The 144,179-nt window shown below is 38.8% G+C and overlaps 1 protein-coding gene across 2 annotated transcripts; it reads left to right on the top strand.

Annotated features, from left to right (window-relative positions):
* Window positions 1-37,355: 37,355 nt before the first annotated feature.
* Window positions 37,356-132,003, top strand: cdc42se2 (CDC42 small effector 2). Of its 2 annotated transcripts, none has more exons than XM_003216411.4 (5): window positions 37,356-37,957; window positions 99,686-100,007; window positions 120,534-120,635; window positions 127,806-127,922; window positions 129,339-132,003. In XM_003216411.4, the coding sequence occupies exons 2-4, from the start codon at window positions 99,954-99,956 to the stop codon at window positions 127,902-127,904; spliced, it is 255 nt and encodes an 84-aa protein (XP_003216459.1). In that variant the 5' UTR covers window positions 37,356-37,957; window positions 99,686-99,953; the 3' UTR covers window positions 127,905-127,922; window positions 129,339-132,003. The 2 variants fall into 2 exon arrangements, with proteins under 2 accessions (XP_003216459.1, XP_016846441.1); XM_016990952.2 differs by having other exon boundaries at window positions 37,356-37,994.
* The last annotated feature ends 12,176 nt before the right edge of the window (window positions 132,004-144,179 follow it).

Genomic DNA, 144,179 nt, shown 5'->3' with positions numbered 1-144,179 from the left:
CCACTGTCCATCACTATCTATCTATCCTTCATCAATCCTTCATTGAACACATGGAAGTCACTTGCTTTTATACCCTCCCCGATTGCATCAGCCACTTGACCAGTTATGGTGATACAGCAAGTTGCCATAGAGCTAGGCCTGAATGCTTCAGTAATTTACCATTTTATATATGCCAGTTATTACCAAACTCTGACAGTGATGTATATGGAGCCAGTATAATATGGTAGTTTTAGCTGTGGACAAAGATCTGGAGACCAGAGTTCAACCCCCTCTCACTGGGTGACCTTGAGCATGTCAACTCTCTTGGCCTCAGAAAAAGGAAATTTTGCTAAGAAAACCCAGCGTTAGGGTTGCCTTAGGGTCATAATAACTCAAAAATGATTTGAAGGCACACAGCAACTGTCAAAGACAGAACGCCACAAGATAAAAGATAACAAAGTTTATTGGAGTTACAGAACCAAAAATGCCCGTAAAAGACAAGGGCTAGGCAAACACTGGCCTTAAAAGTAAAAAGAGACAAGAAAAACGTTCAAAAGATAAACCGGATTAAACCGGAGTTTAATCCGGGTTAAATCAAAACAGCTTGCTTCAGCCTGGGAATAAACAAACAGAAGCTGGTGAACAAAAAGTTCAAAGGAATGCAACTAATTGGCAGCAGATGCTTCTCTGCTGCCAAGAGCTATGTTTGGGTAACTTAGAAGTTACTCCTACACACAGCAGGCAAATTCCCGATACAAACACAGCAGACGAGGGCAGAAGCAGTCAGCGAAGTCCCAATCCGTTCCGAAGGTCGTAAGGCCGATGCAGACGTTTGTAGTTCACCAGTTCCAACGATAGACACAGGTAGGAGAATCCGAGGCCGTAGTCAGTCAGTCCAGAGTAAGCAGATGGCGTCCGTCAAGAAGACGACGGAAGGTCAAAGCTATTAAGATTAAGCAGAGGTTGCACAACAAAACCCCACACAATTCCTCCCGCCGTCTGAGCCCAATGTCCAGGATAACTTACGTAGTCAGCAAACGAATCACACCCGTCTTCAGGAAAACTTCCCACACAGATCCCAAGCGTTCGTCCAGATTACCTTGCCCAACGCAATTTGCTATTGCTCCCAAACCCCATTTTATGCCAGTTACAAGTCCTCATCGCTATCAGCTGTTCTCCTTAGCCCGGGCGTTTCCTCATCACTTTCCTCATCAGAACTGGAACACCTTTGACTACGCCCCGCAGCATCCCCAGCTGTGGATCCCGTCCCATCCCTCCAGCTTGTCCACGGGTCTAATCCTGAAGGTCCCCAATTGCCTTCCATACTATCATTGCCAGTGGCACCCAAATCCTCCCTTACACGAGTCCATTCCATGTCATCCTCTTCCGAGCTAACCATCTCTTCCTCCATTCTCTCAGTAAACCCCTCAAAAGAATCCTCGTCAGATGGTTCTGCAAAGATATCTCGCAGCCGCTTCCTTTCTCGCTCCTCGAGAGTATCTGACTCTCGAGGAGTCTTACGCCCACGTCTCCCAGTAGTAGAGCCATGAGGCTCAACCATAACAGCAACTATTTGCTATTTTTGTTGCTTTTCTTGCTAATGGACACACATTAGTTGTTTTTAATTTTTATTATAGTTTTATTCTATTTAAAATTTTGTGAGATGTGTACTTTTAGCTTTATCTGTTTAAAATTTTGTAAGATTCCTTGAGTCCCAAGGTTGGAGGAAAAAACAGAAAATCGATAAAAAGGACCAGTTTGCAAGGCAAGGAATGAAGCCACAGATGGTGAGAAGGTTCAATCGTGCATCCCCATTCACTTTTGACATCTTCACCTGCAATTATGGCACACAATTATGACATCTTCACCTGCAGCTACACTGGGGTTTCTCTTCTATTGAATCAATCCACATGTTGTGTAGTCCCTTCTTTTCTAACTTGTATCCTACTTTACCAAGCATTATCATCTTTTCCAGTGAGTCACATTGTATCGTGATATGTCCAAAGTATGATCACCTCAGTAAGTTATGTTTGATTCTGAGTGTGCCGTCCGCCAGACAATAAAAAAAAAGAAAACTATAAAGATGAAACGTGCCGTCCTTTATCCGGGCGAACTGCAAATCCCTATAAGCTGTCCTAAAAATATTGAACGACTGAGTCTGGAAAACTTCAAAAAAAAAAAAAAGGGGGATGTTTATTCATACAAAGTTGTAAACTTGGCACAGATCTTAAAGTTACAGAAAATGAAACAAATTTCTATAGGTTTTAGTTACAGAATTATCCCTGGTTCCAGAAGGCAAAAGTGATTATAAAACCACTACACCTAATCACGCTGTCTATATTAGAAGGAGAAACTCTTTCCTTCCCTATCTTTACAGCAAAGATTAGTTCTAGAAGCGACGGAATAACCTTGCTCCTCTAACTAGATTTTCTATTCCAGATCAGCATAATTCAATACTTATCTAATTTGGATAGGCTTAGATTGGCCTGGTTTTGAGGATGATTTGTCCCAGTTAGCTTTGCACAGCTGCAGCACGTTGGAAGACTATAGCCAAAATGAGGCTCCAAAATGGAGACTAGACCCTGGTAAAAAAGGGCGGTCCTAAGATGTTGTACTCTTTGACCAATCATTGCAAAGAAGACTGCAGCCAGCTCTTGCAGACTCCAAGCCACTTTTCCTGGGCCTTTGCAGCCAGAGGCTGAAACAAAATGTAAAGGAGGGAAAACAAACAAACGACCAATAGGTAAGGCAAACCATCGTCCTGGGGGACGGAACACTGAGATTTCAGACTTGATTTGCAGTCTCACAGAACCACATTTTGAATGAGTTGGTTCTCCTTCCTGGCAGCTTTCTTCATCTTACAGTGTTCACAACCATACATAGAAAAGGAAAATACTGTGACCTGGGCAATTCTGATTCCACTTTTGATATTCTGTTATATGTCTTTAAACTTGAGCCTAAAATTAGACTAGTTCCTTCACGGATTTCCTATGGATTTTTTGCTTGGTTCCTGTGTTTCTTTCTGTGTCCTTGATGCCATGTTTCTCTTTCACAAGAAGCATTACTGATATAAGAAAGAGGAGGGGAGAGATATCTCACAGAGATGCTGGTCTGTAAAAAGAGCTACTCTAGTCCAATCCCAAAGACCTTCATAGACAAGCCGTAGCATGTTTAAAGCTTACCCAAATTGATGGGGAGGGATTTGCCTATGGGGACAGCAGACTGTTCTAATCTTTCTGTGCTTCACAGCAGGAACCCTTAATACATGCATTTCTTGCTAAAAGATGCTGCAATTAGATGTGCAGCTAAATCGTCAGACTCTAATGAATTACAGAAAGACACATACAATGCTATATTATACATTAGTCTTTTCATATACATTGAGTAGTTATTAGCATCATTTTTAAAACAGCTATCATATACAGTAGAGTCTCACTTATCCAACATAAACGGGCCGGCAGAACGTTGGATAAGCGAATATGTTGGATAATAAGGAGAGATTAAGAAAAAGCCTATTAAACATCAAAATAGGTTGGATAAGTGAGTGTTGGATAAGTGAGACTCTACTGTACCACTGAAATATAATGTGCAGCTATCCCAAATATTCTTAATTAAGTTGAGAAGCCAGGTCCTCAAACTGTAAGGCATTGTTCTTTGTAGTCTCATTATATTTAGCAGATTGACTTCCATGTAAAGATGACACTGGATTATACTGTGGAAATATGTGCTAGCTACTAGCAAAATAGCATCACAATTCAACCTGTCAGTTACAAACGAAGACTCGGGTCCCTCAAGGACTGCCTTCATCATACTGTCCTGAGCTGTGAAATTTATTAGAGAACATTCCCTAAATTGGCATGGGGAGGTGGACTATCAATATAATAAATGGGAGGTTGAATGGATGGAAACTTCAGAGCAAATATTACCTTCAAAATCCTTAATAAATTTTGGCCATACCACTAGAAGGACAAGTTGCATATGTATCTGTCTGAGACTGAAAAGGAGTGCCTGAGCCCCTGTTTTCTGGTCCATCAGTATTTGTTGCAGATTTGTTGGGTACCAGGAACAGGGAATTTTCTGTATTGATCTGTTTGTATGTGCTTTCAGGTTGCCTGTTTACTTATAACGGCTCTTTACATTTCATAGGGTTTTCCTAGGCAAGGAATGCTCAGAGGTAGTTTTGCCAGTCCCTTCTAAAATACTGCCTATTCGCACCTGGTATTTCTTGGTGGTTTCCCATCCAAATATTAATCATGGCTGAAACTGCTTTGCAGCCAAGATCAGATGGGATTTAGATGGCCTGGTAAGTCTGTACTATCCTCCGGAAGAAAAGATGTTTGCTTCTCTCCTTGTTTGTTTTTCAGTGGGTTTGAAAGAGCTCTCCATTTCAGTTCTCTGTTGGATGGTTTGTTATTACTTTGATATTATCTGCTGCTGTTATTTTAATGTTTTGTTTGTTTATGTTTTTAATTGCTGTTCTTCATTTTATCTGCTTACTTGGTCCAATCTATTGATGTATGTGCCAATGTTGTTTCAATGTTCTAATGCAGTTGATTCTGGGTGATCCTATTATGCTGTTTTAGCAATCTTGAAAGACAGTTTTTATAAGTCTACTAAGTACGTAAATGTTCAACCTGTCTGCTAAGACCTCCAATTGCCTTTTCCCTTCACATCAAATACGGCAGAATCCACCCCCATCTACATTAGGGGACAAGTATTTGCTGCTCTGTAACAAAACTCTTGGACTCTTAACAACCAGGCTCCAACAAAGTCTGTAAAAACATACACTTTAAATGTTACAGCTTTTCTCTTTACATTAAAGGCTCACCCACACATCCAATGGAGGACCTTTCATAAAGACAAAAAAGCTGTATTTAGAGCTATATAAAATGAGTCACAATCAACACTGTGAGGAAAGCTCCCTTGATAAAACCAAAGAAAGTATGTGGGCATAGATTTAATAAGTATATGTGTGTCCCTTTCTTTCTTTTTCCTCTAATAAGACAATGATCACTATATATAGATGCTGAAGACATTTTGCTTAGGGCATGGTTGTTATAGCCTACAGTTTTATTGCATAATTCACTGTTCATCATTGATAAACAGTTGTGTCAGAAGTTATAAGTAACTCTACCACTTGCACAGGTAGTTGCACAACTGTCTCATGCAAAATTTCAATTAAACGATAAAATTTACATTATGAATTCATATCTAAAATGCCTACTGAAAAGATCTGGACTATAGCAACAGATTAAGTTCCCTGAAGAATTTTGAAAAAGCAATGTCAGAATGAGGACCTAGATGCTTTTATCTTGATTATCTGGGATGAGGAAGATTTGATTCCACGTTTTGGTGAAGAATTTGCAGTACATGCCAAAAACAGCACAGTATGGCCCAGTAACTTGGCTAGTGGACACCCAAGTCAGGAATACATTGCTCTTCCTAGAGATCTAAATTTATCATTTTCAGGGGGCTTTTGAAATTATATCACGTCATCCCACAACTGATGCAGGACTTGAAAACATTTTTTTCTCCTATAGCTCCAAGTATTCCCTAGCGAGTATAGTTAGGAGGGGAGTGAGAAAGGCATAATTAGACTGGAAAGTAACTCTTTCATATACTATGCTAATAGAAAATCCATTCCATTGTAATATGACAGAACTAATGCAGCATATTGCTTGGTGTACATGTACCTTCAAATCATCTGCCAATTTATGGTGACTCCATGAACTTTATAGAATTTTCTTAGGCAAGGAATACCCAGAAGTGGTTTCCCCTTTTCCTTCCTCTGAAATACAGTGTCTAATATTCATTGTCAGTCTCCTGCCTGGTCCTGTTTAGCTTCCAAGATCAGAAGTGATCTGGTGCCTTTGGGATATTCTTCAACCCTATAACTGTTGTGTTCATGCCTTCAAATCTCCTGTAGCACTATTCTGATTCCATTAATTACAAGGGTTTTCTTAAGCAAGGGATACTCAGATGTGCCTTTTCAGTGGTTCTCAACCTGTGGTCCCCCAGGTGTTTTGGCTTACAACTCCCAGAAATCCCAGCCAGTTTACCAGCTGTTAGGATTTCTCGGAATTGAAGGCCAAAACATCTGGAGACCCACAGATTGAGAACCACTGCTTTAGATTATTTTACTACCAAGGCCTAATACTGTCATATTTAAAGAATCTAATGTAAAAACTTCATTTTTTTCACACACATGCTTTTCCAGATACAGAAAATATGCTGGGGTAGTGTAGAATTTGTTGCCATCATCCTCACTCAGATATCCCAAAAAAGTTTCTGTTGAGTCAGATGACTTTTTGGCAATTTCCAGGACGAACATTACATTTTTATTCGCACAGTTGAATAAATTCCTTTTAAATTCATACTAGAACTAAAAAAAAAAATCCTCCTTTTAATCTCCCTTCTCACTCACTCTCTTTCTCTTTGATTTATAATACATCAATGCCATGGGGAAATAGCACTTTTGCACTATAACACTATAACTCTTAAGCTTTCTTTTACAATATATATATATATATATATATACACACACACACACACACACACACACATATACAGGGGAGAAAATTTGCCCTTCACACCATAGAACCACCTCATCAAACCACTGTTTTTGTAAAAAAAAAAAAGAAAAATCCTTTGAAAGAATTCTCAAAAGAATGGATCAAATGGATACACAGGTGGCTATAGCTGGCAATCTTAAAGAGCTATGTTATGAGAAGTTATGCTCTTTATAGAACAGTGATGCTGGCTGATCTGTAAAATAAAACCAATGAACTGCAGTTCTCAAGATATCTTTGGATTCCAATTCCCAGAAGTCCCAGCTTGCATGACCACTGGTCAAGGGTAAACACCAGAAGGCTTGTGTGCATTTCCTGAAGTGTTACACAGGCCGGGCTTACACTGCAACCCACCATAAAGGACCAATTTTCATGTTGCGGCAACAAAAGGAGTTCCCCGGAGGATGGCCACAATTAATCTTTCCCTTTCATCATAATGATATAGTAGAATATATGCTTCAGTACTAAGATATAAATGTTGGAATGCTTCAGGCATATATGTGATTAGCTGATTAGGTTTGACTCTTCCAAGCCAACTTAGCTCAGTCAGCAACTGGCATGAATGATTAGCCACTATGTCTCCAGATATGGATTTATTTTCTCTAAGGCAGTCCTGAACACATTCATGCCATTAAATCTTATGACTGAAAAATTAAAATTAGCTTTGTTAGCCTTTTATTAAACTTTTTCAGATTATAAATGGTGCAGAGGGTATTTTTTTTTTACATAATCAAAGATTCTGGCAAGTCATGAGACAAAATGAGTATGAAAGAGGCCTATTTTCTTTTGAATTTCTAGCCCACCCTTTTACAATCTGGTGCCTTTCAGTTTTATGAATCACCATATGCATTATAGGAGAGTCTATATGGTGTAGTAGTTTGATTGCTGGACTGCAACTCTGGAGAACAAGGTTCAAATCCTTGTTCAGCCATGGAAACTCGCTGGGGATTTTGGGCAAGTCATACTTTCGAGCTCACCAGACGGGCATCCCTTCATACAATGTCAATCTACTTTTGGCGGGGTTCCATGCCTCAAGTGAAATGGAAGTGTTACAGGAAGCAGCATCAGTATCACAGGAGACTTCCCATGTTGCATAGGAAACAATGGGGGGAAAATAGGCAGCAACCCTTCCCCTGTGGGATGATGAGAGGAGAAAGTGGGCGATGCAGAGCGATGGGTTCCCCATGCACCCCACCAGACCTCTCTGGATTCGCCACAATGCTTGGCGAATCTCAGCTTTAATGTGATGAGATCTTTAATCAGCCTCAGAGTGTTATGTAATTTCAACTTCACAAGAACTGTACATTCAAGTTCCTGAACTCCAGTCCAAATAAGACATGGCAAGGTGAATGCAAGGACCTTCACTTCATTTTATTCACTTTGGCCAAAAGTGGATGTCGGAGAGACCACTCTTAAAACAGACATAAAGTAATGGATATATACAGAGACATTTATAGAGGTTTGACAGCTAATCAAACAATGGAATTTTGCTGCTATGGGTGCCAGTTATGATCTGAGCATTGAATGGCTGAGGCACACTATCTGCCAATGCATCTGATTGGTTTCCTGGTCTGGAGGGAACTTTAATAAACTGTCATTGCTCAGTTTGAAATTTGTGGCTGTTTTTTTGGCCTGTCTTCAGTGGGTATGCAGTGACAGGAATGTGGGTTGATGGGTGTTGATTGTCTTAATCCTGTCAGTCACAGCTTGACAATGGGTCCAGGCTGGAGAAACAATTAGTGAACCTGAATGAGTTCTCAGGAGAGACAAAGGAACAGCGTTGGGTGACTCTGTGTCCTTTCTGGCTGCCAGTCCATTATTGGCTGAAGGAATGGTCACTGGGTGATTATGCCATCTAGCTAAAGGAGTAATGAGATTAGCCCATGTGTCGTCCTTGTCCTTCTGTGTCTCCCTCCCCCCATTTATATGCCTGTGCAACTGGGAACAGGACCACAGATCACCTCAGAATGTTAGTCAGTTCATGCTTCTGAGCAAAAGGTTACCCTTAAACTTGGCTAGTGAGATCCTTCATGGCATCTTCCTTAGCCATGGATTTTGGGGTCCCTTTGGTGTCCTGGGGTTTTGACAACGAGGAAGACAAAGGCAAACCACCTCTGAACAAATCTTGCCAAGAAAACCCTGTGCTAAGTTTGCCCTGTGATCATCATAAGTTGGAAACAACTTGAAAACACGCAACAACTCTGATCACTGCCAGCCAGTACAACCATGGAGATAATGGCTGAGGATAAATGGGAGCTGTAGTTCAATACAGTGTCTGGAAGTTGAAGTTTCAACAATGTTTGACATGGGTGGTAGAGAATCAGTTCATTCTTCTCCCTTTTCAAATTTTCCATTCCCACGAAGCTGTCAAGTCTCATGAGACAACTGCTGAGACCGAGAATGTGACTCAGAAAGAAAGAAGTGGCTAGTCTTGGCTACAAAGGGAAGAGAAATGAGAGTGCACTTCATTTTTTTTCTCATTTACCTCAAAGCTAAAAGCAACCAAAACTCTACATCTCTGACTGGGCCAGTAAATAGTCATGGCAATGTCATCCCGAATGGTAGACATGACAGCCACTGATGGGGAGAAATGCAGAGCTGCACATATGAGATGTTATGTGACACTAGATTGTGGCCTGTCTTGAGAGTGGAACATGCCATCCCAGTTTTCTTCATATGTATGAGTGGGCACATATTTGGGATATATTCCATTTGCCAAGTATTTCATGAAAATATCCCCTCCTGCAGTTTTAAATTCTACTCCCTAAGGCTTTGAAAACAGAGAAAATAATAGAGATGCAGGGATCATGTACAAGGAACATATTTCCCCCACCCCACAGATCCTTCCCAGTAAATCTTCCCTACATACATCATTATCTACAAACACTGGGATGGGACCATACTTGCCTAAACAGCATTTAGTTTGCCCCTTAAATTTCTTGATTGCAGAGTGTTCTCCTTCCTAATTCTAAAGTAACAAAAGTAAAGTATCGTTTATGAAAATGGTCCTCCTAATTTTCTGGTTCTACTGCTGTTATTTCCATTTCAAAGGCCTTTGCCAGCGGGGCTGATGGTTTCCATGTTCAGTACATGATAAATTTGCTCTGGGTTGTGGGGTTGTTTTTCTGCAGAATGTAATGGAGTTATACCAAGTGATGAATCCCCTAAACTCTTATCATTTTTGGATAGTTTCTTTGAAATTCAGACTAAAGTCCAGAGTGGTTTCACTACGGACCTTTTCACACAAGGCAAAATAGCCCCTTTTGCCGCTTTTATTTGCAGCTTGGACAGGGCCCCTCGAGTGCCGCCATCAGACAACGCATGGCAGGCCCTGCCCACATTTCTCCCAAAGTGGAGGGGAAGCACTAGAAGGCGCTTCCTCCACCACCACGGGATGAAAGTGTGTTTTGGGTAGCTCCAGCGGAGCTACTCGCATGCAGGCACAATATTCATCTCATTTTTTCAGAAGCTTTTTAAATGTCCTTTTTCTTTCCCCTTCTCCCTCTTTTCTCTTTAGTCCTCAATTTATATCTGTCTCTGCAAACTGAGATCAAACTACAAAAGCAATGTGTACTTAATTAACTCCTTTCACCCAGTTTGACTCCACTTTAATTACCATGGCAATACTGGCAAACACCAGCAACTGCGAAGAAACTAGGTGGGGTGTGTATGTTTCTGTAACCTGGATACTGTATGGATACATACGCTGTGGGTCACCTGCACAGGTCATTTCACTAGGTTTTATTTCTGCTCTCTGTCCCCAGAAAATATTGTGTAGTGTAATAGCTGAGCACCTTCAAACACTTGTAAAGTAAGAAAATGCAGCTGAAGTTCTACAATTTAAAAAAATGATCTTGAATGTTTGCTGGCATTGTATTGATGGTACAAAGTGCAGCTCTTTCTACTAGCTCTAGTTCTTCAATATAAATAGATATGTGGAACTTCAAAAAATGTTCCACATAATCCTCTACCAAAAATTACCAGAAGCTCCCATCACCCTATGATGTATCATCATTTATTCCTTTTTGGCACATACATCTTTAATTCCCTAAAGCCCATCATTAGCTGCCCCAAGTCTCCTTGAGAGAGGAGGTACAAATACTACAAATCAATCAATCAGTACTATGTAAAACTGGGGGCTTGAACTAGGCAATCTCTCAAATTCCTTCTATAATTGTACAGAAAAACTCCTAAAATGATCAAAACTGGGTGAACAAGTACATTCTATTGCTGGATAAATGACAATGATAGCTTGCTATAGAAACTAATTGTTAGATCATCTTCATTTGAAAGACAAAAGCATTTCCAAAGAAATTGCTCCTGGATTACTGGGGGGATAGATGGGGAGAGGTTATGTATCCCACTCCTTTCACAGGTGATCAGAATAGAAAAATGGCAGACTTGGGAAGGTATTAGAGAGACTTGAACTGCTTCTAGACAGTACCTTGAAAATAAGTTTTGAGGACTACAAAAACCTAACTTTAGCAAACTGTGTTAAGAAGCATCATAAGATACAAGGTGATCTCTAAGAGCAATTTGTGCATTAATGTCAGACTCTTTGATGCTGGTCCACCACTAGCAATTCTCCAGGCCCTCCAGATGACCTCCTAAGCATGGCTATGCATCCAGGTACAGGTCTGACACTTTTCTGCCACTGCCCTCTTATTCTCCACTGGCCAATAAGTGCAAGTATTGAGAAGTTCAAAATATAGAAGGCAGGCTTTGGAGAAGGTTTTCATCATTGCATAAGGGAGGAAGACTGTAAAGTGACTGTGGGTCTGAGCACACACACACCAACACACACACATACAGTGCTATTGCCAGAAAAAGAAGGGCATATACTATAGTGTTGTATTCAGGATCCCACTGAGGGCCAGGTGCAGCATCGATGTGGTCAAAATTTCTTTCTCTCTTCTGCTTTCATTTATCAAGATAGTTCTATCCTACCATCTATCATGATTGTGTGTTCAGAGCAGCACACAACTGCAAACAATATAAACATAGAAAAACAATCACCAAGTTAAAACAGCAGAAAATGCTAAAATAGTTAAAATGATGTACAATACCTGTATATTAAAAAAATAAGATTAGCCTCTAAAGGCTGTGATAAAAAGTTATGTTTAACCTGGCACCTAAAATTGACCATTCAGGATTCCAAGGAAAAGCATTCTATACATGGAGTATCAAGTCTTATAGTTTTCCCCATTTCTCAGAAATTATTCCAGGCAGTTTCCCTGGAACGGGTTTTGGGAGCATACAAAGTAGAAGTGACAGTTGTGAGGAATTTCTTCAAATTCTGCTGAACACTGAATCTTGGATGTATACAAGCAGATAGGCACAGTGTAAGCGTCACTGTCAATACATGCTTAGATGTTCTGTCATTTATGCGGGTCAAAACATTCTGTAAATTCAGCGTCTGAGATCTTTCTTTGTTCACTGTGATTAAATTCATCTGGAGGAATATCATGCAAACAAACTTTCTAAAAGTCCTATTGTATTCATATGATTGTGCTACAATGAAAGAAAAAGAAATGTACCTAATTGGTTACACATGATAGCTAACGGCAACCTATGTTTATTTCTGAGGGGATGCTTAATTTCCTTACCAAACCGTCTCTTCCATGTCTATACCAAGGGAAGTGGGAAAGCCTCAGGGTCATTGGGCAAGAATGGTGAGTCACTGCTATTGCTGCTTTTAAAACATCCCAAGAAGAACATTCTTGGCCCTTGCAATCTAATAAATGTGTATACAAGCCTGCAAGCCAGGGGTGGGAACCAAATGTCCCTATACATGTTGTTAGGCTTCCCAGAGTTATTCACCACTGAATATGCAAAGACTCCAGCTTGACATCTGGAGACCCACATGATTCTTAGCATGCTACAAGGAAAAACAAAATGTTTAAAATGAACCACATATAGGTGGATACCACCTGGAAACCGATGTCCTCACTGCGGAAGAACATGCAGATCAAGAATAGGTCTCTTCAGCCATCTACGGACACCCCCCCCCCCCCAAGATGGAAGACAATCATTCTCGAACTATGAGGGATCGCCTAAGTGAGTAAGTAAGGATACCAGATATCTCTGGACAGGGCTGAGTATACTGTTGGGCAGAATGAAATGGGAAGCAAATGGTGAAGAGGAACAGAATCAGTCCCACCCAAATCTCTCTCCTCTTTTGGAGGACACAACTGTGTATGTCTTTTTCCATTCCACACCTAAATTACATACAATAGAATATGGATCTATAACTTCCAGTTCCCCTGTTTTTGAAGGGACACTCACAACTAATGCTCTTGTTGTTCTACTTTTTCACAGGCTTTTAAAACACTATAGTTTCTCTCCCGTAAAATCATAGAATAATAACATTGGAAGAGACCACATGAGCCATCTAGTCCAACCCCCTGCCATGCAGAAAAAGGACAATCAAAGTACCCCTGACAGATGGCCATCCAGCCTCTGAGTGATGCCTGGCTTGACAAGAGTACACGTGAAAAAGATCCTGGAGTCTTAATGGACAAGTTGAACATGAGCCAACGGTGTGATGCAGCAGCTATTCTGCGTTGGTCAGACCTCACCTGGAATACTGTGTCCAATTCTGGGCACATAGTTCAAAAGAGATATTGACAAGTTGGAAGGTGTCCAGAGGAGGGCAACAAAAATGATCAAAGGTCTTAACCTGGTGTGGGGAGGGGAAGGGCAGAATCTGTCCATTCTATGTAGTCTATGGACCCATCTACTTTACCATATAATGCAGTTTCAGAATACAGTGTAATTGCATTGAACTGGATTATATGAGTCTAAAATGCCATATAATCCAGTTCAATGCAGTTAAACTGAATTATAAAACTGCATTGTATGTCAGTGTAAATAGGGCCTCGGACAAAAGTAAACTTCTTCAGCCTTTCCCAGCTTGTGTGTTTTGCCTCATTAATAATGTTCTTATCATGGCCACATTCTGATGTTGCTTGGCCACACATATCCCAGTTTTCATCTATGACTTGTCAGATGATTATGGATCATCTTCACATCAACTGATTATTAAATTTCAGCCATCAATTGAGCAGGAGGAACAATGGAATAATTAATATGGGGTGGACAGAAAACCACTGATATGGGAGGCAGCATAAGCTAAAACAAAGAGGTTGCTGTACAGCTCCTAAAAGAAACAAAACCATAACTATGTCCCAAGTGGTATCAGGCCCTACTTATGCTGCTGGGCACACTCCAGACCTTGTCTTCTGTGGTGGAGGAATGATTGTCACCTTGGAGCACCTACTTCACATGATTATGGACAGACCAATAACTTGTCAAATTTAGACTCACTGGGACTCAGGAACTCATCATATTTACTAAAATAAGTGTCCTAGGATGCTTTGAGCCTTCTTCAAAAATGGAGCACCATGCCAGCCACCACATAATGTTGTGTGGCTTCCAGAGGAGGCCCCATCCCCTACCTGGGTAGAAGTGTCCTTGGACACTTCTCCCCAAACACAAAGGCTTTCCAGTGTTGTGATGGTTCCAATGGTGCCAGCACACTTCTGCCCTGTTTGGGCAACACCTTCCCATGTGATGGGAGAAGAGTCACCATACCAGAGCACTATGCTGGGCAACGGAGTCACCCCTTGCACCTGCCATTTTGCCATACTTGCTGGCTAAACGGCATAGAGGGCTCCCCCATGTGATAAGGTGGTATGAACCTCAACAGGAGAACTGATAGAAATTGTCCTATCTAGGGAATTTATTGATCCAGATGGATTTCTGATAGCTCTTCGGAAGTCTTGTTATTTTGGCAGGCAATTCTAAAATGAGGTCTACACAGTTACCCTTGAGTAAAGTATGTCCTTTGCTTCTCTAAGGAGTTGGTCACAATGAAATGAGTAAGACAGCAACCAGAGTGACACTGGCAGAAACGGTAGACAAAATCTGGCTGAACACAGATTGGACCATACTTGAGGTAATGCAGACAACAGACGAGTTTTCTTCTTCATCACCAATATACCTGCAAAAAAGCCATTCAGTAGATCTGTTTTAAATTATTAGGTGGCTTAGCCCACAAGAATAGAATGTAGACCTCTAAATAGCCTGCTGTGAGCAATTTGTGAACTTTGAAGATAAAATTGCTCAGATCTGCTCTGACTTTGATGCTACAATACAGATTCTATGGATGAAACTTTGTCCAAAGTTAATGGATATGTTTCAATTTGTGTAGTCTGAAGATGTGGATAAGATCTTTGGAGAAGTGACAGCCACCACATCATATATATTATCCTTGTCTTTCCTGGCTTATCAAAGAGGCCAGAGGAGGACTGACTAGATGGGTAATACGATACCTCTCTCCAGCAAAGCATAGTCCCAATCTACCTAAAGAAAGCAGTTTCAGCAGGTCCTGGTTTAAATGCAGACTTTCTGAATTTGATCATATGAGTTAAGTATTGTCTGATATCAAATACCCAATTTTTCTGCAAAACCCTAGAATAAAATTTTGGCAAGTGCAATGGCTTCCCAACTTCAACAGTTTGGTATGAGACGGATCATTTGGATGCATACCAATGGTTTCAAGTTTGGTCATGGGATGGAGACAGTTTTGGTTAGCTTTGCGGATGGGAAACTAGATGTCCCTGTTGGTTCTGCAGGACTCTTTAGTAGCATTCAGTATCATTGATCATGGTGTCCTTTTGGGCTGCCTTGTTGGGGTGGTACTTGGAAGCACTGTTTTGTAGTGGCTCCATTTCTTTCTGGAGGGGTGAACTCAGATGGTACCCCTGTTTGATACCTTGGCTGTCAGCCTGTGGCATCCCTGTTTCCCCCCTATACTAGTTAACATGTACACAAATCTGTTGGAAGAGTTTGTATGAAGTTATGGAGTCGGGTATTACCAGTTTGCATATATTACTCTATATTATACTTTTTTACCTAATTTTTAAGGAAACCCTTCCTGTGCTAAACTGGTGCTTGGAAACTGTAATGGACTGGATGAGAGCAAACATATTGAAGCTTAATACAAACAAAACAGAAGTGCTCCTGGTCAATCAAATGACAGACCAGGGAATAAGAATTCAGCCTGTGCTGAATAGGGTTTCAGCCCACGCCCACCCTCGAAGACACACGTCTGCAGCTCAGGTGTACTGTACCCCTTGATTCAGGCCTGATCCTCAGTGCTTATGTTTCTGTGGTAGCCAGGAGTGCATTTGCACAGTTCAAACAAGTGCACCTATTGCTTGGGACATCTCACTTGGCTGCAACGATACATTCCATCTAAATTGGATTACTATAATGCACTCTATGTGGAACTGCCTTTGAAAAGTTCAGACATTTCAGCTGGTCCAAAGAGCTTCAGTCAGATTATTTGTTACTTGGAGCGCACAACTCCCTTGTTGCAAAATCTTCACTGGCTGGCGGTCTATTTCAGGGCACGATTGAAAGTGTTCGTTTTGATCTATAAAGCCTTACATGGTTCAGGCTCAGACTTTTTATGGAACAAAACTTTCCATGTGAACCTAGCTGAGCTTTAAGATCTGCAGAGAAGGCAGGTTTCTCTATCCTACTGTTTCACAGGAATGGTTGATGGGAGCATGGGAAAAACCATAGCTTCCATAGATAAGCTAGGATGGCTCCTTCTTTGTCGTCCTTTTGGTAGCAGGTTAAAAGCTTTCTTTTTTAGCAAGCCTTTGGAAACTGACTTTAATAATAACAAAAAGGGGTTTTATGGTTCTGAACTGATTTTAGCATGCTTTAAAGTATTATTTTAATTGGTTAGAATTATGTTGTTATTTAATACTATTTTAATTATTTTGTTATTTCATACTGATTTAATTTAAATCTTACTTTTGTATATTTTCAGTTATGTATGTTTTTATTGTAATTTTCTGCTTTTTTTGTAAGTTATGTAGAGTCCCAGCATGGGAAAAGGGCAGGTTATAAATAAAGTGATGGATGAATGAACGGATGGCAGAGCTTGGAAAGTTCCTAAGGCACTCTTCTACCTATCACTGTTCAGGTATAGCTGTAGCATAGCAATATATTCATTTTTATTCACATGAAGTTCTGTTTTACTGTAAGGACAAGAGAGCTTGCTTTGTAGGAACTCATGGCAAACTGCTCAGTTGATCCTTTTTCCTTTTGCCTGGCATCTGGAAATTGGGGTGCAGGAATAAAAATGCTTGGAATACATTTGCAGGAATGAATCAGCCCTAGATGACCAAAGTGTCTGTTTGCTAATTTTACCCTGCAACGATCTCCTTATCTACTGAATAGTAGAGCATGAAATTCCCAATTTTGTGCTTTTGGTATAATAATTTGTTCTGTCATATGAGTTCACATGACTGTTTTAGGATGTAGGACTTACAGGCAGAGAGCATTAAGTTCATCCAGAATTGCCTGAGCTGATGTTGATGACATAACACATGCCTTTAGTGAAAGAAAAGTTTGAGTGTTAGCACCTAAAAATGTTTTTACATTAACAGTGTATCCATACTGTAAACTTAAGACAGTTTGACGGCACTTTAACTCATGGCACAACACTGTGAAATCATGGGAGTTGTAGTTGTAGAAAGTCTTTAGCTTTTTCTGTCAAATGATATAGTTTCTCAACAAATTACAACACTCATGATTCCATCACATTGAGCCACGACAATTGAAGTTGTCTCAAACCACATTAATTCTACAGTGTAGATGTTCCCTAAACTCCATTCGAAGTGGCCAACAATTTCCTTGCGGGGGGGGGGGGGGGGGCAAATGTTGCCAGATCTGCATTAAAATGTTCAGACTCTCAACCTAAGTGTAAAATCAAGTTTGCTTAAAATCAGTTCATAATTATGTTTTCTAAAGCATAATCATCATCATCTGATGCATTTTTAGGAAGTACTCAAAGTAGTTGTTAAATTGGTTCTGAAACCTTATACTTTTGACTGCGGTTTTATTAGAAAACATACTAGATTTAGTAAATGCTATGCTCAAGTGGGTTGGCTTGAATAGTATTGCAAATAGATATAAAACAGCAGCTAGGGAAACTGAAACAGTTACCTCTGTCTACTGTAAGAATAAGGTTACACAAGACAAAAAGAAGCACACTATGAAAGCTGTGTAGTTAGGATTTTTCCCCTTTTGGAATGTATGTCTAAAATGATCAGCAGTTTGCTGCCTTATAAAGACTCATGATTTCTCTATCACCCTTTTAGTTATTTCTCTCTTGGTAGCAACACTGGAAATAAATCAAGTATGCGAAAGGATTTTCCGCTTTCTTGCTGACATAATAAAGGGTGAAAACTGAGGAGAATTTTAAAAATTTAATTTGATGGCATGTTCATATACTCTGGAAGCTATGAGACCTATTTAAAATATTTTGTAGCTAATTTAAACTCTGCCTTTGATTATAGGCAGACTAAGCACAGTTGTATGAAAGGCAAAAAGTATAATCCACTTATGTGGGTATAAGTTATCATCAAATAAATATGTGTAAGGTTACAATCCTATCCATATTTACATGGATGTACGTCCTATTGTACTCAAAAGAATTATCAATAAATAAACACCCATGTTATATGATATAGCATCATATGATATGTATATATGCTTTGAATTAAATATTTTGCTTTTAATATAAACATCTTGTTAAAACAAAGGAAGAACCACTCTCACACTCAAAGTCATATTTGCAAGGCAGTGGCTATCTAGCATTTGTGGGTGAGAAGCAGTTGATGGAAAGATTGCATTTTCCCTTCACTGCTATTCAAACCAATCAACCTTGTTAGGTGAAAAGTAGTCAAGATGAAGGGCAGCAGGGGATAAAAAAGCAACCAGGGAGAAAATAATCACATACTCTTGTTTTCCAGCCAACAACAACTACTTCTCTCAGCAGTTTGCATACTGAAAGTGTCACTGTCCTGGTGGTGGTGGTTGTTAGTGCCTACCAATTTATTGGTAGCATTTATACTTTGCCCTTTAGCTAAAAAGCTCCCAAGGAAGTTTACAAACAGGGAATTTGACAATTGATTACGCCAGGCTGACCACTTTATCACATAACTTAAATTCCACTGAGTTTTACACTGAAAATCTGGTATTCCACTGGGTTTGCTATATTCATTTTGGTTAAAGTGCAGTTTTTGAGTCTTTTAAACGAGGGCAGCATTTTTTTCCCAACGTATCAGGAAGAGGTGAGGAAATGGATTTTTCTCAAAACTCCATATGTTTTGCCAAATTTCTAATGAAGTAGCACTCGTTGCTCTCAGGTTAAGATCACCTAATTTATGGGAGGAGAAATTGGGGGAGGAGTCCCTTTTGCTCTCCAATCAGGAAGTTTTGGTTGTAAGCTACCTCATAACTCTTCTACTTTGCAAAAAAAAAAAAAAATAGCCTTTTAGGATACCTTTATTCCTTCCTTCCATGATTTGTCTGTGTCCTGGGAGGGCCAGTCCTGTTGCCCTTCCAAATTGGTTTCCCTCCCATCCCTTTTTTCTCCCTCCCTCCCTCCCTGCTCTTGGGAAATATGGAAGTTGCAGTCCAAAACACCACCAGAGCTCCTGCTGTTGCCGTTCCAAATGGGTTTCCCTTACTTCCCTTTTCTCTCTCTCTCCCTCTCTGTTCTTAGGAATTGTGGGAGTTGAAGCACCAAAAAGCACTGAGAGGGATGGTGGCCAGGGCCAAATATCTACAGTGTGCAAACCTCTTCATTGAAAAATATGCAGGACAACTGAGTGCACTAAACAGTGTGATCCCAAAGTAGGAAAAAACTCGTTTTGATTACGGAATGAAATTAGACTGAACTCTCTTCTTCTGAACACTTCCCAGCATAGTCTGGCGAAGTCCTTACAATCTAAATAAAACATGACACACAAGGAAAGGGGCAGAAGAAGGAGGAGGAAAAAATCCTACATCCAACGTAACTATTTGGGTGCCTAATTCAGGATATCCTTTTATGTAACATTTGGCAACTTTCACCCACTTATAAAAGGTTCCCATGCCTGAAAACTTTGCCCAGTTCTATAAAATAATGAAATAGTTAGAACCATGTGTTAATTTCCCTGCACAAACCAATAGAGATACATGCAAAACCTTAGAATTTTGAAGTGAGGGGTCATGCCCAAATCTAATTGTATGCAAGGCTAGATTTGAGATAATTGCAAGAGAAAAACAGACTGTCTCTCACTCACTGCAAAACAAGTTACTCAGCTCATTACTGTCTTCTCATCATCATCATCACCCCCACAAAGGATTTCCTGCATAATAAAATCTAGCAGTGTTAGCAACCATAGCACAGTGGCCGTCACTCTCCTCTGTGATTCGTTGTTCAAGTCAATAGAAGAAAAACAACTGATGTACCAACTCCAATGCTAGAGTAGTCATGGAAAAATATGACAATATATTTTTCAATTTTTTAAATGTTATTTATTAGTTTGTTGCTACATTTATAATAAAAACACAGACAAAGAAAACTAATAATTAAGCCAAAAATATCAAAGCAATCATTTTCATATCCAGGTTTTGGGGGGGGGGGGGGGCGGTAGCAGGGGGGAAATACACTTCAATACTATTCATGAATACCTGAAACCATGGATAACAATGAATCCTATGTTTTTGCTATAATAGGGGTTTTTTTCTTTCATGTCAGGAGCGACTTGAGAAACTGCAAGTTGCTTCTGGTGTGAGAGAATTGGCAATCTGCAGGGACGTTGCCCAGGGGACGCCTGGATGTTTTACCATCCTGTGAGATGCTTCTTTCATGTCCCTGCATGGGAAGCCGGAGCTGACAGACAGAAGCTCACCCTGTTCCCAGATTCAAACAGCCAATCTTTCAGTCAGCAGTCCTGCCGGCACAAGGGTTTACCCATTGCGCCATCAGGGTCTTCAATGCTATAATAGTGAACCCTATATTTTTACTGTATAAACTTTAAGGGACTAAATGAAACACAGAAATCATTTTCTCAAGTGTGCTCTTTAGAATTTTGGGGCTCCTTGAATATTGACTGGTGTTTGCTAGACTAAAACCAAGATCAGTCTATAAGATAAGGACAGATCAGTCAAAAGCTCAATAGTGTAAACCAATTAACTAAGCAACAGCATATAAATAACAGAAGAGCCACTCAACAAATGGAAATCAATCACTAAGCAGAAAATAAATCACGGACAATTTTGTTAAATTACTATTGCCTAACCAAGGAGGAGTGCTTGGTGCATACATGTCGGATAGCCTTGTAGTTCAGAATAGAGATAGGCAAGCACTGCCTTGCTAGCCCCAGTCAAATCAGAAATGAACTGGTTGTACGCAAGGGCTGTGGTTGCCATATTATTTTTCAAGTTAACCTAAGGCTGGTAAAACCACCTTCTAAGAGTCCTCTGCATCTCCAAACACCCTTTACTAAACCGAAGAAGCCCAAGCTGGAAGAGGAATGAGGTCTGTCCCTTCCTGTCTTCCTGATTGTCCTACTGCAGAAGAATTTGGGTAGACTACAATACCAAAGGATCAGTCTATCTCTCCCTTAGGACAAACAGAAGAATAAGAAAAGAGGTAGATCAGCTATGAGATATGCTATCACTATAGTTAGGGAATGAAGCCATTCAGAAATATTTCTTTTCTCTAGGTGAGATTTTAATCTGAGTTTGAGAAGATTTCAGGGGATTGTTAGACTCACTTCTCCTTTGAGGCAGCTTTTGCAAGCCCTTGAAGTTCTGAATATGACTAAGAATTACTTTACCCTTTAGGTCACACAAAATAACAATGCTTTGGTTATGCTTGGCCTGTCCCCTCATTAAATAAACAGGTGCCCAGGTCATGACATTATCCAGAATATTTTGCGGCTGAATTTTGTTCAAGTGGCAGAACACATTCACTAGAATTGCACTACTTGAGGCTCATTCAAACTGGTAATGTGGAAAATACAATTTCCACTGTTCCTTGATATTTATTGCTTCTCTGCCCAAAGGCTGTTAGAATGTTCTGTGAAAACAAACCTCCCTCCACAGAGTTTATGTTACAAGCACACCTAGAATGACCTAAATCTTCAGCACCTAAAAAGAGTGTTCCTGCCATCTTTCAAATCATAAATAAGAAATAAAAGGTATTGGGGCTTCATCAACATAAAATGGTTGATTCCTATGTGCTACTAGATTGCTGAAATATCAAAATAGAAAACACTTAAAGACTGGCAGCCAAATGTGGGGATTTTCTATTGTTAAAATCATTTGCTCAAAAGTGAGCTGGGAAGAGAAGCCAATCTTTCTCCAAAAAACCTTTCCCAGAAGGAAGTGAGAATCCATGGAGAAAAGTGCCAAGAGGAGCTGGATAAGAAACAGAATTCATTGTTCTTGCTTGCCTTCCTCTGTGATCCACCCTTGGAGTCCAACACCATTAAATATAAAGTTCTAGGACACCTTAGCACTGAAGTTCTAAAGGCATTTAAAATAATTGTAGAAATTGTCAGAAGCCATTAGAGAGAAACAAAAGGAGACCTCATGACACAACATGTCACAAACACACACACCTCAAAGGACCAGAAATGTTTTTTGAGTCACTTTTGTTGTTGCTGCTGCTGCTGCTGCTGCTGCGTGCCTCCGAGTTGTTTCCAACCTATGACCATCTTAGGGCAACCCTATCACAGGGTTTTCTTGGCAGAAAGTGTTTTGTCTTTGTCTTCCCTTAATGTTCGGAAAATATGACATGCCCAGGGTCACTGCCAACGAGTTTCCATGGCCAGGTAGGAACAAAACAAACAAACAATCAAAACATGAAGGAACTTATACCTCAAATTATGTGATTAGCAAAATATCTTTGAGGGGAAAACTATGTCAAAACAGGTAAGTACTAAGTACAGTATTGAAAACCCATGATGTATCAACACATTTTGTCAGTCTCAGCTCAGTATAGCAGTATAGCAGAGGAAAGTGCTGTTCCTCTTGCAGGCAAAGGCAGATCCCATAACCTCCAACATTTCACAGATGAACACCAGAACACATGTAGCCAAGGAAAATCATAGGAGTGATCAAAATGGAAAATTTGTTAATGAGGAAGAACACACCTCATCACAAAAGCCCATGGATTCGCCACGCATTGTGGCAAATCCATGGGCTCCCGGCAGGAGGTGTGGAGAATCCATCACTCTACGCTCTACATCACACGACTTGCCTTTGCTCCCATCCCGTGGGGTGAAGCATTGCTGACTGGCTTCTCCCCACTACTGGCAAAGGCAACACTTGCTCTCCCCTTTCTGGACAGAGCCTAATGTTGTGTAATGGCTCCATCCTGAAAGGGGAGAACAAGTGGTATACGACTAGCCAAGTAGCCCATCTGATGAGGTAGAAGAAGTTGCAGCAGCTTGCTTTTGCCTGAAACTACTGGGAAGGTCAAGATTCCATCTCCTCCTTTCTTCTTCCTTCCTACTTGGGTGGAAACTGCTTTTTCACTTTGAACTGTTGGCAGCAATTGAATTAAGGAAAGACAGAGGAGGAAAGTGGGGAAATGAAAGAGGATCTGGAAAAAATGGATATGTTCAAACTGAAAAAGTGGGATAACAGAGAATTAATCAGGACTCTCTCTGCTAACTTAGGACAGTTCGGGAGTACGAGGCCCCTCTTTTTTCCCCCCAGGTATGACAAGCTACCCCTACATTGATCTGACAAGGCAAAAGAAGACATTCTAATTGAGCAGCAGTGAGAAGTGAATAACAGTTCAGCCATTAAGGATAGTGGTCCTTTTCTAGTTGGACAGCATAGATGTTTTTGAACTACAAGGTATTTATGTAAGTTATTGAGTTACACCCAAGAGTGAACTTTGTCCTATGTCAAATCAGATACTGCATGATGTGTTTATTGACTGAAGCAATTCACTACTCACTCCTAACACTGCACTTTTACAGTTAAACTGACATCTTGTTCACACTCTGAATACATCAGCATTATAATCTAAAAGGAGCTTTGCAGTGGATTCACATCTTTCATTGCTTGGATTTTTATAAAACAGCAAACAATGAATACATATCTTTCTATCATACCTGAAAAGTGGTGGTGGTAATAGAATCATGCATGTTAGCTCATTTAGAAGAAATTTTTAAAACTGTACCATTTCAGCCATATTAAGACATTATTTGTCTAGTTGGACAGAATAATAGAAATCATAGAAACATAGAGTTGGAAGAGATCCCAAGGGCCATCCAGTCAAATTCCCATCCATGCAAAAAGACAGAATCAAAGCAGTCCTGGCAGGTGTCCATCTAACCTCACTTAAAAACCAAAAAAAAAAAAAAAGAAAGAAAAGAAAAGAAAGGAGGGAGACTTTACCATATAGAAGTATATTTCCCGATTGAACAGCCTTTACTATCAAGAAATTCTTCCTAGTGTTTAGGTAGAATTGTTATTTTTTCTTGTAGTTTCAATCCATTGCTCCATGTCCTATTCTCTGGAGTAGCAAAAAACAAGTTTCCTCTATCTTCAATGCAACATCCTTTCAAATATTTCAACTTGGCTATCATATACCCTTTTAACTTTCTCTTCTGTAGACTAAACATACCCAGCTACCTAAGCAGCTTCTCATAGGGCATGGTTTCCAGACCTTTGGACACTTTCCAGCTTGTCAACATTCTTCCTGAACGGTAGTGTCCAGAAAAGGACACAGTATTCCAGATCAGGTCTGATCAAAGCAGAACAATATTATTATTCCCCTTGATCTAGACACTATGCTTAGCATATATAGAGCCAAGCGTCTTCCTTGTCACCTTCCTCAACCTTCTAATGAGTTAACGTTAAAGAGACGCCCAACTATTGCTCTCTCAATGTGTGATGAGAACGGGGGGAAAACAGGGTCTATTGGTCTCTTGAACAGCCTCTGTGCAAACAGGAACCTGTCCTCTTGAGACTTGCCATTTTTATTTGAGATAAGCAACAAAGTAAGTAATGCAAACAAGTAACATCTGAAGAGGACTCTTGCTCCTCACCCCAGTCAGTAAAATGTATTATGTTAGCCCAGGGTTTGACTTTTATGGAAACTAACCACAGAGAAAACTTGTGACATTTCTCAGTAGGGCCCCTTCTACACTGCCATATAATCCAGTTCAAAGCAGATAATCTGCATTTTTATGGCAGTGTAGATGGGGCCTAAGACAGTCACTGCACTGAAATTCCTGATGCCATTGATCTGATCTTGCACCAAATCAACCCTACTGCCATCTTTTCTACATCCAGAACATCTTGCTTGGCTCTACAGACAATGTTGAGTAGGATGTTTGGGTGGGTGGAAGCACAGAAGGGTAGTTGTATTAAACATTTGACATGAGTAACATTACCATCTTCCACATGGCACACAGACAGGTTCCATATATTGGGGGTGGGGCAGTCTGTTCAGAAGAACCCATTCAAACTGAATTGGTAGCTAGGAAAAAATATCAAAATTAGACTAGAAAGCTGGCTGCAAATCAAAAATGCCAACAATGTCTGAGTCACCATGTACTGTGAATTCAGCTGGCAGTCACATAATTAAGGAACAAAATAACAGAACGCCTGTACCAAGGCCAAAATGTATTTGCCAGCCAGCTTCCAATACCACACACCCATCAAACAAATTAAGTTTCTTTACAAGCTTATACAATATATATTCAGATAAATTAAGTAGAGTTTGGTATGATATAATTCTACACTATAAAGAGAGGTATAAAGAGAAGGGGGACATATATTTTAACTCTCTAAAGAAGAAATGATTGCAAAAGAAACAAAGGCTATCTGGAGGTTTTTAAGCATAGGCTGAATGGCCATCTGTTGAGGTGTTTTGATTGTGTTTTCCTGACTGAAAGGGATGGTCCTTATAATCTCTTCCAACTCTTTGATTCTATAATTCTATATAAACATTCAACGAATAAGCATTATGATCTGACACGGCCCAAACTAAGGTTTATGTATGAGGCATTTGGATGAATGGACAGAAATTTAAGAGCCATACAGAGCAGATAAGAAATCAGACATAAAAGAAACAAACTGCAAAATAGTTTTAAAAACTAGAAGATGAGGAATAAATAACATTAAAACCATAGCAACTTAGTTGCCAGCTAGCTTATGCAGATAAGGACACAATGCTAGACACTGTGATACGTTACCTCTGTTTCTGCGTGATAGGGCAGAAGCTTCACTGTGCTGGCAAAACGTGACTTACAGCCCTGCTGTCACAAAGAGATATCCTGGCACAATTGTTAAGATAACCCAGAAGAGCACATGGTTGGCTGAATGGCTACAATCAGGTGAAACATTAAGAAAAGAGCAATCCTTCAAAACACCGCTATGACCCTGTCAACAGTATAACTCCATGGAGACAGTAGAACTGATGCAAACACATCCCCTCCTATGAATTCATTGCAGGAATGGGGAGAGAACAATCACACAATAATAAATCCTCTGCATCTTTTCACTATTGCAGGGTATAGGCTCAGATCAGTGGTTCTCAACCTGTGAGTCCCCAGATGTTTTGGCCTACAACTCCCAAAAATCCCAGGCAATTTACCAGCTGTTAGGATTTCTTGGAGTTGAAAGCCAAAACACCTGGGGACCTGCAGGTTGAGAACCACTGGCTTAGATGGAATTCCACAGTTAATCACAACAGTTAATCACAACTATATATAAATACTCCATATAGGAATCTATAGCAGATGATAGGTAAAGGTAAAGACTTTCCCCTGACATTAAGTCTAGTCGTGTCCGACTTTGGGGGTTGCTGCTCATCTCCATTTCTAAGCCAAAGAGCCGGGGTTGTCCATAGACACCTCCAAGGTCATGTGGACGGCATGACGGCATGGAGCAACCATTACCTTCTTGCCAGAGTGGTACCTATTTATGTACTCATATTCACATGTTTTTGAACTGCTAGGCTGGCAGAAGCTGGGGCTAGCAGTGGCAGCTCACCGGATTCGAATGGCCGGCCTTTTGGGCAGGAAGTTCAGCAGCTCAGCAGTTTACTTGCTGCACCATTAGGGGCTCCATAGCAGATGACAGAGTACATGATATGCAACTATATCACTCTGGATTCATCTCATAAAACACACAAGACAGAAATCTGGAAAAAGGATCTGGATTCAGTGTAGACCCATATAATGCAGTTCGGTTCTGTTAAATGGCATTATATGGTCTGTGTAGAACAGGGGTCCCCAAACTAAGACCCGTAGGTCAGATGTGGCTCTCCAAAGTCTTTTACCCACCGCCAATCCTAAACGTTTGACTTATGGTCACCCTAAGTCTGAAATGAATTGCAGGTACACAACAACAACAACAACAACAACAACAATCCTATTTAACTTGACTTATCAGCCAAAAGCAGGCCCACACTTTCTATTGAAATATTGGTAAGTTTATGTTGATTAAAATTGTTTTTAATTTTAAATATTGTATTATTATTTCATATTTTTGCACTACAAATAACGTATGTGCAGTGTGCATAGGAATTCATTTCATGGTGGTTGTTGTTTTCAAACTATACCAACCTACCAACAATCTGAGGAGCCATGAACTCGCCATCTGTTTAAACATTTTGAAGACCCCTATGGGGTAAATCTGTCACCCCATAGGTCTATTTTATGAGGACAGGGATTTTGCACAAAAAAAGGAATGTTTTGACAAAAAAAATCCATATTATCTTTACAACATATATAAAGATTATAGCAGATCACTAAAACTTAATTTCTTAAAATCTTAATAAATATCTTGCTTGTAGACTCTAGATATCAACAACAAACACGAAACTCTGCTCTGCTCCAGAATATGGGAGCATCAGTTTCATTCAATATTTGTATGTATGTATTTTTATCTTTTACAATTTTATCTTGTAAATTGCCTAGAGCATCGTGGACGGAGGGCGATTAATAAGTAATTAAATGATGATGATGATGATGATGATGATGATGATTCAGGGAAGTAAGTAATGGAAGGAGCAGGTCTAGAAGGAATAGTCAGAAATATTTGAATTCCAAGGGGAAAGTGAGAAACAGTGACAACAGAATCCTGGACAAATTTATGTCACATTAGAAAATGTGTGCCATTTGTGTGTATGTGTGTAGAAAATGGCACTGCTGAACTAAAAGGGGATGGGGTGGGGAGTTGATCCAGAAACTGCATTTGATGGTTTTTTGGCACACAAAACAGATTTCCTATTTAGAAAACATGGATTTTTCTACATAAAAAAGTTTTCTGCTCAAAAAAGTAAATAAAAACAAACACCAAAGGGTGAACTCTTTACAAACTATATCACCAAATGCAAATGGTGTTCAAAAACTATAGTATTCAAGGACTTTTTCATGGTGGGAAGAAGATCGTTATTTTTTCATTCTGGAAAAGACAATTACAAAGATGTACATCTTTAGGAAGGAGGCAGCCCTGCTACAAATGTTTCCATGTTTTGTTCTACATTCTTTTTGGAACCCTGGTGGGCAGAAAAGTAATTGATACATGTTTTTAAAACACACACATACACATTGTTGTAACATCTTCCATATCCCTCCTTCCACCCCAACCTTGCATAACTCCTCCTCCTTTACAAACTCTGGTAAAAACCAACCAATCCATCCCATGGTGGCCTCAGAACAAAACCTGCCTGTTTGTTCATCTGGCTCTCACAGTGGACTCACTTCCAGGAAATATTTTGCTCTGATTAGATCCAATTGAAGAACATAAACTGAGCTGCATGAGGAATGAAGTAGACCTTGCCCAGATCTGTCACCTGAACAGGATTCATGTATCTTGGGAGAGACCTGGAAAATAGAGTACTTTCAATTCCTGTAAATACTATCATTCATTCATTCATTCATTCATATATATATATATATATATATATATATATATATATATATATATATATAATCAAACTTGCTAAGTGGGAGAAATTAGAGCAGGTCAATTTGGTAGCAAAGCTTGCTATTTTCTGGGGCCTTATGTGAACAATCAGGATAGGTAAACTGGATAGTTTTCCATGTGAGTGCTGCAAGAAGCAAAAAGATGGGAGGAGAGTAAAATTATGGCTTATTCAGGTTTTCTTCTTTGGGTTTATAGTTTTGTTCTCTGTTGGTTCTTCTAAAGGTTGGATACGCTTGCCCTTTGCAAGATTAAAAGGAGTCACCTTGCAGCCCTGTCTGTCCTATGAAAGCAAGCGAAAAAAGGGATATTTTTGGATGATACTAAAATGCCTTTGATGCCTGTCTACCCATGCATGCACTTTCATGTAGAAAACAAGCATTTTAGATCTCTTGCCCACCCCCATATACACATCACTTAAATTATTTAGCTTTCATAATCTTTTATTTACATGTACAATGGAAAATGCATATGTGTATATCTATATAATTTAAAATTTCCCCAATCCTTTTAAGATTCTGACTGAAAATCATATTTCTGCAAAATAGGAGCAAGAAATTCTAAAAGCAACTATTTTTGTTCCTTTCCTTAAAGTGATCTGTTTTGATGAAAATGAGCATTCAGTTTCTCTTTGGCATTTCACCTTGACTGTCATTATCCTAAAGTCTACCTATTCAATATATCTAACTTCTGGATCAGATGGACTGTGCAATCTATCAGGAAATGGTGATAATTGGATACTAGCTAAAGACTGGGTGCAAACAGAAGAAGTGAAGAAACTGCATTTCCCCCATCAGCTTATCTTCCATTCTCCTCTCAGTGTGTTGCCTCTCCTGTGTTTCATTTTAGAGTCTAAGCTCCTTGGAGCTACACTATTCTCTTATTGCTGCTTCTCAAAATGCACAGTGCTGATAATGTGTAGCGCAAACAGAGGGGGAAAGGCTCAAATGTTTTCTGAAAGACAGAGTGTAATCTCAGCCATGTTTTTTGGAGGTACTTAGCAGTGGAGATTACCCCCTAGCTGATTTATTTATGTAGGATTTCAACCCTGCTTTTCAAAAAGCACACTCTTGGTTCAAAATATAGTTAGAAAGGATAGTAAGAGAAGATGTAAGACAACTAGGAGACTGAAATTATGTTTGGGAAAAGAGAGGTGTCTGTGATTCCAATGATCAAAAATATTCAAACTAGATCCTAATTAGAATGCATATTCCCTCCTCACAAGATTTCCTCAGAGATTCATGCCTCACAATTAGACTTGTGCATTAAGTCTGTATTTACCTTCCAGTTATCAGTCACAATGTGAAATAATTCCTATGACAGACAGATGTCTTTCACCACTTGAGGGAGCACCTTTTCTAAGTTCTAAACATATCCTGACTACCTGCGTTCTTTTCCAAAATTGGGGCGGATCCTGAATGTCCATAACCCTGGAGTGGCTAAAACAGATCATTTAGTAGTATCCACACAGTCACTTATACATACATTTTAATATGAATGTGGATCTGAATACTAATAGCCAGTGATAGAACTTGGAAATGTTCATACTATGATGTAGTGGGAGTTGTGGTCCAAAAAATAACATTGGTAAAGCTCTGACAAAAATTACAGCAGAACCTCACTTTTCATGTGAGTTAGGAGCATCAGATCCCCAAGTTGAAAAACCTCAAATAAAAAAACACACTTTTTACCAGTGTTCGTAGAGAAGGCTTCACTGGCTCTCCGGGACGGGCGATTTAATGCCAGAGCCCAAGGCTTGGCAATCCTGGGAGTTGGGTTTACAGCAAACAGTGCAAAATGGCCCGCAAGCCTCCCAGGGGCTTGAAGTGGGTGAGAAAGCCCACCTAACTATTAAAACAGTGTATAAATATTAAAATAAATATAGCCTCCCTACTTTGCGGGTTTTCACATTTTGCAGGTGGTCTTGGAACGGAACACCCATGATAAATGAAGGAACACTGTAATTCTACAATGCAGATACCCCCCTAAAAACAAAATTAAACCTGCAAATGTGGAGGGCTGGTTGTAACTGTTTGCAGTCTGCCTTCCCCATACCTGATTTCATTCGTCCACCTAAGTAAAAGTTAACTGTATCCTCTGATATTTTTCTATTTAATCTCTATGTAGTTTCTATTTTCATTTGGAAATCCATTCTGCTCATGGCTGGGAAGCTCAAGCATATTGATTAGATGAGTAAAATAGTGGCATTGTAGTATAGTCAGTTGCACCAGAATTAAACAGCTTGTAAATATTCCCCTGTGAGGAAAGGGGAAGTTCCTGGTTCGGTTGGCATTATAACTTGTTGAAACAGATATTCTGAAGACTGGGAAACTAATAGGTAGAGAGTTTGGAAACAGTGGTAGAATTAAGAACACTGAGTAAATAATGGGTTGGGAAACATGAAAATGAAACAAAAGTAAGTGACTGGAGGAAAGTATGGAAGAGACATGCTACTGAGGAGGAAAATTGCTGAGGCTAACCAGAAGAGATTCTAAAGAAATTTCTGTGCAGTTACTGTCAGGAAGGATTTATTTTATGAAAGGTGGAGCTAGGTTACAGAAGCCACAAGTATTGGGAATACAGCTTGCTGAAGTAAGGAAATAGTTTATAGGCTCATACCATAGGTGGGAAATTTTGTTCTGTCTTAAATTCTGTTTTACAACTACTACAGTCCTTTAGTGTTGGCCACATACATTGGGGCTGATGGAGAAGATACCAAAACTTGGGATTCTGTCAGAAGAATGAAGGAATTGATGTACAGTATGATGCTCTTGTCCATAGATTCAGTATCCATGGACAAGGGGATCATACTGTGCATGTTTGCACACCTCTGCAATACCATTCTATGGTATGCTTCCAGCCCAAGAACAGTTGGTTTTCTGTTTCCACAGATTCAATGATTCAGTGATTGATAATATTCCATCCCTGTTCCAAGTGAAACCGCATTAAAAACATAAGCCTTAATTATGCCATTCTATATGAGACACAATTTTACTACACTATTGTATATGTTTACTACACCAAATGTGAGCATCCATGGAGTTAGATATCCACAGAGCGTTCTGGAACCAAATCCCAGCAGATATCAAGGGCCTGTTACATAGTATTAGTTAAAAGTTATACCGATATTTTGCTTATTTCATTTGATTTAAGTTTTCTGATTCTGTAGAATTCTAAAACAAATACTTCTACTGTGTGTGGCATAAGGAATCACAGATGTCCAAGCTGGGCTCAGAAATGAAAAGACGTGATGGATCATATTGCAAGGCTATGAAGTGCATGAAAGAATTTCAGAAGAAAATCAGCCCATGTTTTATAGAGACAAAGTGTGGATCATTCTTTAAGAAATGTATGTTCTGTAATATTTGATTATTGAATGAACTGTAATCAGGCCTATCTCTAAATCTCCTATTTTCCGAGGCCATCTTCATATGGGAGGTGAAGTTCAAATTCTGCAGTTTGAAGAGGCTCAGCTCCAGGCACAGAGGAAAGGGTTGGGTTGGGTACAAACCTTTAGTGCAATTTGCAAGGCTTAACTGATTTCTTCCTGTAATTTGCACACACCACCCGCTGGGTGTGTGTGTGTCTATGTATTCACCTAATTAGCTTTCTCCTTTCCTCCCAGTCCTTGTGGTGCTTGGTCTCAGCTCCACTCTGTTTCGCATCCACCTTCCCATTAGAAACAAGTTGTTCTCCTGTCAAGCAGTGGTGACCCTAAGGTGAACTTATCACATGGTTTAGTTGGCAAAATTTGTTTAGAGGGGTGGGGGATTTCCTTTGCCTCCCCGAAAAGATTGTGAGAGCATGCCTTGCCCAAAACTTCCCAGTGGTTTTCCATGGCTGAGTAAAGATTGAAATAATGGTCTTCAGAGCCATAGGTTGCACCTATACTGTAAAATTAATGCAGTTTGACACCACTTCAACTGCCATGGTGCAATGCTATATAATCATGGGAGTGGTAGTTTTATAAGGCACTAGCTGACTCTGCCTAAGAGTGCTAATGCCTCACCAAACTACAAATCCTACAATTCCATAGCAATTAAAGTGGTGTCAAGCTGCATTAATTCTACAGTGGAGATCCACCCAAAGTTTAATGCCCAAACCACTGCGCAACACTGAATCTCTAGAAGCAAACACATAGGATTAAATGTTCCTTAATACATCTCAACTAAATAAATGAGAAGCCATAAGTCTATCATATCATCTTGATCTGGAAGCAGGCCCTTGGGGCAAGATTTCTATCTTAATTTTCAAACAAGAAAAATATGTTCTGTCTTTATTTGAATGAGAAAGTGTGAACAACTGTGGTTGATACATAAAGCATATGGATGACATCACCAAGGACTGTTTTTGGTTTTGGTCCAGAAACCTTGGGGCTTGGGACGATCCTGAACCAACAATCCTGCTTGGATTGCTCTCATGCCTATTTTCACAGTCAACCAAATAACATTTCCCAAACTATCCCTTAGTGCACCACAGCTCTCAAGATTGCATAACACTGAGTTAAAGCAGTGTCAAGCTGTATTAATTCTACAGTATAGATGTCCCCTTGTCTTAGGTTATCTCAGAGAGTTGCAAGTATAGTGACATAGCAACACTGTTAATGGGAGATTTAGGCCAATCTGTCTGGAAGGCCAAAGGGTCCCCACCCATAGTTTTAGAATCAGTCTGACACCTTCCTTTGCATTGTTGAATGCTGGAAAGCAGGGGGAAACCAGGACTGGATTGTGTGGTTTTCACTATTTTTTGCCCCAGGAAGCCTGTGCTTTGGATTCCAGAGCTGCATTTAGCTGTGACCCATAGCAGAGGAAACTAATTTGGGTATACTGTATGTTCAATCACTACATATCCAGAGTTTGGGAAGATTCTTTGTTTTTGCATTATCAGGTTTTTAGTGGTTTTTGGTTTAATCTTACGTTAAAGTAATCCTTGTTGTAATCTCTTTCCCTGCTGCTGGCCTTTTTCCTTGTGTATCTTATTTGGATTGTAAATGTGTGGGTAACATTTAGCTATGGCGGTTCATTCCACAGTGTAGATTAGAGCTTTTCAAATTGTACGTTTGTGACACATTAGTGTGTCGGCTACAGTGTGTAGGTGTGTTGCGTCAATCTAATAAAAACCTCTGAGTCTATGTGAAATAAACAATAAATCATTTTTTAAAAATGGAAAGGTTTTCATAAGATATGTTGTATCCCCATACATTCCATGATTACAATTTATATACGTATGTGTCCGTATCTCTTGTGAGGGATTGGTTAAACCTCCAGTTTGCTACTAAAATTGAATTAATGTGTCTCAAAATGATGCGTGCTGAAAAAGAGTGTCACCAACATATAATGACTGAAAACCTCTGGTGCAGATATACCCTTAGTTAGGCTGTGTACCCAGAAGAATTTCTATTTCAATTTGTATTTTGAAATAGGGCTTGGTTGTGTCCTATTCATTTCCACCAAAAGGCAGCTAACGGGGGCCATTTGAATTTCTTTTTTCCAACCTGCTCGTCCTCATATCTCTCAGATTTAATTGGTGGTAGTTTTGGGGTCATTGTTCAGAGTGTCCTCAGAGTCTTATAAATTGTGTGTCACAACACATGTGTCATATGCAGTGTGTAGACATGTTGTGCTAATGTAACAAGAAATGAAGTCTATGTGAAATAAGCAATAAATCCCACGTTAAAAATATATATGAATGAAAGGTTTTCATGAAATATGTCATGTCCTCATACTTTCATGATCACAGTTTATGTATACATCCGTATCACTTATAAGAAATCAGTTTAACCTTTGGTTTGCCAGTAAAACTGAGTTACTGTGTTGTGAAACAATGCATATCTAAAACTAAATGTTTTGAGAACTCTGGTACAAACACACCATTAGTTAAACCGTGTCCCCAAAACATATATGTATTACACAGGCCATATTTCTATCTAGATTTGTATATTGAAATAGAGCTTGGTTATGCCCATTCCCCTCATATTTCTATCTAAATTTGTATATTGTGATAGAAATATGGGAGGAATGGGCATGACCAAGCCCTATCGAGATTTGTATATTGCAGGCTTAGTTATGCCCTTTCCCCCCACAGTTCTATCTAAATTTGTATACTGAAATAGGGTTTGGTTATGCCCTATTCAACCCATATTTCTCTCTGGATTTGTATCAGAATACGGCTTTGTTGGAGGAAGTCAATATGCCAAATGGGTTGTTGTGAGTTCTCCGGATTGCATGTTCCAGCAACAGTCTCTCCTGATGTTTCTCCCACATCTATGGCAGGCATCCTCAGAGGTTGTGAGATCTGTTGGAAACTAGGCAAGTGGGATTTATATATCTGTGGAATAATGTCCAGGATGGGAGAAATAATTATTGTCTGTTGGAGGCAAGTGTGAATGTTGCAATTGGCTGCCTTGATTAGCACTGAATAGCCTTGCAGTTTCAAAGCCTGGCTGCTTCCTGCCTGGGGAAATCCTTTGTTAGGAGGTGTTAGCTGTTTTCTGTACGTTGTTCTTTATTTACTGTCTCAATTTTAGAGTTTTTTAAAAATACTGGTAGCCAGATTTTGTTCGCTCAGAAAACAAGAATTCCAGACAGAATATCCGCAAGCATGTGGGATATTTCAAGAGAAAGGAGGAAACCATGAAAATGAACAAAATCTGGTTACCAGTATTATAACAAAACTCTAAAATCAGGATAATAAATAATGCCCAACACTCAGAAAGCAGGGGAATTCCAGACAGGAAACAATCAGGGCCAGCGAACACCTCCTAACAAAGGATTCCCCCAGACAGGAAGAAGCCAGGCTTTGAAGCTGCAAGACTATCAAGGTGGTCAATTGTAACATTCACACTTGCCTCAAGCAGACAAGAGTTTTTTCTCCCACCCTGGACATTCCACAGATATATAAACCCCACTGCCCTAGTTTCCAACAGACCTCACAACTAGGACTATAGCCAAGGAGCGGAGGGAGGGGGGAAGGTTAGGGGGTTCAAACCTCCCCCCCCCCCCGAAATTTTTCAGGTTAAAAAAACCCCTGGTTTACTTATGAATTTTAACTGGTTAACCAAATCCTCATGAGTGTCCACCGAAGTTTATCCATAGAGCCTGATTTCTAAATTATTTGGTGTTATGGAACTACTTTTCATGATTCGCCAAAACAAAAAAAAAGGTGTTCAACCCTCCCGCTTCACCACACCCAAATTTTTTTTCTGGCTATAGCCCTGCTCACAACCTCTGAGGATGTCTGCCACAGAGGTGGGAGAAACTTCAGGAGAGAATGCTTCCTGAACATGGCCATGCAGTCCGGAAAACTCACAGCAACCCAGTGATTCCGGCTATGAAAGCCTTCAACAACACAAGATGCCTGATGGTTGCTGTGTGTTTTCCGGGAGGTATGGCCATGTTCCAGAAGCATTCTCTCCCAACGTTCTCTGAGGATGCCTGCCATAGAGGTGGGCGAAACGTCAAGAGAGACGTTTCAACTCTTTTGGGCTTTAGAAGAGCCCTAAAAACATGGCTATGTGCCCAGGCTTTTAACGAATAAACGATAAAGATGACACAGACTGACCTATGGATAAGGCACGAGGTTTTCAGATGAATGGATCTGAGCACATATATTTTTAAAATGTATATACTGTAATTTTATATTGTATTTAATTGTTTTTTAACTGATTTTATGTACGGCTGATTGATTTTGTATAGGCATCTAATTGTGCCAGTATTGTAAGCCACCCTGAATCCCTTCGGGTGAGAAGGGCCGGGCTGTGGCGCAGGCTATTGAGCAACCAGCTGCAACAAATCACTCTGACCAAGAGGTCATGAGTTCGAGGCCAGCCCTGTGTTTGTCTTGTCTTTGTTCTATGTTAAGGCATTGAATGTTTGCCTTATACAGTAGAGTCTCACTAATCCAAGCCTCGCTTATCCAAGCCTCTGGATAATCCAAGCCATTTTTGTAGTCAATGTTTTCAATACATCATGATATTTTGGTGCTAAATACGTAAATACAGTAATTACAACATAACATTACTGTGTATTGAACTACTTTTTCTGTCAAATTTGTTGTATAACATGACGTTTTGGTGCTTAATTTGTAAAATCATAACCTAATTTGATGTTTAATAGGCTTTTCCTTAATCCCTCCTTATTATCCAAGTTATTCGCTTATCCAAGCTTCTGCCGGCCCGTTTAGCTTGGATAAGTGAGACTCTACTGTATGTGTAATGTGATCCGCCCTGAGTCCCCTTCGGGGTGAGAAGGGTGGAATATAAATACTGCAAATAAATAAATAAATAATATTGGAAATAAATAAATAAATAAATAAGAGAGACTGCTTCTGAAACATGGCCATACAGCCCGGAAAACACACAACTCCTCTGTGAGTCCGGCTATGAAAGCCTTCAACAAGATGCCCAATGGTTGCTGTGTGTTTTCCGGGAGGTATGTCCATGTTCCAGAATCATTCTTTCCTGACGTTCTCTGAGGATGCCTGCCATAGAGGTGGGCGAAACGTCAGGAGAGAATGCTTTTGGAACATGGCCATATAGCCCGGAAAGCACACAACAATCCTGTGATTCCGGCTATGAAAGCCTTCAACAACACAATGTGCCCAATGGTTGCTGTGTGTTTTCCGGGAGGTATGTCCATGTTCCAGAAGCATTCTCTCCTGACATTCTCTGAGGATGCCTGCCATAGAGGTGGGCGAAACGTCAGGAGAGAATGCTTCTGGAACATGGCCATACAGCTCGGAAAACACACAACAACCCTGTGAGTCCGGTCATGAAAGCCTTCAACAGCACAATGTGCGTAACATTTACTTCCTTCAAAAAGCAGCTAACTGGGACCAGTTGGGTTTTTTCTTCCCAAGGCGCGCTTCAGGTTCACGGCAGCTTTGATTGGTGGTATCACCCACCCGCTAAAAAAACTACATCTCCCAAAATCCTTTGAGGGGAGGAGAGCGCTCCGGAGCCGGCTCCAGATTGGAGGGCCGATACCTGCTGGCCTTGCGGAGGGTCCGCGGCCGTTTGACAGCCTCCCCCTCCTCGCTGCACCGTCCTTTGGGGCGGCTTTGGCGTCTCCCCTCCCGCCTGCCAACCCTGCCTGCCTTCTTCCTCCTCCGGAGCGCTTCCTCTCGCCTCGGCAGCCCTTTGGGGACTCTCGCTCCGTGTCGCCGCGCCTGAGAAGAAGAAGAAGAGGAGGAGCCGGTGCCACCCTGGCTCTCCTGCCGGGGCTTTGAAACCGGGGGCCGGGCGAGAAGAAGGGGAGGAGGAGGCGGAGCCAGCAGGAGGGACCCGCCACTGCCGCATCCTTCGTCCAGCTTCCCTCTGCTTGCCTGCCTTTGCGCGCAATTTGCCGGCTGCTCTCCTTTCTCCAGAAGCCGAGGGGAAAGGGACCTTCGGGGCGCCGGCCTCTCTCTTTCTCTCTCTTTCTCTCTTTCCTCCCCCGCCTTTCGCTGGGAGGGAAGAGGACGCCTTCTTCTCCGGAGAGGGAGGCGAAGCCCGCCGCGCCGAGACGAGAAAGGCGGCCCCAGACAAAGGAGCGAGCAGCAGGGAAAGAGCCAGGCAAGGAAGCGAGCGAGCGAGGGAGGGAGGCAGACAAGAGGCGGAGGTGAGTGGAGAGCCTGCTTGTCCCCTGCGGAGGCCAGGTATGGGGAAGGGCGCTCTAGGGAAGCCTCCAGGCCATGGAGGGGAGTGGGCCTGGTCTTCTCAAGAAACAACCGGGGGCCTGGCAGTGGGGAGAAGCCCTAAGCAGAGCCTTCTTTCTTTCTTTCTTTCCCTCCGGTTTGGGATACACAGGCAGCGAGGGTGGCCGCCTCTGCCATTCAGAGGAGCATGTCGGGCTTTCTATGTGTGTTGTAGTGTATGTACCCTGTTTCCCCTAAAATAAGACATCCCCAGAAAATAAGACCTAGTAGAGGTTTTGCTGAATCTTATATATATAAAAGGGTAATGAAATTTCGGCCTAGGACAAAACAACAAAACTACACATCCCAGAAACACTAAACTTGGCAGCACAACCCCTCATCCATGCCTCTGCGTTCATACAACAAAAAGAAAAGAATAATAAAGTCCTAACTAGAGGGAGAGCAATAATTGTTTTTATCCAATTGCAGCCAGTTAGAAGGCTAAGCCCCGTCAGGGGAAAACCTTTACCCTTTACCTTAACTACCACCAATTCCTCAAAACTTTATTTCCCATACCACCATACTTTGCCACAGCAACGCGTGGCCGGGCACAGCTAATTGCTAAATATAAGGCCTCCCCTGAAAGTAAGACCTAGCAAAGTTTTTGTTTGGAAGCATGCCCGCCGAAGAGAATACCAGAGCATTTAGGATTGGTAAATTCTTGATAGGATTCACAGTTTGTCTGGTTATGCTGGTTTGTGATGACAACTACTATACAGTATATATAAAATGTTCATTTTTTGTTCAATAATAAATGTGAATTCTTCTTCATGGAAAAATAAGACATCCCCTGAAAATAAGACCTAGTGCATCTTTGGGAGCAAAAATTAATATAAGACACTGTCTTATTTTTGGGGAAACACGGTATGTGTGTGTAGACATATACACATGCAGTGTGTGTCTCTACTCCATAGCGCTGGAGAAGTGCTTGGCTGGGAAACTAGAGGAGCCCAGGCAGCCGCAAAGTAGGGAAGTATTAGGAATGGGGAGAAGCCTTGTTATTATTATTACTATTATTATTAATAGGGTTGTTGTGCGTTTTCCGGGCTTTATGACTATGTTCCAGAAGCATTCTCTCCTGACGTTTTGCCCACATCTATGGCAGGCATCCTCAGAGGCTGTGAGGTATATTGGAAAAACTAAGCAAGGAAGTGTGTTGTTGAAGAGTTTCATGGCCAGGATCACAGGGTTGTTGTATGTTTTCCGGGCTGTATGGCCATGTTCCAGAAGCATTCTCTCCTGATGTTTTGCCCACATCTATGGCAGGCATCCTCAGAGGTTGTGAGGTTTAGGTATATTAGAAAACACACAACAGCCCTGTGATTCCAGCCATGAAAGCCTTCAACATCATCATCATCATCATCATCATCATCATCATACCGCAAAAGGCCATCCTACTGGAATCAGCGCGCATCATCCGAAAATACGTCACACAGTCCTAGACACTTGGGAAGTGTTCGACTTGTGATTTTGTGATACGAAATCCAGCATACCTATCTTGTTTGCTGTGTCATACAATAATAATAATAATAATAATAGTAATTTATTTATATACCACCCTGTCTCCTCAAGGGACTCAGGGCAGTTTCCAACTTAACAGAAAACCATACAACCACTAAACATAGTACAATAATGAATTTAAGTACACAAGACATATAAATCAATCAGTTAACACAGACTTAAGAACTAATGACAGAACACTCCATCAACAAACCAAGATACAGTGACCAGGGTTCAACATTGGGGTGGCCAACTATAAGGTGCTAGGAAGGTCAAGTGCAACAGTATAGCATGGGGCCAGGAAGTGGGTAAAGTGCTGAGTGGGATCATAGTTTGAGTTGGAATCTCTGCCTCTCTCCCTCTCTTAGTTTTTCTTTCTCTCTCTGATCCCCCCTCCCCGTGCATCTATACCAGGCGTGGACAACATTTGGCCTTCCAGGTGCTTTGGACTTCAACTCCCACAATTCCTAACAGCCTACCGGCAGTTAGGAATTGTGGGAGTTGAAGTCCAAAACACCTGGAGGGCCAAAGGTTGCCCATACCTGATCTATATTATACTATACAGTTTGACAGCACTTGAACTGCCCTGGCTCAATGCTAAGGAACATGAAAGGCACTGCAGGCTAACTCAATCAGAGAAGTCAACCATGGCTGAACCAACCTGGACATAGCATATTATTTGAGAACACAGAAGTGCTGGACCACTCTAACAACCACTATGTCAGATTGCAGGAAAGCCATTGAAAGCCACAAGCATGTGGACGCTTTCAACAGAAAGGAGGAAACCATGAAAATGAACAAAATCTGGCTACCATTATTTAAAAAAACTCTAAAATCAGGACAATATATAAATTACAACACTCTGGAAACAGGGGAATTCGAAACTGGAAAACAGTCAGGGTCAACTAACACCTCCACCTGCCAACAGAGGGTTCCACCAGGCAGGAATCAGCCAGGCTTTGAAGCTGCAAGGCTTTTCAGTGCTAATCAAGGTGATTAATTACAGCATTCACACTTGCCTCAAACAGACAAGAGTTCTTTCTCCCACTCTGGACCTCCACAGACATATAAACCTCATTTGCTTAGTTTCCAACAAAACTCACAACTTCCAAGGATTCCTGCCATAGATGTGGGCGAAATGTCAGGAGAGAATACTTCTGGAACATGGCCATACAGCCCGGGAAACTCACAGTAACCCAACGGGAAGAAGCCTTGTTTGAGTTGGAATCTTTTTCTCTCTCCCTCTCTTAGTTTCTCTTTCTCTCTCTGACTCCCTCCCTCCCCCTCTGGGTGCATCTACTGTAGAAATAATGCAGTTTGACACCACTTGAACTGCCCTGGCTCAATGCTATGGAATTATGGTTTCTGTTTTACAAGGTCTGTAGCCTTTTTTTTTTTTTTTTTTTTTGGCTAAATTGTACTGGGGCCTCCCATGATTCCATGGCACTTGAGCCAACAATGTCATGCAGTGGCTAAAAAAGCCAATGGGATTTTGGTCTGCATTAATAGGAGTAGTGTCTAGATCCAGGGAAGTCATGCGATCCCTCTATTCTGCCTTGGTCAGACCACACCCGGAATACTGTGTCCAATTCAGGGCACCACAGTTTAAGGGAGACGATGACAAGCTGGAATGTGTCCAGAGGAGGGCGGCTAAAATGATCAAGGGTCTGGAGAACAAGCCCTATGAGGAGCGACTTAAAGAGCTGGGCATGTTTAGCCTGCAGACTAGAAGGCTGAGAAGAGACATGATGGCCATGTGGAAATATGCGAGGGGAAGTCATAGGAAGGAGGGAGAAAGCTTGTTTTCTGCTGCCCTGGAGACTAGGATGCGGAACAGTGGCTTCAAACTACAGGAAAGGAGATTCCACCTGAATATTAGGAAGAACTTCCTCACTGTGAGAGCTGTTCAGCAGTGGAACATTCTCCCCTGGACTGTAGTGGAGGCTCCTTCTTTGGAGGCTTTTAAGCAGAGGCTAGATGGCCATCTGTCGGAGGGGATTTGAATGTGGTTTTCCTGCTTCTTGGCAGGGGGTTGGACAGGATGGCCCACGAGGTCTTTTCCAACTTTATGATTCTATGACAGTTCAGTAGTGTCCAACTGCATCTCTTTTACAGTGTAGACACATTCTAAGTCTCTCTCTGTTTCAATCCTGTTGTCAAGAGCAGCAGCAGGGATGGTCTCTCAGTTCTGGGATATCCTTTGCTTGAAAATATTTTATTAAAAGCATTCTTTTAAAAAATAAAGCCTTGATGTTGCCATTTTATGTAAGGGACACCATTTTGCTGCACTGTTGTTGATGATGAGACTTGAGCATCCACACATTTTGGTATCCACAGAGTATCCTGGAACCACCCCACCCTCGTGGATACCGAGGGTCCACCTCAGTAAAAGGTGTTCCTCTGACATCTTCTGCAGAATGCCAGAGCCCATTGAATGGTTCTTGCCCTGTGCAGACACTGATGAAATGAAGCAAATATTACAGTTGGGTTTATTTTAATCTGCAAAGCTCATGATTTGTTAAGTAACAAGGAGAGTGCCTTCCTCCCCCATACACACCTTTACTCATTTGTCTTCTGCCCAAATAGCCTGCATTAGATTTGTGCACTGGATTTTTCTTATTACCAAAGCAGGAGGAGGGGCGAGGCAGCCTTGCATTTTTATTTTCTCTCCTCCCTTTTATTTGGAGTGGCTCAAGACCCCAGATTTGCTCAGTGATATCCTTTGAGTGTATTGATGCTCTTTAAAAGAATTACTGCCAGGTAAAAGGATCAAAATCTTTTGGGTCAGGGGTTCTTGGGCTTATTTGGAAAGGGGGTGTATCAAAAGGCTGTAAATCATTTAAATGGTGCTGGATGTGCTCAGAAGGAGAAGGGGGGGGGGTGGATAGGTATATTAGGAAGTGCCTTGAACAGGTTGTTCAGTTTTAATGTTTTCCTGGGCTCAAGGACAAATGTACTTTTGGTTTGTGTGTGTTTTCCTTGAGAGAGAGGGTGTGGTAATAATGGCTCTGTAATGCAGTACTGCTAACAGTACATGCGCTTCTGCCAGTGCATGGCTAGAAAAAATAATCCACTCCTTCCTTCTCTCTCCAGCAGAGAAATTGGGGAAACATCTTCAGCTTAGAGCTTGTAGCTTTCATTCCCAACATAGTATGCTTCTCAGGCAGTAATTTAAAAGGGGGGGGGGGGAATGCCAGCCAAATCTGTATTATACCTCCTTGTGAAAACAAATTGATGAGTTAAAATATGATTACAGTATAGTATTTCATATATGCTTTGCATTCAATTACTAAACACAGTTAATATTTTGGGTTTGATTTTAAGTCGTCTGCCATACTTTGTACAACCCTGTTTTGTGCATGTTTATTTGGGTGTAAACCCCCACTTCATTAAAAATGTACTTTAAATTGAATCTTAATGAGAATACTCTTGTAATTGTGGGTTTTGCCCAAGCTGTTGATGTCTCACAGGTGCAAAATGTATAGCATCTACCTGCAAGTAGCCATTTCATTGTAAATTACAGGGTGAGGCATGGTTTGAAGTGAGTATTATTTAAAGCTGGATGCATGTGTTTCCTTAAAATAATGTTTGTTTTAAGTGAGATTTACAGGACAATCTTCAGATAAAATGAACACATTACTCTGATATGAAACTGTAAATTATAACTGAGATGGTGCTATGATAGATACTTACAAATAACTATTCATATTACAATGAAGCATTTTTCATAAAGAATCTGCATAGGTCGGAGTACGTTTATTACATTTAAAGGCTTATAGAAGAAATAACCTGAAATGGTTCTTTTTTGGTGATACATATATACAGTATATATGGTTCCATGTCAGTTTATGACAAAACAGTATATTTGAACATTAACATGGCTACACAGAGCCCCCACTTGTGTCGGTAGGACTGCTGACTAAAAGGTTGGTAGTTCGAATCCAGGGAGTGGGGTGAGCTCCTGTCTGTCAGCTCCAGCTTCCCATACAAGGACACGAGAGAAGCCTAACACAGGATGGTAAACCATCTGGGTGTCCGCTGGGCAATGTCCTTGCAGGCGTCCAATTCTCTCACACCAGAAGCGACTTGCAGTTTCTCAAGTCACTCCTGACATAGAAAAAAAAAAACCATGGCTACACAATGATGCATTGTTTTGTCCATTTGTTATTAATAGGGACACTACTACTTCTATCAGTTTCTGGCAATTTATTGGGGGCGGGAGAACAAGATAGTGGTATAGGTATTATGAAAGACATATGGATCTTCACAAAAATAAAACATGAGAATCGGGTCACACTCTGTGGTAGCTCATTAGATTACAATAGTGTTAACATTGATTTTACATTGTAGCATTAGCTCTTCAGGTAAAGTCAAGTAGATCTATATAAGAAAAATATGTGTGGAAGGGAGGCTAGCTACGTTCTCAAAGGATGACACTAATTTGGTGTTTGGTATGTATTCATAGTGTGGTGTCATGTTTTAAATGCTGGACTAAGGCTTGGAAAGACCATGCTTCAAATACCTGCTTAGGTATCTATAGGCAAGTCATTTCCTCTCAGACTTAGAGGAAAGCAATGGCAAACATCTTTTTAAATAAACCCTGCCATAAGTGAGCCAGAAAACACATAACAACAACAAATAGATGTACTCATCCATTTGGTCACATGGAGACCATGTCTTTGGCTTGCCATATTGGTGAGTCATTTCCCACTATGGCCTCAGTTCACCTTTCTACTCATGCTTTGTATGAAACTGCTGACTGCTGCATCTGTTGCTGGAATGGATGAAGTACCAAGTGAAGGGCCTCAGAAATTAGAAGGCTGCACTGCTACCATTTGCTTCAGTAGCTCAGCTGGCAAAATGAAGAGCAGTCATGGTTAGCTCTTCTGATTTGATTTCACTTCAAATGATAAAATGTTTTGTCCTTCAGTTTTTACACCTGAGCTATCTCATTTCTGCCTAGAACTTAGCTGCCACCAAAACCATTCATTCATTTAGGAGTGTGTTTTATATGAGCCATAGGTGGTCCTTAGAAGACCCTCTTCTGCAGGCTCTTTTTTCTACATTCTAGTCCTAAAACTCTTCTGCCCTTCTCTTTACTTATGCCTTGCACACTTCCAGCACTGCCACAGCCCTCAAGTGTCTAAAGATCTGGTGCTGCATTAACCATTTCTGCATCACCCCCTTCCGGATCCTTAGGCCTTAAACTCCTCCCTCCCAAGAATGTCAAATTCCTCTCACATCGGGTTGCTGTGAGTTTTCTGGGCTGTATGGCCATGTTCTAGAAGCATTCTCTCCTGACATTTCGCCATGATATATGGCAGGCATCCTCAGAGGTTGTGAGTTTTTCTGGAAACTAGGCAGGTGGAGTTTATATATCTGTAGAATGTCCAGGATGGTAGAAGTAACTCTTGTCTGTTTGAGGCAAGTGTAAATGTTGCAATTGAACACCTTGATCAGCATTGAATAGCCTTGCAGCTTTAAACCTTGGCTGCTTCCTGAATCCTTTGTTGGGAGGTGATTAGCTGACCCTGATTGTTTTCTTTCTGGAATTCCTCTGTTTTTGAGTGTTGTTCTTTATTTAATCTCTTTATTTACTATTTAATCTCTTTATTTACTGTTCTTTGGGGGCAAAGAAAATGTCCCCTCACATCTTCTTTGCCCCGCAAAATATAAACATTTGATAAAAGGCCCTATCAGAGTATGCAGTTGTAATGCTGTTGTTCCATTTTAAGTGCTATGACAATATTGTATGGATTTCTGGGATTTTCAATTTAGGTAGGGGCATTTAGAAATTTTTAGACAGGGGATCTTGGCTCTTAGTAAACTAAAACCCCAGGATTTCATGGGACGAAGCTATGGCAGTTAAAGTGAAATAATAGTGTTATAACAGTGAGAAGTGATAACACTAAAATGTTTTATTTTGCTTAGTCAGACTAAGTTCAACTGTACTAAGTTAAGACTATTTCCTAAGAAATTGTGTGTATTAGATTTTAGCTTTGCAGTTCTTTGGTAATTACTAATCTTTGCCAATTTCCTCACTGGTTAATTGTTTGAATTGCAATTTCTGGTTCCACAAATTGCTGTATTTGTTCTGTATTGTAGTTTTAATTGTTGCTTTGAAGTCCAAGATCGGTTGTCCCACACAAATTAGGCAAAGAAACATACTGGTTATCATTATAATTACAATTTTTAGGGCCTAAAGGCACCAGATCCTGTCTGATTATGAAAGTTAAACAGGCTTAGCCCTGGTTGCTGCTTGGACGGTAGACCACAAATGAATAACAGGTGCTGTAGGCTATATTTCAGAGGAAGAGACTGGCAAAACTACCTCAGTCTATTCTTTTCCTATGAAAACGCTATGGAATTAATGGGGGTTGTCATACATTGATTAACAACTTGAAGGCATATACATCCTTCCTGTTGTCTTATGCAATGTCTGTGGAATGCAGCAATTGCTTCTATAATTTTCAATCTTTGAAGTTAGTAAAGTATAGCCCATTCCTATTATAATGTATAGAAAGAGAAATTTGGGACATACAGGCAATGATTTAATCTGGGGGGAAATACAGAAGCAAGTAGTTATTGTGGGATGGAAATTGCTGTGCTCTTGAAATAATAAGTGTGAACAGTGCCTCTGAAATCTTGGTGCATTTCTAAGGAACAGCTTTGTCAGCTTTGTAAGGTTTTAGTTACAACCAATGTTGGCATTCCTTTATGGCCAGAAAAATAAAAAATCCAGTCATATGCCAAGAAAACCCAAAATACTCCGAAATAAGACAGTTTATGCCATTTTACACAGTTGCTCACTCAGTGTGATCTGTTTTCACCATGATATGTAATCTGGAATTCAATTTATTATTGCAGGGATTTGCTTGAACAAATGATGTATTTGGCTTAAGAAGTCTAGTCTTGTAATGATTAGAACTTCCTTTTTGGTTTCTGAAAGCTTCCTGTGTAGTCATTGAATCTTTCACAGAAAATATCTACAGTTCTAAGGGCTAGAAACATAGGGTATATGATGGACAATATTTATGTATTTGTAAGCTCATTAGGAGCCCCCGGTGGCGAAGTGTGTTAAAGCACTGAGCTGCTGAACTTACAGACCGAAAGGTCGCAGGTTCAAATTCCGGGAGCGGAGTGAGCGTCCACTGTTAGCTCCAGCTTCTGCCAACCTAGTAGTTCCGAAACATGCCAATGTGAGTAGATCACTAGGTACCGCTCTGGCGGGAAGGTAACGGTGCTCCATGCAGTCATGCCGGCCACATGACCTTGGAGGTGTCTACGGACAACGCCGTCTCTTCGGCTTAGAAATGGAGATGAGCACCAACCCCCAGAGTCAGACATGACTGGACTTAACATCAGGGGAAACCTTTACCTTTAAGCTCAAGTGGAACCTTATTCTGACAAGTAGAACAGGGAACCAGCATGAGTCAGTGGTTACAGTCTGAAGGTGAGACTTGAGAGATTTATTTATTCGTCTATAGAGATCAATAGAACTGAATGGATGACTTTGGGTAAGTCAGTATTTCAGCCTTTCCTATCGCACAGGGTTCTTGTAAGGATAAAGAAGAGAGGACAAGTCTGGAGCTCATAGGAAGGAAGGTGTTATATAAGTGCAACAAATATAAAACTTCACTCTGAAAGAAAGAGAACAAGGGTTTTGAAGTGGCCTTATTTCTGGGAAAAAATGAAACAAACAAGCAGATCAAGCAACTTTACTTTGGTTCTAACTTGGCTCATGAGTAATTTCATAGCAATGCCCCACGGCAAGAGAAAACAGTCTGTCTAGTGGCATTTCAGTAAGTCTGACCCCCACGTTGCTTGTTGCTTGTCAGAGCTCTGCTTCACTTGAACTGTCATTATGTGAGTAAAGGCTGCTATGTTTTGTCATGGAAGAAAGACAGCAGGGGCTTTTTGAACTTTTTGCCATGGTATTTTTTGTATATGACACGAAAAAAATTAAATTGGTCTTAGCAGGGTGGAGAAAGGCAAGTTAAGTAACAGATGAAAGAACAGAAACAGTGTTTAAAAATTAATCTTTTGGAATCACTTTTAAGTTGCATCACTTGCTGCCATAGACTTTTAAAAGATTAATGGTTTGGTAGTAAAGTGTTGGGAGAAAGACAATATTATGCGACAGTGTTACAGTGAGTACAACTATGTAGCATTTTCAGGAGCAAAGGCCCTATTAGGTCCTGTAAGCATGTAATGGAAAATGGATTCTGGAGCTAAATCAATTAACCGAAGCCTTCTAAATGTACAATTAATTGCGATAGAGGTTATCCCTCTTGCTGATAACATCTGCTTTCATTTTAAAGATGTTTGTCCTACACTTCTCCTTTTAATTCTTGCCTGTTTTGGTTTCTTAGAATTCAAAGTCAAGGATGAATTAATTATTTGGAAACTGGATCAATAATGTGGCATCCTCACTACTCTATTAAGCTTATTTGTATTAGAATTTTAAATGAGATTTAGAGTGACATTAAGTAGTTATGGTATTTTTTTCTTTAGAAATATTAAAGCATCAGAAGTTGAAACAAACCTTGAAAGTGATGCATTCTTCATAAAAAGCAAAAAATTAATAATGTTGCACTTAGTGTATAAATGTGGCCTAGATCTATCTTTGGTTGCTTGGTGAAAGTTACCTGCTCTTCTTGTGCACTTTATTTGAAGATAAACTTGGGGTCACTTACCTTGCAAGGGTGTCCTATCATAAATCAATAGATTACCAGAATTAGTTCTAAACATATACAAAGATTGTATATTAGGAAGAACTTCCTCACTGTGAGAGCTGTTTGGCAGAGGAACGCTCTGCCCCTGGGTGTGGTGGAGGCTCCTTCCTTGGAGGCATTTAAGCAGAGGCTAGATAGCCATCTGTCGGGGGTGCTTTGAATGAGATTTTCCTGCTGCTTGCAGGGGTTTGGACTGGAAGGCCTGTGAGGTCTCTTCCAACTCTACAATTCTGTAATTCTATGGTTAGCAACACTCAAAAGAATTTGGTAGAGAGAGGTCTACACATAAGGTCTTAACTATTCAGATAGGGCTAATTAATTTATGAAATCATACAGAATGGTGAAATGTAAGGTACTAGTCATTTCCTGGCATTTTTCTTTGTGGTTCAGTGCTCCAGGCAGCTCTGCGTGGAAACTATCAAACGTTTGACCTGGCTTTGGGGTCATGATAATTATACAAAACAGTCTGGAAAAAGCAATTGATACTGGAGGTTTAGAATGCATTGATTGCTTTTGATAGATTTTTATCATCTTGGCTAAAATGTAAATATGCTTATGGATAGTGTAGCACATCATATTTACATAATTTATGTACAGTGTCTGTTATATTTAGTGTGGTGGAATGGACGTTATGTATTACAGCACTGGTATTGTTAGAGAACTTGCTTCATTAACTAGATTTATATCAGTCTCCCTCTTAGTTACATCTATTGGTTTACCTTTCAGAAAGAGCATTGACTACTAATCATGACAGCTGTATATTACCTCCAGCATCCAAGACACTGCTGCTCTCCATGTCATTCACTGGGGAGCATGATAAGCTGCTATTGCATAGCCTATTTATGGTCCTTCCATACATATCTGGTTGGCCGCTGGTTGGAAGAGAATCCTGGAAATGTGATCCAGGATAGCTCCTTTTGAGTTTTTTTTATATAGTATGATCTTTTTACCTTATGACCCTAATACCTGTGAAACGATTTATTTATTTATTACAGTATTTCTACCCTGCCCTTCTTACCCAATAAGGGGACTGAGGGCGACATAGTTTCTAGGCATTTCCAGGTCCTCCAGTGTAATTCTGCTTGGGCTGGAATGCCTTCATTTCAATTGGGTTTGTTATTACTCATGGTTTGCATATCCATGCAGAGTTCTGGACTGTATCCCCCACTGATTGGGTGAATGGGTCATATGGTATATTTCAATCTTTATCTTATTCATGCGTCTAGTGAAATGACTTGTTTACCTGCCAGTACTTGATCCATACTTTAACTAGATATCCTTTAAAGTGTCCTGAACAATTGACAGACGGACCAACAGACAGACAAGATATTCCAAATGATTGGTAATTTGCTGCTGCAGGTTAATGTGGCTATTTGGGGGAAGGGGGCTTTAACCTCAAGATGGTCTGTTTTCCTTGTCCTAAATATTATCCATATCTTCATAGTAGATTACTTGTAGTAGTACTTTAAGACACAAGTAGGGATAAAATATTTAATTCTCTGCATTTATTTTAGGACAGAACAATGAGCTGCTTGTTTTCTCTGTGTATAAAACAGACAGCAAGCCATTTGTTCGCTGAATAACTCGAGGTCACATGTGGCTTCTAAACATACTGAAAGTACTATAAGATTGTGATTTTTAAAATACAATTTTTGCTTGAGGAGGAATTTCTCTCCCTTGATTTTCCCCCATCCAATTTTAGTTTTTGTGGCAAAATCTTCAGGAGATCAGGTATGTGTATGGTGGGGAGGGAGATGTCATCATATTTTATTGCATACATCCAGAATACAAGTTTATGCCATTGCCATCCACATGTTTGTGGATATACACAGTCATCTTTCACAAATGAAATACAATATAGTTTATAGAAACTCCTTCTGTTAGACAAAACCGATGTGTATCTGCTGTGATCCTTTATAAACTGAGCAGAATATGCTTTTCCTAGTTTTTACCCAAACAACTAGTTTGGTTATGAGAATATCGAATCATTAAAACTTTACTTTTGCAGAGCGTTGTACTTCTTCCTCTTTCAAAAATTAAATTATGTAAAGTGACTTTCTGGCAAAACTTTCCCCATCTGCTGTAAATCTCATCTTGGTTCTATAAAAGATGTAGTTAATCAGCATCCAACATAAGGTGCACTTCAGCAAATCATTTAAATAATAATAGTTTTCTACACTAGATAGGCCTCTGTCTTAATATGAACAGAGATTTGGAAAGTAGATTTAAAAATGATACCAACCTTCTTTCCCCCCTAATCTTCATGGGTTTCCCTTCTAGTATCAATATATAACTGATCAACTGACATTTCCCTTCTAATACCAATATATGACTGAGAAAATTCAAGCAAATAGGAAGCAAAATGAAGCAATGTTTTATACACATTTTTACCTGTACGTTTTCTCAAAACAGATGTGCACAAAAATCTTGAGACTGCTTGGTTTGTCATATTCTTAAAAAAGAAAATTCTGTAATGTTCAGTTTGTATTATCCAAGATGAGAGAGAGTCCAGTTTTCAATTACCTGAATGGAACTTGGCAGAGTGTTGTTTGTTAAGCACTTTTATTAAGCAATGTATTTTCCTTTCACCCTTTTCTGCCAATTTCTGATGCCAGAAGAACTTTGCTATAACAGCTATTTTATATGACCATGTAGAGGATATAGCAAACGTAGTAGTTGGAATTTCCCACCTGCTTCCTTGCTTTATGCTTGGCAATGCATTAATATTGCACTCTATTCAAAATTCTGCTCACGATCTTTCCCCATATTGAGTTTTCATACTGTGGCACAAAACTACTGTAGAAGTGATTTGCATTGTGTTGATATTTTGTTATATATGACTTAATAATTACTTTGCAGTATGCGAGCCATTACAGTGTTATCATTTACAGTAGGGGTCCTCAAACGTTTTAAGCCAAGGGCTGGTTCATGGTCCCTCAGACTATTAAGGGGGTGGACTATGGGTTTTTTTAAATAAATAAAATGAACAAATTCCCATGCACATTTAACATATCTTATTTGTAGTGCAAAACCATAACAGAACAATATAACATTTAAAATCAGGAACAATTTTAGTCAACATATCCTTGCCAGTATTTCAATGGGAAGTGTAGGCCTGATTTTGGCGGATGAGATAGTCAAGTTAATTAGGATTGTTGTTGTTGTGTGCCTTCAAATAATTTCAGACTTAGGGTGGCCTTAAGTCTAAAGTTTAAGGCGGGGCTGAGTAAATGACTTTAGAGGGCTGCAACTGGCCTTTGTTTGGAGACTCCTGAGTTTGAGTAGTACTATCAATCTGGGGGATGAAGTTCTCATCCCCACTCAGCCATAGAAACCTATTGGGTGACCTTGGGCAAATCGCACTCTTCTAACCTCCAAGGAAATCTGCCATGAAAACCCTGTAAAAACCCAGCACTCTCTGGATACTTAGTAGAAGAGCAGGAGAACAGGATAAGTACTAATAATTATGCTAGTTAATTTTATTGTTTTTAACCATCATTACATAGTCAGCCTTAACCTGATCAGAGTGATCTGTTGAAAGATATGCGGATACTTTTCTGTTTAGTACATTCTCTGGGATTACTTGATAGTCAGATAGGAAATTTAAATATATTTTGTTTCAATCATTAAATGATTTAACTGCATGTAAATTTCATAATCTCAAACATTGTTTTGCAACTTTTGAAATAGAGGCCTTTGTATAGAGAAAGCCGCACCTATTCCTCCAAAAGTAGTGTTGATAGTAAAAGGGTACTTAAAATACGTACTTGCATGTTCTAACTCTGTACTGGGTCTCTCAAAAAAATAAGAAAAATATGTTTTAATGTAGCTATTAAGGTGATGTGCATCTGGTTTAATTGTATCTTACCTGGGATTCATTCACTGTATCTGCCATATTTCAGCTTGCTCTTGGATTCCAAAATAAAACTCAATGTGTGGATGCAATTTAATCCATGCAAAGAAATGTAGAATAGGTAGAAATCAGGTGAAGTGCAGATATATCATGAGAAGTGATGTTAGAAAATTTGGGATCTCCGTTTCATCAAGATGTATCATTATATTGATGTTATTAAATAGATAATTTATTTGAAGAGATTACAAGAGTGATTTGGTAGAGGTGGATTGCAGTTTACAGGATTGTGGTGAATGTAGGCTGAATATTCATGCTATCTGTTACTGGTGGTTATTGGGTGACAAAAGAATAATGTGGTGGTGAGGAGACATACAAATCTAGAACCATGGAGAAGGTTTTTGGGGGTTTTTTAAAGTTGCGTGGTAAGAAAATAGTAAGATAGTCAAGTCGAGATACAGCTTCAAGCCATTTGTTTCATAATATTAGGCTGAGCAAATGTTGCTGAAAATGACTTCTAGTAGATAAGTAACCATTATAACAAAAACAACATAAATTTATTGTAGAATCAAATACAAACATGCCCCCCAGTGAGCATAACTGCAACAGTGAGATTTGTCGTCCAATGCACCTGGAAGGAGTCTTGCAAGGAAGGTTTTTCTGTGAAGACTGAGATATATCTGTGATATCTGAGATTCCTTGACTGGACAATAACGTCATTCCTGCCATTGCGAATGTTAAACTAAAATCACAGTAACCTTTCCTTTCCCCGTTTTTATCATTTTCATATGATTATTGGTGAAAAATATAATTCACCACATCTATCTGCTTTGGACATTCTCTTTTACAAAAAAAATACACAGCCAATTATCTAAGGTTCTGGGTTTTTTTCTTCCCAAAGAATTAATTTGATTGTAGCTGTTCATGGACATATTTTTCTCATGCTAGGAAAGCTGTTCTTAGAGGTGGTGATCTGTTTGAGCAATTGATGTTTGTTCAAGTTTCTCATTTGTTACATGCTGCAAAATTCACTTGTTGAGTGATGAGACTGCTCAGCTAACATTTGAAATGTTTGCCAAAATTTCTTTTAAAAACATTTAAAATTTAGAAGCTTTTGTACTTACAGCTTGAAATAATATGACTCCCTGCAAAGTCAGGAACTTTGCGTAGAATTTATAGGAACTCGTGTTACCCTTTTCTGGTGTGAACATGTGAAAAATATATGATAGCACTTTAGCGAAGATTGTTACTTTGTCCAGCAATACATAGATTTTTAAAGTGATAGGAGCATATGGTAGAACATCAAAATAATGAGGCCTTTTCCTATGAGCCCTGATGGAACTGCCTGTTACGACTCAATTATTATAAGAAGCAGTCAAATGTCTTTTGTCTTGTGCACACCTCAGGATCTGTGGGTGAAGATACAATCCAAAATGCCCTACAGTGTGACAAGGAATGTAGATTAAAATCTCACATCACAAACAATTGAACGTAAATTGAGATCTCTTCCTCAGAATCTTAATTAACATTGGAAAGGATTTTAAGTTCACCTCTCAAGTTGCACAACTAGATTCCTTGTTCTCAAACAACTGTATTCCTTGTTCAGTCCTTGATGCAATTCACTTAATTTTTTATTATGCTCAAAATGTGCTGTTAATGTTCTCTGCAGAAGTGTACATTAGAAATTAAGAGGTTAAGTACCTAAGGCAGTGGTTCTCAACCTGGGGTCCCCAGATGTTTTTGGCCTTCAACTCCCAGAAATCCTAACAGCTGGTAAACTGCCTGGGATTTCTGGGAGTTGTAGGCCAAAAACATCTGGGAACCCCAGGCTGAGATCCACTGACCTAAGAAGTGTGGAGCTCCCTTTTCCCCAGTAAAAATTGAGTTGTCATATCCTCTGTTGTTTTGGTTGAATTGTTGAAGACATACATTCGGATTCCTTTTTGTTTCTGAATGTCGGTGCCAAAGTCACTAGTTTGTCACAGGACTCAGTCCCATTCGTAATAGTTTGAGGAGACTCTGTATTATTCCAAGTTCCTTTTTCCAGTTCTGTAAAACGCTTTCGGCTATAGCAACATGCTGCTAATTATTGCATCTTTTAAAGGGAAACTACAACATTCCACCTCATTACTGTCATCTTTTTTGAGAGGCAAAGAGATCTCTGCAAAAAAGAATGAAATATTCTAAAATATCTTTTACGCTCTTCTGACCTACGCAATGGTTCAGAGACTGAAAAGGTAGGGAGATCTCTTTTAATATCAGAGCCTAGAACTTGCTCAGTGGCACAGTTGAATTTGCGATGCTTGTGCATATGCTATAAGTGAGTGCCTCATGCTTCACACCATATTGCTTTGAGTAAAACATTGTGAGTAAACTGTTAAGAATACAATTTCCTAAGTCTACGGTTACAGGCAGAACAGCAGTTTTGAGAGCTTTATTCTTAAATATGACTCTTCTGATACTACTGGTAGTATTGCTTCTGAAAGTAATACATTTCAGAGTTTGAATTACTGACCAAAAGGTGTTCTAGAAAAGAATAAGAACGTCTATCTGAAATGCCAGTTTTATTGTAGTGTGGGAAGAAGTGTTAGGTTTCAAGAAGGAATACATGAATTAAATAACAAAAAATGTAATTTTGTATCACACATTACCTACACACTGCACCTCAATGTGGCCTACAGATTGTTCAAACCAATGCAAATTAAAATGCATACAAAACCATCAGTAAGAAACTATGCAAGTTAGAATATGCAGAATTTAGAAATCCATTGAAATCAAATGTTAAAATCAACCAAGCAGCATACCATTAATCACATGGTGGCCAATTTCTATAAAAGCCCTGCCAGTATTGGAAAGTTTCCATAGTATATACAGGATGATTCCAGTGTGGGAACAACTATGAAGAAGGAATAGATGAGTTGGAAAGCATACAAAACAAAGATTTCCTGAAGGTTCCCCCAAATGTCAGATTTATCTGTAGAAACTTCATGTCATCTTAACTGTGTGTTTAAATTCAGAACTTGAAAATGTTACTTTTTATTGCAGCTTCCAAAAAACCTGCAGTAAGCATAACTAATGGGGAGGCATGCTATTCTGGAGATTCTTAAGAGTTGCAGTCCAGAGAAATTTGGCCAGTTTTGATCAGAACGAGGTGGAGGCAGGTTTTTCCTTATTGTTTTAGTCTGTAATAGTGGTTAATAATTTTCCCCACTGAAGCCTCAGTGGGGAGGTGGTAGAAATACATCTCACAGCAATTTTAGTTGTTACACCTCTACAGGGTTAACTTAAGCTGAGAAATCATTAGTAACCACATCCTGTGTTTTTATGTCTGTGCAGTTATCAGACCATTACAAAACAAAACATTTAACAACTGCTACCACATATTAGGAGAGGCCCTAAATACTGTAAAAGCACCATATTTCATCTCATATTGGAAGCTAAGCAGGGTCATCATTAGTTAATACTTGAAGGAGGATGAATAACAGGTGTTGCCAGTTGTATTTCAGACAAATGAACTGACAAAAGCACATCTGGCTGTTCCTTGCCTAAGAAAACCCTATGAAATTCATCAGGTTGCCACAAGTTGACAAGACTACCTGAAACACAGACACACAATCTTCAGCGGATGATCGTACCAGACCTTCTACCTACTCTGAACATCATGGATATGGTTTTAGCTCCCATTAGAACTGTCAGTGTGGTAGTATCGTAGATTCAGGAAGTAGTCATCCAAAAAGTTAAATTTTACAAGCTCTGAAACTTGTAAATGGTTTCTGTATAGGGATTCCTCTATATTATCTCCCATCCCCTAAACAGTCCATTCAGAAAACTTTATCTCTAAGGATGACCTAATCTTTATCAAAAAAAATAATGGCTCGCCTTCTCAAAGCTCATATAAAGGCTAACTGATGATAAACATAAATCCTTTTGAAGATATTTTTAACAATACTTCAAAACATTTTATGTGCCACTTTTGTCATTCTTCTAGTTTACCTCTACATAAAGGGGACCCAAGGGATAAACACTGGTAGTGGCTGTTGCAATAGTGAAAACATGAAGTAGCTCCAAGCTATTTAAATTTTCACGAGTCCATGCCAGGGTCCCAGGTCACTCAGTGAGCTTTGTGGTTAGTCAGTATCCTTAATTTAAAAATGTGACACTATTTGCTACTATTCTACATTGACTTCATGGATACAGAAAGACAACACTGCACAATTATCTGATGTGCTGCAGAGGAATGCCAGCTAATCTTATTTCTAAGACACACTGAAGTTGATGCACCTTTGATCCTATATTCAAAGAGAGAGAGAGAAGGGAACAGAAAATCCATGCATTCTAATGCCCAGGATTGGATTAAAAGAAGGCAGTTAAAATAATCTAGCTTGAGTGAATTTTAGCCACTTTATCTTAATCCTGATATGGTTAGAGTGGCAGAGGAGTAAATTTACAACTGCAATGATAGGGCAAGAGGCAGGAAGTATTTGCTCTGATGTTGAGTCAGACATGCATAAAGTGACAACAGGAGAGAGAACTGTTCTCTGATTCTCCCAAGAGAAGAGTAGACTTCATATTGGTGTCTAACAAATGGAATTCATTCATTCATTCATTTATTATATATTTACCAAAGCGGTTTACACACGGCACCTATACAATGCCTTAAAACATAAACTTAAAATAAAATTGGATTAAAATTAGTACATACAAATAGCCTAATTAAAATACATTCCAATGTTCAAACACGTCATCCAGGATCAAAATGTAGGTGGTTTCGTAGTCAGATTTCCCGTTAAAGTTATTGCACTGTGCTATTTTTCAAAGGCCAGCTCCCAAAGCCAGGTTTTTGCTCGCTTTCTAAAGGCTAGGACGGAGGGGGCTGATCTAATATCACTAGGGAGGGAGTTCCACAGCCAAGGGGGCACCACTGAGAAGGCCCTGTATCTCGTCCCCACCAATCGCGCTTGCGAAGAAGGTGGTACCAAGAGCAGGGCCTTCCCAGACGATCTTAAATGCCGAGGTGGTTCAAATGGGATTTCATCCTTAATACCAGTTCTGAACTCTGCCTAGGAGCCAAAATGACTAACCTGAGACTGTCATTCTTTGTTCATATCATGAGAAGGCATGACACCTAGAAAAGACAATAATCCTTCATAAGGTAGAAGGCAGAAGTAAAAAAGGAAGACTATAGAATCAATATAGATAGGCAAGCCATAGCCTTGAGTCTGCAAAATGTTAGATCTATCTATAGATTTTTCATATGTAGATTTGACTTGTCTTATTGTGTAACATGCACTTTCTGTGGTGTTTACAATAGACAGAATCCCCTTTTCAAATTAGCATAGCATGCAAGACCTGCAACATGGGCAAATTTAGGCCTAGCGCTGGCAAAAGCAAATAGCAGGCAGCATTCAGTTTTTTATTTTGTTTTTTTATTTTAAATTATTTTAGTTAGTAAGGAGTTTGTGAAACAACCTCTTGAACACAACAGTAATCATTTGAATAAATTGTTGCTGGATATTTAATAGCTGTGACTAATCCATTAACTATTGAGACTCAATAACGATTAGAAAATATTCACTTTGCATCCCTAATCGGAACTGAACCACCACCAATACAGAATTATATAGTCTGCTTATGTTCCTTGCCAGTGGTGTTCTCATGAATCACCCTAGTACTATAAATAGAATTCCACAACACTTTTGAACTACAAGTTTATGCAAAATTCAGTAACATGATTGCTATAATGCTGTTAGCCACCTGGAATATCTTGATGGCTTAGAGAGCAGTTTGGGCTCACAGTTGGCTGAAGTGGGAGATAATAGAATGAATGCATGCACACAGTCTTGAGTATGCATGCTCATAAACACCATGTGTGGCTTTTGCCACTTATGAGGTTGAGCCAAGAACATTGGTTTTTATCCCTGTACTGTTTCCTGCCAAGTGACTGAGACAGAATTTGTTTGCTTCCTCCAGCCCCCTCTCTTGGTATTCAAAAGGAAGCTATTTGGCTGTGCTGAGAGCTTTTGGAAAATATATATTTCAAAATAGATTTGGACTCATGTCAGCCATGTGTTTTATGTGCAACAGGTAGCAATGATCTGATGAAGCCATGTTTTGCTCAATTTTTGGTTGTTATTGTTAGGTTCATGCTTATAATTCAGTTAGTTGTTGGCTTTGCTATTTAGCACCTTGAAGAGAGGTCTTTTGGAATGCAATCTATATAGTTATTGATAATAACAGCATGTATAATAACATGCACATAACCTGATAATGAAAGTTTCTATTTTCTCTATAGGGAATAAGGCATATCTTTGAGTAAGTTATACCAGTGCTGTAAGCTATATTTCAGAGGAAGGATCTGGTGAAACCCCCTTCTGATTATTCCTTGCCTAAGAAAACCCTATGAAGTTCATGAAATCTCCATAAAATGATCAACTTTATGGCATCCCTCCCCACTCCCACCATCAACTGCAATAAAGGTTGAGATTTCCAACTTGTCTCAGTATAAATGCTGGAAAATTGACAGTAATAAAACAGCATTTCTCTTTTGGTACATACCCCCTATTCATTCATTTATTAAATGTATTTCCTGCAATCCTCCCAAGTGGGCTTCAAGGCAGCTCACTCCATGATTTAAAACAAAGTGCATCAATTAATGAAGTAGATGTGCTCTTGGGTTTTACCACTTTAACAGAAATGTTGGTATGTAAAATAACACAGAAAGAATAGAGGTAGTTTCCTACACCTCAAAAAAAAAAAGCACAGTTCAGAATGTTTCAGCAGACTTTTTGTTCAAAGCCAATATTATGCTTTAAGCTGAGACAAGCTTTGGATACATAAGCAAAAACATCCTGAATCTTCTATAAACCACTTCAAAGATTTTTATTTCAACAGCCTCCATTTTTCTTAAGATTTCCATTTTGGTGGTGTAACTCACAGATCTCTGCTTTTTCAACATGCCAGAATAGCTGGTGAAACAGGCTGCTTGGCTTTTTCTTTTTCTTTTGCCCTTCATACATGTCAAGTAAGTGATTCTGGAGAGAACTGTTCACCTTGCGAAAGATTTCTACGACCTGAAGAGAAACCAGAATTAACCTTGCCTGTTGCACATAAGCTCACCCACTTACATAGCAACTTCTAGGATAGAATCTTCTTCTATGAATTGAACTGCTTTGCAGAATCATAGAATCATAGAGTTGGAAGAGACTTCATGGACCATCCAGTCCAACCCCCTGCAAGAAGCAGGAAAATCTCATTCAAAGCACCCCCGACAGATGGCCATCCAGTCTCTAAGAAGCTTTGTTAACTGAGACATACCTGGGCATAATTAGAAATTAGTTAAAGCTACCATATAAAAACCTTGCAAGTTCAAAGCAATCCAAATCATCATCGTCATCGTCATCAGCATAATCATACTTTATTTCCAGACCAGCCTCTCTCCCCATAGGGACTCAGGGCAGTTTACATACATATAAAAAGGCAAACATTCAATAATTAATTAAATCACACAATATCAAAAGATATTATAATTATCTAATTAAATCATACAATATCAAAAGATGAAAGATGATCATTAACAGACTTATTACAATACAATAATTCAGATTAAAATACAGATAAAATTTGTATCTCTTAATACAAATACTAAGAAAAACATACCAATAAAACATGATTGTACAAAAATGTATACCCTGAACAATTAAAACAATCAAACTGTAGAATGTGCCAAGCATTAGTTGTAATTCAAAGAAGACCATAGCAGCGTAAAAGGCATTAAAATGATGTTGAGAACAATAAAAATGCAGTGCTTGGACCTTCTTGAAGACCTTTCCCTATATCCATCAATTCCTTGTTCAAATGAAAAAGTCTTTACTTGCTGATTAAAAATGATTTCATAGCCTAGGAGCAGGTGCTTCCTGTATCTCCATCAAATATGCCCGTAAAGGGCTAACAGAAACCATCTTCTGAGGGTCAGGCAAGTTCATATGAAGATATACGGTCTCTCAGAAAGTCTAAATGAATGTGAAGATTGTTGTAGACCAAGCAGTCCATTGCTTTCTCCTCTTAAACTGTAGCAGTGAGGAGGAACATTTCCTATAAAGAACTCCATTGTGAAATGCGTATGCATACTTAACACATTGCAGTCTATGCAAATTATATCAGAACTTCCCCCCAAGATTTGTATTTCAAACCCCTAAGAACTATGCCTGGCAGAATTTTTCCTTTGAAGATGTCTTTGTGAGCAATTGGTGATTTTATTATGATACCCTTTGAGTAACAGTTATCTTTGAACAATTGCAAACTGAATCTAATTGGGTGTGAAGACTGTTTTGATTTCTCCCCTGCTTTGTTCGCAAGGGGGAAAGTAGCTATGAATAGAATTGTCTCTGAACAGTTGCTTCTTGTTGCTTCTATATGCAGATTAGCCTGAGAGACATTTTTAGATGTTGCAGACCTCACCCCCAAAAGGAAACCTTTCTAAAATGAGCACATTTTTCCTGCCCAGCCAGAACATGGGTAGGAAACTTTTGTCCTCAGGTGTTGTAGGACTACAGCTCCATCAGCCATTGCCAACATATTTGATGGTGAGAATGACGAAAGTTGCAGTTCAGAACCAAGAGCCATATTTTCCCCAGGCTGAAGCATTTCCCCCATCTTTTAGTTTTGAAGGTTCCAAGGATTACACTTTTTTGGTGTCAGGTTCAGTAATGCATTGCTGCTTAAAACACTATATAAGTTTTTCCCGCCATGGTTGCTTTGCATTTGCATTCTGTATTAAATAATGAGTTTGAAATAACTGAAATGTCTCATTATCTGGTGCAAATATTGACTTCAGTTTCAGATTCTCTCGTAGGAAATCTTTGTGTACACATGCTTATCTTTTCTGGGTTGCTTTCTGCCTGTAAATAGGTGACAGTGACACTTACCACTTCAGTTTATATCTTTGTTTCCTGAAATCTATATCTATATCCATAATAAAAGTGAAAACCTGTATGTGTGTATGTGGCATGGGTGTCCGCTCACACAGACAGTCTCCGGCCTCCACAAACAGGCTATAGTTTCCAGCCACCAAGTCACTCCCTTCCACTGACATTGCGGTTACAGCGAGTGCCATGAACATGTATCCCAACCCCTGCCAATGTCCTTCCCAAATGCTACAGCCCACCACCCAAGGAATGCTTTAATTTGGGAACCATTTCATCCTAGGTTCTGCATTTTCCTCCAACACAGGCAGGCATCCCAGGGTTCTCCTTGGTGTGAAATTTGCATGACCCCGCCTACTGCCCTTCCCTTTCAAAGCTGTCTGCATCACAAACAGAGCTGAACTGAGCAGCAACTATATTTCCTGGAGGAGTTTCAAGATTGACTCCACATGGTGGAAGTTGTAGTTCCTCCTGCATCAAGTCAGAGCACTGTGACTCCTACTGGGGAATTTAGTGGAGTTGTAGTTCACCTATACCCAGAACGCTATGAACCCAAGCAATGATTTGTCTGGACCAAACTTGCCATGCATACCTGATATGCCCAGATTTGAATACTGGTAGGTTTTGAGGGGAATTGGCCTGGATATTTGGGAGTAGTAGGTACTGGGACTTATAGTTCACCTGCAATTGTACCCCACCAATGATGGACCAGGACCAAACTTGGCACACACAGCCCCCCATAACCAATAGAACATATGGGACAAGTTTGGGGGAAAGGGAGTTATAGTTCACCTGCATCCAGAGAAACAGTGACCCCCATCGACAATGGACCAGGACGAAAATTCGCACAGGGAAGCCTCATGACCAACTGAACATACTGCAGGTGTTTGTGGGAATGGGCCTTGATTTTGGGAGTTGTAGTTCACCGTTATCCAAAGACCACTGAACCCAGCCAACCCACACTTGGCACACAGACTCCACATAGCCTACTGTGGATACTGACAGATGTTTCGGGATAATTGCCCCGGGAATCTGGGAGTTGTAGTAGTTCACCCCCATCCAGAGAGCACTGCAGCCAGGCAATGACCAGCCACCGACAAATCTGGACCACACTTGGTACACAAACCCAAAATGGCCAACTTTGAATACTGGCAGGGTTTAGGGAGGATTGATCCACAATTCTGGGAATTGCAGTTCACCCACTCCAAACTGAGAATACATAACATTCAAAGACAAATAATGCCTTTTCAAATAACCCGGGCACTTCCGGGTCCCCAAGCTAGTACAATGTAATAAAAGATGCAGTCTGTAAAATAACTGAAGAAAGATATTTCCCTTGCAGTTCCTATTTTTCCTTGGCTTACTAGAAACATACTAGTGAGATCTTGGGAAAAGTTTGCTCATGCATGCACTTCTCTCACAGTCATTTCTGGGGTTGCTGTCATTATTATGTTTCTTATGTTTATTTATACCCCGCTTTCTCTCTCCACAAAGGAGAATCAAAGCAGCTTCAGTTAAAAGCATTTCAATAAAATTTAAAATCTAAAAATATACAAATACTAAAACTGAATTAAATATAAATAATATTAAGAAAATTCAGTTAAAATCAATAAAAACTGATTAAAATATATTCAAAGCTAAAACAACAGCACCCCTTGAATTATTCTTAAAAACTTTCTTCTTTGAAAGCCTGTCTGAATAAAATGATTTTAGCCTGCCGCTAAACAGGGAGGGGGCCATTCTGGCTTTCCTTGGCAGGGAGTTCCAGAGTTGAGGGACAGCCACCAATAAGGAAGACTCACTCTCTCGTTTCCATCAACTGAGCTTGAGACCAAGAGAAGGGCCTCTCCTGAAGACTTCAGGGCCTGAAGAGATTTATATAAGGAGATGTGATCAACCAAATAGCTTGGACCTGAGCCATCCAGTGCTTTAAAGGTGATAATCAGCACTTTGAATTGTGCCCAGAAGCAAACTGGCACCCAATGGAGCTGCTGCAATAGGCGGGTTGTCTGCTCTGTGTAGCCAGCCCCAGTTAGTAACCTGGCTGCAGCTCTTTAGATCGGCTGAAGTTTTCGAACACACTTCAAAAGCAGCTCCACATAGAGCGTGTTATAGTAATCCAGACATGACGTAAGTAAGGCATGTACCACCATAGTCAGATCTGGCTTCTCAAAGAACTGGTGCAGTGGACACACACGTTTTAATTGTGCAAAGGTTCTCCTGGCCGCCACAGATATCTGGGCTTCCAAGTTCAGTGTCGAGTCCAGGAGGACCCCCAAATTGTGGCCCTGTGTCTTGAGGAGGAGTGTGATCCCATCCAGCACAGCCTGATCTGCCCTCCAACTGACCAGGAGTGCCTCTGTCTTGTCTGGAATAAGTTTCAGTTTATTTGCCCTCATCCAGTCCATTACTGATGGCAGACACTGGTTTAGGGTCAGGACAGCTTCTTTGTCTTTAGATGGGAAGTCATGTCAAGATTAAATTGTGAGATGAGCTAAAACTTTCTTTTTAAAAGGGGATAAGATTCTTGTTTTCATTATATTTGTCCTCTAGTATTGAAATCAAGTGTCATATGATGCTCTGTTTTTCAGGTTTACAGTTCTTCGTGGTATGAATGGATTTATTGTGTAGCAAGGGGAATCAACTTGTTTTAGACAGAATCATGGGTGTGTGGCAGATGATATGCAGTGCCTGAACAAGCAGCATGTGTTTATAATGTGTTTACCCAAACAGAGTATGGGTGCTCTTTGAATATTCAGGTAACAGAATGTCTTAGTAGGAATATTGAGAACAATTTCTTGACCTGTATTTTCTATATCATTATTATTATTATTATTATTATTATTATTACTACTACTACTACTACTACTACTACTATTTGAAACACAACAAGATGAGTCCACAGCAGACACTCTGCTGGCTGTTGTATTGGATCACACGTCGGACACTTCCCAAGTGTCTAGGACTGTGTGATGTATCGACGAATAATGCATGCAGATCCCAGTAAGGTGGCCTTCTGCAGCTTGCAGGTGGTAATTTTGTCAGTGCCGATTGTGTTTAAGTGCAGGTCAAGGTCTTTAGGCTCTGCACCCAGTGTGCCAATCAGCACTGGGACCACCTTGACTGGCTTGTGCCAGAGTCTTTGCAATTCGGTCTTTAAATCCTCATATTGTGCCAGCTTTTCCAGTTGTTTCTCCTCAATCCTGCTGTTACCTGGGATTGCTACATCGATAATCCATACTTTACTTTTTAACACGATCGTGAGGTCAGGAGTATTGTGCTCTAAAACTCTGTCTGTCTGTATTCTGAAGTCCCAGAGTAGCTTGACATGTTCATTCTCTGTAACTTTTTCCGGCTTGTGATCCCACTAGTTCTTTGTCGCAGGCAAATGGTATTTGTGGCACAAGTTCCAATTAATCATCTGAGCAACTGTGTTATGCTTCTGCTTGTAATCTGTCTGTGCAATCTTCTTGCAGCTGCTGAGGATGTGATCTATTGTTTCATTATTATTATTATTATTATTATTATTATTATTATTATTATTATTATTATTATTTTACCCGCCTCTGCTCAAGGTGGGTTACAACCACTAAAAACACATAATTATCTAAAATCTTTGGCCACATAATGAGAAGACAAGAAAACTTGGAGAAGATAATGATTCTGGGGAAAATGGAAGGAAAAAGGGAGAGTGGACGACCAAGGACAAGATGGATGGATGGTATCCTTGAAGTGACTGGCTTGACCTTGAAGGACCTGGGGGTGGCAACAGCCGACAGGGAGCTCTGGCTCCATGAGGTCACGATAAGTCAGAAGTGACTGAACAAATAAACAACAAATCTAAAATCACATTAAAACATTTCTACAAAATACATATTAAAATACACAGAACAAAAATTAAACATAAGACACAATAATAATAATAATAATAATAATAATAATAATAATAATAATAATAATAACAACTTTATTTTTTATACCCCGCCCCATCTCCCCGAAGGGACTTGGGGCGGCTTACATGGGGTCTTGCCCAATACAACAGTCAAATAACAATAACAGCAATAACACAATTGTCCCAATAAAAACATCAGCATCAGTAAAAACAGTCATTAAAATCAACATGCAGCATAGTGAATAAAATTGGCTAGGTACGCCTGCCAGAAGAGATAGGTCTTGAAACTGTTTTCAATTCTAACAGCTCATTTAGCTGTTGGAGCTCTTCTGGCAGGTTGTTCCACAATCTTGAGATGGCCAGTGAAAAGGTCCTCTGGATGACAATGGCCAGTTGGGTTCTGGTAGGCCACCCCATCAGAGAACCTCAGTGTTCTGGGCGGATTGTACAGGAAAAGGTGATCCTATAGGTAACTTGGACCCAAACCATGTAGGGCTTTAAAGGTCAAAATCAACACTTTGTACTGTGCTCAGAAATGTATTGACAGCCAGTGGAGTGACTTTAGTATGGGTATAAAATGTTCATTCTTAGATGTTCCTGTAACCCATCTGACTGCTGTATTTTGAACCAACTGGAGTTTCTGAACTTGATACAAAGGTAGCCCAATGTAAACTCATTGCAGAATTCTAACCTTAAGGTTACCAATACATGCACTACCATCTTAAAATCCTCCAAATCTAGGAAGGGGCACAGCTGGTAATAAACAAAGCTGATAATAAGCACTCCTCACCGCTGCACCTACCTGGGCTGACACATGGAGAGATAGATCCAGAAGCAGTACCAAGCTATGGGCACAGTATTTCAGGGGGTGTGAAATCCCATCCAGGACTAGTTGATATATCTCCATCCCCAGATTAGGACTCTTGATGGCAAGACCTCTGTTTTTCTGGATTCAGTTTCAATTTGTTTTTCCTCATCCAGCCCATTACCTCCTCCAGGCATTCATTCAGTGGAAAACACTATCCTTAGCTGAGGCTGTTTTTGAAACCAGGTTGTTATATGATGATGTAATCAACAGATGAAGATACCTGATTACATAAGAGAAGGTTCTAGTCTCAGATTTCAGGTCAGCATCTGATTTGGCCTCAAATGGAAACTTGATGTAATGATATGGGGAACAAGTGACATATAGTTTGAATGTTAATTATATCACTTGATTAGCAATTCTTTGTCTGACCAATAAGGACAGGTCTTCCAGTGGAGCCATTTCATACCCATTGCTCTTCTAAAGGTAGAAAGACAACTTCTCCAGTAGAGAGCCACCTCTACTCACATGCTGTAGAAGTTTGTGTTTTGTAGCTCCATGTCTTCTAAACTTCTCAGGCCCATGTTACCTAAAGAGAACCTCTGCAGTTATGCATTGTGATACCACTTGTTTTGAAGTTACTGTTTGTTTCAAAGTGGACATTGTAGTCATGAAATCAGAAGCGGACTAGGGCTTAGAAGGGCAGCTATGAAAGAACTAGACAAGATCCTGAAGTGTAAATAATATATATAACTGAATACTAATGTTAGGATAGTGCATGCCTGTGGTTGAGAAAGATGGACAGTGAGGGTTATATCATGAGAATAAGTGACTCACTAGAAAAGACAATAATGCTGGGTAAGATGAAGGACAGTAGGAAAAAATGAAGACCTCATTCTAGATGGATGGAGTCAATCAGGGAAGCTACAGCCCTGAGTTTGCAGGGGCTATTCAGGATAGGATGACTTAGATGTCTCTCATTGATTAGGTCCCCATAAGTTGAGGTTGACAATAACAACAATAAAAAATTGTCAGTCCTATCCATAATGCCATAATTAAAATGGCTATTTAATGCTAGGGATGATGTATAGGGTAATTGGAATTTTGTGTGTCTTGTTGTAGATAGGGATAATCTCTGAGTGATCTGATAGTGTTCATAATTTGCTAGAACTGTGTTGATAACGTCTAACACATACCAGTACATGTTTGTTTTGCTATTGCATAATTTTTCTTGCCGACTTCATTGACCACACATATATAAGTGTAAAACAAAGCATATTGAAAGCACAAAAGGTTAACTGGGTGCATATAATGCAAAATAATAACAATATTACAACTTTGCTCTGAATCTAGGTTCTTCCTGGCAGAGAACAAGTTTTTTATCATTTATTTATGGCATCTCATTTGTGTCTATGTGAATGAATATTATTGTCTTCTTTCCAATTCTGTGTATTCTATTTTGTTGCCAGTGGCATCAAAGACCATGCACATCTCCAGCAATCAATTTAGCATTCTGATAAATGAATAAAAATAGAGTAACAGGGTTGGGAAGGATCCAATCTGTGTTCTGTTTAATCTGCTGATTGAGAGACAGTAAGTCCTTGTACTTTAAGGCATCTCTGACAGGTGCCAGTTCAGCAAAGAACACTTCTGCTACCCTGAAGAGTTGTTTTAAATACTCTTTTCCACTTTCAGTTACTGGTGAAAAAAGAGAAGAAAAACCATCCACTTTAAAATTACTTCTAAATATTATATTCTTTATATTTGTCCTAAATCTCATTGTGTCTGCAGGTATTTTTACTTCAACATATTTTTCTATGCTCTTCTAAGCCTAATCTAATATTTGTCATTCTGTGGATAAGGATGAAACTTTCCTGCATCCTTTTAAATCCTTGAAAAATGACAATACTACATGGCTGGTGCCTTGAACAATTGCTGTCATGAACTATTAGAACTCAGAATTTTATTATATATATATATTTTTGTTAAACATTTTAATAAGCATCCAGCCCTTTTCTTAGTAAACAGCCAATTGCCTAAAACCTGCACAAATACAAATATGATAGAAGGACAAAAGGAAATGATTCAGCTTTGTATCACATGCAAGATGGAAGTTCTTCAGCCTGGCAGCAGCCACTAAAAAGGACTTCTTGGGTATCTTCTATCAAATGTACCTCAAAAGTGACAGGGTGAATAAACGGACTCTGCATGGATCTCCATGTCCAAAGAGGTGTTTTATGGGAGAAAATGTATTCCAGAAAAGCATGGGGGAAGGGAGAAGTTCTCAAACCTTAATATACTCTGGAGGCACAGATAAATTGGGTGATCCAAATTATACGTACATATAAATCCTTCACATTCTATCTGCATTTATGATTCCAACATAGGTAATGTATGGATATAAAGTACTGAACTAACACAAGAACCTGGAAATTTACATTTCTTTTCTTTAGATTAATTCATGTTGATTGATAGGCTTTGTAGTTCTAACATGAAGAGGATTGTCATCCTAACCTTGTGATTGTCTGATGTTGTAGTTGAAGCTCTTTTCCATTATTTTGGCTGTATTGTAGCACAAATGTTGCCCTACAGTTTTTATTGGACTGTAGTTTTTATGATTTTTTTCCATTTGCTTTGCTTTCAAGAACTGTTATAGTCCCAACATATCTAGAGGACTACATTTCCCCCATTTTTCTGCTATCAGCTGAACTTAAGGCCAGTTCTACCATGGTTTCAACAAGGAGCCATTCCAGTTATCAAATTCTAACACTGTTGCTCTACTTTAACTGCTAAGGTTCCATTGTATGGAATTTAGGGATTTGCTACTGGAAAATGGTGAACCCTCTCCCTAAATGGACAACTCCAGGATTCCATAGGAAAAACCATGGCAGTTAAAGTAGAATTTAGTGGGAATGGGCTTAGCTGTCACATGGGCCATCTTTCACCATTTTTCTAGGGGCTTAGCTTTGACATATGTACCATGTCTTTAAGTCAACTTGTGGGCAGGTCCTTCAGCCTTTTTCTTACACAATTTTATTTGCAATTTCTGTCTTTCTTGAGGCTCTTCAAACTTGGCAGTGCTAGTTTCCTACCACAGTACTGCTCTTTCTGTGGTATCCATTTGGGTTTTTCCAGAAAGGATTAGCAATGTATTAAACATTGATTGGTTTTATCTAGAAGAGTGTCTGATTAAGAAAATAGGTAATCAGAAATCTATTTCCTTTTAAACTTGAAAATTGTTAGGCTAAATAGCTAGAACAGATGGGGAAGCAAATTCATCATGGTACTATGCTTATCAAAGCATGACAAGGAATTTAACCTCCTATAGATTGAATCTGGTTTCATGGCAATCTTTCATGAATTTCTAAACAGCATTTGAAGTATCTATCTGGTAATGAGGCTCTGAAGAACGGTATTTTGGAATTACTATATGCAAATATCTTCTATTTCCACAATAAAAACAGACATATTAATATTCAGATGTAATATAAACTAACTTTGACAGAAGGTCCAGGTGCTTTATGACCCTCAGTTAATTGACTAGATTGTTTTTGACAGTAATTAATTCTCCTATTGCCCCTGCTGGCACTGGTATTTGTGGTATCCTGTCCGCATTCAATTTTAGAATGTTTTCTCCTTTGATATTTCTTGGTTGCTGATTCTCTTTATGGAAGGGAAATGTTAGGATGAGAGCCATTGTTCTCAAAACTGATTTCTTTTCTTAAGCCCTGTTTCTTTTCCATCTTAATTTTTTATAAATTGGAACAAGCTCATATCATGTTGCTGTAACTGTACAATTCTAATTTTAGTGTTCCATTCTACAACTGGCAATATGAAGGTGAATTATATTTTTGCATTTAGTCATAATGCTGGCAAAACCTATTCTGATAGTCTGTAGATGAAAATGTCAATTTTTCAGGGGCGGTGAAGCTGTATTACTTACTCCGTGGATTTTTGTGGAGGTGCGTAAAAGGGAGATATTTTGATGTACAGAGTTCTTCTGTTTTATTGAACAAAACGGTGGTGCCTCTTAGTTCCCGCAGTGTGTGAACCTCTGTATTTACAGTAGAATCTTGCTTATCCAACCTTCGCTCATCCAGCATTCTGTATTATCCAACACAGTCTGCCTCCCGCCCGGATTTTTGTTTCTCTAGGCAGGCAAGAATCACAGATTTTTTAAAAAAAATCTGCACAGGACTGAACTTTTAATGGATTTAACTTCTGACAATGTTGTTACTGTACGTTCATTTTATGTAATTCCAACTTTATTTGTAGTCAATTTTTTAGTAGTCAATGTTTTTGTAGTCAGTGTTTTCAATACATTGCAATGTTTTTGGTGCTAAATTCGTAGATACAGCAATTACTACATAACATTACCATGTATTGAACTTCTTTTTCTGTCAGTTTGTTGTAAAACATGATGTTTTGGTGCTTAATTTGTAAAATCATAATGTAATTTGACATTTAGTAGGCTTTTCCTTAATCACTCCTTATTATCCAACATTTTCACTTATCCAACTTCTGCCAGCCCATTTATGTTGGATAAGCGAGACTCTGCTGTATATAATGTACAATCTGGTGTTTCGTGCCTCAGTTTCAGTTTGTATGTTAAAGGTAACAGTAGTCCTAGAAATGTTATAGTGTCCAAATAGTAGCCAAGGAGATGTGAGATGACCAACTTGGCTGAGGAAGAAAGGTATAGGTTCTGGTTTGCTAGTTGATAACCCAACATAGATGTATGCAGCTTGTTGAGGCAATACAAATATTGAAATAAAATGTGCATGTATACACATCTTTCAGCATCAGTGTAAATGTGTCTGAGAAATATAACATCTAAATTTCTCAGGTGTTGGGAACAATGGTTCCTACAAATTGTGTACAAGTGGATTATACAGTCAAACCTCTGTGCATTGGTGTACTATTGAGAATTTTCCTAGAGATTGTGTACTTAGGCTTACATTATGAGTACATTTACATCCCAAAATGCTGAGGGGAAAGCATAAAAAGGGTTCAGGAATAGAAATGCCATTATATTTATCAAGATAAAACATTCATTTGTTCTCAGCTCTGTTTAAGAAATGGCTATTTGATTAATTATTTTTTTTTTAATTTTTGTGTTGAGTTGGAGGCCTATTATGTTGCTAGTGACACAGAGCCCATCTGTAACAATGCCTACTGGGATAACTACAGCCAGCTGTAGTCATGTGTTAACAGAACTGTGTCCATTAATCAATCATCCATTAATTATTTGTATCAGTATTTTACCCCCAGTTTCTATATCTATCTAGAATATTACAAAACCTATTGAATGCACTGATATTTACATTTGGGACCTATACTGGTAATATTTCTGCTGAAATATATTGTATCTCATTCTTTTTATAATTAATGGAAGCTTTGGAAACACTGCTTTAAATTTGTTTTTAATTAATTCTCCTCTAAATAGGTAACAGTGTGTTCAATTCTGTTGCACCTTGTCACGTATCTTGCATGATATGTATAATTCAACAGAAATTTCTGAGAAGATACTGATTTTTTTCAGACTATTATAGAACTATTATTTATTAACTGTTCCTTTATGTCTGTACTTTTCTACTGAATAAGGTTTTCTTTTGCTCATCACCAATTTTAATATTATATACAGTACAGTAGAAGTGCAAATAAAATGTATGCAGATGATTGTATTAATGTGATGAATTCTTGGTAACAGCATTACTGAAAGGGCGATAATATACAGAAAAAGAGGATCGCATAAAAGTGGGTTATTTGTTCTTGCTGTGTTTGCATTCAGGCTCTTAGTCCTCCAGCATGTCCACAAATTGAGACATGTTAAAAATGTAATCATGCCTAGCTTTGATTGTATCCAGACTATCTGACAGTCTGAAAGACTATCTGAAATCCAGCATACCTGGATTTCAGTAAGGCCTTCGACAAGGCCCCCATGGCCTTCTGGCAAACAAACTAGTCAAATGTGGGCTAGGCAAAGCTACAGTTATGTGGATCTGTGATTGGTTAAGTGAATGAGCCCAAAGGGTGCTCACCAATGCGTCTTCTTCATCTTGGAAAGAAGTGACAAGTGGAGTGCCACAGGGTTCCGTCCTGGGCCCGGTTCTGTTCAACATCTTTATTAACAACTTAGACGAAGGGTTAGAAGGCACAATCATCAAATTTACAGATGACACCAAACTAGGAGGGATAGCTAATACTCCAAAAGACAGGAGCAGCATTCAAAACAAGCTTAACAGACTAGAGAGACTAACAAAATGAAGTTAAACAGGGACAAATGCAAGATACTCCACTTAGGCAGAAAAAAAATAGAATGCAAAGATACAGAATGGGGGACGCCTGGCTTGACAGCAGTGTGTGTGAAAAAGACCTTGGAGTCCTTGTGGACAAGTTAAACATGAGCCAACAATGTGATGTGGCAGCTAAAAAAACTAATGGGATTTTGGCCTGCATTAATAGGAGTATAGTGTCTAGATCCAGGGAAGTCATGCTACACCTCTATTCTGCCTTGGTCAGATCACACCTGGAATACTGTGTCCAATTCTGTGTTCTGGGCACCGCAGTTGAAGGGAGAAGTTAACAAGCTGGAATGTGTCCAGAGGAGGGCGACTAAAATGATGAAGGGTCTGGAGAACAAGCCCTATGAGGAGTGGCTTAAAGATCTGGGCATGTTTAGCCTGCAAAAGCGAAGGCTGAGAGGAGACATGATAGTCATGTATAAATATGTGAGGGGAAGTCATAGGGAGGAGGGAGCAAGCTTGTTTTCTGCTGCCCTGGAGACTAGGACACGGAACAATGGCTTCAAACTACAGGAAAGGAGATTCCACCTGAACATCAGGAAGAACTTCCTCACTGTGAGAGCTGTTCGGCAGTGGAACTCTCTGCCCCGGACTGTGGTGGAGGCTCCTTCTTTGGAGGCTTTTAAGCAGAGGCTGGATGGCCATCTGCCAGGGGTGCTTTGAATTCAGTTTTCCTGCTTCTTGGCAAGAATCTGCCATAGGGGGATCTATGGAAGCACAGGGCGTACCACTTTTTAGCAACATGCACTGCGCTTCTCAAGAGGCTTAAGCCCCTGCCGGAAGGCTGAAACTTCTCCCTTTGGCAGGCGTCCCGGCCCAGGGAAGCATGGGGGGTGCTGCTTCTTAGCGACACGCTCCGCACATCTCAAAAGACCCAGGCCTTAAAGATGAGCAAGTGAGGTGCGGGGAGAATACGACGCGCTGCCAAGCCCCTGGCGGCGCATCGGATAATACAGAGTGTTGGATAAATGGAGGCCGGATAAGTGGGGCTCTACTGTACCTCTTTAATTTGTGCTCAGTCCCTCATCTTTGATGCATGAAGATGCTAAGCGAGAATCATGAAAGTTTATAAATTCTTTAAACTTCACTTGTCTTTGTCCTCCCTTCCTAGTGTCATTGCACAGTTTTCAAAGGTGTTTGGCAGAAGAAAGATATTTATTCTCTTCTACAGGAATGAATAATTTAACATAGCATTTTCTACTATGGCAACAAATTATAGTATGTTCAAAAATGGTATTTTCAGTTTAAAATGTAGTGTACCCAAAGCTGCATGGATTTCTTGCTTGAAGTTGATGCTGAAGGATTTTCCCCCATACCAGATTAAAAGTGAAAGAAGCTATAATATAAAAAGAAAAATAAAGTTTTTTGTGAAGCCTTTTGCTTTCATTTAGTGAGGTTTAATTTGTCTTCACAGTGACATTAATACTTTAAGAAATAGTATTTTTAAAAGCTGTCACGCACTATGAGATTTTTTATTTAAGCCAAATACAGGAAACTGATGTTGTTCTTATTAGATGTGAGATAATAAATTTACAAGATCCATCCAAATCCAGTTGTACAGTGGAGAAAGGCGGCTCTATTATACAAATAGGAGAATAAAGTTGATGGCAAGAGAATTTAATGTAAGATTTAAACTACCAGGTGAGGCTGTAATTATTCCATCTGACCTTGCCTATCCTTGTTCTCTCTATCTTTTCTTCCCCCTGAGGATTTATCCTTACTATTGACTTTTCCACTTTCTCTTATTATACTTCAGAATTCACCTCATTGTAGGTCAGTTCTCAGTATAAGTCTATCTTTCCTGTGTGACATTTTTAATTTTTCAGCCAGGGCATCATTTTATTTACATGGGGTTTTCTGACCAGTTTCTGTGTGAAGGCCCATGATTTTGTCACTCATGACTGAATTCTTGGATTATTACACTTCATTACTTGCCTCCCATTATATTTCATTAATGACTTCTTCTGACAAAATGTTTTCAGAGGTACATACTTTTGCCAAACCATCTGAACATCACGGTGAATTCCATTACATAATGTGTCCTCTAGTTTTGTGATCTGGGAGGTTGTGGAAAAAAACCTGAAAATGTTTTCGAAAGCAAATGCCTTATCTATTGAGTGTGTTTGCTTTCGTTCATAGTGCATGCTTATTTTTTAAGTCAAAATTAATAGGCTTCAAAGTTAAACACATTAATATTTGTTGGATTCTAAAGCAATGGACCAAAACTATTTTGCTTTCTTAGAATAACTTCTGACACACACATGTGACTTCTGAAGTTTGGTTGGGTTCGATTCACTGCATGACTCTTCATATGTAAATAGTCATGATTCAGTAGCCAGGATTGTTCAGATGGGAGGGGGGCAGCAAGGGCTCTATTCTCTCTGTGTATGTGCACTGAGAAAAGATAATGAAGCCCTTTGTACCCCTTCTAAAGACCTGCATTTCAGCAGGAATTGGCTGTGCAGCTGCAACCCTGGCAACGAGATCTAGCAGAAAAGAATTAGGGCAGTCTTCCAAAATGCAAGGCAGAGACAGTGGTCACATTTGCAGATAAGTGGAATGCCAAACTTCTACAGTAAGCAAGAGTACCACTTTCTAAGGCAAAGCGGTAGACATTTAAAAAGACAAATAGTAACTTTGGTTGCTGTTGCTAGCACCCCCCCCCCCCCATGATGTAACCTTGACCCTGAGACCTTTGAGGCAGAAAGATTCACATTTCATGCATCTAGAACTTTAAAAACAAAGTTTCAGGTCTTCCTTCTCCTCTGTTTCAGTAGGTAGCATAGAAAATAAGTCTCTCTATATACAGTATATGAGAGAGAAACATTTATTTGATAAAATCATTATTCTAAAAATCATAACATTTTTGTTTGTATAAGATCTGTTTCATAGCCCATGTAATGATAAAACATTCTTACAAGATTTTTTTAAACTTTTGCCACTAAGCAGCAGCTATTTGTAGTGTAATCCTTTGACAGAAGTAACTAAAACACGTATTTGGGAATAAGATGTGTTCCGTCAACCATGTGATATGCTGTTTGCATAAGAACTGATTTAATCAGGATAATGGTGCTGATGTGAATACAATAGGCCTCATTAATGACCCAGCTGTTTAATGTGATTCAAGGAGCAGAGTTTGCATGTAGGCTTGGTGGAAGGGGGATGGGTGAGCCATCGTCCCTGGCTCTCTCCCCTCCCTCTGCCAGGGCTGAATAGTTTATATTTGAAGCCAAATGATCTGTGACTGAGTGGCACACAAATAGAGCTTTGGGGAGGAAACTGCTGAACTCGCATGAAATTTTAGATAGCATCTCTAGAATAGGGATATGTGACAGATTTACTCTATTGAGGCTGTGGGTGGGTAGATGGGTGAGTTCAACCTGATTTATCTCCAGGCCCAAAGACAGAAATGGGTGCAAACCTGCATTTAGATTTCTGCAATTGTGAGTATAGGTAAGCATGGGCAGTCAAGCTGATCATCAGTAATTTGTGCCCATTTGAAAAAGATTAGTAATGCCTTGTATAGTCTGTTTTTTCTTCATAATTTGAACAGGAATGAAGGCGACAATGTCCTGCTCCTCATAGGAGCTTTTTTGCCATTCGTTGTGGGCTTCTCCTTGTTCAGGGATAGCCATGGAAAAAAAGAATGTAAAGCCAAACTAAAAGCTTAATGGTGGAATTACTTAAAATTATCTTCACAGTGGCAGCCAGACCAAAGACTGTATTGTATTCTTGGAGTCCATAAGGCTCCAAGATGAAACAGTATAATTCAACAGGCAAAAATTATGAGGTTTCAAGGCAATAGTTAAAATGCTTGTGCTGAATGAAGCAAAGATCCTGCTATATCTTAATCTCTCTGATTATTGTCTCCTCTTTTTAATTGTTCGTTACATTTTTTCAGACTATTAATACAATCAAGTGATGTTTCATAGTGCAGGTATGTTTTTAACTGATTATTTTACTTGATTGTTGTACTATCGTTTTTAGTTATTGATATGTGTTTTAATTTATTTGTTGCGCTCTGCCTCATGTTAGGTGCCCCAAGTCCCTCTGGGGAGATGGTGGCGGGATAGAAAAATAAAGTATTATTATTATTATTATTTTATTATGACACAGCAAACAAGATAGATATGCTGGATTTCATATCACAAAATCACAAGTCGAACACTTCCCAAGTGTCTAGGACTGTGTGATGTATTTTCGGATGATGCGCGCAGATCCCAGCAGGGTGGCCTTTTGCAGCTGGCAGATCATAATTTTGTCAATGTCTATTGTTTCCAAATGTTGGCTGAGATCTTTTGGCACGGCACCCAATGTGCCCATCACCACTGGGACCCCCTGCACTGGTTTCTGCCAGAGTCTTTGAAGTTCAATCTTGAGGTCCTGATAGCGGCTGAGTTTTTCCTGTTGTTTTTCGTCAATGCGACTGTCACCTGGGATGGCAACATCAATGATCCAAAGCTTTTTCTTTTCCACAACTGTGATGTCTGGTGTGTTGTGTTCCAGAACTTTGTCATTATTTGAGGGAGTGCAGGGACACACAAACATTGATGGAAAACAAAGTTATCATCCTCGGTTTCACTATGATTTGCACTGTTGTGTGGTCTACGTGGACTAAAGCAATCATACTCGCCCCATAGGTGCTCTGATCCTGACACAAGGCATCCATGATCATATGTTTGCATTGTTTTTCTTTTAAGATTTAAACCATTTTTTTAAAAAAAAACCTTGGCTTGTACCTCAAGGTTTACAGAAAATCCATAGTTTTAGGCATGTGGCCATTCTTCCAGGTGGCATCGCTTTTCTGTGTAATGGGGTAAGGAGTTAGTGTTGGTTAGAAATGATTGATAGACAGCAATATTCCACTCAAGAAGTGATTCTTTCCTAGGCTAAATTTTAATGTATAAGTTTTTACAAAAAGAAGGTTCACTTGTGATGATATTCAAATATCAGTATATAGGTAGTCCCTAAGTTACGAACAAGATAGGTTCTGTAGTTTTTTCTTAAATTGAATTTTGTATGTAAGTTGAAACAGGTACATTTTAGGTGTAACTCCAGCCATACACACAAACACATATATAAAACACACACACACACACACATATGCAAGCTTAGGATAGTGTCACTCCAGAGATAGATAGATAGATAGATAGATAGATAGATAGATAGATAGATAGATAGATAGATAGATAGATAGACAGAGAGAGAGAGAGAGAGAGATAAAAGCTTTAGATAGCCGAGGGAAGGCTGACCCCCCCCCCCCCCCAGCGGTTTATGTTTTGTTGTCTGTGCCCCTGTTCAGAAGATTTCACAGCATTTTCTGTCCCTGTGATAATTGGATTTTGAACAATGTGGCTTGTTGTGGAAACAAGGACTGGTGAGAAAGCTTCAGTGGAGACACCTTTTCCTCATAATAACTCTTTCTGGGGTGAATGTCCTTTTCTAGGGATAGATTTCTCTCACTTGTCTCAATCCCATTCTTAACTATGAGTCATTTGTAAATTGGATGTTTGTAACTCAGGGGCTGTCTGTATTAGCATTAGCAAACCTTCACTTAAGAGAAAACCCTCCATATTTTTGTTATCAAGTGCTGATTTAACTATGACCAGAATAATGTTATTCTTCAGGTCTAATTGTTTCTATTTTGATGTTCTATAAGATTAGTTGCCAGAAATAAAGGCTGACCATAACATCTGGGTAACATCAGAGAATGATATTAGCTGAACTTGGAGGACAGTTGGCTTTGTTTAGTGTGAAAACACACCTAGGACAAAAGTTAAAACAGACTGATTGGTTAACAAGCAATTTGTAGATTGTGAAGTTACAGTATAAATGTCATGCTTAAATCTTCTTTACTGTCCTCATATGTGCACACATAGCAGTTTTATAATGGCACTGTAGCCTTTCTCTCTCTGGATGGTAACTGGAGGTGTTCCTGAATTCTAATCTGATGTCAGCTAATTCTCAACACAGTTTTCTTGGGTTCTCTAGGATTGGGAAACAGCAGCATGGATTATTTACAAGATATTATTTGCAAGATAAGGTAAAGAGATGAAACATGGGGCATTTTAGATCTGTCTCTACTCTTTTTTATTAGACAGGAGTCAAAGGTTTAAGAGCACATAGATGAGTGAAACAAAACAATACCTATCAATGGGTGGGGGAGCAAGAAGAATAGATGTTTTACAGTCATTCAGCCAATTCCTGCTTGTTGCATGTTTAGCTTTATAAACTTGTGCTGTTTCTGGAGTTCACTCTATGATGCCCGTAATAGGTATGACCCCCAGTAACCATGTGGGATACATTCCCAGACTTCACATGGATATGCAAAACTGTGGATAATAGTGAACCCTAATAAAATGAAGTACTTCTGACTTAAGAATTCCTAAAATGCTTAGAGATTATATATTTTGTTGGACATGATACAGGTCCCATGGATATGGTATATTACTATAAAAAATACCTGTTATGCAAAGCACTATGAATTGTATCTTTCAGGTTTAGGAATAATGAACCAGAACAGTAAATAAACAACTCCTTGCCTTGAAAGCAATGGATTGGATCCATGGTATTCCTTATGCAAATAGAGTGGCTCATTCTGTCCATAGAGCACTTCTGGTCCAACAAAGCATTTTTGCTGGCAGAATGGGAATGAGGGTGATCTTTTATCAGTGTTTGATTGATAAAGCCAGCTTTGGTGTGAATCTGTGGTCAACTTCCATAGATTTAAGGACCTAGAGATTCTTAGAGTGACCATATTAATCAAATTCACAAATAATTATATCCACAAAAGGTAAGCCTCCTACTGTGGAGGACTGACTACATGCTCTTTTGGTCTAAAGAGCCAAGATGTTGACTGTTAAGTTGCCATTACTTCACTCAGAAAGCAGTTATTTCTGATTAGTTCTGTAAATAATAGAAGGAGAAAATATAAGATATGGTTGATGAACTTCTTGCTTTGAAGAAGATCAAAGTGTTAGTCACTTAGTGAGAAACATGCCCATGATGAATTTATGCGTTATCATAGAGCTAGAAAAGGAAGTAAATTCTACTTCTCTTTTCTATAAGGTGTCACAGAGGCATCCTATAGAGATATGAATCGGGGAGCTTTTTTAGTACCTGAAGCAGTGAAGTAGGTTGCTTAACTCTTTTGCACATCCTCTTTTAATATTTTTGAGTAACATGTGCAATGACACCCAGAAGAGGACCTTTTCATCAGCTGCCCCAAGACTATAGAATGACCTACCAGAAGAGCTCCAAGAGCTAAACGAGCTGTCAGAATTTAAAACACATCTGAAGATCTATCTCTTCCAGCAAGCTTACCCAGTCGGTTATAATGAATTTTAAACATGTGCCTTGTGTTTACCATATCTTAATCTTTGTTCTGTGTATTTTAATATGTATTTTGTAGAAATACATTTTAATATACGTATTTAAATAATGTTTATGATGATTATCTGTTTTTGGCTGTGTTGGAACCTGCCTCAAACCACGAATAGAGGTGGGTAAGAAATAAAATGGTTGTTGTTGTTGTTGTTGTTGTTGTTGAGTTGTTTTTGGAAATGCTTTGTGGAAGTAGAGTTTGAACATGACAGGAGTGTGAATTTTTGCAATTTGCCAGATACTCAATTTAATCTTATTGGTGCATGCCTTCAAGCCATTTCTCACTTATAGTGACCCTAAGGCGAACCATCCACAGTGATTTCTTGGCAAGACTGGTTCAGAAGAGGTTTGACATTGCCTGGGAAAGTATGACTTGCCCACTGTCATTAAGTGAGTTTCATGACCAAATCATAGTTCATTTTTTCACAGTAACAGCAAGGTCCAAATACTGGAGCCAGATGCAAAATAGGGATCCAGATCTTGGTCTGTAGAGTTGTAGTCTAATGCTCCAACAACGCTGGTTTCCTCATATCTGTTGCATTTAGATATACCTGACCTTAGTACAGAAAACACATTCAGGGCTCCAGCCTCAAATTGTGATGTTATGACAAAACCCAGAGAACCTGTTTATCCATGAGCTTCATACTCCTTAGCCAGCTGTCCTTTATGACAGAAATTTGCACAAACATTTTGTGATCTGATATGATTTTAGTCTAGTGTAGAGTAGAGAACAATGATTCCCAAACTTTGGTCCCCCAGTTGTTTTGGACTTCAAATTCCAGAAATCCTAGCCAGCTCACCAGCTGTTAAGAATTGTGGGAAGTCCAAAACACCAGGAGGACCAAAGCTTGGGGACCAAATGATAAGTATACATTTTGATTCATAATTTTAAGCTGCAAAGCAGAGGTTGGCTTCATTGAGAATGTCTTTTGGATCAATATATTAGCATACAAGGATTCTGTAGTCAATAAGTGCAGACAATCACAGTGGATCCATGGGCCAATTTTTTGTCGCTGGCATTTCTTAAAGGCCATACAGACTAACAAAATGTTTCTTCTAAAGGAAATTGCTGGAACCTCTTGTTTTAATTGTTTTATTGTTGTATAATGGGGTTATTTTGTTGTTATTAATTTTATCTCTCTGTGTTTTATTGTGTTATTGTATTGTATTGTGCTGCAGTATTGAGTGGGTCCTGTGAGCCACCCCAAGTCACTCCGGGGAGATGGTGGCGTGTTACAAATAAGGATATTATTATTATTATTATTATTTTAAAAAAACAGCCACAGCATTGTGTGTGTGTGTGTGTTAAATAGGATGAGGATGAGTACTTACCATCTACTTCAAGAATTGCTGGTCCTCGAAAGTTACAAGACAGGCAATTCAGCCTTTTCTTTCTTTTTTTCTTTTGGCTAGGAAATGTAATCAGAGTCAGAAGGGATCAAGAACTGCAAAAAATAGCTGGGGAGTCACACCTTGTTCTTCCCTGCTCTAAGGTACTAATTTCCGAAGGGTTGTGCAAGTTTAGCAAATGGTGTGACCATTGCATGTGCTATGAAGATGTTGGGCTAGTGGGAAGGGGCTGATTCGCTCGTTAACAAAATAACACCAGGACAACAAAATAACGTCCTGCCCGGTCACCACCAGGAGGTAGACTTGTTAGTAAAGCAACTTGTTCATTGGGTAAACATTGGATACTTGTATGTTGGATTGATTATAATGAACCATCAGTGTAAAATAAAAAGCAATGTGAAGGGAAACAAAGGAGGGTCTCTGTAATTTGCATGACCTATATGATACACTGATTGCATTAGGTGTATTTTGGGTTGAAAGTAGTTAATGAATATAATCAAGCTTCATGTAACCAAAGAGGTTTGTAATTATAGAACTTAAAGTACATAGTACAGTAAGCCATTGAGGTACCTATGCTTACTGCTCCTTTTTCCTGTAATGAGGGTGCTTAAAATTATTGTGTTCCTCTCTGTCTGTTTTATAATGAAACTATCATACAGCCATCATTATGGTAAAGGTTTTATCATGCTATTTGACAGTAATGTGTATGCCATTATTTGGAATCATGTGATATTTAGTTGTGTGTGTCTATGTTATGTTCCTTCAAATCATTTCTGGCTTATTGCAACCTTAAAGTGAACCTATTACAAAGTTTTCTTGACATAATTTGTTCAGAAAGGGCTGGCATTGCTTTTCTCTTAGGCTTTGTGTGATTTTCCCAAGGTCACTCAGTGAGTTTTCATGGCCGAGCAAGACGTCATACTCTGGGTTCCAGAATTATAATACAATACTCAAACCACTACACTATGCTGACTCATAGGAGTGATTAAAACTGTCAGATCTACTGGCTTTTAGAAATTGTGGGAGTTGAAGTCCAAAACACCCAGACGACCAAAGTTTACCCATGCCTGCTGTAATATGTAGTATTTTAAGCATTTTATGCATTACAAAATAAGAATGTGCATGGGCTGTGGCGCAGGCTGGAGAGCAAGCCAGCTGCAACCAGCTGCAATGAATCACTCTGACCAGGAGGTCATGAGTTCGAGGCCCGCTCAGAGCCTATGTTTGTCTTGTCTTTGTTCTATGTTAAAAGGCATTGAATGTTTGCCTATATGTGTAATGTGATCCGCCCTGAATCCCCTTCGGGGTGAGAAGAGTGAAATATAAATGCTGTAAATAAATAAATAAATAAATAAATAAATAAATAAATAAATGGGGAATAGCATTGCAGAATCTCCTTCCTTTTTCATAGTAACAACAATGTTCAGTAACTGGAGCCAGATGCAAAATAATTATTAAGGACAGCAAAGACAGAATTAAAGAAAAAGATGCCTAGTGTAATTTATTTTTAGTCTTTGAACTGGAACTCCTTTTGGAGACTAATTTTCTTGTCAACTGTCATCAAGCTGATTTTAACTCATGACATCCCTTTTAGTGAGGGACCCTCAGTATGGCCACATCACCCTGCTTGGCTGTCAGCTCAGTCACGTTGATGTCACTGCTCCAATCCAGCCATGGAAATCCATCAAAGCACCTGGCCATTACAGTGATATCTGTGAAGTCAGAATGGAGCATCCACATGACTAGTAAAGGAGCTTTATTGATGGTCACACAGGTACCCTGTTCTTACATCACAAATATGTTAGATCGTGGCCAGTCATTAGAAAAGAGTTCTGATGCCACCACAGGAGTGGTGGTTCCATGGGTACAAGCCACTTTCTTTTCCTGCTATGATCAATGCATGGAAAGTGTGATGGCTGATGTGTTTGTTTGGACAGGTCGAATTTGACTCAATCCAGCTGTACAGATTTCCCCAATACCTCAAGAATATCGGCCAACTTGGTCTAAAGTGAGGCAATATCATAATGAAGTCAACATCTCTGAGATACTCACCAGAAGCTACTGGGTGTCATGAGAACTGCCAAGGTCCATTTGTGGTGATTACATTATTTTTGGCCTGTGTAGACAAAGCCCTCAGCCTGGCTCCTCAGCAAAAGCCTATCTGACATGGAACACTCCATTACTATCAGCATGGTCTCTTGCCTTACAGAAATCTAATGCCATGGCGAAAGGAAACTAATTTGGGAGACATAATACCAGTAGCTATTTTATTTTCTCCATTGTTAAACTGTTGGGAGTTTGAACTCCTTGCATATTGCTTTTGAGATCCGTCAGTAGATTCCTATCTTCCTTCTGCTGAACCCTGCTAAAAATGCAATTTAGCCATGTGAATTTGAATTGACTATTTATTTTGCTCTTTAATAAATGCAAATTATGTTGAGTTTCTTTCAGTATTTGTAGAAACTCTGAAACAGTCTTCATTGTTCCAGTTCAAAATTGCCAGTTGGTTGGATTTTGGTAATTAATAGCTGAGATTAAAAACAAAAGGACCAGACAAAATATAACACAGTAATTTATTTGAAGGGTACTGCATTTCAAGCTTATTTGCTTCTACATATAAATAATTGATGCATAATACAGGGATGCATTAAACTACACTCAGCAATAATATTGATTTCTGGAAAATATGCTATTGATGTGCTAGGTGTAGAGATTGTTAAAACATCTTCCTCTTCTCTCCACACCTGTTTTCTTTCCTCGTGATGTAGTTTCACACAACAAAATCACTTGCAGACAACTGAGTAAGTCATATGCTTTCCTGACTTGTGTACTTTTTATAGTTTAATGTTTCCTCTCCTATAATATACTTGATACTATGCCAGAATTAGATGTTTGTTTTCATTCTGTCACCTCCCATTTATATAGTCTGCGCAACCTTGAAGTGTGTGAAAACATTGTCCTAGATCAGTAGCTAGGCATCCTTTGTAAAAAAAAATAATTAAACATTAAGACTTCTTGTAATGCTCTAGTCAGAACTCACAACCAAGCATAGAAAAGTATTATTTGCTACCTGCTTAATTTTCTTAGGAGCCCCTGGTGGCACAGCAGTTAAACCACTGAGCTGCTGAATTTGTTGACCGAAAGATTGGCAGTTTGAATCTGGGGAATGAGGTGAGCTCCCGTTGTTAGCCCCAGCTTCTGCCGACCTAGCAGTTTGAAAACATGCAAATTTGAATAGATCAATAGATACTGCTCCGGCGGAAAGGTAAAAGCATGCCATGCAGTTATGCCGGCCACATGACCTTGGAGGTGTTTATGGACAACGCTGGCTCTTCGGGGGAAACCTTTGCCTTTACCTATTTTTCTTAATATTCTCCTAACAGAGTTGGACATATTCAGAAGAAATGTTGGTTTATGCACATTAAAGCTGAAATTATTTTGTACAGAATTTAAACTTAAATATCATAGTTATTTCTGCTTCGTATTATGAACTTTAAAATAAAAGAGGCATTCCATTTTGATTTGTGATCACAGTCTGCTGTTTTCTTAGTCTTAAATACAAGCACAAATAAATGTAGTATGTCAGGACTGGAGGTCAGGTAATTTAATGCTGTTCAGTCATGGTGCTGTTTCAGATAACCACAGCCTGGCTGGGAACATATCCCCCATAAATATGGGGGTCCTACTGTAAGCTTTTACTGATCTCCCCAAAGCAAAGTGACCCGCAACAAAAAAGCACTTCACATCTCACTTAAGTAATACCAAGATGACTGGATTCCAAGTGTATTCATTTACTGTTGCTCTTGCCATGTGCGCTTAAGTCATTCCTAAGTTACAGTAACCCTAAAATGAATGTTTCACAGGGTTTCTTGGCAAAATTTGTTCAGAGATGGGTTGCCATTCTCTTGCCCAAGGTCACCCAGTGGGTTTCCATGGCCAAATGGAGATTGAAACCCTGGTCTACTAGAGTCTACACTAGGCATGCACAACCTGCTGCTCTCTAGATGTCTAGGTCTCCAACTCTCAGAAGCTTAGCCAGCTTGTTAAATTGTCAAGAATTTGGAAAGCTGAAGTCCGAAACACCTGGAGGGCAGAAGGTTGTGCAGGCCTAGTCTACATTGTCAAATTAATGAACCTGACACTACTTTATCTACCATGGTTCAGTGCTATGAATCATGGAAGTTGTGGTTTTACAAACTCTTTAGCCTTCTCTGCTAAAGAGTGCCAGTGCCTCACCAAGCTGCAACTCCCGTGATTCCATAGCACTGAACCATAGAAGTTAAAGTAATGTCAAACTGCATTAATGCCCCCTCCCCAGTTCAACATTCAACCTACTATTCCATTTTGGCCACCATATATATATGTGCAACTCTGAAATTTAAGCTGGAAATAAAACACGCTCCTTATATTTTTGAACTGGTGAATTTCACCCAAACCTTAACCTCTGGGATGCTCAGATAAATAGGTGGAATCTTCATATAGTACCTTTACTTCTGTATAAACTATGTACAGTAATCAAAGGAAAAAAACTATTTTAATGAAGATTTTGCAGTTCGAGAGGAAACTAGAGTTAACAATCAATTTCACATATTATGTTAATGAATTTATTTGATTATTAATATTGTTTCATAGCATAAAATGTTTGCATCGTGTGTAAGCTAATATGCAGCTACAAAATGGGGTGGGAAGAAACATTTTATTTTATAGTGTGCACATATCAGACAATCTCCTTGGGATGTGCTGAGTGCTGTAACACTCACAAAGCACTGAAAATCCAAAAATAACCACATTACTTACCAGACCTTAAATAGTCATATGCCCTGTTAGCTGCAAGAGGAAGTGGTGTGGGAGTAACTGCAGCATGACAGCATTCTGTGAAAGCAAAATGTCTTATTTAATTTGTAGACATTTTAAAACTGATAAACTTATACATATCTTTTAAAAATGAGGATGAATTGTGTCTATTATGGCCAGAGCAGCAGGAGTTTGCTTTAGTCAAGTAATAATGATAAGCCTGGAAGGAGGCACACATGTAGTGTGCAAGGCTAAGTAGTACAGCCTGGCAGTTAAATCTGGTTTTTAAATAGTGACCTTGGTGGAGAATCATAGCAGATATGGCATAATGTGTCATTATATCCAGCAGCTAATTTCCACATTTTCTCAGATTCTGACTTGACCCCCAGAAAAGTGCTATATTGTTTTGCAGAGAAAGAACAAATGCAGAATATAAACAGGTGGAGTAATATGTCACTATTTTGGTCCCCATCCTGTTGAAACACATGGGTTTCCTCTTATTCCAGTGTGAAAACACTTTTTGAGGGCTTTAAGGTGACTTTTGAAAAAAAACTTCTGGTTTACTCCACTGGTTTTGTCTTTTAAAAATGTATATTTTGAGCACTAAATTAAATTAAGATCATGTTGGAAAGTGGGGAAGGTGGTTTTGACATAAGCACTCCTGTTGATCACCTGATCATTCACATCATGGAAATATAGCTCTCTTGCTTGAATCAGTGTCTGAAAAAAGTGGTGTTGCCTTTTTTTTTTTTTAAAAAAAAGGGTTTTTGGGTGTAGACGTGGTGTTAGGGTGACTTTTTACCAGTCCTTGCTTTACCAGCTTCACTTTAATAGAAATGCAAGTGGGCAGTCAGAATGATGAAAAAAGAGAGAAGAGCTATTTGATTAAGGGAATACAGTGTTCTCTCACTACTTCACAGTTTGCTTTACGAGCCCTCGCTGTTTCGCGGTTTTTTAATAAACACTAAAATAATATTATATTATTATATTACATTATAATGTATGATTTACAGGTGTGGTGGGCTGTATGGTCAAATGGCTGGACGTAACCCAATATGGCGAATAGGTGCACACAGTAGTAATATCTCATTGCACCGTGTGAGTTTCCAGGCTGATTTCAGTTTGGATTAAAGCAGGTGTGTGAGTAGCATTAAAATAGTCATCCCAAGACAGGGATACTATTCAGTGGAGCTGGGATACAGCCTTCATTTAAATATACCCCAGTTCTTGAAGTAACTTCTTTAATAACTACCAGGCTATCTCCATATGATACCTCAACAACTGTAACATGCTACTGTGAGGGGGAACCATTAAACACATTTGAACCTTATAGAAATCATACATTTGAACCTTATGGAAATCTCTCTCTCTCCCCCTCCCTTTTCTTTTCATTCTGTCTTTCTATTGATGAGGGATACAAGGCAGTTCACAAACAAAACAAATTTGGCTAAATATATAGTTATAAAAACTGTAACTCCACAGGCCTGAGCCTGTAAAATAACAATAGATAAGATGTACTTTCCTACATAGATGCAGTGGTTATACATATGCATCCATGCAAGCTACTTCTTTAAAAAGTTTTGAAGAAAAGTATTCAAATGCCTGGTTCCAACCTGAAGAAAAATCTTGTTATGCAGGGAATGTCATTTTCATTATTCAAGTGGGTCCTGAATTCCTGGAGATATGACTTCCTTATAAAAAATCTTATCTGACAGTTGTATACAAAATATCTTGTGGATATCTTGCGTATGATTAACTGAAAGCCACCTATTATTATTATTATTATTATTATTATTATTATTATTATTATTATTATTATTATTATTATTACCACTGCATCACTATGTCTGTTTATACCCCATTCTCACTACAAAAGAGACTCAAAGCAGTTTATAGTAAAATCAAATGCAATACACATTAAAACCTAAAAATATACAAACATTAAAATAGAATTAAATATTACACAAATATACAAAATATCTTGTGGATGGATAGAGTAGGATTAATGGAAAGCTATAAATAATAACAGTTATTATTATCACTACTGCGGCTATGTTTGTTTATACCCCATTTTTTCAAAGCAGTTTACAGTAAAACCAAATGCAGTACAAATTAAAACCTAAAATATACAAACATTAAATAGAATTAAATATTAATTGTATTACAAATAAACAGTTAAAGTAAACACCAAGGAATACCAGATACTTGAGACTGTATTTCAGAGGAGTGCAGTGGCAATCCACCTTTGAGGATTCCTTGCCTAAGAAACCCCTGGGAAATTCATGGGTGAAGAGGCAAATTGAAGACCCACCGACTCAGAAAAGGGATGTTGCAAATCTTGTTTACCACTAGTCACTTGCTTTGTCTGATACACAGAGAAAATGACACCGTTGTGGAAGGGATAATAGAGTGTGCAGAAGGTTTGTGTTTAAAACTAAATCATCACAAGCTGGCAAACTCTGTGGAGTATTTAATGAGTTGATAGAGAATTTTGGATTAAGCACTATTAAGGTCTATTAAGAATGTGTTGACTCTTCTACATTTTCTAGCATTGGAATATGTATTGGTAGTATTAGAGAGGAAGGAAAAAACATGTGGATTAGCACATCATCTCTAGCAGTTTGCTTATCTCAGAGAATCAGATATTTAACATCTTTGCCCTGAGAGACATGTAAATCCATCCATAGAAATAATACCCTAAAGACAAGTGCCTGTGTGCTCTGTTTCTCTGTAAGTAGATCAAACAGTGCAAAACTATAAGACCTTATCTAGTTCCAGAAAGATAACAAATGTGCCTGTCAGATTATTTGAATTAAATATCAAAATTTAGAGCAGCAGTCTTCAACCTGAAGCTCTCTGTATGGAAGTCAGTAAGTAAATTTATCATTGAAATCACATAGGAAATAAAAACATGTGCATGAAATGTAAATGAAGCCATAACATTGAAATACCTAATGGCAGATGCAAAAACAGGCTTAATCCACAAACATTCATGCAAAAATTAAAAAAAAAAACATTCTTAAAGATACTGCCACATTTTTCTCTCCCATTCCTTCATCCTTTTTATGACTAAAGCAATAATGTAACCTCATGTCTAGCAGGTTTAGCTGATACAATTTTCTTTTTGAGTTAAAAGTAAAAAGTTGGTAATTGACATAAGGAAATACACTTGCCATGCCAAGACTTAGCTAATTCCTTTCTGCTTCTGAGCCCATGAAGGTTTCAACAATCTTAGCATCTTCCTCTTTGTTGCATCACCAAAAAATCAGAGTAGGACATAATGTTAAATGTCCTCTGCTTATTTCTAAGAGAATTATGGGGGTGTTCCATAGGGGATTTTGCAGACTCTGTCCTCAGGATATGCTGAAGGTGTAATGTGAATATCCAGCTAATAAAACATTGCAGATGTAGTAAAATACTACTCCAGTTATTGATCATGTTGTCTGGCAGCAGTGGGTGCTGCATTCCAGTACATTTGGAAGTATCAACCGAAGCCGCTCCAGAGGTTGTCATTCATATTAAAATTTCATGTTTCCATTTATCTGCCAAATTATCCAGTCAGGCATACACATTGCACAAAGTCCAATAGAGTTTGATAAGATTTTATTCCCAGTCAGCATGGTAGCTTCATAGTATAACTCTCTAAATGCCTATTAAAAACAAATCCCATCACATTCAGTGATTTCAGTCTTAGCATCAGTATAAATGCAGCAAATGGAGTTTCTCTTGACTTTTGGTAGTGATTCTGACCAATGAGATCCCATGCAAGTGGGTAATGTAATATGGATGATTGTGAATGGGTCTAGGATTTAAGGCATAGGTCTCCAAACTAAGACTCGCAGGTCAGTTGCAGCCCTGTAAGATCACTTACTTGGCCCCCATCCTAAATGTTTGACTTAATCACCCTATGTCTGAACTGACTTGAAGGCACACAACAACAATCCTAATTAACTAGACTATCTCATCAGCCAAAAACAGGCTTCCTATTGAAATACTGGTAAGTTTTTGTGGGTTAAAGTTGTTCTTTATTTTAAATATTGTATTGTTCTTTTATTTTATTAAATAAGATATGTGCAGTGTGCATGGGAATTTGTATATATTTTTTTCAAACTATAGTCTCGCCCCCCAATAGTCTGAGGGACTGGAAACTGGCCCTCTGTTTATGAAGTTTGAAGATCCCTGTTTTAAGATATTACCACATACACAAAGGTTTGCCCTGGAGAAGACTTCTTGTTGCATGCAGACTCCATCAAGTAAAATAATGTGATAGTGTTATCTGCCTTTAAATCATTTCTGACTCATGGCAACTCTAAGATGGCCCTATAACAAATTGTTGTTTGCAAGATTTGTTCAGAGGAAGTAAGCTTTTGGAAGGTTTCATTTCTGCTGAAGGCTGTCTAAGTAGCAATCCAATCACAATGTTAAATTCTTAATTTTTTAAAGTAGAGTTTTGAGCTAGGGGTGGCAACGGCTGACAGGGAGCTCTGGCGTGGGCTGGTCCATGAGGTCATGAAGAGTCGAAAGCGACTGAAAGAATAATCAACAACAAAAATTATTTAACTTTTTAAATTGTTATATTTCTATTATTTTAGATGTTCTGTTTTAGTTCATATTGTAAGTTGCTTTGAGTTCCTTTCAGGTAAAAGGTGAGTTATAAATTAAGTAAATTTTACAAAGCTATCTTAGACTATCTTAGACTTTAAATATTCAGATTCCCATTTTGGGTCTTTTCTGCTTTGCAAGATCATTCATCTACTAAATGTCAAATTTCCCCATCTTTCAGAGTATCAGAGTGTAAACGTTAGATATCCTCCAATCACATCCCAAAGATTGCATCTCCTTTTATCTAGACATAAACTAAGATATGGTTTCTAAGGGTGTTATTGATCCACCATAGTGTAGCTGACAGGCTCAAACAAGCTGCTTGTCTTTCCTTCCAGGACAATTATTTGCTTGCTTCTTTCCTCCCTTCTGTTTTTATTTTTTTTCCCTTTCTGAAAACAGTATATTGTCTAAGCCCTGACAGATAGCACCCTTAATTTCAAAGTGTGCATGAGCACCTGCAGTCCTCCTTCCTTTTCTGGTTTTCTGTACATGTTATCTCTTCCTCTCAATACTGAGATGGACCAGTTACCACATTTCCTGTTTGAAGTTGCAGCAAAAAAACATGAGGCAGCAAAAAGGCAAGAGAGCTCGATCTTTAAAGTGGGTCTTTTGACATTTTGAAATGGGGAGTTGCTTTTGTTGGATGTCAGTTTCCGAAGAATTTGTGTACTTCATTTTGTTTCTGTATTTTATTCAAAACTGAGGGATGTGAGATTAGAATAATTTCTACAGAGGAGCTATCTGCCTTGACAATTTTTTCTACATTCTCATTTTGAGTTATAATAACAGTTTAATAAAATAAAACAAAGTGAATTTCCGATGATATTCTAAAATTATCCTTGTTCTATTCATTTGCCTTCAGCAGTGCTTTCCCTTCTTCCTGCTTATATTTTTAACTCCCAAGTCACTTTTTCCATTCAAAAACATGCCCTCTACAGTTTGGTAATTCAGTGAGAGGTTTGATTTAGGAGTTTAAAAAAATGTTATTGAGAGGCAACATCATCATCATCATCATTATCCACCTTTCCTCATGGCTAGAGGTGGGTTACAGAACAATTAAAACACATAAGCACAGCAAAAACACCAGAAATGTACCTCTATAAAAGTTACACACTAAAACATATCTCTATAAATGCCTATTAAAATACATGAAACAAAAATTAAATAAAAGACACACATTTAAAATTCATGTTTATTAAGTCTGCATAAGGAGTTTAAATAAAAGAGAACCTGACCTAGCATGTCTAGCTTGCAAGGATGGAGAAAGGGGTGTCCCAACTCAGTTTGGAGGATAATAGCGGCCAAGAGGCTATGAGATGTTGTGGACAAAGAGGCTGTACAAGTTTCTCTCCTGCTTTTGACAGTTTCCACAATGTACAGAATGTTAAACTGTTGTAGTTTTGCAGTGTGGAAACACTAGCAGTTACTGTATGCTCAACAGATATACCCCATCTATACACCCTTTTTGTGGGGCAGATATCCTAAGCGGGTCTGATTGTCTTTTCTAAATGTGGAACTGTACGTGTCATGTGAATCATATTTTTAAAATTCTGTTCCTGGTTTGAAAGTGTTATTTACAGTTTAATTGTGCTGTACTTACTTTAAATGTAGTTGTTATACTTCGGAAACTTAATTTTTGTGGCTGCCACAAACTACTTCGAATTGGTTGAGACTGTGAGATATTCATTGAAAAAACTATATCAAAAGGTGCTGCAGGACGTCCTGCAAAAACAACATTTCTGCAGTTTAACAAACTTTTTCCATGTTTTTATGATAGAACCAATTACAAAGTGACATTTATAACCCAGGAACAAAAATCGTGTTGCATAGTGTTATCAATGATCAGGCATGATATTCTCATTCCCCAGGATACCACTTAGTCTGTGTGATTCAGCTGACTGGTTGTTTATGCCTGTGTGATTCAACATGTTATCCATCTCTGTCTTTTTGCCTGAGACATAATGTAACATTTGATAGTTTCAGTATGAATTGCTGTGTGAAATTTAAACTCTTCTTGGGGTCACAGCCTGGTAGTGCCTCTATCGCAATACTCTTTCGCTTTAGGGCTATATATGGAGAAAGTGGGCTTTGTGTGCAAAGGCAGAACTTTTTAAAGCTATCATGACAGAAGAAATCACAATAGTAATGCACAGAGTCAGCACATAGTGGTACCTTTCCTTGTCTCTCTAATTCTCATATCTAAATTTGTCTTCTGTGTCCTTCCCCATTCTTTTCTCTCTCTCTCTAATCCCATATCTCCTGCATCACATCTTTAAACTACATTCATATTATCCCCCCACACACACACCCCAAAAAAACCTTCATACCCTGACTGAGATATATTCATTCTTGGCATTTGAAAATTAGAAGTAATGTTAAACTCCATAGAATTTACTTATGTAGAGACATGTGCAAATAGGTTTGTCCTGATTATGTCTTTTTTGCTGCATTGTGGTTGCCGTCATTTGTCTCCCTCTCCTCCTCCACATTTTTGGTTATTGTTAGTAAGAGTATTACAATTATAGTTAGTTTGAAGGAGAACAGGGATTCCACAATCTGACTGTGAAAGAAAAAAGCTAGGAAGGAAACAAGGAGTGCCAATGAGGAGCACTGGTTAAGGAGAGCAAATTATTAAAAGCAAAGTTTGGAATGATATTGGTTTAGCATATAATGTTTTTTGTTTCATTTTATTTTCCTTTTTGGTTTGACTGCAGAACCTTTATGTTGTTCAAACAGCTTATAAAACTTAAATTTCAACCATTGAAATAGTAGACTCTTTTTAAAAATCTGAATGATGTGCTTTGAGTAACTAGTAGACGTTTACTGTGTCACCTTTAATGCTATCACTAGTTCCCCACTCTATGTTGACAGCAGGATATTGATCTTGGTTTGACCATAAAATCTCAAGGCCTAGGATGTTCCTGATCCAGAAATCTTGAATGAGGTGAAGTGGGAGGGGAGGTATAAATGCATTCCCTGCCATTCCCCATTGTATCACTATGGCTGATGTCACCCAGTGTGGCAACTCATGATGCCCCTTCTCCACTGAACAAAGGAAAGAAGGTGTCTCCCTAAAAGTGAAACAGTTGTTAAGAGCTTAAGGCACAATGCAGCCAGTGCCATGGGGGAGAGAGTGTGTGCGACTTTGAGGGTCACCAAAACCCTACATATGGGAGAAGAACAAGAAGGAATGTTAATCTTTTACAGAAATGTATCTATCCTCAGTTGCAAGTGAAAAGAGCTAGGCAAAGGGCAAATAGTGAGGAAGTAGAATGCACTTCAGTTTATAAAAAATGTAATAATGGCCCTCTGCTTTCCACTTCATAGAGTTGTGGGTGCTGATGATAAAGATTTCCCGCTGTGAACATTAAACTGGCTGTAAATCTTAAGTTGTTAATACATTCTTCAGTCCAGTTAATAAGGTTATAGATCTAATATGATTAGAAATTCATTATAGGGCTTGCTCTCTTACTTGGAATGCTATTGCTGAATTATATAATAGTAAAAGAGCCAATTAAAAGTATTGGTTGCCTGCACCTATGCTTCAATCTTGTTTTAAGAGGATAATCTGGTGGAGCTGCAATTAAGCTGGGAAGTCTAGACAGGCAAGTATTGTGTTGCCTGCAAAACAGTTTGTCTCTCAAAATGCAGCACTGCAGTCTTGTTCATGTCTCTCGTTTTACAGTGTTTCACAAAAAATAGTGACACCAATGTATTTAGGATGGAAGCAGTGTTCGAGTTCTTGGCCTTCCCAAGTAACTTTCAGTTTCCTGTTGGCTTCATGGTTACGTAGGTGGAAAGCACACACTTGTGTCTTGGCAGGGTTAGGCTTCAGGTGGTTCTCTTTGTAGTAGCTGGAGAGATCTTTCAAGGCATTAGTGAGTTGGCTTTCAACTGTTTCAAAATCTTTTGCTTGTGTTGTTAGGCCCAGGTCATCATGTGAGTGGTGGTTGTGGCTGATCGTTCGTGAAGATGTTAAATAAGGTCGGTGCAAGAACTCTGCCTTGGGGCAAACCATTCTTTTGCCTCCTCCATCTACTTTTCCGGCTTTAAAACTACACATAGAAGCTACGGTTTTCCAAGAGGGTCTGGACAGTTTTTGTAAAGTCGAAGTCCTGGGTGATATCGTAGACTTTATGCATCATTTTTCTATGTTGCACCGTGTCATAGGCTGCCGTACGGTCCACAAAAACTTAAGCTTAAGCGGCTGAGGGGGGAAAGGAAAGGGGTCTGACGCTGTTAGGAATTGTAGGAGTTCAAGTCCAAAACACCTGGAGGGCCCCAAGTTCGCCCATGCCTGATCTAATGCCTGTGAAATTTATGACTGGTAAGGATACAACTTCAAAAATGCTCCGGAATCTCAGCTATTGAATAAAACATGGTAAATATGTTAGAGGTTTTTAAAATTTTCATTTTAATAACTGGAGCATTAAAAAAAGATGAGCATCCATGGTTAGATGCATATTTAGAATATCTATTTAGCTCTTTAATACCATCAGAAGACTGTTTGGGGTCATGGTGACTTCAAAATGTTAACAGATATCTTCCAATTTACATCATAATTCTTATACTTATGAATGCTTTTACCTCTTGTATGATTTTTGGTTCTAGCCAGCAGTGCTGTGAAGCCAGGGCTCCCGAGACTGAAGCCCTACAACTTTGTGATTAACAGGGACAATATTATTATCTGCCCACTGATTTATCTCTTGGACTGCCCTCTGATTTAGCTGAAGGGAAGATAGATTTTTCTCTGCAGCAATGAATTGCTTGGGGTGTTACTCTTAGGCCATTTATATATTAATATATTTTATATAGATCAATGGAGACAACTGCCTACATTTTGGAATCCCCTTCAGAGTGTCATTGTGAGAACTACTGTGATAACAGCTAGCACTTCAAAAATTTACCAGTGTTTACCTCTATAGATAGCATCTAAATGAAGTCCAATTAAATCAATTGCTGACTGGTAAATCTGCATTTATGAAAATCCCATTGGTGTAATAGGTTTACTCTAGTTGAGATTACTAGTTGGGTTTAGACCATTAAGTGTTTCCTATACTGTTTTTTGGTATATTGAAAGAGCATCTTTTAAAACAAGGATGGACAAAGTAAATCCTGAAGACTGCGTGTGACGCTTGGCTTCCTCAGAGTCAGAAAAAATTTGAAAGAAAATCTTGAAAATCTATTTGCCCCAGAATGTCTTCCTAGCTCTCTGTAAGGGGTATGGAGCATTTTTGCCATGCTTACCCCCCCCCCTCATAAAAACAAAACAAACATTTTAGACCTGGGAAAGAACTTCCGGTTAATTCCTATGAAGACACAGGAAGCAAGAGTATACATTGTTTTTAAAAATACGTCAACTTTATATCATTATGCTGAAACAAAGTCACTGCTGCTTAACCTGTACATCCAGTTTTAAGGAAGTTACTGAAGATGGATGGCCTCTGTTTGATGGAGGCCCCAAATAAGTCCACTAATGACAGTATTTTAAGGCAGAAAAACTAATTTGAGAAATGGGTGAACAACAAACTCTTAGCAGAAAACAGTACATGTTAATATGTTGTGAGAGTTCAGGAACTGTTTATTATGTTTCTCTTGATATCAGTACAAATATTCAGTTATTTGATCTGTAAATTATTGCAACACGTTATCTAGCTCCATAAAATGAACAAACTTTCACAGTTTGAGGTGTGGCCAAAGCTTTCCTGGCAAGGGACACCGTCTGGCCTTGTGGCTGCTATCAGATTTTTCATGTACTATAACCAGAATTTATAAAGATGACTTTTCTGGATTGCACTTTATTGGATTATACTCCATTCACCTAATGTTTTTCTAAGAAACTTGGAGTCCCGTTACATGGTCACTCTACTCTGGACTTACAGAAGTGTACTAATAATTGAGGTGACATATAGCCATTCAGACTTACTGATGGCTATGTTTTCTGTGGATTTATCCAGTCTCCTTTTAAAACCATTCAGAGTTCACAATTGTTAATTTGACCATTCCCTGCCCTCAGGTTTACAATCTAAAACAGCATGGCACCCAAGAAAAAAGAATAAGGCAACAGGGGAGTGGGTTGATTTCAGCACATTCTGGCTTCTCTTTTCTCCCTCCAATGCCAGGGGCAGTGGCAGCTGGGATGAATGGAGGCCCTTTAATGTGATTCTGGCTCTAAGCATGATGGAGCTGAGCCTGCCTTTGCTTCCTTTGAGGCCAAGGCACTGACAGTTTGGATGGAGTGGTGGCTTTTCATCTGCTCCTTTTGTCTATGATGATTTCCCATCATTTAGTTTAAGTGGATAATCCTGTGGCATAGTTTACCCTAGCATCTACCTTCTCTACTCCGCGTGTAATTTTCTGCTCACTATCTTTCCTTCTCTTACATGCTCTTCCCTACCCTAGTTAAAGATGTAACCTTTCCTCACAAGACAGTTTCTCCAGTCCCTTGATTTTTCTGGGTATCATTTCCTGTACCTTTGTCAAATGGCCTGTAATGTACATAGTATTCCAGGTGTATTCACCCAACAGATTTGTATAACAACAGATTGATACTGGTCATTTCTATTTTTAGTTCCTTTTCTGATTATGCACTCCATGGAGAGCAGGAGACTAATTAAAACAACCTACCCCAGGGGACTGATTAATTGATAAGTTTTTCTGATGGGTCTTCTGTATTTTTCTGTCACTTCAGCAAGCATTTCTGTTGATGTCAGAACAGATGTGGGGAAATAACCTGGACGGTTGCCTCAGTAGCTCCTGACCTTCTTGTCCAGCTGAATAGAGGTCAGATTGTTAAAAAAAAAACTCTACAGGCGGTCCCCAAGTTACGAACAAAATAAGTTCTATAGTTTTGTTCTTAAGCTGCATTTGTATGTTTGTCGGAACAGGAACATTTTTTAAGTGTAACTCCAGCCATATATATAAATGCTTCGGATAGCTTCAGGAAGGCTTAACACACCCTGCGGTGTTTGTTTTGCTGTCTGTGCCCCTGTTCAGAAGATTTCACCTCACTTTCTGTCCCTGTAATAATTGGATTTTGAAAAAAATAGCTTGTTGTGGAGACAAGGATTGGTGATAAAGCCTCAGTGGAGACACCTTTTCCCCATGATGCAATTCTCTTTAAGGAGAGAATTTCCCTTTCGAGGAGTAGATTGCTCCCACTTTTTATCATTTCACATCCGTTCTTAACTAGGAGTCATTTGTAAGTCAGATGTTTTGTAATTCAGGGATTGCCTATATTCTCTTTTACAAGTCTGCCCAGGTCTTAAGAGAGAGGCTAGCACGATCCCCTTTCCGTTGGCTTATTTAAATAGAGTGCCCAATCTACAGGTGTTGGGATCTCTAGATGGAAAAATACACAAAGATGGGCTAGACTTGCTTCAGTGGTCAATAGCTTTGATCCATTCACCAGAAGCAAACAAAACCTGGGCCAAGAAGAGAAACTGGCTGACCACATTGAATTTGTATGTTCTGGCCCTCTGCCTTTTGAAGTGTGCCCAGCGCTCAGTCAAAGGATAGACAAGGACACACATCCATTGCCATCCAGGGTCAACAGAGTGAGTCCCATTCTCATAGGAAAAAGAAAGAAACACAGTCTTCCCCAGACAGTGTGACACACTTTCTCCAGTCACTGTGACACAGATTCCCCCCTGCTTTCAGAACTGCATGAATTCCGAAGCTACCACTGTCCAGTTTTATTCCCATCTCTTCCTTGGGGGGGGATAGTCTAAGTTTTTCAGGACAGACACAGAAGAAAGCCTCTCTTCCCTATTTGTGTGGGGAAAAGGTTACGCTTAGACTTAGATTTCTGTTAAAATGAAGAGCATTTCTTCTCACTTCTTCCCACTTTAGCAAGTGCTGCAGGTAAGAAGAACCCCACATGACCATCCGGTCATTGTAGCAGGGTACACCTTAGTAAATGCTGTTGTGGTCACTAGATCATTGGAGAGAAGGGAGAAAGAAATTTCAAGGAAGTACAGCTTTATATTTAGAGTCATATAATTTTAGAGATGGAAGGGCTGCAAAGACCATCTAGTCCAACCCCCTGCCATGTCCCTTGCCTACATTGAAATGAGAGTAATAACAGGTTTGGTACAAAGTCCAAGCAGAATGAAAATACATATTATGAGACACTGGAGTACACAGAGATGGGAGATGGTTTCTAAAAGGAAAATGAAGGAACTTTTCTTTGTCATCCTCGTGAAACTTCATCCCACTGCAATATATTGTGGTAAAGAGAGCCGGTTTAGGGCTATCAGACAGCTCAAAATCTAAAAATGAGTGTATATAAGGAGAAATAAGGAGAGTTGCTTCATACAATTTAATTTTTTGCTAGGAAGAAGCCCCCCCCCCCCACACACACTATCATAGTACACATTTGCCAGATCCCATGGACCATTCAAGATACTGTTGGTGAACTCAAGCCACCATCTTCTACCGTAACTGATATCTTCAACTTTTCATGCTCAACTGTCATCTGTATGCTGTAGTGACTGAACACAGTTCCTGTTGATGGTAGTTAATGTTTAATTTGCAAACTACAATAATACACTTCGGCATACCTGGGAGTTCACCAAGTATGTAGAAGTTAGTACCTTTTTGTTTTAATGGCATCCCCATGTAATAGGTACAGGACTATCGACATTCAGCATTGGAAGGAATGATATGATCACATACATTCACAAAGGCATCTAAATGTGCATAGTAAGATTCCGTATCTTTCAGTGTAATATTTGTTGAGATTGATTTACAAGGATAAGGCTGGGAAAATAGGTAATATAAATGACTGAAGTGAAAGCACTGGGAGGATAACACTTATTACCCTTTCAGAGTTATATAGTTTCAAGTTAGAGATTAACTACCCTTTCAGTCTCACGAAAGAATGGACGTAATCTTATGTGTGTCATTTTTCCACTCCAGGAGCTTAAAACCTTTTAAGGTAACAGCTCATACTTCAAATATCGTTTTTCCATTTTGACAACAGTACTACTTAGAGCAGCAGGGCGAAAGTAGTTAAATTATGTTAGTCTGGCAGCATATGAGCTCAAATACCACCAACACATTTCAAGGAGGCTGCATTATTTTAACATGATGGCAACGCAAGCAAATGGTGGTGATGGAGGGGAAAAGGGGGACTGTGCCCTTTCAAAACTTTAACTGGATAAGGGATTAAAATTACTTCTCAAGAGCTGGGTGGAAAGTCCTAACACACTTTAACAACATACAGAAAATCCATAGATGGAATATCCTATTTGGGGGGCTTTATAGAAAACCTTACAAATAATGAAAGAGCAGTAAATAACAGTGAAATGTGTGCTTTGATTCTCTGCATGTTGAAATTCCCTACTAATTGCATTGAAGCAAAAGCATGAACATTGTATGCTCTGAAGTATAATGTCAAACCTAGAGTATTCTGTGAATAGAATATGTTGAGTTAACCTCGGGATTCTAACCAATTGTTTCAGATGTTCTGCTATATACAGTGACATATGTTTCCTTTTTCTTTTTTCCAGGGTACTACTTGGAAACTAATAACTGAAGAAAGCACAGTTTTTGTGATGTCAGGGGTGCTGTCCTGAGAGTAAAAAGAAAAAGAGGACCACTACCTGGTGCAAGCTTGAATTGCATTGTAAGAGACTGAAGTTGTAAAGACAACATTTTATTTATCAACTGTGGGATTCCTGAACACTGTAACATTGACTGAAGTGATACCATCTTACAGATTTGGAGCTTTGTGTCTTGCTCCTAACTTTGGAATTTGCACTTTGAACTGTTAACAAAATGAGTGAATTCTGGTTGTGTTTCAACTGCTGTATTGCAGAACAGCCTCAGCCGGTAAGTAAGAATTTTATTTTACTTCTATACTTTAGTGATGTTAGTTATACTTCGCATCCTTCACTTTCCTACTTTTGTATGCTAATGTTTTAAATCACCAAATTGTCTACTGACTTGAGTTACTGAAATCATCCAAACTGCTGCCTTTTTGCAGAGTATGCCTTTTATTCCTACACTCTGGTAGTGCTGTGAAATGATCCCCTTTTTGATGTATCTGGCATGGTTTTAAGGCTGTATTTGATGTAACAGCAAGTGATGTTTGGTCTCACAGCAATACACCTCCATCAATTGATAGTGTTGAAGTGATTGCAGCATAGGTTTCAGTGTTGGCATAGGACTCTGAGAGATCAGAATTTGAATCTGGACTCAGTCACAGAAATCTACTGGATTTCCTTGGGCAAGTGGCACTCTCTGAGCCTTAAAGGACAGCTGTGACACTTCCACTGAATAAATCGTACTGATAAAATTCTACAGCAAGGTTACCATAAATATGAGTTGAGGTGAAGATACGTAATAGCAAAATAAACAAAAATTAAATGCATGTGTATATGCCAGCCCCTGATGGTGCAGCAGGTTAAACTGCTGAGCTGCTGAACTTGCTGACCAAAAGGTTGGCAGTTCAAATCTGGGGAGCAGGGTGAGCTCCCACTGTTAGCCCCAGCTTCTGCCGACCTAGCATTTCAAAAACATGCAAATGTGAATAGATCAATAGGTACTGCTTCAGTGGGAAGGTAATGGTGCTCCATGCAGTCATGCCAGCCACATGACCTTGGAAGTGTCTATGGACAATGCCAGCTCTTCAGCTTAAAAATGGAGGTGAGCATCAACCCCAGAGTCGGACACGACTAGACTTAATACCAGGGGAAAACCTTTACCTTTTATGCCAGCCTTAGTGGGCACCAATCATTATAATGTATGTGCTTACATCTCACAGCAGTTGGTGTATATTGAGACTGGTGGAGAGTAGCCAGAATAGCTAACGTTTTCTAGAAAGGTATACTGAATTCATATGCAGCATCATGCAGTCATTTACAAAAGTTTCATTTCTTATAGTTCTAGAATAGAACTCTTGTTAGGTTAGTCACTAATTCCCCTATTTTAAAAAGACTATGGGAAAACAATTAAGTAAATTCAGGGGTCTGAAACTAAAGAACTATGGAATCACCATCTAACCACATCTTGGGGTTTTCTTCCTTATATCAAGGCTTTCTCATTGGGTGGCCAGATGCAAAAGAAGGCAGGCCACAGCAAGCTACATCTGTTAATCCCTTCTTATAAAACTATTAAAAGTGCAGGAGTTCTATCCAATTTTGCATTTGGCCACACAGATGCATATATGCACAAACACACTCTGTCTAACAGCATTTATAAGCAATATATTTACAATCATCCCCATAAAAAGATTGCTCACCAGGTGCTGAAAAGTTTCCAGAATTTGTTTCAGCATGTTTTGGATGTTGAACTGTTGAAAGTAGAGGCCATATTCCCAATCAGCCATAAAAACTCACTGGGAAACCTTGGGCAAGTCACATTCTTTCAGCCTCAAAGGAAGGCAGGTCCACCTAAGGGTCACCTAAAGTCAGAAATGACTTGAAGATACACAAACATGCCACTGCTAAAAAGGCAATCTGTCTGGCTACCACTTGTGTCACAGCCTGCAGGAGAATGGAGAAAAAGCTTTGGAAGCAGACCCCAGTTCACATAAAAGCACATATTATCATTACTAGTAATTATTTCTGATTTGTCTGTTGAGGAACTCATTAAACATGAAACTGAAAAAAAATCACTGAAAGAGCAGGCATATGCTCCATACTCTGAGAAAGATTTATAAGAGAGAGAAATGAGACTGTTTCCAATCATGTGCTATCCAGATGTTTAACCACAATCCCATATATCTCACTTACCGTCGCCTTTGGTGAGAAGTCATGGTTCTTTAACTCAAAAACGTCTGTAAGGCTTTAGATTAGTAAAAGGTAGAACTACAAAACAGTCACATTTGTGGTGGCCACCTTCATTGAAGCAGTGAATCTGCTTCAAGATTTAATCCAGATTTTATAGGATCTATCAGATATGCTAAGTACACTTTGTGGATAAGGTTCAGCATTTTGAATAGACTTCAAGATTTGGAATAAAACCTGGAGTAAAACTTCAAGCTTATTCAATACCACACTGACATTGTAGTCACGACTGCAGATTATCCCAAAGGTTTTGATGTGATCCTAAGAACTACCCCAGATTTTTGCTGAAACAGAAGCATGACTATGGTATATTCTGACGTCAAGTAGCTTTGAAGGTCCTGACAGCAAATATTCTAAAAATGACAGCAATAATAGTTGCTGGGCTGTGTCCTCCTCCACAGTTCAAACTGTCAATGTGTTCATGCCAGCTTTAATGAACATAATTTTAGGAGGTTTACATATCTTGGATGCCAGACTGGGGAGTTCATACACGTAGAATGCAAGTTTTGTAATACTAAGTTGGATTTAAAATACTCAGGAAAATTCATATTGCATACTTTTCATTGGATTGTATTACTTCTGCAGGTGTAATGAGACCAAACAAATTTAAAAAGCTATCCCTCGTGTGTATAATGCAGATCAGCACTTAGGCTCAGTTAGCATCCAACTCCCACTTTGCTGGCTGGGGATGTGGTACTGTAGTCCAACACAATTAAAAGTTGTCAGGTCAGGAAGAGATGATCTGAAGTTCCAAAACAAAGCATTTCCATGGTTTGTTTACTGAAAGTATTTTTAACCTACCTTTCAGGGCTTCAAGATTGTTTGTGAGCAAAAGATTAAAAATCTAACAAAGAATATTCAACAGCAAACTACAAGAATCTAATAATAACAGCAGCAACTGCTGAAATATTTTTTCAGAGATGTCTAAATTAGCCACAAAGAATTACTGAGAAAAATCCATTACTTACCTTGCTATCATAGGTTAATACATAACTTCTTGGGGGAAAGCAAAATGTGATTTTCATGTAACTAATAATACAGTGGCAATATTTCTGTGGTCACTTATTAAAACATATATCAGGAAATTAAAAACATACTTTTCTAATACTGACTTTATAATTTTATTACCACCGCCCCAAACAATAGCTAATGATGTGTGTACCCCTGATTCAGAGCATAGGAGAAGGGAACTGTGGGACTAAGTTTTGTGCTTCCCCTTGTCTAACATCACTTGTTAACAACACTGATGATAATTGGGTGATGAATACAAAGTACAGGATACTCTCATTAAGCAGTCAGCTCAATAATAGCACATAGTTTGTGTTAGCTTCCATGTGTGTGTGTGTTGTTGTTGTTGTGGATGTTACTGCTATGTGCCTAAGGCAAACCTATCATGGGGTTTCTTGGTAAGATTTGCTATTGCCTTCCTGTAAAGCTGAAAGGCTGTAATTTGCTCACAGTAATAGGTTTCTATGGCTGAATTGAGATTTGTACTCAGGCCTAGTCCAACATCCAAACCTCTACCCCATGCTGGCTGCTGGCATTAAAACACTTTAAAATATGTATAGGAAATATTCAGCCCTTCAGATATTTACAACAGGTTAAATGTTCATGAGTTTGGCAAAGACAAATGTTTTAGCTTGATGCTGAAGACAGCCTTTTTGCCTACTGAGTTCCAAAGGGAAGCATTCGACAATAGGGAGTGCCAGCGCAAACAGCCCCCTCTCCCGTGTCTCCCCTTGTGCGTTACTGTCACTGATGGGGCATAGTAAAAGACAACCCCTTCAACAACTCTCAGTGCTCTGGCAAAGATACTTAGACTCCATGTACACTGCCATATAGTGCAGTTTGAAACTGCATTATATGGTCAATGTAGACTCATATAATGCAGTTCAGTATAACTTTGTTATATGAGTCTACACAGACTATATAATGCAGTTTCAAATTGCATTACATGGCAGTGTAGATGGGGCCTTAGGGAGTGACATTCCTTCAACTATTGAAGCTCCAGGTGTTGTGCTTTAAATAACATCATCACCACTTTGAATTTAGACTAAGGGCATATTTTCAGTCAGTGCAGATCTTTTGAAACTAATGTTGAATAGTTTCTCCCACCTGTCTTCCTGCATATTGAGCTAGTGACTACCCTCAGTCTCCATGTGGACCAAGGTGCTTCAGACCATGGAGTCCACTTGAGCATTCAATGACTTGCATGCCTGTACTGCCAAACTATACATCTACTCTTCTAAGGAGAGTCTAGCCCCATCTAGGCCAGATTTGATCAATTTTCAGACTGGGAACCAGTAAAACAAAGAGCCTCTTTCTTGCAGGAATTCAGTTTCAGTTTATTGGCCCCCATTGAGTATATTGCAGCATTCAGGCTATATAAAACATAACTTACAATGTTAGTGTTGCAATCCTCTGTACACTTACTTGGGATACTCCTTTTGAACTCAACAAAACTTAAATCTCATTAGATGTGGGAAGGATTGCACTGCTAAAGGGTGTAACCTCCACACAAAATCATTAACCTGTTTCAAAGACTATCAAATAGCTATGAATCATGATGACTGTGTTTGTGTTACAGTATCAGAGGCTAAAGTTTTCCAAAACCCATTGCTGCAGAATTGGAAGAATTCTGTGCTGCTAATGTCCTGATTGTAGTCCTCTACTTGGTTGTAAGATTGGAGTACTGGGTTAGACTGGGATTTGGTCACCTGATCCAGGGGGCTATTATAAATTATGAAGGCCACCTCCCACCTTTGCAATCATCCATAAGGAAACTGACTTTATTATTTACAGAGGACTAGCCTGATATGGGAACTAGATGTGGGAAAGGCAAATGCATGCCAGAACTTTTTTTTTTTTTGCTGTGGAGTTATATTGATTGCATTATGCAAGCAAAGGTGAATGGGTTGCTCTCTCCTTCTGTAAAGATAGTAAATATTTTAAAAACCTCTTTGTGAACTATTTAAGGCTGAAGTTCTGTATGATTTCTTACATGAAGTAAGACTAATTACATTTAGAGATAGTATGAAGCAAATAGATAGTATGAAGGCTAGTATTTCAGTTGTAGAAATGAGAGTATGCTGAGTTCTTTAAGATATTGGGCACACTAGACCAATGGTTCTCAACCTGTGGGTCCCCAGATGTTTTTGGCCTTCAACTCCCAGAAATCCTAACAGCTGGTAAACTGGCTGAGATTTCTGGGAGTTGTAGGCCAAAAACATCTGGGGACCCCAAGTTGAGAACCACTGCACCAGATGATTGATTTCCTTTCATATCAAATTCTTCCCCTAAAATAATGGTTGATTAAACAGCCAAGATTGGATTTTGCTAAAGCCAAAAGAGACACATTTGCAAAATTAAAATACAACATTGAACAGAGTGAGATGAGAAGGAGGCTTAATTATGATGATATTATTTTAATCGGAGGAAGGTAAATCAAAAAAGCTAAGAATCTGCAAGACAAATACGATATGAAGGAAGTATTTCCTTCATATATGAATGTTATATACATGCCTTATTACATATAGTTTTTGACAGGTCGATACTTCACATGCAGTCCTTTCCCCATTCAGCTCAGCAGTGTGTTGCATGCTGTAGCTCAAAAAAGGCCTCTTGTCGCATAGTTTATGCTACTTCCTAGGCACAAGGCTGAATACATGAACATGTTGAAGTCCTGTCGTCCACCAGCAGAAATTGCCAGCAGGTTCTTCACAGAAACATTTGATTTCTGTTAATCTAGAATGGGCAAATGGGCACCTGGTGTCAATAGGTGAAGAGCATTTTATGAGTGAAAAGTGAGACTCAGCATGAAAACCTAAGCACCATCATTTAGAAAACACAGTTGTAGGTTGAAGGGCAGTGAGATCTTTTGTTCCTTAGCTGAGACTATAGGATGACTCTTTAAAAGTCATTCATTGAGTATTTTAATGTGTCTATTCAATTCATCTGTAGCACAGTCTGTTATTGTTCTCTTTTAAGATACTTTCATATCTAGAACTTGGGACATAGAGATTTCTGTAAGAAATCAAAAAGTTATTTTGTAACAAATAAGAAGGTTATTATGATTACTTTTTTTTTGCAAGACTTAAGCTGCTTTTTGTTCACCTAAAATATTGTGAATTAGCATTGCTGAATATTATCTCTATTAGTCCATTGCTTTCATACCCAAGAAAAGAATATGTGCAGTATTATGAGCAATAAAGTGGAAAAGCTAGCCTCCTCTACCTAAATTTTGCCAAGAAACCCTTTGGTAGGGTTTTCTTGGGTGAAAGTCAGCTTTAAGCACATAACAATAAACTCAAGTAATCTATACACGTAATAAAAGTGAAAATATGCATGTGTGTGTGGTTGGGGTGTCCACTTACAAAGACAAGCTCCCAGTTCCACAAATATCTATAGCTCCCACTAGTCAGGAGACACCAATGGCCCTCCCTCCAGTGACATTGCAGGTTATAGAAAGCACCATGAACATGTACAAGAGCTCTACCAATATCTTCCACATACTGTCCAACACCTAAGTGAAGGCTTTCATACAAGGACAATTTCATCCAGGATTTTCTGTTTTTCCTCTACCACAGACATCCCAGTGTTCCTTTCTCTCTCCATTGGTGTCAAATTTGCATGATCCTGCCCACTGCCTCTCCCATAACTCTTTCCTATTCTTTTCTATGGCACACAGCAAACAGAGGAATTGATCAGGAACTGAACATACTAGAGAAGTTTGGTGAGAATTCATCATGATTTTTGGGAGTTGTAGTTATATGGTAGTTCAACTGCAATCTAAAAGCACTCTGAACTCCACCGATGGACTTGGAATTAACTTGGCACACCGAACCTCAATGACCAACAAACAATACTGGAGGTGTTTGGAGGGATTTATAGGAGTTGTGTTTCACCTATATCCAGAGCACACTATGAACCCAAGCAATGATGGATCTGCACCAAACCTGGCATGCAGAGCCGATATGCCCAAATTTGAATACTGGTGTGTTTTGAGGGGAATTGCCTGGACATTTTGGAGTTGTGGGTACTGAGATTTATAGTTCACCTGCAATCAATGAGAACTCTGAACTCCACTAAAGATTAAATTGGACCAAACTTGGGCACACAAACCTCCCATGACCAGCAAAAAATACTCTGGGGAAAATTTACCTTGATTTGTGGGAGTTGTAGTTCACCTATATCCAGAGAGCACTGTGAATCTAATCACCAATGGATCTGGACCAAACTTGGCACACACACCCGATACTGGAGGGGTTTGGGGGGAACTGACCTTTCTTTCTGGGAGTTGTAGTTCACCCACAACCAGAGAAACTGTGACCTCCACCAATGCTGGACATGGACCAAACTTGGCACACACAATCCCCAGAACTAACTCAATCTACTGGAGGGGTTTGAGGGGACTGACTCACCATAGTGGGAGTTGTATTTTACTCTACATCCAGAGAGCATACTGAACCCCACCGATGATGCATCCAGAACAAGTTTGCTCAACATAACAAACTTTCAGTACTAATGGAGTTTCTCGGGTTTCACCTGGAATGATGTCAGTTGTAGTTCACCCACAACCTTATGCATTCTCGTACAATTAAAAAATTAACTTTTTCAAATAACCCAGGCAATGCCGGGTACCCAAGCTAATTTCTAAATAAAACAATACACCAACTGCTTGGGTTGGATGGTAAAAGTTGGCAATCAAGATGGGAGAAAATTGGAGTGTGTAGTCAAACTGATTTAACTCTCCCATTCAAGATTCAAATAAAACAACCCATATGAAGACACTTTTATTCAGCCTTATGTACCAATGCTGATCCTCCACCACCTGGTCCATTTTTATTTAAGCTGTACATGTCACATTTTCTTTGGTTCTTAAAAAACTTAAGACTTGTCTTGCTAATGAACCTAATAATGTCATCACCTGAGTGTTGCTGAAAAATAAATATGTATACATCTTCTCATAAAAAATAAATAAATAAATCCTCTGCTGTTTCTTTTTTTCCACTAAGAGAAAATCCCAAGTAATCTAACTTGGCTGTTTAGGGAGATCACCCAAAGGGCATGTTTGTGCATGTAGCCTCTCTCTGTTTGAGGTGTGATTTGATTCAATAAGATGTCACTGTATACATAGGCTTACGTTAAATGTAATGTGAGGTGCCAACAGATTAAAGGTGTTTTAATGGCTCAGATATCCTGGCTGATAATTAGTAGCTGCATCCTACCCACTTTGTGACATCATACGGTATTTGCAGCATTAAGCAAAAACTGAAAAACCTGGAACTTCTCCAGGTTTTAATCTGCTGTTATAAGTCTTCTCAGCTTTTCTACTTCCCTGGCTACAAGTATACTAGGTTCTCTACATGCTTTCTTAACCTAAGAATTGGCTTTGTCAGCATCCTCAAATTTCCTTGTTTTGTTTTTGTAAATAGATATGCTAAATGACCCCAAAAGCCACTTCAAAGCTTGAAATAACACCCAACCTATATTTTGAGTATACTTATCTACTGAGCTCTTTTAATACAATTAAGGTTTTTCCTGGTTTCTGAACAAATGTAAATATGAATTCTCCCTGATTATATTTTTATATCATGTTATGGCTTACTATCACAATGCATTGGGCTAGAAAAAGGGAGGTCAGAAAATGCATGCATTGGAGGTGTCAGGAAAATAAATTGTTTACATATAGCCATTGTCTCAGTTGGGAGAAAGAGTGTGTAGTGCTTTGGACTTTTGACTAGGACACTGGGAGGCTAGGATTCAAATCTCCACTGGATGACCAGGGGCAAGTCAGGCCATTCTCAGAGGAAGGCAGGGGCGAAGCTACTCTGAAGAAATATTGCCAAATAACTCATTATAGGTTCACATGGTGTCACCAAAAGTGGCAAATGAGTTGAAAGCACACAACAGCCCTTGTTCCATTAGACTGAAACTGGAAGAGAATGGGGTGACCTTCTAAAGAAAAGACACCAAACAGTCACAGAGTAAACAATATGGTTTGTGATGGTTTTTCTACTACGTTGGCAACAAGTATGTAGCCCTTTAATGAGATAGTATAGGCATCCTATCAGCCTTAAAGGAAGTTTGTTCGTATTTAATAGGTAGCTTACAAATTTCATAGAATTGTCATGGTTAATAACTGATGATAGACAAAAGTATAAATATATCCAGTTCACTTTATAACCACCAGACCCATGGCCATTGTCATATTTTGTGATCATAGAATTAATAAGTGAAACAATCAATGTCAAATCTATGGCTAAGGGGCCATGCTGTATATACTGCTGCCTAACGTCAGTATTTTCAAAAATACTTTTGAAAAATTCTTGTCATAGTAGTGGAACTCTAATCATAATGTCATTCTGGTTGGCATTTTCTGTACTGCTTATAGTGACTTGACTCCAATAACTAGACTAGAATAATTCAATAAAGGGGAATACTATATGTACTATAGTTTGAGCTGGTGTATATGTTCTAGTTAGAATAAATTGTGAGATGTAGATCCTTATAATAAGTGTGTATAATTTTCTGATTAGTTTTACATAGTAGGTGTTTATAATGGTAATAAAAGACTCCCCTGATACCTGATTATTTTAATTGGTCTCTGAATTCATTTTGAGATGGAAATAGAATGACATACATGTATAGTTTCTGCAAGTACAGTAGATAATAATCAGTTTGGCTATAGATGGAATGGGATTGCCATATGCCTGGATTTTATATTTGGTCAAAGGTATTATTGTTTTAAAAGTAAGAGAGAAATAAGGAGACTTAATATTTTTGAATAGAGCAAGCCTCTTCAACTTTTGGCTTTCCAGACATCGATAGGTAAAGTGCTGGCTGTCTTGCTGAGATAACCAGTTCAGTAGTCTTAAGAAAAGGGAGCATTCTTATACTGTAATTAAATGGATGAAAGCCATTTTTAGGATGTATATCTCCATAGCCAAGGACAAAAGGTCAGAGTAGGAGCATTAGTCAAGTCAGACAAATTTCTCCTGCATATCATGAGTTGAAACACCACCAGACAATGTTCTTTGTGAATTTTCAAGGGCAGCTGGAATTGTTCTAGACTGGCAAAAATGCATTTTTAACCAAAAAAAAAACAGCTAATGCAGTAGATTCTCTGTTGAAATTATTGAGGCTGTGCCAGTGATGGTACCAGCTCCTGGAAACAGGCCAACAGTTAACATAAGTACTAGGCACGTCAAACATTTTTTTTTCAGTTTGATAGCTTCTATTAAACTGTTCTATTTAGATTCCCTACCCAATCTTGTCTTGAAAAGATAAACTTACAAAAAAGTTGATTGCCTCAGAGACCAAAAGCAATGTGACTTTTGGAGACAAACTCACTGCACAGATGTGCTGCCATTGCACCATGTTGCAAAAGCTAGACTGTTCATTTTGATTCACAGTCCTTCGAGGTGAATGTGTGAAGGAATTTTTCCGTGAAGTTACTTACTGTTTTTTCACATCCTTGCTTTAGGATTAAAACAGCCAGCTATATACTAAGAGATCTGAATGTGTTGCACTCACTTCTTAGTGCATTAAAGCAAATTAATTATTTGCCTTCAAAACTGAGATGACAGATAAACCAGTTTTAAAACAGAGCATTAAATTTCCTCCAGGTGCATGCAGTAAACAAGTCTGTGAAACTGATATTTGTTAAATATCACCTTCGATATTTAGCTAGTAATCTGATCACAGAGCTAGTTCACCTAAAGTGAGTCAGATAATCTCAATGATAGGGTATAATTACACTCCAGCTATTGTACAGTCCATCATATGACTTGGACATTTCTCATAATGAATCTAGTTACAAACTGTTGCTTGCATTTGATTGATCCTGATTTATAGTTGAATATGAGGCCATGAAGTGGTTTTAATTGCAGCTCACTAAAAAGTTTAATTTAGTTGTTATTAAGCACAATAGCAAAGCATCTGCCTTTCAGAACTACCTGAGGCCATTAAGTAATTATATTTTCACTACCAAGTATCAGGATATGAAACATCACAGGTATTTTCAAGTTTAGCGTAACAACAAAGATAATGCTCTTATGTCTCATGAGGAGATTAAACTAGTCTATTTTTAAAAAATCAAACAAGCTCACATGGAGTAAAGCTTATTTTGTTCTGCACAATTAGATATTTATCAATGGCAGGTTTCTTCTTATACTCTCACTAACTATGCTAGCTAATGGTGATGGAAACTGTAGTCTACCAACATTGGGAAGACAATTTGTTCCCCACTCCATTTTGATGTCTGTATTTTAACAGTGCAGATCCTGAAATAATGTTCAGGCTCAGTGAATGTCCTTGCTACACCTCACTCTTCCTAAGTTCTATTTGTAGTTTTATAACCCCTCGATAGATTGTCACCTTGTTGTGGTGAAGGGGCTTGTGTGTTCCAGTGAACCTGCGGGCGAAGCTGTCAGAGTCATGTGTGTGACAAAACGATGTGCTCCCTAAGGTATCCCAGGGCAGCACAATCACAGGGGAGGAACCAGACTAAGCACAATTTGAAGTCCTCCATGGCAGAGCAGGTGAACAGTAACATAGTACATGTTACAATGGCTGTGAAAGGCAGAAGAAGGCTGCAGCAGATGAGAGACCACGGGTCATCTGATTAACTATGCCTTTGGGTGTGAACCTCTCTGTGTGAAGGCTGTGTGTTAATCAGGTGTGCACCGATCTCCACACATAAAACAAATTCACGCACAGACATCTTCCAAGAAAAAGAAAAGAAAACCAACAAAAGTCCCATGGCAATCTGAGTGGTGACGAGGGCAGCATTATGAAATCTGGAAGCCCCTAGCCACAGACTGGCACATGGCCAGTGGATATGGATTCAGATGTTGCAGTCTGCACTCTGCTGACATGTTTTTGCTGTGAATAGACTCTGCTGGGACGCTTGTTTGTCCACAGTTACAGGGAGGTCGTGATAAGTTGTCATACTCTCACACCCAGACTCTACACTTGGAAGGCTATCATATTTGGACACGAGGGATCACCTATGATGATGATGATGGTGATGGAGAGATTACCCTTTTAAATTTTGTGTTGTTTTTATCTGGGGCTATATGTTTCTGGTGAAAGGACAAGAAGGGGTGGTACACATTTAATATTTGTTAGTGACGGCTACATAAATTGAGTTGGCACTGAATTTGTCCACCCTAAGCATGGTGTGACTTATAAGTTGATAAATTCGACTTGCTCATAACATTACATTGCAAGCCTGTCTAGTTGTATAAGTCATTTGTGCCACAGAGTTATCTAAACTGGAAAGAGTAGAAATAGACCACCAACAGTGCTCTGCCCTGTCACCTAGAATTAAATTCTGACCAGTGGCAATTACTAGTAATTGCACTTTGCATATTTATTGTAAATATCAAGTAGAAAAATGCTGGACTGGTGCTAGCCATCATTGGATTAGTTATGACTAACATTTTGGGGAAATTGTTATTTTAGACACGAAGAATCATACCATCACCACCACTCCCATATCCAGGGATTGCTGGCTGGCAGATGCTGGGAACTGTAAAACAACCTTCCTGAGCTCTAGGGTATTAAGAAGGTACCACCATCTGCTTTTGCTCATATGCTGCTGTTTTCTACATATCATGGACCTATAGTGGCTCAAAATAGCTCAGACTGCATATCATGTATTATTACTAAAAATACTATCTTATGTATCTTCCCATCCAGACTAATAATAGGCATCTATGTGACTGGGAACCTGCATGTTAGATAATGGCATTTCCCTCTTCGCTGTGTAATCTCATGAATGGTCCCAAGATAAGAAGAGAGACAAAGTAGATGTAATCATGAAAAACAAGACTCGGGAAGGGGAAAGAGAGCCCTAACTCAAATCATATCATTATACATAGTTTACTGTTTTAAAAAGGTTTCTACCAATTAGACAGCGTACCAGTTTCATTCCCCTCCTCGCAGGTACTGTTTTTATTTCAAGCAGCTTAGAGCAACTTCCAAGCTTCCCAGATTTGTTAGATGGCAGTCCAGCTATGGATAAAAGACTTCATGTAACATCTAGATTGTCCCTAGGAAGACTTATTCTTTCTTAATGCAATACAAAACCATTATAATCAGATTTGGAAGATTCATTTCTAATAAAAAGCATGTCTATAAATTCTGCATATTCATCTTATTGGGTAATATCTGTCATGGGAGGGCATCTGAGTTGTCTATACATTCATGGAAATACAGGTATAATTATTTCTTTAAAGTGTAATGTTGTAAAAAGTCTAAGAAATGATACTTCAGTCACATTTCTGTTTTGCAGATTCTATATTTTGAGGGGTTTTTTTTCATCTGTGCAACTTTTTGCAAAGGCCAGTTCTACTCTCCACCCCCCAAGTGAATGTGACAGTTATTTGGTTGAATAGGAAGGATTTAGTGTTGTAACTACTGACACACATCCTGTGGTGAAGCTGCAATATTTCATCATGTTGGTTGACCTCTCTCCAAATATTTCCTGTTTTAGCTTCAAGAGCCTCAGCTGAAAGTGAAAAATCCTTTCCTTAATCTTAGTTCACTTTCATCCTGCTTGCTGTTTTTACTTATAAGTAGAAATCACTTTGGTAATTATCGAGATGTATTTCAAATTGTTCTGTTGCATTTTAGGTGATACTTTTCATTACTAGGAATCTGGAATATTTTTAGTGCCAATCACTTCTTACGTAGATTATGAAAAGTGGTTCCAGGCTTTCTTGGTCAATGGTTATAAGGAAAAATATCTGGGGATCCTGCTTTCCAGCATAGATATCATAATAATTAATTGCAATATGATTATCAGTGAGTTACTTAACTCCTCTCTACCAATGCCCTAGTACTTCAGTAGATCTTAATCACTTGGTCAATGCTTGCAAAACAATTAGCCACCTGCTTATCTGAATACCTTCATAAAATTTACCATTCAAAATAAAAAATAGGTATTTTGAATTTCCTTTAAAATCTGAATTAAGATATTCCTAAATGAAAAGTTTGTTACAGAATTCAATTTAAATAGAATTAGATTTATCACCACAACTAGTTTCAAGTGCTGTTTTTATTACCACCTACCGTATATATTTTATAAGAGATTAAGACATCTTTTGAAATTGTTTATAGAACTTCTCCTTTTTAATGAAAATAATTTAAAATTTTTGAATTTAAAATTCAGATCAGAGGAGGGAGGGAATCATGTTGACCTCTAGATGCTGTTGAATTGTAGCTCCCAGCTTTGTTTTGCATTGGCCCTGCTGGCTTGGGGTCCTGGCAGTTGTAGTCTAAACGTTAGATATAGAAAACTGGGACTTCCTGAAAATTATTTGAATATTTTTGAATAATAGAGAATATTTGATATTGTTTGTGAAATTCTAGGAAACTGAAGTTTCTTTTGTATTGGAAAACTTGTATAAATGTTTTTGTTTTTTTATTGACTGCATTTCTTGAATATTTTTTAAAAGGAGCTTGTGGAAGGTTTTAGAATAAAAGATGGATTTTCGTTGAAAGCAAAATTTCAGAATTTGCTTTGGTTTGGAATAAATGGTATGAGTATAGTTTGCCATTGACTGCTGGTATATGCCCAGGCCCAGGAATTAGGATGGGTATATATATATATATGTGTGTGTGTGTATAGGGATATGGATATTGATAAATCAGAAGTTCATATGAATCAATACATATATATATAATTCTGAACTCCCTCTCACTCACTGTTAGCTGACAAATAAAAATGTATTGTGACTAGTCCACCTCTCTCTATAAGTAAATAGTAGGTGAATGACACTCTGTCTGTCATTTGATTTAGTAAGCTACTTTTATCCCAAATAGATCTCTGTTTCTCAGTGTTGATACTTGTATAACACCCATGCATAAAAGGAAAATCTCTAATGAGATCAGATAAGAGATTCACATGTTAAAATAATCTCATATTAAAATATTATTATTATTAAACTATTGTAATAAAAGACGTTACCTACCTTTATCTTACCTTATGTTTGACTACTGCTGCACTACTGGAAGATTTTTTTAAATGCTTGTAACATTGATATGCATATGCTTTTTAGCAGCAAGTGAGGGGTATGGGACAGTAATAATGTTGGGTAGTCTGCGCCCTTGCAGGAGCTACTAAGAAGGATGTGCAAAGATAAGTCAGGCAAGTAGAGGCAGATGTACATAGACAAGTTCATACTGAGGTTATGTGAAAGCTTCACTACTGCTAATTGGAAAAATAATCCAGCCCCTGGTCATAATCCTTTGAAAATTAGACACCTGTCTACAATTGAATCATACTTACCTTTGCAACAAGGACTAATTTTGAATATTTGGGAGAGGGGAGTCTCTGAATTCCCTGTGGCTTTCAAAGGACTGAGGAGATGTAGCATTGCCATGATAGTATTTGTCCCAGTTTGCCACAGCAGTATGAAAAGGACTATAAAAAGTGTTTTCTTTATAAGGTGTAATAAGTTCTGGCAATGTCTTTTCTTGACAGTTTTTTCAAATAGAAATTTGCAGTGCATGACCACAGAGACCTGCTTCATATATTTGACTTTTCTACATGTTTTCTTTTTGTGGGTAAAACAGAATGTGTTACACCTACAGCTTCCTGCTGGGATGAAAGGTCTGCAAGAGTAATTAGTCTTGTATGAAGTTAGCCCTAAAAGAAAAATGAGAAAGTGTGGGAGTGGAAAAGGCTGGAGATTCACACATGAAAAAAATCCAGATACAAGGACCTATATGTCGTCTAGTAAGAACTCTGTGTGGGTGTGACGTTTGTGCTTAGACTCTTCAAAACAGGAACAATTTCAGCTGGTGCCTCAGTTGTCATAGTAACCAGTTCCAAAAGTTAGCCTCTTTAATGTGTAACGAAATTGTAGAACTATCAGCAACATGTTTTAACAGGGTTTTTTTTAACCTGCTTCTTTCCCATTTTGTAACAAGTAATTGTCTGAATTAAACCATCCTCCAAAATTACTGTTGACTACAATTCCCAGGATCCATCATTCAGCATGGCACATGGCAACAAGATCATAGGGCTTGGAAAGAAGAGAAGTCAATCAGAATGAAGTCAGTTACAGCACTATAAATATAGGCGTATTTGCAAAACAAATATTATTATTTGTTTGTTTGTTACCTGCCCCTTCTAATGGCTCGAGGCAGGGTACAACACAGTCAAAACAAATCAACATAAAATGCATACAACAAAATACATATCTTAAAACACACTATTATAAAATATGTCCACCAAAACACATGGTATAAAGATCAAATACAGCAGCAATAGAATGCAAATCTAAAGCACATGGTTCAAAGTTGACTGAGTAGGCCTGCTAATATAATAATAATAATAATAATAATAAGATGATGATGAAGAAGAAGGTGCAAGGGAACTGACAAAACCATTGATCATATCCTCAGCTGCTGTAAGAAAATCGCACAGACAGACTACAAACAGACACAACTATGTGGCCCAAATGATTCATTGGAACTTATGCCTCAAGTACCACCTCCCAGCAGTAAAGAACTGGTGGGATCACAAACCTGCAAAAGTATTGGAAAATGAGCATGCAAAGATACTGTGAGACTTCTGAATCTAGACTGACAAAGTTCTGGAACACAACACACCAGACATCACAGTTGTGGAAAAGAAAAAGCTTTGGATCATTGATGTTGCCATCCCAGGTGACAGTCGCATTCACGAAAAACAACAGGAAAAACTCAACTGCTACCAGGACCTCAAGATTGAACTTCAAAGACTCTGGCAGAAACCAGTGCAGGTGGTCCCAGTGGTGATCGGCACATTGGGTGCCGTGCCAAAAGATCTCAGCCGGCATTTGGAAACAATAGACATTGACAAAATTACGATCTGCCAACTGCAAAAGGCCACCCTGCTGGGATCTGCGCGCAACATCCAACAATACATCACACAGTCCTAAATGCTTGGGAAGTGTTTGACTTGTGATACGAAATCCAGCATATCTATCTTGTTTGCTGTGTCAGACTATGTCGTTGTGTCAATAATAATAATAATAATAATAATAATAATAATAATAATAATAACAACAACAACAACAACAACAACAACCTACTCTGGGACTTCTGAATTCAGACAGAGGACAGCAGAATACTCCTGACCTCATGATCATGTTAAAAAACAAAGTATGGATGGTTGATGTTGCAATCCCAGGTGACAGCAGAATTGAAGAGAAACAACTGGAAAAGCTGACATGATATGAGAATTTAAAGATCGAATTGCAAAGACTCTGGCACAAGCCAGTCAAGGTGGTCCCAGTGCTGATCGGCACACTGGGTGCAGTGCCTAAAGACCTTGGCCTGCACTTAAACACAATTGGCACTGACAAAATTACCACCTGCCAGCTGCAGAAGGCCACCTTACTGGGATCTGCACGCATTATTCGCCGATACATCACACAGTCCTAGACACTTGGGAAGTGTCCAACGTGTGATCCAAAACAACAGCCAGCAGAGTGTCTGCTGTGGACTCATCTTGTTGTGTTTCAAATAACAACAACAACAACAACAGCAACAACAAACAACACTTTATTTATATTCCACCCTATCTCCCCAAGGGGACTCAGTGTGGATCACAGTACACATACACAGCAAACATTCAATGCCATTTGGACAGACAGGACAAAACAGAACAGCATTCAATGTCATTATCAGACATATCACATATACAGACACAGTAGAGGCTATTAACATTATCCGGTTTCATGAGGGCATGCTTGATTCCAGCCATGGTTGGAAGAGATGGGTCTTCAATTGTGTCTTTAATTCTGACATTTAGCTGTCCAATCTCTTCCAGCAGGACATTCCTCAGTCTTGGAATGACTGATGAAAAAGTCCTGTGGATGACAGTTACCAGTTGGGTTCTGTCTTGTTGGAGTAGCCACCCCCCAGAGGACCCTAAGGGGTGGATTAAAAATTACCTCTGTATTGAGCTAATGATAAAGATCCAAAGGAGGTACTGGATGTGTGGATATACCCCTATTATAAATTCATATAAATTCACATTCTTACTTTATGCTCAATATTTCAGACTTATATGCGAGGAATATTTTTGATATTGTATAAAATAGCACGTTTTATTTTGTTGTTTTTGTAATCTGTGACTACCATAGTGCGCACATGAGAAGTAATAGGATTTAATCCAGATACATTCACAGATAAATGGCAGTTGGGTTCATGTCCATAATGTCTCCTCTGAAGTTGGGCAAAAAACAAACTTTGGAAATGGCAGCACTGAAGATTTCTAGTTGAATGAAAGTTTCTGCTTTTGTTCATGGAAATACAAATAAAATTCATCCATCCATTCTAGTCTTCCCACCTGCTTTGGGTAGGTTGTCAGCTGAATGAATGGGGATACTGGAAATTGGACTAGTGGACATACCCACATTCCCTCCCTTTTGTTACTCCTCTTGTGTGAATGCCTCTTATCAGTTGTAGGTCCTTCATGTTTTAGATAAATTATAAGTTGGCAGGTGATTCAAAGGCACATACACCCAAAAAGAAAATGTATATAGGAACTTCCTTCTAATATGATTTCTTCATATTAGCGATCCCGTGTCCTTTGATAGTACAGAGAAAAGACTTGGGACTTTCCAGTTTGTTCATAAAGTTAGCTGTTGTAAAAAAAATTAGTTAGATTTTGTGTGTGTGCTTTTCCACCTCATACTCTAGAAGTCTTTTAAATACATCCAAGCTGATTCCTTCACACTTCCGAGGACAGGAAGACAATATGTCAGGAGGACTCTACCAGCTGTCTTCATGCTCATATCTTTGCCAAGTATTTTCATTACATTAGCCTCAGTAGTTCTGCATTATGCATTTGTAGTATTTTTGTAAATATCAGTCTCTTTTTGCTCTCCTCCTGCTAACAATACTCTCTTGGGAACCTTCCACTAGCTAAATTGGGTGACAGGATTTGGCTATAACCTTAAGTCCTCAAAAATAAATTCCTTTGAAATCAATGGGGCTCTTATCCAAATACATGTGTTTATGATTATAGTGCCAGCATTTTTCTCTCTCTAGTTCTGGCATGCTTTCCCATGCTTAACATTTGTGTAACAGAGTTCAAGCAAACCCAGTGTGTTAGTTGTCCAGAAAAAGTGGGGAGTCTGTGAAAAGGGCACGTCTGTTGTGGGCCTGAGTTCATTCCAAACATATTTTGTGTTTATGGGCTATGGCCCATGATGTATTCACAGCTGTGGCTTTGATTTGCAGTGACTCAACTGGGGCAGTGTTTGGACAGTAGAAATCCTGCTGATGAGATGCGTAAACTCCCACCCAAATCTCTAGGTGGTCTTACCATCTCATCACATAACATGGGTAGAAGGATGCTGGTCCTGTTAAACTATGTGATGGAGGAAATGTTCATAGAAGGGTTAAGAAATCTTTGAGGGGGGGGGGGGGCAATTGTGTCTCTTTTGTTTAAAAGCCCATGCCAATGGCTGAATAATTCAGAAGATATGTGGATTCTTTGTGTCTATCTCATAGACAGTTAAGAGAACAATAGGCATTGGATGTTTAAATTACTATTTCAATTCCATTTTGTTGAATATAACTTTTGAGAGAGAACCTTGTTCTGGAAAAAAAATCCAGTGCTTGGCTTCTTTCTGTGTTTCAAATCAAAAGGTTATCTCCTATCTGTGTTATCAAAAGTGTTACATTTGCTACTTGTTGCTAGGAATAATACAATTTTAGGTAAAATATAGCAGCTATTCTATAGGAACTAAACTTAAATCCAATTACTAGTCCTAGTTAGAATAAGACTTATTGAATCAACAGAAATTTGGCAAGACAACTCTTAAATAAGCTTCAATTATTCAGTGGGTCCAGTCTATTCAAGACTGGCAATTGGATATAGCTCTTAAGGCTTAATGTGCTAGACTTGTTCAATAGGTTAGAGACAAAAGGACCAAGCTCCTCAAATAAAGGTATAAAATGATAATTAGACTTTTAATTATTATATTATGACAAGGAGTTGTCAACAATATAGGGAAAACAAGTTGATCACACTCGCCACCCATGCACTCCTTTTCTAGTTATTGTTGTTTTTTAATCCCAAATTGTGCATTTAGCCTTTTGGAAAAGGGATGTGAATTGTAGACAAAGGAGAAGGGACTAGCAAGCAGAAATTCCACTTAGCCAGATACTTTAGGCAGCAATTTCCAGAATCACTGATCATCATCCATGCTGACTTATAAGGCTTTAGGAGTTGAAATAGAAAACATCTGATGGATAATGGCTTGAGAAGTTCTACAATGCTGATGACCAAAACAAGACTGAAGAATGAGAACACTTCTCATGGACTTGGGCCTTTTAAATATTATATAGATGATACTCAGTTAATGCAAGCATTTTTTGTAAAGGAAGAAAGAAAAAGATAGAATAAAGATGAATTCTGAACTGAAAATGTAATGAAACTCTAGTTATCTGTTAAGAGTAATTTTTAATTTGTTGCACTTAATACCTGGCTCGTGTCTCATATTAAAAGTTCACTCCTTTATAGTTAAACTAACCTTTCTGTTTCTCCATCTTTCAGAAAAGACGGCGACGGATTGATCGGAGTATGATTGGTGAGCCAACAAACTTTGTTCACACGGCTCATGTAGGCTCAGGAGACCTCTTTAGTGGAATGAATTCGGTAAGTGCTATTGCCAGGAATTACGTAGCATTTTAGCTTTAGATTGAAAAGGTCCATAGTTTAGAACTAATCTTCTTTATCTCAGAATTTTATATTTAAAATATGTCAGGCTTTATGTGTATTTTTAACAATACAGATGTTAAATAACTCACATTTTAAAATAAAATACTGGTACCATGAATCATACAGAGTTTTACCATGATGAAACTTATTGAATGAAGTTGCATGTCTTTTGGCTGGACAGGTTTACACTTCTTGAACTCAAAGGCCTGTTGTATTTATAAAGAGGGCTGAACAGAAAAACAAGCCAATTTATATGAAGAGAGAATAGGAAAGAAACCAAGCAGAAACCAAATGTGTGCATCAGTCCATTTGTTAATTTAAGGCCTACTATGTTTCTAGTCAAGGAAATCTAGCAAACAGATTTATGACAGTTACAGTTCAATCTTGCATATGTCTACTAAGAAGAAAGTCCTGTTGCATTCAGGGGGTCCTATTGCTAGTTAAGGGAGTTTATGGATTGTGAGTTAGTGTATAGAAAAAAATTGTTGTGAATCCACTTGTATCTTTCAAGCATATTGTATAAAATGGCTGTGAATACAACTGTATCTTCAAAAAATGAACATATCACTTAGAATCAACATATAGTACAGGTTATGTCTACTTCTTCTGGAAATATGAAAAATTTGCTGCCTCCTGTACCTGTGAGGAAAGGGAGATAATTAAACAACCAGTGCCTACTGAACTTTTTTTTTTCAAATGGGCGGTCACTTTACCACTGTCAGAAATTTGACGGCAAAGTGAAGAGGGAATGACTCTGGGTTCTGCTGGTGGACTTATACCAATCCCCTGTAAAAAGCAGGCATCAGAGGAGAAGAAAGTCCAAATGCATCTGGGTGCCATGGGCTCAGGGAATGTTACAAATCTCTGACTTCTTGACTAGTCCACATCATGTTTTTCTTCTTTTGGCCAGTTAGTGAAGCAAGCCCCCTGGAAGTGGAGCCAAGGTGGCAAAGACTGGGCAGCTAGAGCTTTGCAGCATTCCCTGAACCTGAAACAGCCAAATACCTTTTGGACCTTTCCCTTCCTTGTGTAATTTGTACTAACAAATTCCCACTAGTTTTAGCTACTGTATATACTCATGTATAAGTCTAGAAAAATACATCCTGAAAAAACTGGGTCATCTTATTTATAGATCAAAGTGACTACCTTAATTACATCAGTAATTGAAGCATCTCTGAGTAGAGTGGCAAAAGGTTGGCAGCATACATTTCCCCTCCCTGAAGAGCATAATTTTGGCCCCCAAATTTGTCTGTGACTTATACATGAAGTCGATGTATACACGAGTATATATAGTATATTTAGAGTGAGGGAACTAGCTTTAAACTATGAACTATAATGCTGACTTGTAATAAACTATGGTCAACATGGTCATTCAGTGCAATAAACTGTGATTAAAGGAAACTGGAAAATGTGTTGTTCAGTTTTTGTGGCCACACCAAAAGGGATGGAGGCATGTGCAAACCTGAATTTTGCACAGTCATGTTTAATAGTGGTTGTGTAATGTCAAAATGCAGTCACTAATGTCTATTTTTAAAAGACAAACACGTGTAAGCACACACACGTGCATCAGAAACATTGTCTCAATCTTGCTTGCAATCTCTGGCAGTGTCACTCAGAAAGAATGATATAACTCTGAATCCAAAGACCAAGAAGTACAGAAAGCACACATGCTTGCACATAAAATGTACTTTGGAAAGGAGAAATTGGATTTTTGTTTCTTATATGATGCTATGACCTTTTAAACGTCATTTCTGCATAACTAAAAAGCCTAAAGGAACTTTGGAGATAACATAGGTTGCTGGAAACAAGAATGCTGAAATTACACATTTTAATTGGGACACAAACAGAAAGGTTTTTATCCAAGCCTATGTAGACTAGTTAAGTCTTAGAGCAGAGCTGATGCTGCATAAGTGATACTTAGATAAACTTATCTGAGAATAGTGTTATACATTTCTTTGCCACACAAAAATATGGTGATGCAAAATCCCTGTGCTTTTTGTTCTTCCACAACAGCGCCATGTTCAAACGACTTTAAAGGGATAGAGAAAGCGTTGCTGTGATGCGTTGCTGTGATGGATTGGGATCTTTTTACTTTCCCAGGGATACACAGTCTGTGTGTGAAAAAGAAATGCATCTGTGTGCATGTGTGCCTGTCACAGCAACTTCATGTTCTGCCTTTATTGAGGTTTTATTCTACACAGAGGCTTGCTTAATATTACAGTTTGTTGTCCTTAACAGCAGTGACTGTTTTGATTCATGATTTGCAAATCCCAGTGAGAAGTGTCCTAGACTTATGGGTAGAAGTTGCAAGACCTTTGGTCTCCTTTATTTACTTGATCCAAGAAGTATTTATTTCATTTATCAACATTCCACTTAAATCAATCTCCTGTTGAAAGAAATTGAAGTTGGCTCAGTTAAAGAACAAATAAATCTTTTGCACCAGATTATGCATTACTGTATTAATCTTTCTGAAGTCAGAGCCTCCACTGTCAGCTTAGAAAGCTAGTTCATTCACTTGCTTATGCATAGGTCAACCTTATTGTATAGTTATTTCTAAGATATGTACAACGTTACACGTGTATGGCATAAGACTGTTTTGAAGTTTCTTTCACAGTCAATATTAAGTCATCTTTTAAAAAAATACTACCGGTATTTTGATTTAATTTTTATTGTTTAAGATCACACATGCACACATACTAATTGTAACGTCAACTGATCACATGGCTGTTATGGACAAAACCATTCATATCCCCTGACATAAAGCCAAAACTGTATTTCAGTGGAGATGCTTCACTCTGTAACCATAAGTAATCAAATGTCCCTCCTTGCAATGCTCCTGTAACACTGGTCAACAAATTGTGGGAAATGTTTTGTTTCCTCCACAATTTTGTGTGAACCAAGTAGAGTTTAACATGCTGAACACAACTATGTATTATGACTATATCACATACAGCTTTCCAGAAAAAGGCAATACATCCTAAGCATTGCTATATGTTAGAGGTGTGCAATTTTTGTTAGTCATCATAAGTTGTATCAAATTTGTTAATTTTGTACTTACGACACAATATCCAATGCGCAGGAATGACCTGTGCCAAAAACTTAATAATCGTAACTTACCCAATACTTTTTCATTTACATTTTGTAACTCTTGGAAGCCTCCCAAAGTCAGTTTCATTTTCAGCACAAGGAAGCAAAGCCAAGCCAAAAAGGCTGCCATTCTTCTTTAAATGAAAGAGGGAAGCAGCAGGCAGAAAGCAGAGTTCTCTGGGAAAGAGACTGAAAAAGCACAGAATTCTGGGAAATGTAGTTTGGAAAGGCGAGGAGCCTAATGCTAGAAAATTCAAAAGACCCTGCCCCTAAACTACATTTCCCAGAATTCTGCTCAGCATCAGAAAACCCCAGTCAGGATAGGGGAAAGATTTGTCCCTCTGTAGCAGCAGCCAGTTAGAGTTCCAATAAATTGTTGAATCTGCAAAGAGGAGGACTGACTGATACTTCTAGTAAGTAAATCACTGTGCTTGGCTGGGAAGAAATCACTAAATGGAAGTTCTATTGGTTAATATGAGATAGCCGTTGTGGCTTTTAAAAAAACATTTTTGTCAAAGCTTTTAAAAAATCCCTAAAATCAGTAGATGTATGAATATTTCTGAAAGCTGGGGAAAATGTTGTGTAATCTTGTGTCATTGTATAAAAAATTCAAGGAGCTAACTCTTGTATATTTTTAAAATATTGTTTATAAATACTTTGAAAATTCCCAAAAATTCTGTGGATAAGTGAAGTGTTCTGAAACTTGATGGGCCACCATTGGTAAATGTGTTCTACCATTGTAACAAGTTTCACTCCAATAGCTATAAAAATGAGGGAGAAAGGAGTCCCTGAAGTTTCCCCACTTGCGAAATTATTATAACAAAAAAAAAACGGAATTCCATTGCTCTCATTATAGTAACAACATTTTCACTAACAACACTTTAGAAACACTTTAGAAATGAAATGCCAGCACTCCCTAATTTTGCCATGAGTTTTTCATCAATCGCACAGCCCTACTATATGTCTATAGTGGCATGACAGTAATAGTGTCATCAGGAATCAAAACTAAAAATGTTTTTCCGTAGATTTTTGTTTGTAATCACTGTCCAATGCTTTGCGGATGAGAGTCCAACAATAGTTACCCAACATATATAGATTCCACTTGCCCTGATACTGTTTCTCCATCATGGCAGTGTCTTGATGAAACCTTTCACCATGTTCATCACTCACAGCACCCAGGTTGTCTGGAAAGAAGTCCAAATGGGAATGAAGAAAATGTATCTTCAGTGACATGTTACACTTCATTGATGTGTATGTCTAAAGCAGACGTTCAACCCGTCAGACATAATCTAGTGTTTTATAGTTGCCTCGAACATTGCAAACAACATTCTTGAAGGCTGTCCATGCAACATGTTCTGCACTCTGTAGAAGATCATCAAAGTGGATCATTAAGGCCCTTGGATCATTAAGGTGTTACCCAGATCACAACTCCAAAGTGGCTATCCTTCATCATGAAAACACCTTCTTTTATCTTGACATCACTTATGTGGAAACATCTGCCACAAACATCTGCTTCCCTTTGCTTGTTCATTGCCTTAATGAAGTTTTTCATTCGCCTGAGTTTGATGTGTAAAGGTGGAAAAAATATCTTTTTGGATCAACCAATGGTAATTTGCGATGTTCTGCCCTTGAGCCAATTTATTGTGGGGAGACCAGTCATTTCTGATATAATGTAGATCTCTTGCTTGACTGTCCCGCTCACAAAGGAAACACTGGATGTTGATGGCACAAAGCCAGGATCAGCATCGGCTTACATCATGTTTTATTGATTAGCCTATCGGCCGTATCAAAACATTTAACACATAGACATACGTACAACATACAACCTGCGGTACAAAAGAAGTTAAAATGAACAAGCTGTTAACAAGATCCCATCCAGGTCAAATATCTGCATCACCTTTACAGTTTACCCCAATTGATTCCAAATAAGCAGTTCTCAGCTGTGTTGCTTTGAATAGGAAAAGGGCTGTTTTGAGTGTTATTTTAGGATTCTGGACGGCCAACAAAGATGTGGTTTTAATATGTGGGTCCCAGTGTGTTTTGTGAATAATGTATGGCCCGAGGTATTGGTCTCTCTCTTTCTTATACAATTCGCATGTGCGATATCCTCCACTTCTAATGGTCCACAAATACTAAATCGTTCGTTGTATGGAACTTGATTAAACCTTCCATATTTGACCATTGTATCCAGCTGCTCAAATTGAGCTCTGGTAAATACCCTCCTGAGGTGTTTAGGCATTTCTGTCTTTAGATATTGGGCTGTTTAGAAAGTATGTTTAAAGCGACTTAACCATTTCAATGAGCCAGCTTTACTGAGGGTAGCAATGTCTTTTGGGGCTTCTATATCCAGTACTCGTTGAGCAACTATTTTTGGGTCTAGTTCTTCTAAGAGATTTGGATACTGAATCGGAAGTCTACAACTCCTAATGTATTTTGTCAGATGAACTAGCCAAGAGGTTTGATGTTGATTTTGTATCTGCTCTAACAGGCACAGTTTTGGTAGTCTATCATTTGCTATGGCAATCAGTTTTACCCAGTAGTTGTAGGGCCTGATTTTGAATATGCATCAACTGTATATACTCCCAGTTCTGCTCTTACTGCGGCCGCTGGGGTCGTTTTGTCCACTCCCAGAAAACTTTGCAGGTGCTGTGACTGTGATTGCTCTAATAATGGTACCTGGTTTAGACCCCAAACTTGGGCTCCGTATAAGAGGATGGGGGTAACTTTCGCCTTATATACTTTAAGGAGTGGGTCTAAAGATCCTGGTTGGCTGTGATTTGTTAATTTAAGTAGTTGATTTGTACATGCTCTTGCCCTGACTGAGCTCCTTTGATGATGTGATAGCCAAGAGCTGGTCGCAGAAAAAATGATTCCCAACATCAGCTTACATCTGCATCTGAGCGCCATCATTGCCTACCTTCTTATCCTCCAGTCTCCATGCCTCTGACATGCTTGAAAAAGTCTCTACATGATCAGAAATTTATTCTTGTGGTATTTTAACAGTCTGAGTCTCTGTTAACATGTTACATAAAGTTGATTATGGCTGTCAAAGATATGAGCAATCTAAAAATCATGCAAGTTACTATCAAACAATAAATTATTTGCAATAATTGTAAAACAAAATTGGTTGATTCTCAAAAACCTTACATGATGTGACAATTTTCAAGTTATTTATCAGCATTAAAAATCCATTTGATACACAAAAAAATGTAAAGAAAACAAAATACAAATTTTCCAGTGTAATGGGTGTTCATGCAATAACAAGATCACACTGGAGCATTGTGTCCTTAAAGTGACACAATATCTGTCTCTGAGCCTCATGATAGAAATAGGCATTTTCTGAGAAAAGCTTAAACATATAGAGATCAATGCAGGCAAATTTCCTCAAAGAGGGAACCCTGTTTGCCTTATGTGTAGGGCTTCCATGACAGTGACCCTTGACTCAGATATTAAATAATGTGTTTTGTAGATGGCTTGTAGTTGTGTATTTCTGCATACATTTCCTGTAATTATATATTCCTGAATGGACTAGTAGATTGCCCTTGTGGCCTCTACCAGTTCTTTGATTCTATTAAAAGTGCTTGGGGAAGTCCCAAATGACCTCCCCAAGCAACAATTTTAAAATAACAAGTGGTTACATTAAAAATGTGACAACATTGCCATTTGTTCTTGTTACTTTGCAAAAAGGCCAATATTGTGTCCTGGAAGGTATTACCCAGATCACAACTCCCAAGCTCTATGTAGATACACATACATGAATCAGCCCTTGGAGAAGAAAAGTCATAACAGATTTTAACACTCTTGTGAAAATGATGCCAAGTATCTGTTCAGTGAAAAGACTGAACTGACAGATAACTTGAATGTGAGAGAGGAGAAAGCATATCTGATATATCCTTTTCGAACAGTGGTTTGTTCATGTCTAAGAAAGTCATAATTTAGCAATGATCTTGCATTGACTTAATAAACCATTTCATATCTGACCATACACATGTTTTTTCTACTTTACCTTTTTTTGTCTAGGTGAGTTCAATTCAGAACCAAATGCAGTCCAAAGGAGGATACGGAGGAGGCATGTCTGCAAATGTTCAAATGCAGCTCGTAGATACAAAAGCAGGATAACTGTGGCATGTATTTCCAGTGAGTATTATAAAGTTTGTAGATAATCTTACCCAGGGATGTAGCGGGGGGGGGGGGGGGTGTAGGGGTTGCCCCCCCCCAAACTTTTCAGGTTTTTTAAAAAACTGGTTTACTCATGAATTTTAACTGATTAACAAAACCTTCATGAGTGTCCACTGAAGTTTATCGATGGAGCCTGATTTCTACATTATTTTATGTTATAATAATAATATAATAATAATAACTTTATTTTTATACCCCGCCCCATCTCCCCGAAGGGGCTCGGGGTGGCTTACATGGGGCCTTGCCCGGCACAACAATCAAATAACAATAACAAAGCAATAACACAATTACCCGAATAAAAACGTCAGCATCAATAAAAACAATCATTAAAGTCAACATGCTACATACAGTGTTATGGAACTACTCTTCATGATTTGCTAAAAAAAAGTTTCACCCCCCACCCCAAAAAATTTTTTTTCTGGCTATGCCCCCGATCTTACCTACTACTTCTGCCTAGCTGGGATACAAAGGCAACAGGATTGTAAATGGCAATGTTCAGTTGAAACAGATCTCTAAATAGCAGACTTGTTTAGATTTGTTATCCCAAAGCAACTTGGCAGAATAAGAGTGAAAAAGAAAAAAGATGTGTGTGAAAATGTATGTCTTATATTAAGCAAAGAAAGGTAACAAAAGACAGAAAGTATTTCCAGTTATTTAGAAAGATTTAGTTAAACTGATTTCACACACTTATCCGTCAAAAGTTAGCTTTAGGCACTCAGTGTTCTCATCTTAGCAGGAAATATTTGCACTTAAATTTTTTTCTCAGTGCCAAAATCGTAAGACTTGAATGCAGAGATGGGGGTAGGAAAAAATATTACAGTAAAACTTCAAACAGTTGTGTAATTGGATATAAATGCATGTGTTGTTTCAGATAAAAGAATGTGATTTTATCACAGGAGTGTTTAAAATGGTGTTCTGCTACACAGTTCCTTGCCCCACTAAACATCATTACAGGAGGGAGGAATGTGCATCTCTTCAGATGCTGTAAAACTGCAACTCCCACATCTCTCACTTGCTAGATCTGATGGGATTTGTAATCCAACAAAATCCAGAAGGACATACATTTACTACTCCCAATGAATTGGCTTGAGCTGATGGGGAAAATACTTTGTAACAGTTATTTCTGGAGTACTACTTCTGGAATCCCCCAGGCAGCATGGATAGTGTGACCCAAAGAGAAAAGTTTCTATGCTGTATGCAGGACATGACATGTTTTCTTACAATTTCACTGTTAAGGAGAACTCGAGCTATAGATGACTAATTCAGTGACAGTTGTATTTTCTTCGCTTCATAATTGGTACATCTCTATTTCTACACATATCTTGAGAATGTTGTTTTGCACGTTTTACTGACACAGTGCTTTGTTCTTTCCAGGCCCTTGTGAATTTCTGTCCCTTCTTTCCTGTGTCCCTCTCTTTATGCCTTGGTGACTGCTTCCTGTGCTCATGATGAGAGAAGTTGATGGTTCATCATTCACCCCTTGCGATTACACCATTGAAACATTCCCATTCTGCTTTTGAGGATGATATTTTATCAGACTGGTCTTGTTGTGCCTTTCCAGTGGCAATCCTACATCTCACTGCTATCAAAACATCTGTGGATTATAGTATTGGTTAAGTTGGGTTTTTGTGATGGGGCTTTTCCCCATTTACTTTCAGCATTTTTTTTAAAAAAAAACACATTAAGCAAACCAAATACTCAACATATAGTTCAGTGTTGGGTTGATTTGAGTTTTGTATTTCCTCCACAAGGCCCTTTTTGGGGGTGTTCTCATCTGTTTGGATTTTTTTATAGTCATAATTTCCTTTTCTGTAATTGGAAGCAAGTTCCTAATAATATGTTGAATCTGTCATTGTTAATATAGATATTTTTAAAGGTCTGGGACCTGCAAGCACAATGATCATTTCACACAGTCAGAAATCAGCAAAGTATATGAGCGCATGCTATGTGAATTTGCTTGGTATGGTGGCCTGTTGGGTGCCAAAAAATTATTTTAGGGTTTTTTTAATGCTTGTTCTTGCAGACTGATGATACTATTGCTTCTTTAAAAGTTTTGCAGTAGCACCCAACCATGCCAATCTCTTACGGGTGGGTGGGGGAGGACTTGTAACTTTTAGCTGCTTTGGAAAATACATTGTCTTAGGGTTTTGATCCAACTGGTCTTGAGATAATAAAGAGGAAGCTTGCATTCATAAGGCATTTTGTTGTAAATGTTCAGTATATTTATTTTGAAAAAGCTGACCTCAAGATTGTAAGCTCGTGTAGTAACGTACAAGCTAAATGTTGTGGTGGCGCTTTTGTCTGGTTAAAGAGACATTATTACGTTGACTGCTTTCCCCTATTATTTCCTTGACCTCCCCGTCCCCCAGGAGCTTGGAAATTTTAGCATTGGTGCTAAGGCGTTAAAGTTGCCATTACAATGAACATTAATTCGTAGACATTAAATTGTATTAGTGAAAAACTTTGGCATTATTATTGTGCATTATTTGATAGAATATGATCTTTTTAATTTTTTAAAAAAAATTATACCCCTAAATTACCCTGCAGCACTAGCAAATTAAACTAACACAGACCATTAAACAGAGCAGAACTCATTGGTGCCATTGTGATAACAATTGTTACAATTGTTGTTGTTGTTTTTGTAAAATAGGGGTGACAAATTAATTTGAAAAAAGAACTTCCAAGCTCATTTTTCCTCCCTACCCTCCTTCTTTAGAAAAGAAAACTTAATTTTAGGCCATTCTGGTATTTCCAGTAGCAGCATGTTGAACTGCCTGCAGTATTATAGCTGGAATTTAGTTGACCTCTCAAGTAGTTGGCAGTTTCCGCGTACTAAATATTTAGGGGTCATGTAAGTTGCTAGGAGCAACATAGCAACCTGGCAGGAACTGATGCCAGCAAAAAGATCATACAGGGTGGCTTTTTGCTATAGTGGTAAATAAGCCGTTTGCTCAGGTTCCAAAGCATGTTCCTCTTTCACAAAGTGTGAAAATTGTGTTTTAATATTGCACTGTTTTGGAAATATTTCTGTAAGTGATCCTTTCCCCTTCTTTTTGTTTCCTTTTACTTTTTGTTTTTGTCCATCCTCATGTCCCCTTGGTCACAAGAAACTGAAGTCAGTTGATTGAACACTAGCAAAAGATTTTATTAAAACATACTTAGACTCCTCCTCATGCACAATTCTTAACATCTTAACTGGCAAATGGAACAACTGAGCCTAATTCGACATAGTGGTTTTTGTAAGTGACAAGCACATAGACACAGAGAGAGAGATTTGGGTTGCAGATGTTCAAATCATTTCAATGGGGATCATGCAGAAACCACATTTTGGCCTACAAAAGAATTACACAGTAGCATTGCTTTGTAGTTAATCCCTGTTAGTATTTTCTCCACTCCCATTCATATGTAAGGGGGAGATATCAATATAAAAGATAAATCAGATGGACACCTTTTAAAAACAAACAACCCAAAGCACTGGCCAGCATTCTTCAAACATTAACAGAGTGAAGTCCTTATCCAAGATCTCTGATAAGAGAATAAGCAATAGCTGAGCATATATATGCCAATTGTTGTCCCATATCTGTGGCCCGAGTTCAAAAGACTTCCCTGATGCTCACCAAGAGTCTGAAAGCAGAGAGTAAAAAGGTTGTTGGATAAATACTGGTTCAGGTGGGCCAGTCAGATATTTTCACTGACTGAAACTATCTCCCGTCATTTGCTCCAGATATATGGACATTCTTCCAGAGGCGATCATGGTCAAGATTTCAAATGTCTTTCTTCAAAGGCTCTTCAAAATCCTCTAGGAGTTTGGTACTATTTTTGACAAAAAAAATCAAAATTAGGGAGTGTATTGGAGAACTCCCACCCCAAATGAAATAAAATAACCCTCAGCTCAGTCGCCAGAAAGAGAGACATATTTTTATAACAAACATACATTTTTTGTACATTATGTTCATTCTTAAATGATGTAAGTTCAATGTTGTCTTGTAGATATTAAAAGGAGAGTATTGACTTTTGATTCAATAAATGTTTTCTTTCAGTTGCTGGTTTATCTGTTTCTTTGTCAAAATTAGGATCTATTTTCTTTAGACTGATTTAAAGATACAGTTTTATGTTATCAAATTTAGGAGATTTAATCTACCTGCATGAGGAAGATGGGAACTACCCTGAATCAGCTTTCTAGATTTTCTTTTCACAATGATGCATGGACAAGGGTACAAATGCCACAATTCTACAGTACTACATGCACAAGTGTTGTTAATTGCTTTCAACCAGGGGACTCTATGAATGAGAGATTTCCAAGTCACCATCTTATCAGATTTTGCAAATGCAGAGCCGTTGCTGCCTTGTTATTGTGTACCTTCAAGTTCATTCTGACCCAAGATGGCCCCAGGGCAAATTAGTAGGGTTGTCCAAAATTTCGTAATGATTCTTAATTCGGAATGATTTCGGATTGTTCTCGCTTTTTGAACCGAGTATTGAGACGTTTTCCCTGGGCGCAACTGGCAATGTAATTCGAACCATCATTGGCCCATTCTCTAATTGTTTCTTAATGTTTCGTTAAATTCCCCCCCCCCCATTTTTTTTACTATATTTTTTAAAAATATGTTTTTTAAAAATTTTTGTTTCTGCAACCTAACTTTAATGGGAGCCTAGCGCAGCCTAAAATGGCTGCCGCTCCCTGGCCAATCAGAGACTTCCACGATGGCTGGAAAAGGTGGGGGCTAGCATCCTCCACGTCCACGTGGAAGATCTCTATAAAAAAAACCTCCCTAACCCAGGCAAGCCATTCTGGGCTGGGTTATGAGCGGAGAGGGTGGTTTGCGCTGTGCTAGATCAAGCCGCCTGCATTGAGGAGAGAGAGGGCGAAGTGTTCTGGCTGTTGGGTCTGGGTTAGGGTTGGCTTTTGTAACTGGCTCAATATTGTGTGCATTTTTTGGGAAATTGGCTTGGGGGATCTTGCAGAGTCCTTGCTGAGGCTTTAGGCAATTTTTATTTTTAAAAGGACGTGGGCGCCAAGGCATTGCTTTCCTGACGCTCCGTTTCTAAAGACCTCTGCCTTTTATTTTATTTCAGCAATCAGCCGTTCTTTTTAAACCTTAAAGGGTACACTCACTTGAAGTAGTAGTTTCCAAAGGACGTGTGCATTCCTGCCAAGGCATTTCTTCCCTCACCCTCCATTTCTATCCCAAGCCTTGGGCTGAGTTTTATTTTTGCAATCACAAAGTTAGACATTGATTTGATTCAATAGAGGGTCCACAGCAATTTATAGTTTCCAAAGGACATTGCCAATCCTGTCAAGGCATTGCTTGGCGTGTGCTGTGTTTCTAATCCAAAGTCCTCAGCCAGAGTTTCATTTTTGCAATCACAAGGTCAGCCAGTGGCACCATTGATCAAAAGGTTCAAAGGCAATTTATAGTTTCCAAAGAACAGTGGCACTCCTGCCAAGGCATTGCTTGGCGTGTGCTGCATTTCTAATCCAAAGTCTACACAAGTAGAAGAGGGACTTTTACAGTGATAAGAACCCAATTGAACAGGAAATAAGACTTTCAAACCAGGAATAGGTTTCTTCAAATATTGAAAAATAGTGTATTATAAAAAGTTATGAAAATTCGCCAAAAATCATAGGAGACAGGAAACGTTCTGCAATTTGTTGAGCAAAGAGTGTTGAATGTGATCTCCCACTGTACCAAATTTGATGAGGATAGCTCAAGAAATGAGGGCGGGAGAGCCCTGTAAAAGCCCCCTCCCCGGTTTCCTCTTTTTTTGGCGATTGCGCATGCGCGTCCGCCATTTTAGAAACATTAAGAATCATTACGAATTTTCGGAAATATCCGAAATTTTTGGGTGAAAAATTTGGAAATACTTTCTATATCGAAGCGCTGGCACCCCCTACTTTAGAAACGAGAATTGAAACATTTTTTCCATCGATCGGACAAGCCTACAAATTAGATTACCATGAGGATTTCTTGGCGAGATTTGTACTTGCCTTCCTCTGAGGCTAAGACAGTGTGACTTGTCCACTGGTTTCTTTGGCTGAAAAGGAATTTGTACCCAGGATTTCCAGTGTCCCAATGTTGAATTATATTTGTGGAGCACAGAAAGGAGCAGGGCCGGTCAGCTTGCATGAATTATAGCTTACTGGATATATAATATAATTCTCTCATAAACTCCCCCCCCCCCAATATCTTTGAAACAGCATTGAGTTAATTTTGAGTTCCAAATAAGAGATACCCAGTGCAGAGGGAGCTTTAGTACTGGGGAAACAAGGGACAATACACGTCAGCATACTCTGAAGCAGTCACATTTATTGTTACTTCCCCAGCAGCTGAAAGAAGTTTTGTAGTTATGCTTGCTCACTCTGCCAATTGACAATGAAGCTTATCTGAGAAAACTCCCTTTCATGGTCTTTAAAGTACAATCTTATGCATAGTTCCTTGGGGGTAAAAACAAGATCTCACCATGAAACTTGGTGAGATCTTGTTCTCCTCATGGACTGCCCAAGGAAAGGAGCAGAGTGGAATGGTGTCATTCAACTATCATCCCTCTCCTGCCTTTTTTTTTTTTTTGTTACTCTGTGCTTATGGAAGCCAACTATTTTTAGTGAAGGACCTCTTCTGATAATGGACGTTCTACACAAGATCTTTGAATCCTTGAATTCTGATTTTTTGGGGGGAGAGCCTCAACATTATGGTCATCTACTCAGCCTAGTCAGAAGCTGATGAAAATATGGATAAAAGGGAAGTAAGTGCAACCCCCACTCCTACCACCTGTATAGAACTAAAATCTGAACAGCTCAATAAAGATTTCCCTCTGAGTAATTACACACCATCTTACATGTGAAGGATCTTTGCCCTTGATTTTCTTTTGGTCCACTGGTGAGAAGCCATATCAACATTCAGCTTAAACGTCCAGCTTTAAAATAAAATGTATTCTACTAATCTGGTTTCAATACTCACACACTGTAATTGCAAAATGAGAAAATACTGATTTAATCGTTTGTTCAGCTTGTACCTGGCAACTAATTTCCTCCATACTAAATACAAAGTGTAACGCTTTCAGCACAATTGTGTATTTATTTATTTATTTATTTACAGCATTTATATTCCGCCCTTCTCACCCCGAAGGGGACTCAGGGCGGAGCACATTACATATATAGGCAAACATTCAATGCCTTTTAACATAGAACAAAGACAAACAAACATAGGCTCCAAGCGGGGCTCGAACTCATGACTTCCTGGTCAGAGTGATTCATTGCAGTTAATTGCACTGGCTTGCTCTCCCGCCTGCGCCACAGGCGCAAGAATTTTATTCACCAAAGCTTCTGGAAGTTTCAGGAAGCAATTGTCTGCCCCTGGAGTGTTCTGGGAAATTCAAGTACAGTAGAGTCTCACTTATCCAAGCCTCACTTATCCAAGCCATTTTTGTAGTCAATGTTTTCAATATATTGTGATATTTTGGTGCTAAATTCGTAAATACAGTAATTACAACATAGCATTACTGTGTATTGAGCAACTTTTTTCTGTTAAATTTGTTGTATAACATGATGTTTTGGTGCTTAATTTGTAAAATCATAACCTAATTTGATGTTTAATAGGCTTTTCCTTAATCTGTCCTTATTATCCAAGATATTCGCGTATCCAAGCTCCTGCCAGCCCGTTTAGCTTGGATAAGTGAGACTCTACTGTACTGCCAAAATGGTGGTGGGAAACAGAATGTCCAAAGTTCCCTTCTGACTTTGAAAAATAATTATAAGTGTTTAAACAACAATGTTTTATAATGATTTTTAATTTTAAGCCAGGGAATCATACAGTGCTGCAGGTGGTGTTGGGCTGTGTCTCCTGACTATTAGCTATACTGACCAAGCTGCTAAGATTTGCATTCCTAACAAAACCATGCGATTCCCACCCACTCAGTTAAAATAGTCAAGAAGCTGCATTCTATTTAAAAAATGAGTTATCAGTATTGGGGATTTGCAGGAGAAGCAATTTAAAAAGCAGCAAGAAGACTGGAGAGATGGGTAAACTTGAGAGTCAGAAACACAATTTTTCCATCCCTGCAATATAGTGTTGACTTGCGCAAGCAAAATGGCCAAGGTTTTTCACTAAAAGGAAGAAAAATGAGTATGAAAAACTCTTGATACTGCACAAGGCTTGATTATTGTTACTCTTCTAAGGAGTTACTAAGATTAGTTCATGTATATTTTGCTCCCCAGTTGATCAGTTATTTGAGTGCTTGCACATCACAGAATTCCATAACTTTTCTCAAATAGTTAATTACCATTATAATTGCATTTTTAAATGGTCTTCTACCTTCCACTTTACAAAAAAAAAAATTCTTTCAGTTTATTTGACATATCTTCTTCCACAACCTCTTAAAGACTATGTCTGTCACCAAAAAGATTCGAGTCATTATATTAACATGTAATTAATTCTAAAAAATGTATGCCAGGATTAAATGCAGAGTTGAAGCAAATGCTGGCTAAATTTCATTTCTCGGTTCATTTGATTAGAAGCTTCTGATTTTATTAGTTGGACTAAAATATAAATTCTCTGCAAATATTACATTTGTGTAATATTAGAAAGCAAAACAAATTTGTTTTGAAAACCTGAATTTGTGAAAATATTAGTCAACTTGCCAAAATAGGCACATTTCTAAGACATCATCTATGCAAGGTTTTTCAGATTTATTTGATATTTCACAGTTAAGCAGCTGGCAGAATCAGAAGTCTTAAAAATAATGGAAAAATAACCATGTGGATGAAATCAAGGTTTAAATTAAGATTAGTGATCCAGTGCCAGCATCTTGTTGAAGTATTTAACTCATAAAACATATATTTTTGTAATGAAAAGCATCATTGTGTTTCTTGATATGTTAACTGACATTCTTACTACCACCACCCACCACCTTTGACATAAAATTGTTTACTTATTTATTTAAAAAAATTATATTCCGCTCTTCTCACCCCAAAAAGGACTAGGAGCAGAGCACAACAAATATACAGCAAACACTCCATACCGGTACATAAAATAATTATAAATATACACAAACACTAAAATCAGTTATATCTACTTTAAAATCAGCTGTTTAAACCAACTGTTCTTTCCTCCTCAGTTCCAAAATAGTAATGGTGGAAGAAAGGAATCAATGCTGCCCATCTCGGCTCCTCCCTGCATGATGACATCATCACTGTTTACAAGCGGGCAAGGGGGGGGGATTCCCATCACACTATACATTGGGTGTTTTTACACTTCTCTACACGTGGAATTGAAAAAAAAGTCAATTGCCAATCGATTAAAGAAGCATAGGGGGAAAAAAACACTTCAGAAATAGTGAAATACCTGGAACCAGAGGAGGGTGACTAAAATGATGAAGGATCTGGAGAACAAGCCCTATGAGGAGTGGCTTAAAGAGCTGGGCATGTTTAGCCTGCAGAAGAGAAGGCTGAGAGGAGACATGATAGCCGTGTATAAATATGTGAGGGGAAGTCATAGTGAGGAGGGAGCAAGCTTGTTTTCTGCTGCCCTGGAGACTAGGACACGGAACAATGGCTTCAAACTACAGGAAAGGAGATTCCACCTGAACATCAGGAAGAACTTCCTCACTGTGAGGGCTGTTCGGCAGTGGAACTCTCTGCCCCGGACTGTGGTGGAGGCTCCTTCTTTGGAGGTTTTTAAGCAGAGGCTGAATGGCCATCTGTCGGGGGTGCTTTGAATGAGATTTTCCTGCTTCTTGCAGGGGATTGGACAGGATGGCCCGTGAGGTCTCTTCCAACTCTACGATTCTATGATTCTAACCCACTGTGTAAGCATGCGTCATGTGATAGGCTCTGTCGGTAGCCGTTTCTTAGATGTGTAAAAACGGTGATTTTTTAAAACTTGTGATGATGTCCATATACATGTTACATGTTACATGTATCCATGTTTTATCTTGATTTGCATCTGTTTCAGCCCAAATTTCTCAAGTTGCTCCTGACATGGAAAAAAAGCCCAAATTCTGCTATTATGAAAAGGAGAGGTAAGGATAACAAGTGGTACAGTAGAGAAGGGTGGGACAGAAAATATGTGGGGATTTCTGTAGCAATAATTTAATAAGAAGAACCCTGTTGTCTCTGATGCCTACAAATGAAACATGAAAACATTAGCTGTTCCTTGTCAACCCAACCAGTTTAAAATCAGATTACCTCTGAAATTCAGAGGATTAATGGATAGATGGGTGTGGGCATGTGTATGTGCTCGAAAAAGGAAGACTATGAAAAATACAATGCAACTAGGTTGCTTTGTTTTTAGGGGGTTTTTGTGAGGAGAAAGGTTCTACTAAGATATAATACCATGTAAAATCTTTACAACAAAAATGACATAGTTCATGGTGTCTTAAATACTCATATTTTTTATGGTACTAACAGCTTTCACCCTATTTTACATCCTTATACCTCCATTTCTTTCCTCTACTCCAAATCCTATGTCTCAGTAGCATATTTCACAGCTCTGTGAAATAGGACTATGCTTTTCCGTAGACTACAACAAATATCTAGGGAACTGGGAAAGGATCACCCACTCTACAATTTTAAATCTCAAAGGCATCCATAGGGAATAGGAATAGTTCTAGCAGTTTAATTAATTCCATGATTTCAATATCAGGAGAAGCACACTAAGAAGTACAGTGGAACCTCTACTTAAGAGCATTTTTAGTTAAGAGATGTTGTTCGGCCAAGGTTTCACTTTGACATAAGAGCAGCATATTGTCTTAAAATCTCATGCCAGAGGGAGTGCTAGCATAGGAGTACATGGCTTCAAAGGAGCAGCCTCAAATTTTTTCATTATATAACATCTATAAACTGGATACTGTGTGAATCATTATTGTGTATTCCTGCATCATTGCTCCATTGCTCCAAAAAAGATTCCTGTGGATTGTAACAAGTACAAGTATATTGAAATGGGTTCATGGGATAATAATCCAGATCATAGAATGGACCAGTGGCAGTGAAGTTCTGTATACCTCTACTCAGAAGTAAGCTTAAATGCAGTCAATTGGATTGACTGTCAGGTAAGTGAATGAATGTACTCTCAATACGAGAAAGTGTACTACTATAAAGACTTTCAAGCTAGGTGTGTGACAGTCATAATGCAAGGAATGTTAAACAGAAATGAATCTATAAATGAAGCTATTCTGTCTTGTGTGGACAATCAATTATTCAAATCCTTTAGTACGTAGATTACATGTACAAGTATGGATATGGCAGTGGTTTGAGCGTGCAGGTCAGGTGAAACACACTGGTGTCACTTCCAGTTCTACTTCTTCAGCATGAGCTTCGTCTGCCCAGTTGACTTCACAGCAAGCATCTGTGTTTAAGAGACACTTCTGGCCTACATTCCATTAATCCTGCCCTACTTCTGACAACCTCTATCAGGTACCACCAAAGAGAGAAAAAGAGATATTTGTTTATTTGTGAAGCCTGGGGTGCTTTGATCTGTTCCAGCATGTTAGAATTAAAGCACCTGCTCCTCTCATTATTTGGTGCAGCCTTCATCTCAGTCTAAAATGAAATTGATTTTTTTTACATTTGAAATAGGAAGTATATAGTTCTCCAAATATTTACTGTACTCCAAATCCCAGCAGTCCTAGTCAGCATGTGAGAAATACTGGGAATTTGAGTCTAAAGGTATTTGGAGTGGTAGGATTCTTGCCTTTGCTCCACATTGAGTGTGAATTTTTTTATCCCACTTTTCTCCCAATATAGCAGTGGTTCTCAACCTGTGGATCCCCAGGTGTTTTGGTCTACAACTCCCAGAAATCCTAGCCAGTTTACCAGCTGTTAAGATTTTTGGGAGTTGAAGGCCAAAACACCTGGGGACTCACAGGTTGAGAACCACTGCAATATAGCGATTCAAGGTGGCTAACAACAAGTATGACACAATACAAATTAAAACAATGCAATTTTCTCAGTAAGATAAACCACAGGATTTGAGGGAAACCGAGAGTGCTTGTACATTTTTCACATAGATGCTAGACAGGGGATTCAAAACACTTCTGCACTTAAAACTAGAAATGGGGTTTTATGAGAATTACTGTTATTTAGATCTCAGCATTAAAGCTTAATAGTTTCAATCTCATGGACCCTTAGCTCTGAGATGCCCTGGGGTTGGTATGATAAATCTAGGGTCAGCCAGTGTTCTGTGCTCTTTTCAACCATAAGTACGTCATTAAGCACTACAGAAATGATAAATATAGCCAAGTACAGTAGGATCCCATATCTCAGGTTATATTCCTGGACCTGATGTGGATAGGTAAAACCACAAAAAATAGCAAACCATGTTGATATGAAGGATAACACAGAGTTGCATTGGACGGCCTAGAAGGTGCCTAGAAATGGCATCTTGTCAGATAAAGATAAATAAAACCGTAGATACCAGTTCCATGGATACAAGGGTCACGGTGTAATAATACTTGCATACTGCTGTTAGACAATTCTGATAAAAACAATTCCATGGTGTGAGATGAACAGGTGGACTTGAAGAGTTTTATTATTATTTTATTTTACTAGGATTAGGATGGGGAAACTGAAAATAAAAATAAGAAAATCAGGTGTGGTCATGATTTATTACTGAGAATCTTTTTTTTTTTTGTATCTGCATTTTCTGTTTTAACACAGTCAGTTCTACCGACATGCCCTATTATCTGGTTCTATAGCCCCAGTGGGTTTTTCCATTCCTTGTGGAGGCTTTGTAAGTGAAAAGCAAGCCTCTCTTAGAAGTTCATTGCTACTGTGTTTCCCACCTGAGTTTACACTAATCCTCTCCTGCTGAATGGCATCAGCATCATATTCACAAGGGATTATACAGAATAAGCAGTGGGAACTAATGAACTTAAAAATCCAAGATCCTTTTTTCATGCAAATGAGCTTAGCCACAAAGAATGTGGGGAAAGGAATAAAATATAACAGTCAAAAATTGCCTATATACATTTTCAGTTAGTGATTGGGCTCATTTTTTTGCCAATTCAGTCAAATATGTCAAGTTCATCAAAGGGATTAGCCCCCTTTATGTGCTGATGGTTGGATAATCTTGCCTAAATCACCGTTCCCATACTATGTCGTTGCATCTAAGATATATGGAAGTGCCAAAAATTTGAATACACATTTGAGTTTGATAAATATTATAGCACAAAAAAGGTAGGTTAACGTAAAGGTTTTCCCCTGACATTAAATCTAGTAGTGTCCAATTCTGGGGGGTGGTGCTCATCTCCATTTCTAAACCAAACAGCCGGTGTTGTCCGTCGACTCTTGCAAGGTCATGTGGCCGGCATGACTGCATGTAACATTGTTACCTTCCCATCGAAGCAGTGCCTATTGATCTACTCACATTTGCATGTTTTCAAACTGCTAGGTTGGCATAAGCTGGGGCTAACGGTGGGAGCTCACCCTGCTCCCTGGATTTGAACTGCCAGTCTTTCAGTCAGCAAGTTCAACAACTCAGCAGTTTTACCTGCTGCACCACCGGAGCTTCACAAAAAGATTACAGGGACCTTATGTGATACTAAAAGCTGTTGCTGTTGTTGCTACTCATCATCACCATAGGCTATCATTCGTGGTTGAGTATGATTGCCTTTCAAGTGCAGGGTTTTGGCGGTGGGTCTGTAGGTGATTGTAGAGACCTATTCTTGATCTGCATGTTCTTTTGCAGTGAGGACATTGATTTCCAGATGGGAGGTGGTCTTGACAAGTGTTGGCTTGATGTGCCTTCCTCTTGACACTTCAATCCCTTTTTCCCTCCATTTGTGCCTCTTCAAATTCCACAACCTATTGGTAACTACTGACTTCCAATTAGAAGTCAGATAGGTCAAGTTCATCAAAGGGAATCTGAATCGCCAAATCACTATGATCAAGATGGGAAATAGAACTTATCACATCAGTTTAAAAGGGTGGAACTAGGAGCACCTCTCAAGCTCCCCTCCACCTTTCACCTTGGTAACAAGGAACTTTTTCTTAGCTTTCAATATAACATGTTACCTCTTCAGATATTTATTTATTTATCTACTCTATTTACATCCGGCCTTTCTCTACCTTGAAGGGGACTGAAGGCAGCTTATATAGAGGCAATTATTCAATGCCTTAAACACACAAAATTCCAAAAATTACAGTTAGAATTAGATTAAATTAAAACATATTAAATATTTTAAAACATTACGATCCATAATTAAAATCACGCCATCCATAATCATAGTCCAAGCCATTCCATAGTCATTTCATATATATTGGACATAGTATTCTACTATTTCTTAACCTTCCTCACAGGAGTGGTGCATAGGTAAGTTGAGGTCTCTAGCAGTTGGAGAGAAATTGGTGCAATTTCCTTTACTCTGCTATAGTCAAGACTTTAGAAACAGATTAGGCAATCTATATACAGATTTTTAAAGGAATTTATCTCATAGTTCAAGAAAGGAATGGCCAAAAAATGGCAACAGTAGGTGGGAAAGCATGACACACAGATGCACCTGAATCAAGTCAAGCCAGAGTTGACTATGGTCATTAAACTTATTTAACACAATTTTTTGTGTGTGTCAGGAGTAATTTGAGAAACTGCAAGTTACTTCTGGTGTGAGAGAATTGACCATCTGCAAGGACGTTGCCCAGGGGACGCCCGGATATTTTACCATCCTGTGGGAGGCTTCTCTTATATCCCCGCATGGGAGGCTGGAGCTGACAGACGGAAGCTCACCCCACTCCCCCTATTCGAACCACCGACCTTTCAGTCAGCAATCCTGCCGGCACAAGGGTTAATCCCATTGCACTACCAGGTTTAAACTCATTAAACTCATTATAAATGAAATTCATTAAATAAGAGAGCAATAAGAAAACAGGAATGCAACATTCAAATTTAGCTGAAATGGTTGAGCTTTAATATACATAATATTTTTAAAAATCGGAATGGCTATTTGATTAGAAAAACAAGGAATCTAACTTGATAATAATGTGAATTACCAATCTCTAATCTAAGGAAACGTAACAGAAGAAAGTGGGGGGGGGGGGGGACATTTCACATCAAATAAAAATGACAATTCAGTAGAATGTGTTAAAGTTAAATGGACTCCTGTCTTAAAGTCTGAACTAAAAAGAAATTCTTTTAAAATATGCATTGGCATACTTTTGTGGGCAGAACATTGACTCTTGCAAGAATAAAAACTCTGCACACTTGGATGGTTTTAAATAGACAGTTTAATAAGTCTTAAAGGAGATCAAACAGGACAGCGAGATGTCATAACTAGACACAACTCCCTAAGCAGCTTCAATAGCCAAGGCATGTAAAAAGCCTTGCCATTCTATATTAAGTGCTAACTGCTGCTCAAAGGAATAAAGTAGAACACCAATTACCTTACTTTTATGAGTAATAGTTTGAGACTATTTCATAGAATATGAATCTGTTGGCATATAATATGTAAAATTGGTTGAAGCTAGGCAGAGGTAAAGGAATATACAGAATTTTAGGACTGCGTCCTATTCTTAATCCCGGTTAGAGCATATGCATTGAATCAATCAAACATGATCAATTAGCATTTACATAGGTTGTACTGAGTCATTAGGACATGGAGCAAACTACACGAAAAGAGATTCCATCTAGACATTAGGAAACACTTCCTGATGGCAAGTGCTGTTGGACTATGCTGCCTTGGAGTGTGGTAGAGGCTCCTTGTTTGGAAATTTTTAGAGTGGCTGGATAGCTGTCTGTTGGGAGAGTTTTGGTTACATATCCCTGCATAGCAGAGGGTTGGACTGGATGACCCCTGTAGTCTCTTCCAACTCTATGGATATATAATTCCATGATTCTATATGGTAGTTGGGACTAACAACTGAATTTAAGATTCACATTGCATGCATTAGAACTTTGTGAAAAGAGCATTCCCCTGTAACAAATAAAATTGGCCTCTCAATGACTTTATTTGGCAAAAGAAGAAATAATTGGACTTTAAATCTAACACAGTGCATAAGGCTACGTTATCATTATGCTATTTCATTGTGAGTGTTTTTCTTTTGCCATTTTGGAACAGAGCTAAAACTGGTCACCCCCACTGAACACTGAACACTGTTGATTGTCTTGCACATTTCAATAGCTTTTATGCCTATTAGTCTTGGTAGCTGCTTTCTGTGTCATCTTGTGCATGTGAAAACTGAAGTGTGAGAAAATCTACTGCTGTGGTTCCAGTCCTTCCTGTAAGATC

Source organism: Anolis carolinensis, chromosome 2 (assembly GCF_035594765.1).
Source record: "Anolis carolinensis isolate JA03-04 chromosome 2, rAnoCar3.1.pri, whole genome shotgun sequence".
NCBI classification, from domain to species: Eukaryota; Metazoa; Chordata; class Lepidosauria; order Squamata; family Dactyloidae; genus Anolis; species Anolis carolinensis.
Note: the sequence above shows the minus strand (reverse complement) of the source record. Positions and strands in the feature narration are given on the sequence as shown.

What these genes read in the sequence shown, in the direction of transcription:
- cdc42se2 (XM_003216411.4), top strand. Translation starts at nt 99,954, where the DNA reads ATGAGTGAATTCTGGTTGTGTTTCAACTGCTGTATTGCAGAACAGCCT. An exon ending in TTGCAGAACAGCCTCAGCCG is followed by an intron (nt 100,008 to 120,533) that starts GTAAGTAAGAAT and finishes TCCATCTTTCAG; the next exon opens with AAAAGACGGCGACGGATTGA. An exon ending in TCTTTAGTGGAATGAATTCG is followed by an intron (nt 120,636 to 127,805) that starts GTAAGTGCTATT and finishes TTTTTTGTCTAG; the next exon opens with GTGAGTTCAATTCAGAACCA.